The sequence below is a fragment of the Carassius gibelio genome, chromosome A18, assembly GCF_023724105.1.
Source record: "Carassius gibelio isolate Cgi1373 ecotype wild population from Czech Republic chromosome A18, carGib1.2-hapl.c, whole genome shotgun sequence".
Classification (NCBI taxonomy): Eukaryota; Metazoa; Chordata; class Actinopteri; order Cypriniformes; family Cyprinidae; genus Carassius; species Carassius gibelio.
In genome coordinates this window covers 11,780,773-11,924,951 of record NC_068388.1, presented here as the reverse complement: position 1 = coordinate 11,924,951, position 144,179 = coordinate 11,780,773, and the positions used below count along the sequence as shown (strand labels likewise).

General features: G+C 37.0%; 3 protein-coding genes and 2 long non-coding RNA genes across 16 annotated transcripts; 3 read left to right on the top strand and 2 right to left on the bottom strand.

Moving 5' to 3' along the window:
- Positions 1-24,711: 24,711 nt before the first annotated feature.
- On the bottom strand, positions 24,712-29,043 carry LOC127933982 (lysM and putative peptidoglycan-binding domain-containing protein 4). 4 transcript variants are annotated; one of them, XM_052531118.1, is made up of 3 exons: positions 28,889-29,043; positions 27,033-27,298; positions 24,712-25,813 (listed from the first exon to the last, which is right to left on the bottom strand). In XM_052531118.1, exons 2-3 carry the CDS (start codon positions 27,294-27,296, stop codon positions 25,295-25,297), a joined length of 783 nt encoding a protein of 260 aa, XP_052387078.1. In that variant the 5' UTR covers positions 27,297-27,298; positions 28,889-29,043; the 3' UTR covers positions 24,712-25,294. The 4 variants fall into 4 exon arrangements, with proteins under 4 accessions (XP_052387078.1, XP_052387076.1, XP_052387075.1 ...); XM_052531116.1 differs by having other exon boundaries at positions 27,033-27,316; positions 28,823-29,005; XM_052531115.1 differs by having other exon boundaries at positions 28,823-29,005.
- Positions 29,044-38,666: 9,623 nt separating this feature from the next.
- On the top strand, positions 38,667-42,147 carry LOC127934117 (uncharacterized). The gene is made up of 5 exons (XM_052531281.1): positions 38,667-38,799; positions 38,994-39,194; positions 40,277-41,283; positions 41,808-41,877; positions 42,134-42,147. The coding sequence occupies exons 2-5, from the start codon at positions 39,005-39,007 to the stop codon at positions 42,145-42,147; spliced, it is 1,281 nt and encodes a 426-aa protein (XP_052387241.1). The 5' UTR covers positions 38,667-38,799; positions 38,994-39,004.
- A 1,533-nt stretch (positions 42,148-43,680) lies between these two features.
- LOC127934762 (uncharacterized) lies at positions 43,681-51,380 on the top strand. The gene is made up of 3 exons (XR_008147882.1): positions 43,681-43,851; positions 47,850-48,015; positions 51,059-51,380. It is a non-coding gene; the product is annotated as an uncharacterized LOC127934762 (long non-coding RNA).
- A 32,781-nt stretch (positions 51,381-84,161) lies between these two features.
- Positions 84,162-88,681, bottom strand: LOC127933912 (arrestin domain-containing protein 4). Of its 3 annotated transcripts, none has more exons than XM_052531042.1 (9): positions 88,578-88,681; positions 88,047-88,295; positions 87,854-87,920; positions 87,528-87,675; positions 86,816-86,918; positions 86,066-86,322; positions 85,182-85,326; positions 84,888-85,039; positions 84,162-84,806 (listed from the first exon to the last, which is right to left on the bottom strand). In XM_052531042.1, exons 2-9 carry the CDS (start codon positions 88,285-88,287, stop codon positions 84,792-84,794), a joined length of 1,128 nt encoding a protein of 375 aa, XP_052387002.1. In that variant the 5' UTR covers positions 88,288-88,295; positions 88,578-88,681; the 3' UTR covers positions 84,162-84,791. The 3 variants fall into 3 exon arrangements, with proteins under 3 accessions (XP_052387002.1, XP_052387003.1, XP_052387004.1); XM_052531043.1 differs by having other exon boundaries at positions 85,182-85,314; XM_052531044.1 differs by lacking the exon at positions 84,162-84,806 and adding an exon at positions 85,547-85,628 and having other exon boundaries at positions 84,890-85,039.
- A 512-nt stretch (positions 88,682-89,193) lies between these two features.
- Positions 89,194-125,419, top strand: LOC127933911 (uncharacterized). 7 transcript variants are annotated; one of them, XR_008147604.1, is made up of 4 exons: positions 89,194-89,322; positions 89,436-89,496; positions 89,623-89,747; positions 124,688-125,419. It is a non-coding gene; the product is annotated as an uncharacterized LOC127933911 (long non-coding RNA). The 7 variants fall into 7 exon arrangements; XR_008147601.1 differs by lacking the exon at positions 124,688-125,419 and adding an exon at positions 111,595-112,091; XR_008147605.1 differs by lacking the exon at positions 124,688-125,419 and adding an exon at positions 104,259-104,406.
- Positions 125,420-144,179: the final 18,760 nt, after the last annotated feature.

The following is a 144,179-nucleotide window of genomic DNA, read 5'->3' as shown; positions in this document are numbered from 1 at the left end:
ACCTTACGCTGTAGTGACAGCAGGCAGATTGCTCTCCTTTGTGTGCTGCCAAAGCTGTGCAACTAAAACGCACATCACAATATTCCTATCTGTAGGAATTGGAAAGGCATGAAATCGAGGTCAGGCAACATCAAGCTATTTGTTTATCTACAAATTATTCAATCCAGCTCTTTACGGAGGGGTGAAAGTACATTTTGGAATTATTTTAGATTTAGTTTATATATATATATATATATATATATATATATATATATATATATATATATATATATATATGTACTGAGATTGACTGGCAAGATTGCAGTAGAGAAAGGTTATAAATAGCAGATAAAACTCATATAAAATGTGCCACTGACATGAATACCAGAGTAAGTGTCTGACTCAGATGAAAGACAGGTAAATATTGCAAGCCAGAGCTAAAAAGGGGGAAGGAGTATCTCCAAAATGCAATTTGCCAGTGAATGAAAGGGTCATACATTTGTAGGTTTTGAGCTGAGTTCATTTCCTGTCTTGTCTTTCATTGTAAAGTCTCTGATAAATTACAGCTATATGTTTGCACACCATTGTGGTTGTGTTTTTGTAGTATGGAGCCAGCACACAAACCGCCACTTACACACAACTGTCACTGAAGTCAAACTGCATCCAGTTATTGCAGTCTGTTCTGTGAGTGCTTCACCTTTGGCTATGTTTAGGTGTAATGGCACAGTATCAAAAGAAAAATTGAAGTGGTTTAAATGTTTGTTCACTTGGTAGCAATTAAAAGTAATGTGCTATAATTAATCAATTACCAATCAAATATAGACACAAAATAACTGACTATATATATCAAGGCCATTCAGTCCATATAAGCTGTTAATGCACTGCATACTGTTTAAATATTAACATTACAATTATTTCCATTGTGATTTAAGGTGTAACATAAATCTTAAATAACAAAAAGTTGGAATACGTACTGTATGTAACTGTCCGTACATTTTTTGGCAAACAATGGTAATTTTTTGCTAATCTGCCAACTATGGAGGGATTCATGTGAGTGGATCCTCAACTGCTTTGGGGCCTGTGTTATATTGTCATGAATCGACACTGTTGGTATGTGGTGATTTCATGCACAAGTAAAAAAATAAAAAATAAATAATAGTACTGTTGCTGCAAGATCTCGATTACAGAACATTACATTGTGATTTATGCAAAGTAATTATTGTAAATGAATGCCTTGGTGTTTCTTATTCAGCTGTAATGAATTAAAGCGCATACCCAGTTATTTGTACTTAACAAATTATTACCTAACCAGCATAGGAAACTACTGAGTAGCTTCAGGAAAAGGCCACATTTACAGTGTCATGATTATTTTTGTTGTGTTTACAGCATATGCAACACAACATATGCATCACACACAAATAATAAAGATCAAAAGTGTACTGAATCAGTAGACAGTCTGGAAAAGTAGTCAATTATGTCTAAAATCAGACACGTCTGCAACAGTCTACCTCATGAACATTTCTATTTCATCACTTTGTTAATACAAAGTTTATAATTTGATATATGTATTTGTATGAGTGTATACAAGAAACATGATAAGGCAAACTCAAAAACACAAGCAGTCCAGAGTCTCCACAGTGATTGTACACAAAACTAGTCCAAGTCTTTATGGTATCCAGCCTTTATGAGTATGAAATGCACAATTATCACACCAGACCCGAAAACCCATCTCTAACCATTCCACTGTATGGGGGATATTACTGCCAGAGGCGGGCCTGTGTTAGAGCCATAAACAGATAATAACTTAATGGCAGACCAATTTGGAAGCAGCTGGAAGCAGGTCTGTAGAAGCAGCTGTTTTAACTCAGCATGCACTGGCACACTCACACACTACCACAACAACCACAAGATATCTGATATCTGCTGCATGGCTTATTAAATTTGCATTTAACACATGATTAGTGAATATGCCAGCTCTTAGATAAATGTGTGCAGACAGAAACTAACACACATTGCTCATAATACTTTAACCTCTGTGCATGCTTACAACAATACACATACAGTGGCATGAAGAGACAAAATAAACATATGAATTTTACAATTTAAAATTAACTTGTTTCACATATTCAAAATATGCCCTCAAATGTTTTTTTTTTCCAACATAAAAAATTTAATCTGTTTATTTTTTTTGAGGAATAACAATAATAACACAGATTTAAACAAACAAGAAGTAAATTAGTAAATAAATACATATATAAATAAACAAGTATTTTCTTAATTCCCAATCTATGTAAATAAATAATTGTGAAGAAAATTGATCGATCAATCAATAAATCAGTTGAATCAGTCAATCCATCATTATCCAAACTGCTTATCCTTTGTAGTGTCATGGGTAAATATGGAAGTAAATAATACACAAATAAATGAATCTTAATGTATAAAAATAAGTGCTGTAAATAAGAGGCAGTTAGATCAAACTTCACAGCACTAGATAATATCACTCATTACGTATTCTGTGCTTTTCTTTTCCTGGTGCACTGCAAGGTTTAAAACGCACATTTTTAAATGTCTCTTTGATTACAGATTCAGAATCTACAGCTATAGCCATATCTGCCAGAACACTGGGGCGGAACTGAATTCATAACCCCACTGGACCCACCATCCCATTCCTCATTAGTTCAGCCTAACTTCATGGGAATAAAACATCTAAGCGAAGATCCATTTTATTTGGTTTAGAAAACTAACAGCTTATGCATATGGCCACACCATTACTTTGTCCAGAAACCATTAACATTCTTAAACTGCACATAAATAAATGCATTTGATATGTGGTAACTGTTCAAGCGGTGCATTCATATATATTTGTGTGTGTGTGTGTGTGTTAAGCATGCATTATGATTGCATGATGGTCAGATAGCTTCAGGACACATATTGCCCTCTGCTGGTCGCTGCAGCACTCGTCTGCGGTCTGGGACGACATGTCTAAAGTCCTCATTAGAAAACCATTGTGCACATTCCCGTGGCCACAAGCTAAGATACTGTAATTTTGTGGCTTGGATGGCTCTGCGCTCTCCTAGGAGTTCTCTGCTCTGCTTACTGATTCACTGTACTGATCTCATAAGCACAACTCAGACTGTTCACATTACTGCTGTCCACCCCAATCACAACACATCAATCAAACCCACACCTGTAATATTGCTCTTTTTTTAAAACACTCTCATTTCTCAAGGAATATGAGAGTTGCAGCTTGGAAACAGAATTCAAGTCTTATTCCTGCATTGGCGTTTAAGTCTACTTTAAGGCCGAGACAGCAGCAACCTGTACACAAATAAAATCCTGTGGGTAATGGCTTGTGTCAAAACACAAGGAACCAACCATTTGTTTGAGTTAAACTAAACAACACGTCTAAGCACAGCTTGTTACACATACACATTCAAAGAAACAGACATTCTTAATACCTATTTAATGACCACTGTGCCTAAAACAGCTAAGAAAGAGAGAAACCAACCTCGCAAAAACGGTGTAGATTTGCTAAGCACTTGCTAAATGACAATATCAAATATTATTATGGGGGAAACGACACTGTTCTTATAGAAGCCAGTGAAATAGGTCCATTTATGGACCACATTCTTGGTTAGTCACACAGATAACCTTTCACAATAAAGACAGGTAATTAAACAGCATAGAAAGCAAATTATGCGGTCTATCTAACTTGATTGTGTTGTCTGAGTGAACCAATTTATTGCAACACTAAACCTTTTGGAAAATGTACAAAGATTCCCAAGAAGAGAGATAGAGAGAGAGGTTGTATTGTGCTCATCCTCTATCAGGCATATCAGTCCAAAAAACTCACAATAGCAACTTTATAACAGAGTAAAAAACAGCCCCAGGCTGAATACCTCCACTAGCTCTTATTCTTATTCACTGCTGTGAGAATGAGGCACATGATCCCTCATTTGCTTTTCCTATATTGCACAGAAATATGTACTTGGAAACTTAACTTTCAGTATTTCTGAACATTACAAGGTTATTTGGACGTGCTGGTTTTGGTTGTCCATGCCAAAGTAGTGCATGTGTCAAATAAAATTAATAGTTTTTTAAACAAACAAACTGTATTTACCAAATGGGGCAAGACAAATAAGCTTAATTCTCTGAAAACCAGCAGGACAATATGAAAATAATAATAATAATAATAATTGCACTTCAAAGGGTTAAGATGGCTCCATGCAAATCTTTGCCTTTTGCTTTCATGCCAAAATCTTTCAACAATAATTATTTCATTTGAATTCCCATGGGAGAAAAACTCCAGCATTCTGACTGCGGCTTATGAACATTCACAGATGACACAAGGAGACGTTTCCCGTTTGTCACATTTACAGTTTGAAGCAGGGTATTTGAAGCCTTGACATACATGAGCCAAACAATTTTGGCCAGAGATAGCTGTGATATATACATTTATCAATAATGACATTATAGAAACAATAGATTAAATAAGAACTTTATGTAATTTATATGTTTCAGAAATCTTAATGTTTTCAAGCATCCATGTGCAACTACCTCAGGCCAGTCAAGCATTTATCACAGTATATATGCATACATACTCTATATATGCTTTAAAGTGATACATTATTGCCTCTCCATTTGCAGATATGACATATTTTCAAATTTGCATGAAGTCGATGACTGGGTTGTTTTGATTTAGCCTGAGTTTGAAAGAAAGAGACGGGTGTTGTAATGAAATAAGCCTGCAATTAATTACGATAATTTACACGACTCTAGTTATAAATCATTGAAGTTGTTTACCACAGAAACGCAACGCAAAACGTTCTCAGCAAAAGTGTTTCTTTCAGACCTCTTTCTAACAGCCAAGGAGGCAAGGACATGGATAAACAAACAACTCAGCGTTCTACACCAGAGCTCATGGCGTATGAAGATAACACACTAAATTATTAAAAGCTCAGTTGATTAGATTGTTGTGTCACAGTGCTATTTTCATCCTAGTCTCAGGTCAAACACACCAGCTCTGATTTCACACACACACACACACACACACACACACACACACACACACACACACACACACACACACACACACACACACACACACACACACACACACACACACACACACACACACACACACACACAGAGAGAGAGAAACCCTGCATGTACAGTCTGTCCACAGCACTTCCATGGAGCCCACTTGCACTTGCCCCAGAATACAAACTTTCTAAAATCTCCATCTTGACCTGACAAATTTAAACAAAGCAATTTCAGGCGCAGCTGCACCTGCTGTGTCCGCAAATGTCCTCTGTACTGTCTAGCAGGAAGACAATCATTTGTCTTGTTGCACAGCTGAAATGAGCTCAGGAACTATCTTGCTTGCAATGTGTGTTTGTTTGGACAGATAATTGGCGTAAAGAAAATATGTTGTGCAGATGGTGAAAAAGTGTGCAAAACAGTGCACACCATAATTTAACTATTAAATGCTGTTCATTTGCTCCAAAAACATTGTATTCGGTACAGCACAAAGACATACAGCAGTTTAGAAATACCAGAAAATATTTTGAAGCAAATCTGAAGCAAGTCTGCTGAGAGACCACTGCAAAGGAACTATTAAGGATAAGTGAGATTTGAGGAAGGATTTGAATAATGGCTGATGTGGAGACGGATAAAAAAAAAGTTGACTATAAAGAGAAGGTAAAATCTAGTTTAAAACACACCAAGGTCTTAGGTCTTCATGCAGTTTTTAAAAACCTTTATATAATTTTCAATAAAAGTTACATATTCTCCTTTGTTGGATATTTATCTTGATTACAATAATGTATACATTAAACATTAACATATTTACATATTTAAAATGTACAATAAATATATTTATATAAATAATTATATTACATAATTGTATATAATAATAATAATAATGTTTTATCATGTATAATATTTCTAAAGTAACTGCAAATGAAAAAAACTATTATGTTTTTATATATTATCTTTCATTAACATTAAAATGTTTGCATAATACATGATCAGAATGCTCATTATAAAAGAGTTTCAGATCTTGTTAAATTTATTCAGAAACATTGTATTCAGTACAAAATAAAAATATGTAGCAGTTTACACAAGTATAAAGTGCTGATTATAAAAGATGAACTGAAGACAGTGTCTGATTGAAAGCCATTTTTAATGCATTTCTGAATAAATAAATAAGATCCAGGCAAAACAAAATGAGCATCATGTCACTGACCCACATGCATTTGGTTAATTTGCGTATTTAAAATGTCATTTGGCTGATTTCCAAACTCAGTTTGTTAACATTCATGCATGCTAATTAAAGCAGGCTGACATGGGGTTTAGCATTATTAGGGTTAATCCATTTGTCTCCCTATTTGAAAAGATCCATTATTATAATTTTTAAATAGCGGATCGACTTTCCCTTCTCAGTTCCTTCTCTGGGCCTAAGGGGCCTGTTGCTAGGCAATAGTGGCTATCTCTGAGGTGACGTGATCTCCCGTGGGCCTGCTTCTCACTCATCACCTTGCACATAAAGTCATATGCGCGCACACACACACACACATACACACACATGCCCAGAGAAACACAGACAGGTGAAAGCATACACAGATATATGCATGAAAAAGAAATGAAAAAAACAAGTTAGCAGGCTAAAGATAACAAGGTGAAAACAGATAGAGTGAGTGCAAGTTAAACACATTGCCGTTATCATATTGCTTCCTCTCGACTTGTGTCCTTATCTTTTGCAGCCTGTTCTCACTCACTCATTGCAGTGCTGAGAGGGGCTTCCACACACAGGCAAGACCTCAGTCACTGTGAGGGACCCGGCTCAACACAGGCCCTGGAGGACATGTGGAAGGCTGTTAAAAGGAAGCCATGGGTGCCATGGCGGGCATCTGGCCATCTCCCTCCCTCTCCCATCATGTCTTCTCTTCTCCAGAGTTGTGAACGAAGCACTTCAGGCTTTCATCAGCCAGAAATTAGCCGAGACATGATGTGAGAAAAATTTGCCACGAAAGCTTGAAACCGCAGCCCCCTCAGTGGAATTTAGGCTTCAGTTTATTTGCCATATTTAAAACCCTTATTTATTTTCTTAGGATTTTGCAAAGATAGTGAGAGTGTTTGAATCAGGGTTGCAGGTTTGTTATACTGCTAGGGGAAGTTAAAACAAATAATACAATAGAATAATTATGAATCAACAACAACAAAAAAAACAACAACAATTGGGTAAACTGGCAGTGGGCAGTTCCCCCTCCTTTAAGTTAAACTGTCCAACTTTTAAAGAGTTGGATTGTCATTCTAAACATGGCAAAAGTAAAATAAAAATAAATCAATAAAAACTGTTGGAGTATTTCGATGCCAAATACAATCTTTCAATGTTATGAGTTTCTGACCTTTTTTTCAGAGTATAGCCCATGAAGGGCGGAATTCCTTATATGGGCACTTCTCCCGGAAGAGCGCGTGCACACAGCAACCAGAGCCTGAGCAGCCAGTTAACGGGCTTCATTCGGGTTATGGAAGTCATCAGAAGCGCTGCACAGGACTAGTTTGAAAAGAATATCTTCAAAGAAGTGTGTTTTGGTTGTGAGGGAAAGATAACCTTGTTCAGCTTCCCACAGATCCTAGTGTTAAAGGGGTTATTGGATGTTACATTTACTTTTACAAGTAGTTTGAACTGAAATGTGTGTTGGCAGTGTGTGTCCACAACCACCATATTATGATAAAAATCCACACAGTAGATTTTTTTTTTTTTTTATCTACTAAAGTCTTTACACCTTTCTCAGAACAAGCCGATCTCAGATGCCTGTCTTTGTGATGTCACACAGACAGGCCCCTCCCACGATAGTTTGATTGACAGTAGTGTTTCAGCACAAACTGAGCATTCCCAGCGATAAAAAGGTCCCGGTCATGTGTCGGAACCTCACCTGCATTAAATTGTTGTGTTGTGTTTGGTGCTTAAATGTGCATATAATGTAAACAACTAAATATAATCTGCATATAATGTAAAGCAACTCTTTAGCTCCGCCCACAGCACTCCTCCAGGAATTCTGCTATTTTTGTAGAGCAGTGGTTTTCAACCTGTGGTCCGCTCTAGGGCTGTGCGATTTAAAGAAATCGCCATAAAATCACGATTTGAACATGCGCGATTTCTAAATCTCTTTATAACACGATTTTCCGTGGCCCTAACCTCCCGTAGTATGCTTTACGATCCAATCAGAATCCATTGCACCTAGTGTGAGAACAGACTGGGCATATGCCTAACTCCAAGTTCACACACTGTCTGTGATGCGCCTTTTTTCCGAGCCCATGTTAACGGATCAGAGCGTTCACACTGCACGCGGTAAAAGGCTAGAAATAAAAACGTTTGAAAATAATTAATATCTAACACATGATCATAGAGAGAATTGTGAGTGCACAGGACGCAGTTTAAGAGAGAGGAGACACGTTTTAAGTGCGCACACTCTCTCCGCGCAGAGCAGCGTGTATCTGAGCAAGCACGTCTGGTTTTGTGACAGAGCAAAGGAAATCTGCGTGCGAACAGAGAGATTCGCACTCGTGCATTATTTTAATGTGCTTTCGCGTTATATTTATGCGCTCTCACTGCTGATCGCATAAACATACTGTATACACACTGCAAACACCTGAGGCACCGCTACAATTAATGAGCTCTATCAACAATGCATGGCAAAAAAGAAAAAAAAAGTCTATGTGAATTTTTTTTGGTTTTTTTTTTGCCTTAAGTCTATACATTTTGTTACATCTTTAATATAGTGATAATTTTGACTTATGTCTGTTCTAGAGACGTTACAATTTTTTGATAAAGCTCTAATTGGTTTTCTTTTGGAAATATGTTTCAAATTAATCCTGAATGAATTTATGACTGTAAAAGCATATCGGTGTGTGTCACAATCGCAAAATTGATCAAAGAAATTGCGATAGTTTTTTTTTTTTTTTTTTTCATATCGCACAGTCCTAGTTCATTCAATAAATACAGTTAACAGTCTAGCTTCTGAGTACTAAGTTATTAACCCAACAATATCAGTTATTTTTTTTGAAGTGGGCTGCACAAACCTGTGTTGTTGAGTAAAGCTGTATATTTATTTTATGAATTTGATAAAACTAAAGACTCCTTGGAGATAGGAAGGATGCGATATTACTCTGTAGGTACTCAAGATTAAAATGAGATTGACCTAAAGTGTGTGATTAAATAAAGTGAAGATGATTAGATAAAAAAAGACATACAATTTAATTAATCATTGTTTATGTACAGAATCATATGCATTCATTTACACTACACTGTTTAAAAGTTTGGGTTGGTTAGTATTTGTTTTTAAAAAGTCTCTTATGCTCACCACAGTATAAGGTTGTGCTGATTGACAATGCCATCATCCATCGCCGATGATCTCTCCAATCCTAACACAGTACCACAAAAACAATAAAACGGTGTTGCTGCTTAATATTTCACAAAAAACAATTCTGGATTCTTTGATGAATGGAAAATTCAAAAGAACAGCATTAATTTAAATATAAATCTTTTAACATTATTAACATTTTTAATTTCACTCTTGATCAATTTATTGTATCCTTGCTGAAAAGAAGTAGCCTATTTTTGCTTAAAAAAAATTTGATACTCTTACCCCAAACTTTTGAACAGTAGTGTACATTACATTTCTATTTATCGTTTAACAGAATATTTGCTTTTAATTGTTAGATATGGTTGATGATATAATTTTTTTTTATATATAATCAATTTTTACTTATAGGTTTTATTTTACAGGTAGTAACCTGCGACATTGGAATTTGCCACAGAAGACCCATATATAAGAATACTGCAATGTTCCTCTCACATAGAATTTCTGCTTTTGTAGAATGTTCCACATCAGTCATTTATGAGGTTTAATGACAGTGAGTAAGCTGTCTATGTAGGCTGGAGACAGCATACTGTGTTTTGGAACAGAGCTTTAGTGTGTGCCAATGTTGTAAGAGGAATGTTTAAGACAAATAACAGTAAATGGTAGTCTGGGGGCTCAAGCCAGTTCCACTACTGCCAGAGGGCCAGCAAAGACTGAGTGAATGTACAAACTGCATGAAACAGAGCCCCCATTCACCACTTAGCACGACATGACAGGCTATGTCTGCTGAGCATGGCTGTGCAAACACACACTCACACAAGAAAACCTCCAGTTGGTTTTCAGCAAAGCTGGTAAAGTCCCCATCAGCAGAGTGTTTATCTGATTTCAGTTAAGAGGCCCTAAACAGGCCTGACTGTGGACCATCTCTGCAGCAATGATGAGAGACATGTACCTGGATCCTGCGTCCATCCTCAGAGTGGCTAATCCATCTATCATGTCCAGCGCTGATAACCTCCTCCATGTTTGTTCTCTCATGTCTCATCTCTTTGTACACTTATCTGCACTGTAATATTGGATTGTGTGGGATCAGAGAGTATTAAAGGTGCAATAGGTGATTGTCTTCAGAAACATTTTTTGTTGTGCTGATTGGAAGTCTCTTCACATCCCAATGGCAATCATTAAGTTAAGTGGTATAAATGTATTTATTTATTCTGTGGAAGATGTAGGACCAATAATTTGTAGTTTAGTCTAACTAGTTTCCTATTCCTGCCTGTCAACGTATGTATTTGCATACCCCTGTCCGCGCAGAAAGAATACGTCATTGACACGTTCACATACGCTGTGCAGACAGAGTGAGAATGGCAGGCAAACAACAACAACCTGACCTTTCTTCCTTCTTTGGTATTGTAGTACTGTTACTAACTGTGGTTGTCTGGTTCATTTGTTCAGGAGGCGTGGCTTTGGATGGCGATTTGCAGGGAAGGTGCGATGTATGCTTTTAGTGCTATCAGGCTAAAGTCAGCATTTTCCAAGATATCCTAGAGTATAACCAGCATGATGTTCACATTTTGTACTATCAATTGTTTCTGTTCAAAAACATAAAAAAGCACACACACTGTACAATGACTAGAATACACCTCTCCAAGGATGAGCATGTTATAAATTTTTGTATAATAATAATATTTTTTGGGGCATAAAATGGATGGGGCCATAAAATCATGGTGCTAGCTGTTCTGTTATCCGGTGTTGTTTTCAAATAAATACATAATTAAAAATTAACATAAAAATAAATAAATAAATATATATATATATATATATATATATATATATATATATATATATATATATATATATATATATATATATATATATATATATATATATATATATATATATATAAAACGTTAATAAAAAAGAACAATAGATAATATAAAAGTGCATAAATAATAATAAAATAAGATCAATTTTATCATAATGAAGAAAAAAAAACTAATTAAATTAATGAAATTCTTGAAAAACACTGCATGTCAAGGTCAATATCTTAAAATATCAGATAACAATAAAAATATAAATATGTAATGACTTTGAAAATATATTTAAAACCCTTTTTGAAAAATGTGCAAAATGAATATAAAGAGTACATTTCTAAGAACTTGACACGTGTGTTTTAAAAGTTTAAAAGATCTGTTTGTGCAACTGTTTAAAACGGTTCTGTTTAAAAGATCCGATTCCCATGTGTGCATCTGCCTTGATGTCCACTGTGGGAAAAGTGTAGTGCTGAGTGGGAAAACCTGTGTATGAGATGCAGACCTGCATGTCTGTGTATTCAGTATGTGGCTGTCTTACACGTAAACAGAAAAGACATAATAAGACATAGAAAAGTGAGTGAAACAGAGAAATTACAGTGTGTATGAAAGCTTTTGTTAACCACACTGATTAAGATTGAGTTTGCTGATATTTGACAGATGCCTTTTGTGCCTTTTCCATCATGGCCAGCGAGCCAAAGATGTGTCTCTTCACAAACACAAAGCTTCTACATGCAACATGATACACAAATAAACACTATTTCCACAAAACAATTCTGGACAATACGCACATTTCTTTAAAACACACACAGATCTTTTTCTCAAACTGCCCCTAAGACAACAGGCTCTGGGTAACATTTGCTTCCCAGCTGTGTGGGCACATCTGCGATGGCAGGAAATTCAGTGCCTGTCAGTGTGACGTGCAATGAATGTTTTCCAAGCACTTCAGAGGATGAGCTAAACTACAAACCTCCTCCCCCCTCCAGAATTTATGGAGTCCAGCAGCAAGTGGTTCTCATTAACTATGTCATCATCTTCTTAACAAATTGCAGTGTTGCTCTCACAGCTGGGGCTGTGCTTATGGGGACTTATTATGTTATTTACCCCATATCGTGCTCAGTTTTGGCTGAATTTGAAAAGGTTAAACTCAGGGGCGATTCTAAGATTTTCATTTTAGGGGGGCTCAGCCCCCAATAAGGGTATGATTAAAAAAATATATTTGACTGTTAGGGTAGGGTTGTATACTACTAACCTTATTGCAATCCACTATTCTATTGTATTCCCTGTATTTCATATATGGGAGTAGGAGTACTGACTGAGCCATATACAACACTGTAAAAAAAAACTAATACAGTTTTTTAGATGTGACCAGTCACTGGAAAATTTTGAATTGGGAATGTAGATTTTTACAATAAAGACTTCCTGATTCAGTATTAGGACATTCATGTTTATCCTTTGATGATACCACAACTTTTTCTTATGAAATGTACGTGGAAATTGGCAGAAAATTAAAACAACATAAGGGTTCAATGACTGCAGTGAATCTTGGGAACACAGTGGTATTGTGTGTGTGTGTGTGTGTGTGAGGCTGTCTGTTCTATTCTCACCTGACTGTTGCTCATTTGCAGACCTACTCCCGCACGACAAAAAAATGTTGTATATCCATCTACAATGAAAAATAAATTATTATATTTTATTATTATTATTATTATTAATTTTTAGCTTTTTAGCCTTTATAATCAACAATACGGTTGGTTATACATCAAGTCAGCCCCTGGAAATTTATTTCATTTCAAATCATTTAACTAACCAGCTAATATTCATTAAGAATATAGACAAAACATGTATTAATGTAATTGTCTATTGGCAATATGTTTAATCTGTTCTATATTTATTTCTATTTATTAAAAATAACACCATTATCAATTTGCCACTTCTATAAATCAATTACTTAAAAAAAAAAAAAAAAAAAAATCACAGATCCCTTTACTCTTACTCTAATATATGTATCATGATACACTAATGATTCATTATTACTTAATACAAAATCATATTTAATAATACAAAACAAAATATCTCCACATGATGTTTCTCTCTCTGTGACATTTAGTGCTTTCCGACAATGATGTGTGTCTTCAATCATTTCTGTGAATGGCTGCATAATGTAATGCCGAAATACACAATAATATGTTTTGAATTTTGAAAAGTAAATTAAAATAAATCATGATCGTTTTCTAAAGTATGTTTTCATGGGTGTTAATCGCTTCATTTTTGTTGGAAGAAAAAACAACTGTCACACCGTGATAAAGGCTGAAGGTGAACGCAGCGAAGACGTATTGGTATTGGATGCGAGAACACACACACACGCACACACACACACACACACACCTCGTACTCTCTGATGTTCGCTCTGCTCGGCGCCCCTGTGGATTGAAAAACGCGCTGAATCCGTGCAGACTCAGATCAGGGGAGGAGCCGGAACTTGATGCAGCTTGCCACCGTTTCAAATGAGTTTTTAAAGGGGACTGAAGCGATCACTAATTAATTAATCAAATAATTTTTTAGGGGGGCTGGGCATAAGTTTAGGGGGGCTGAAGCCCCCCTAAAAAGGGCCTAGCGACGCCCCTGGTTAAACTGTTTCTGAAAGTTTATTTCACCTTCTACATGATTGTTTATTTGTCTGTACTATGGGAACACTTTTATGTGCATGCCAATCTAAACTGTTACAGAAATGTTCTTGGAAAGTTAAAATAAACATTTTGTCATTTTTTTTAATGCATTTATTTATTTTATATTCATTGCATATCATAAACTAACAATGCAATTAAAACCCTATCTAATATACATTATTTCAATAAAAAATAATTTTACTTCAAGTCCAAATATTACTTTATGGTTGTAGTGTTAGCCTAGTCTTTATTACTTATAATAAAACTGATTAAGATGAAAAAATATGGATTCAAAAAATTCAGTTTTCTCCTTGTGAATTCATTAACTTAAATCTTAGCTGTCTTTGAAATTTAATATTATTTTCTCTGCTTACCTTTCAGTGTAATTATTGTTCTTCAAAAGTGAAATCTGGAAAATATTACAGAGAATATGTATTTTCTGTGTCTGAAGCGTGAGATGTGACTTAAAGCATCTGTCCAGCTGTGAGGAAAATAAGCATGAAAGAGAACTAAAACTGAGGGGGAAAAAATCCAGAGAAAGAAATCCACACCTTTATGGAGAGGCGTTTTTGTTTCCAAAGCCACCCTGCATTAACAGCTTTCATCTGGTTTTCCTTGGCAGCCGAGAACTAAGATTTGTCCAGCAGGAATTATGATATAAATTGTTCCTTAGACAGAAGAAAAGAACTGACTACACCTGGCCAGACACAGCTGTTTTGCACATAGCACAAGGATCAATAGACATCAAATTGTTCATCACCTTGAAAAAAAGCTCTTGAGAGCAAATACATGTGAGTCTGTTAGAATCAAAAGGGGAAGAAGATAGATCTATATTGAATAGTTCATATGTTTTAGAAAGTAAAAGGTTGTTTAGTATAATTCTTATTCTTCCTTTTTCATGTTATGGTACATTATTGATTGATTGATTGATTGATGTGAAAACATTTACAGATTCAAAATATAATGTAAGAATAACTTTATATTGTTAGTGAAATTTCAGAATGAACACTGAAGCAAGATTTACTTAATTAGGCATCATTTTTATAGAAGAATGTTAAAACATCAAATATAATCAAAGAATCAAAAAATTATCAAATATGATACAACATGCTTTTGAGGATTGATTTGTACATCTGTCAGTCATCATTGATTTCAATTTCATTGCATGTTTTGCCGCCACAATAAATAGTACTGTGCTTTGAATATAAAACTAAGCGTTTGAATATCATCTTTTTGAGACATATTTCTGGAAGAAGTAGTGCTATACTGTTATAAAGATCTAATTGGTTAAGATTACAAGCCAGAGGAATTTCATCTTTCTTTTCGGCCATGTTAATATTTCCCCTTCAAGGATAAGCCCATATTCTCATATATCATATATGAGCCATAAAAGCCTGATGTATCTTATAATATACTCAAAAAAAAAAAAAAAAAAGATAAAATCCAATTTATATTGATTTTTTTATTATTAGATTAATTAGAAGGTTTTATACATTTTCTCAGAAAAAAAAAAAATATATATATATATATATATATATATATATATATTTTTTTTTTTAATTAATATTTCATACGTCAGGCTTTACATGGGAAAGTAAGGTTGTGTGGAGGTTTTTTTTCAGAAAGACGGCTACCGCCTCACATGCAGATGGAGCTCTTCCAGTGTCAGACATTCCATGAGCAGCTTGTAATATTTCCAAGCCTGGCTTAGTTACATCCTGACGGTCTTGCACACAGCTGCAGAGCTTTGAGGATGTGAGCACATTACAAAATGGGGCCCGTTATGGTAAAAGAAAATATACCAAAACTGAATAAATTACAAATTAAAAGTTTCAGCACAAAACCCATGAAGCATGAGTGAAATAGCTGAACTCCACTAATGCAATTTGTCATGTAAGTTCTATGTTAGAAAATAAATCTAATTATCCCATTCTGGCTTCATACAAACCAGCTAAACAGCTTTTACTAGTTCTCTGGTCATGATTATACTTTGTTTTCCATTTTGTATGTTCTTAAGGGATTGTACTATAATGACGTTACAGTATATACTACTTAAAATTACAGTATGTAAAATCCACCAGGAGTTTTATTCCTTGAATGGGCCTGTGTACACAACATATGAGCTCAACACAATTTGTTTGGATGAGACAACCATGCACATGTTACGGTCATCTTTTTAGCAATAATTAAACACCTACTTCTACAACAATGCAAAGTTGTGTAGTGCCATTGGGGAGGATTTGCAAGTAAGCTGAGTTCATTTAAATCTAAGTCTCAAAATTAGCCTGTTGTAGAAAAATACTCTCGCAGTTTAAATCCACTTCTTACAGCGGGACTGTCTGATGTCTGTCTCTACACCTGTGGATTGACTCTGTGAGCATCACCTCTGCTCAAATGTCTTAAATGGCACCTAATAAAGTAAACATGTTGGGTGGGTCAGCATAAAAGTCATTATCAATGCGTTATAAATGTACCTTCTTTTTTAAATGAGTATCTCAGTGTTTATTTTATATGATTTAACAGTGCACATCATTGTTTGTTTATAATTCATGTGCACCGGTAATCTTTAATCAAAAACATGAACTTCCCCTGCCCCGACAACAACATCTGCTGTCTGACAACATAAAAAAAAATCTCTTCCCTCTAAGTCTAACTTGTCCTTAAGACATTGTAGATTATATACATTCAAATGGGAGGGATCCATAAAGTAGAGGTGGAGACAATTTAAACAAGCATCCAAATGCAATCAGGAAAGTGCCAGACACTGGCATCTTCCCAACCTTGATCTCATCAGCATAACAGTGTCATTTAAATACAGAGGTGCCTGACAGTATCGCTGGTACCTTCACATTATCATAGAGACAAAAGGCACAGCTGTGCCTTGAGCTTAAAATCCCAAATGGCAAGGAAGAGCACAAAGACAAGGACATTATCTCAGACACTTGATTTTCCTGATTTACCTCAAAATGTATATCAAAACGTTTTCAGTTCATATTCTATTACATTAGAACCTAGATTTAACATTTTATACATTTGTAATCCCACATGTACATACATAAATCAATAAAATACAGGACTGGCAACTGCATTAGCTCCCAAAAAATACAGGTAGTGACAACCCCATTTACAGAAATTCTATGTAGTGTGCACAGAACCAAACTAAACAACTAGTTGTTAATGATGTCACAAGAAGCACGTCCATAGATATGTATACGTAGAGGCCTCATCAGCGACTCTTTCTATGCGCTGCTATGCATAATCCGTCTGCCATATTTGAAGGGTCAACTTGACGTCATTCACCATAACAGTAACATAAGTTACCAATGTTTTCAAACTTGTAATATTGAGTTAATACATTCAAAAACACAAACCAACCCATTCTCACCTCTGAAATGTAATTCTTTGGGAATTTAAATCCCGGTGATTTTTACAACCATTGGCTGGTCAGGATATTGTGTTTTGAAGAAATAGCCCCAAAAAATGTCAGTGAATGGTGTACTGTATATAGAAGTGCTAAACAAGGCTAAATTGAAGGCAGCGAAGACAGAGTATATAAAAAAAAAGATTGATCATAACAATCATTCTGGGAGGGAGAGGAAAACTTTCAGGTTTTTTGAGGATATGGATAGGATTCTGCGGGAAAACCCCAGCAGCCACCCAGCATTTGTGTTGAGCAACCCAGACATTGTGGTCAAGAGAGTGTAGGCTGTTCAATAACAACATTTTAAAGAACAAAACTAGATCATGTCGCCTCTCCTGACAGTAATTTCATATTTAAAGTTTTGCAGATTTTTGCATGTCTTCGCAGTCTAATATTTGTTTTGTCAACAGCAGCCTCCATTCTCTCCGATATGCCACAATGTTGCTATGGTTACCATGTTCCGTACATACATGGAATGATAATTTACGAGACTAACAGACTTTAAATGTAGTTGTCAGTCCTGAAACTTGCAGTGTGTATGTGGCCTTAGTGTACTCATTATAATAATTTTTTTTTTTTTGTGTGTTTCAATAATATTTGAATAACAATAGTAGTAGTAATAATACAAATATTTCATTTAGTTTTGATTCAATTTCATTAAATCAAATGCTATTTTCTAAAATTAGTCAGTTGTAAAATTTGTGTGAGTTTAATAAAATGATAATAATAATAATAGTGTTACAAATGGTGTGTATGCTGGCATGGAGATCAAGCGAATGAGGAATATGTAAATCAAAAGAGGAGTTTAATTAACATCAACAACATAATCAGAAGTAACACAGACAATAGGGCACAAGAAGGAACCAAACAGACAGGGTTTTAAACACAAGGGAGGTAATCTGGGGAATGGAGAACAGGTGGGGATTAATCAATTAACCAAACAAGAAACGGGACATGACCAAAATAGGGAAACAGAAACTCCATGAACGTAACAGCTGCCCCCTCCCGGAACAGTGCGTCCTCGCACCAAAAGAGAAATTCCAGCAGAAGAAGGTGTATATATATATATATATATATATATATATATATATATATATATATATATATATATATATATATATATATACAGAATATATATTGTTTAATTAACCAGAGCATTGTCTGCATTTGTCTCAAAGAATACACAGGAGACAAGATTGCAAAGAAATTTGCTGCACAGAATGACCACTTTATTCCATATGCCATGCCTGAGCAGCTTTTGCTGGAATCAGCCCCAGCTTTCCAGAACCCAAGGCCTCTTGATGGAATGTAACACAGGTGCCATGCCATTGGTTCCCCCCACAGTGGACTAAGAAAAACTCCCACCCACATGGGAGGCAGGACATGACTGACAACACTTCACATTCTTCTGCCATCTGTCTTCTGCAGATTTTCCATTAAAACAAAAATCCCAGGAGACACAGGGAAGAAGAGGCTCACCATCACAGCAAAAGAATAACACGTCTGACCACACACGCGACTGCAAGCTTTGCTGTGGTTTTCTTTACTTCACACCTTACTTATTGCACTTTAAAGCTTATCCAGGTCTTTTTCTTCAGACATATTGCAATGCACCATTCTATTACTGGCAGTAAGAAGAATGCAAGAATGCATATTCGCTAAAGAAATCAAACCACCCTATTACTCATTGATCCCTATGTATTTCTCACAGTTCTCCTTCCTCTACTATGACCTAAGCCATAGGAGACTTTTGGCAGGGGATTTAAAAAGTTGAACTGTTATTTAAATCAACACCAAAGCCTCAGAGATTACCATAATTCCACTTGGAATAAAACTGCCAACTGCACGCTTGTGTGTCTGATGATATGACCTTCGTACAAAGCCCCAAAACAAATTGTGTGTTGTGGATTTATTGTGTGTGAGCGTGTGCACATATTTCTACAGAAAAAGCTGATTTGGATTTAAATTAGTGGTTCTCAACCTTTTTGACTTGAAGTCCATGTGGTGCCCATGTTCAACACTATATTTAAAGGCCCCTGCATAGAAGCTATTTTTGGTATTTCTGTTGCATTTATGACTGCTTGGTGCTTAATCAATCTATCAACCACACAATAAATAAATGAATATGGGCACCATAAAAATAATCCATACAGCTTGTAATGATTTTAAAGTCATGGAATAAATTTGTGTCCAGAAAAGTCTTAAAAGAACTTTAAGACTATTAACAGAAAATCTTGCATTTACAGTTATGATCACCATTTCTTGTGTGGAAGATTGCAGCTTCGACATTTGGATATATACTGTAAATCCCTTTGTGCTTCACTGGGGGAAAAATCCTATAGGCAGAGCTGGGTAAATTACTTGTAGTGCTTTACTGATTCCAAATCACATGACAAAAATTTTAGTTAGTAATGTAATCCATTACATTACACATTTTAGGTTTTGTAGTCAGACTTCTTTATGATTACTTTTGACCAAACTCATTTATATATATCACATATAACCTGTTTATGCACCAAACTGGGGTTGATAAAAGGAACTGCAGGTGTTTAGGAGAATGAAAATCTAATAATTAATAAAATCATAAAAATGGCACATTAAAATAAACTATTTTAGAATATCATCAATCAAAATAAACCACATATATAAAAAATATAATATAGGCTAATATAGAAATATTACCCGTGTGTGCCTGCATGTCATGTGACCATTAACCAACACCAGAGAACCGTGAACATGCAAATGTGACACTTAATTATAAAAATATTTATTTTAAAATCTCAGGGGTACGTAAAGTAAATATATTAGGTGTAAGATGTTCAGTAAGATGTTTACACCTGCATTATGTGTAAATAAGAAGTAACATGCCCTTGTACATTTTTATGTGTTTGAAAGACAGATTACCTGCCAAAGACAAAGTAATACATGATCTGTGTGATAATTCAAATAAAAAATAATATTGTTTTTTTATGCAATGTTGAAATAGTTCAATGATTTTTCTAAATCCATGTGGTCAAATGCTTTTTAGCCCCCTGACTAGTGAAAGGTCCACAAAACTGGAGGACTTTCTGAGTGTACCATATAAGTGGTAGGCTATTTTAGAAAGGAACATTTAAAAGATGAAAAAGAAGAATTAGGGAGTAAATTACTAATAATTTATTGCTATTGTGTGAATAAAATGTAATCATGTAATAAATAAAAAAGTAACTGTAGTCTGAATATGATTATTTTAACATTTTATCAAATCTTGGAATCTGATTACATAATCCAGATCACATGTACATGCTTTAAATCAGTTTGGAGTGAGTAAAAGACGACATGTTTTATTTTTAGGTTAAGTATTACAATTACAAATCATCATAAATTTAATAAAAATGAATTCAAAATGTAAATAAACTAAATCTGCACTTTGATGTCTATGCTTTAAGCATTTTTAAAAGATGCTCAAAATACAAGAGGAATGTCTTGTATTTTCTAACAGTATGTCAGTATTTAATGCAGTCTCAAATCTCCCTTTTGAACATCACATAAACAAAGAATCTCAAACATAATATAATTTCAGAATTGATCATATAATTCATAATATAATTTCCATGTTCAGTCACACATCATTTCAAAACTATTTCAATCATTTTTATTAGTATTTGCACATCTTACCTCAAACTTACATCATACCTCAAAGCATCACCCTCTTGTTTTGTCTCTCTCACCCCGCCACCTTTCTTGCTATCAAACTGGCCCTGATCTTGAAGCCCATCGCCTCATGACCTAACCTGCTGCGATGCAACAATGCTCATATTCACAGCCTTTAGACAGCAAATTGCTTCTCTCATTCTTCACCACACCCTGTGCGCTCAGCCACCTGCAAAATGAACCCTGCTGGAAATTTCACTACAAATTACCCTGTGTCTGCTCAATCCCCCTGGGAGAAGAAAAACCCATATTCTCTCCAGAGCCCACAGTAACTGCTCATCAAACACACATTTTAAAGGCTTAGTTCACCCAATAATCAAAATTATGTAATTAATAACTCACCCTCATGTCGTTCCAAACCAGTGAGACCTCCGTTTATCTTCGGTTTTTGCTATTTTTGGACCAAAATGTATTTTCGATGCTACAAATTTTTTTTAACTGACCCTCTGATGTCACATGGACTACTTTGATTATGTTTTTCTTACCTTTCTGGACATGGACAGTATACCGTACACATAGTGTACCCCTTCAATGGAGAGACTGAGAGCTCTCGGACTAAATCTAAAATATCTTAAACTGTGTTCCAAAGATAAACGGAGGTCTTACGGGTTTGGAACGACATAAGGCTGAGTTATTAATGACATAATTTTGATTATTGGGTGAACTAACCCTTTAACAATACATCAGCACCTGGATTAAAGCAACAGTACATGAACTTTGAGTTTTGGGTGCTATACATATTTATTTTTGTATATGTTTATATAACATATATATATTCCCATAAACCAAGCCTGCAATTGCTATGTGCAAGAAAGTTTCAAGGGACAACTGAAAGCAACCTGTAAGGCGTACTGTAAATAACAATCTTCTACATGGAATACTTTCATTTTTCTTTTCTTTTTTTCTGCAACTTTAGGATAAGACTGCCCTCTAATGGATTTTGTTCATAAAACCATCAAACCGGGTTACGTATACAGATGAATGAGATGAATGGGGCAAAACTGCTAGGAAGATGAGTGTTGAAAGCTCCTTGGAAAAAGGATTAGAGCTGTTTTGTGGCCACATGGCATTCTGCCAACCACACAAGTGAGGAAAGTCACATTGCCCGAATATCCTTAGTTTTTTAACTAAGCACAGATGCTTCAGATTGACAGATTTGTCCCACAAGTACACAAGCTTAAGCCTAAGAAAACAAAGCACTTCTCTACAAACACACAAATGGCTACTTGCTCCCATTTCTGACCCTACAAAACATGATTCCTCTCATAGTGATGTGAATATATATTATAAACGTTTAAAATTGGTTTCAAAAGGTGTTATCAAAGCAATGCCATAGAAGAACTATTTTACATTTCACAAAGAACCATTCAGCGTACAGTTTTTTATTTATTTATTTTTTCTAGAACATTATAAGAATCTAAAGAACCTTTTTCCACTATAAATACCCTTTTGTGCAATGGAAGGTTTCCATGGATGGTAAAGGTTCTTCAAGGAGCCATCAATGCCAATGAAGAACCTCTTTTTTTTAAGAATTTGGAGAGATTCCGAGGATGTTAAAGGTTCTTCTTGGAACCATCGATTTTAAAGGTGTGTGCATGTTTTTAATAGATTTATAGTTTGCAAAACCCTCTGAATACACACTAAGGGAGGTGCTCAGCCTTTCCAATCTGCGCTAACAATTCTGTCTGTGTACTGCCTTAACAACTTTCCAAATCTGATGGTCCTAAATCTTGGATCATGCAGAGAGCAGAAAGCATTATCACACAGATCACATCAGAACTTGCTCTGGGAGCGTTAAGGTTTGCTCAATAACTGCAGTTTGGGTTTGCAGACAAAGAAAGGGGTGGTCCTCTCACTGAGACACAGACGGAGGGAAGGCACAGGGCCAAAGCTGTGGGGCCTGGAGCAGGATCACAGCAGCGCCTGTTTCTGTGAGCAGAGTCTGTGAGATGAAGCTTTCAGGTTGCTAGATCACATGGGACTGGGAGTCTAAGCAGCTGTTGAACAAACACTGACAATACCTCTCTCTCTCTCTCTCTCTCTCTCTCTCTCTCTCTCTCTCTACTTTAAGTTCTTTAAAGTAGGCTACTCTAAAGATTTTTAACTCAATAAATTCAAACCCATCTTGACATTTTCACTATGGACATAAGACATTTAAACAAATTAAAATATCAAAAAAAAAAATTTATTATTATTATTAATTATAATATTTTACCTGCCTGAAGTCTTCTTTTTATATGAATAAAATGCTTTTGTTTTATCCATAACCTATTACTCTGCCATACCATTCAACTAAGCAAATTTGAGCAAGACGTTGATCTAGACCAAAAACAAACAAATGGTTATTACTTAACTACAATTAAAATCATAAAAAAAAATATATAAGAAAATGTGTTACTTAATAATAAAGCTGTTGCTAACTGGAAATGTATTGTATTTCAGCTAGTTGCCAAAGCAACATTTCTCTTTTGTCATTTAGTTCACTTGAAGTACTAAAATACCTACAACACTGTTACTAAAACTGAAGATTGCAAATAAAAGTTTGCAAATGCATGGTATAGACTGCAAGTTAATGGGCAGAAACAATTTCATGGCATTTCAAAAAGTTTTTGAAAGCTACTTCCTCTAAAATAAGTAAAAATGTAATAATAATAATAATAATAATAGTATATAAATACTAAAAAACAAATATTGCACTAGTTGGTGTTTGTATTGTGCATTCCTATATTAACGTACAGTATTTGAATGGCTGATCATGCTGAGTTTTTCTACAGTCCATCACTATTTACGAATACCATAGAAATTAATGTGTAAAATGAATCCAACCTGTCACAAAACTACCTGTGATTCTTCTCATAAAACTTCTTGTTTCACTACAACATTATTATCCTCAGTATAAACTGTAAATATGTACCCCTCCAAATAAAGGTACTTGCACAAGCCGTTTGTACTGCTTTTCCTAAATTCACCATCATAAGTGCTTTTTGCCAGATGGTGTCAATTATAAGAAATAACTGATAAGTTTAAACAAAGGGTATATTGAGTTTGTAGAGTTGACTATTAAATAGACTTTAAACATTCATCAGATATTTTACATGAAATATTAAATGCTGCTTTTATTACACAGTTCCTAAATATGTTATCTTACTATAGATAATAACGATTAGAAATCAACATGGGTCCAGCTTTTCCTCTGTTTACAACCCTGATCCTGAGCAACTACATAGGACCTTAATCAGAAAACATTTTAAATTGTTTTCTTGGTCAGTTACTGAAGAGCTGCACTGTTGATTTACAAGATGCTATTTTGATTTTTTTTTTTACACTATTCAACACCGTAACATCAATACATTATCTGAAGCTCTCAGACCATTAGAACCCAATACCAGACACCTCTTCCTATTATTTTTGTGTGAAAAGGAGTTTTAATGTATTCACTCACTGGCCATCCCAGTGCAATACAAGTGTAAGAGAGGGAGAGATAGAGAGAGAAAAAAAACTTCTACAACTCAAAAGATATCTTTTAATATCCAAAGGTCAGAATGTGTCCATCTGCACATGATTCTTTATTGCACTTCAAACTGAACAAACAGTTATTTAATACAAGTTAATTATTTGGCACTGTTAGCACATTGAAACTGTTTGGCAGTAGTTTTCTGGTAAAATCAAAACAAAGAAATTAATACAATTGTGAGCTAGCACAAAATACCATTCCGACAAACAGGTATAAAGTTGCAAAACATCAAACCTTTTGATTTTTTTTTTCTTCAATAAAATTGCATGAATTTCATCAAGCATTGATATACAAAGACAGGACCACAACACATATGATCAATTTGATGAGAAAGGCTGTGTTTCATAATGACTTTTCTTCTTCACAAAGAAAAATTGTTATAACCATTTCATAATTCAGTTAAATAGCACCCATGAAACCATTAACAACAGTTCCAGCAGTCTGAGTGTAAAGTGTAAGCAGATGCAACACTCAGTTTTGTGCAATGCAAACTCATAATCTCATTTGTTAAATTGTTTCATTATGTACCTTCACTATACGCAAATAAAATTTACATTGACAGTTATGTCATCATTTACCCCTCATATTTATGTCTCTCAATATAATGTTTTTTTTTTTTTTTTTTTTATGGTACATATATTTTAAATAACGTGCTGTTATATTTGAAACCCAAATGTTACCTTTTTTATTTTGGGTGATCTGTTCACTTAAATGAATGAACCATAATAATGTGAACTTGTAATACAAAGTTTTTTCTGCCAATTAGCAAAGAAAAATGTAGGCATGAAACCAAATTTCAAATTTTCAAATGTTATACTTACTTTTTTATATTACTGTGCTGACGCTCACCCCTTACTCTTTGAGGTATTGAAGCTACCCGTGATGTTGCCTACTATATTGTACACTACTGATACACTATTATGTTGAGTTTTAAAATATACCACATAGAATATTGGCAGGACAATGCCAATGAGTAACATTGCAATTACAGCATTCCACCACTGGATCCCCCAGTCTGCACCATAGCTGCCCAAATACCGGCTTCTCCACCCCCGTTGCCTGGATATCCAGGAACCACTGGAAAGGACCTCTTCTGAGGGGACTGTGCTTTGGATCAGACGCTCAATGTCACTGTCCACCTCTTTAAGGTAATTGGTGTACTCCTGCACCTGAGGTGTTCCCGAGATGTTTGCTTCGGCACTGTTTGATGATGCTATGTCATTGCAGGTTCTTTGCTGGGGGTTCTTGAGCTCAGAGATGGCCTTGGTTAGCAAGCCATGCTTCTTTACAGGGATTCTGATTGACTTCAGTGCATACATGTCCTGCTCTTGAAAAAGGTTGTTTACCCTTTTTATGTCAGCCACCTGGAAGCCATAGAAAAGGATTATTTTTTATAGGAAAAGTTCACCCCAAAAATGAAATTGCAAATGAATTGCAGCAAGTGTACTCATCCTCAGGCCATCCAAGACTGTAGATGAGTTTAATTTTTTTCCAGTATTATGGATGGAGGACTCGTATGTTAGCCAGAAGAAGTGGTTTGAAGTTAAAAACACCTTAATGATGGCTTTTCACTTCAGAAGACATTAACTGATGGACTTGAGTCAGTGTCAATTACTTGTGGATTACTGATGTTTTTATCAACTGTTTGGACTCTTTCTAAGGGCATCCATTATCTGCAAAAGATACATTGGTAATCAGTGTTGGGGAGTAACTAGTTACATTTATCAGAGCTACGTAATTTAATTACAAAATAAAAATAACTGTAATCATTTACAGTTACTGAGAAAAAAATTTGTAATTAAATTACAGTTACTTGAAAATGTTAAAGACTACATAGGGTACTACAAAGGGGGTTACACCTGAATATTTTCATACACACACCCACTTACAGATTTCATTGATGTCTTCCCCAAATTACATTGACTGCTCTAAACTATGAGATATGAATATTATTATTATTTTTTTTAAGATTAACTGTTAGATGCCAGAGTTTCCTGTCATAGCTATGCAAAGATTTGATTTCAAAAACAGAATCATAGCCATTAAACTATGTCTTGTTATGATTTTAAATCTGTATTTAACCTCAAAGTAAAAAGAGGTGCTTTTGTGGTGGCTGTGCTTTAAAATTAAATTATTATAATCTTAATTCAAGTGATGAAGGATTCTGAAAGTCTGACAGTAATCAGTGTAGAGTCCAACTGTAATGTAAAACCTGCCTGCTTTAAATGTTTCAAAATGATTAACATTTAAAAACATTTGTTAGAAATTTTCAAAAGTAATCAAATGTGATCAGTTACTTTACTTTAATAAAGTAATTAAAATAGTTACACTACTTATTACATTTTAAATAAGGTAACTTGAAATCTGTAACCTATTACATTTCCAAAGTAACCTTCCCAACACTGTTGGTAAGCAAATTATGTTATACGAAATTTCTCCAAATCTGTTCTGATGAAGAAACAAACTCATCTATATCTTGAATGGCCCGAGGGTGAATACATTTGCATAAAATTTTCATTTTTGGGTCATCTATTTATTTAAGTGCCTAAATGAGAATGATCTATACGCAATCAAACAAGATACCTTGCATCCGTATTGCAGGGACAGTTTGTTGAGATTGTCCTCATGTGAGATGTCCCGTTCCAACAAGAGTATTTCCTCCGCTCTTTCTCTCTCCTGTGAGTACAACTCTCTGCTCCGCGGCCGTAGCTCCATGACATTGAGTTCCTCATCCTCAGATGACTCTTCTTCTCGTCTGTATCCGAACATGTACACTTGGCCATCCGCACTGGCATGTACATCCACAGGAGCCTGAAAGGCTCGAGGGAGAGGATCCCCTCGTCTCATCACTGCAACTTGACCAATATCTAGAAGAATAAGTAATAAGGCCAGTTCAGTTCAGCTGAAAGTATGTTCAAAAGTATGGGGGTCAGCATTTTCTTTTATTTTTGCATTTAAATAAATTAAAACATTTACTCAGAGAAGAAAAATTCAAATGTGACAGAAATCACAGAACAACCTCGTTTACAGCAACCAATCTGGCTTCAGAAGTGGACATTCAACTGAGACTGCCTTGCTGTCAGTTGTTGAAGCCCTAAGACTGGCAAGAGCGGAATCCAAATCTTCAAAACTTATCATGCTTGATCTGTCCGCTGCTTTTGACACGGTTAACCACCAGATTTGTATTGAATGTAGGCTACTTACTGTGCAGTTACTGCTGTTAATTTCAGATGGTTATGGTTATTGTTTTCAATAGCCAAAAGCCAGTTTGGCCTATTAAATACCAAATAAACATCTTGTCGGAAATCGGAATCGGAAATCGGTATCAGAATCGTCCAGTTTGCTTTAAAAAAAATCGGTATCGGAATCGGCCATGAAAAATCATGATCGTGCATCTCTAATATATATATATATATATATATATATATATATATATATATATATATATATATATATATATATATATACACACACACACACACACACACACACACTTTTAATATATAATAAACAAAAATGCATGCATAAAAGAAAGATTTTAAACTTTTTAATGATAGTGTTCATCAACTGAGCACTTTTAATAAAATAAATAAAACAGTGAATATCATTTGCAAAAAGAATACTTTCACTGCACAGCATTTGCAATCAAGCAGTAATTATGTCAAATTATGTAACAATATAACTTAATTGTGTATATTTATGATACATAAAATGCTAGCGGGAAAAAAAATGTCTTATAAAGATAAAGGAGCTGCATCTTATCAATGTTTAAAATGTGTTATTATTTCCAATAAAAATGCTGTAACACAATTTATGATTTATAGAAAATTACATTAATATACACTGTTAGAAATTGATATTGACCAAAATAACTGATTTAGGGTGTGAAACTTGTCTTTTAAAATAATTATTTTTTACAGGACCAAAAGTGCCCAAAGTTCAGAAACCAAACTCCAGCACATTGCTTGAATTAGGAAATCAGCATTATTGTCAGTCTTAAAGCAGGTAGATATCAACTTTATTGTAATAAAGAGTTTGTAACTACAGCAAGAAACATACTACAGAACGTAAACAACACGCAACTGTCCATGCATCATTGTTCATGTATACATCTAACGTTACTGGATTGTGACACAACTGTAGGACATAGTAGAAGAGCTGGAAAGTGATTATTGTCTGTAATGTTAACTGAAAAAAAACAACGGATCTGCCCAGAACACCGTTAGGTGAACAGAAATTACTCCCCCCAAACTGCAAAAGGCAAAACTCAACAAAATATAGTTACTTTAGATTTGTTAAGAATAAAAATGGAGTATGTGTACAGTAAACACTTAGAAAGGTTATAGAAAGTTAGCCGACATTCGTTAACTTACTATCAGCTCAGTTTAAATCCGATTTTTCATTACTTTCCAAGCTGTCTGAATCCGAATACTACTCACATTTCTAGAGAGAAACAGCTACATCGTAACAAAACTAATCCCAAGTGTCTTTTTAGAAACTTCTTTCTGCAACCGAGTTTGCTAGTGCTGGCGAGAAAGCCACTGTAGATTGACAGGTCCTCCAGCCAATCAGCTCGTTGAAGAAGGCGAGTCCTCTACTGTAGATCTGCTGTAGATTGTGCTGTCACAGATGTGCGCGATACTTATTGTAAATAATAATCTTTGGGGAAAAAAATAAATAAAATGGTGTCAGGCGTTCAATTAGAATGGTGCCATGGTGGTTTACCCGTGGTTTATGTTTTCCAAAGTGTTTCACTCTCTTAGCCTAAGTATGGTTGAGAACACGGGCTCGTCTTACGTGTCAAGACATGATGTAATAATTCTCAGAAGGTGAGACCTGTAGGTGTAGTCTATCCATTCCCTGCGTTCCATTTGGAAGGTCTCATATATTTGAAACACTCGTGCCTATTATAATTTATGTGTAGGTGTGCCTATTTTTTCATTTTATCAACAATTGTTACTATATAGTCACAGGAATTTTTGGATGTAGACTACAAAGATTTCAGTTTTTAATCTGGAATATATATATATATATATATATATATATATATATATATATATATATATATATATATATATATATATATATATATATATATATATATATATATATATTAGTGCTGTCAAAATTAGCGCGTTAACGCATTCGATTAATTTGAAATATTTAACGCGTTAAAAAAAATATTTAGATTAATTAGATAAATGAATATCTAAATTTGTGCCTTGCCGTCTACGGTATTTTTTTAGAACTTATAAAAAAGATGCTGCAGCCAATGAGCAGCCAGCGGGGGCTGCAGGACGACTCAACCTCCGCGGACATTTTTTAATGTTTATCAGACAATAAATACTCAAGATTTCCGGGACAATTAGGGCCAGATTCGGGAGTCGGGACAACAGTTTAGATTTCGGGACTGTCCCGAATTTGGTGAGGTGTCAGTCAGCGAATCATCTGATTCTGGTCTTGTTCTTGCAGTATTCAGAGTATGAAGCCAAGAAAACATATTAAGTGTTGTTGTTAACTGTATTTGATTTTTAACCGAACGTTGTGTACACTCATAACGAGTTTCACACACCTTCTCCGGCCACGTTGAGTTGTTGACACTTAACAGTGGGAAAAGCGACACATGCGCTATTCACTTGTATAACTTAAGGGTGAATGGGTAATGTAGTTTCTGCTCTGAGTGGGATGAATTAGGAAGCTTGCATTGTGAAGGGCGCTCTGAAAATCGGCAGTGCAGGTAAAAGATTAAAACCTCTATTAAAACAGATGTCCAAATGAGCGTACCGGTACGCTACAAGCACGTTCTGGGCGCACGGAGAGGTGGCAGTACGCTCAAGAGCTATATTTGGAAGTGGCGGTACTCTGTACCGGTGCATACCGGCCCACTTAAAGCACTGGCAATGACTATACTTTGGAATTTTTTTGCAGTCCACTTAGAATTCAACATGGAAATCATTTTTGTTTTTTATTGGCATTGATTGTTTTGACATTCAAATGATACTTACATGCCTGTGTTTTTATTTCTGTAATAAATATGGCTTTCAAGCCAAAAGTTAATTTGGAGGATATTGATGGTTTATTGCAGGTATGTTGTTTACATGAGAAAATCTGTGTTACAAGTTAAACAAAAATTCCAATAAACAATCATATTTTGAATTTAAATAGTTTATTTGTCTTGAGTTTACATTAATTATTTACATTTTACATTTACATATCCAAAAAGTTTCAGTCTTTTAATTGCGATTAATCGCGATTAATCGCGATTAATTTTAAAAAATTGTGCGATTAATTAGTTAATTTTTTTTAATCGATTGACAGCACTAATATATATATATATATATATATATATATATATATATATATATATATATATATATATATATATATTACACGGGTAAGGCATTGTGGCAGGAGATGAACGCGTAAAGGTTCAATCACGTGGTTTTAAAAAAATCTGAATTATTTCGAAATGGGTCATACAGGCTTGATGATATGAGGGTGACTAAATAATGGCAGAATATATTATTTGAATAGGCCTGTCATTTTAATAGGCTAAATAAGAACAATATATATGCATAATATAAATACAGATTACTATGGGATAAATCTGGCAGTGTATCTTTTCAGTCAGTCCGTTTACCAGGACTTGTCAGTTTGACCTCAAGATGTCGCCATATATCTGCAGTAGTTTCAACCAAATTTACTCAAGAAGGTTTGCAGTAAAGTGTTTTAAACCTCTGTTTGGTCCATCTCCTTCATTCACCTCCTTTGTCAGAATATTCTTTGTCAGCAATAGAGAAACATGTCCAGTCAGGAGTCAATTAACATGGCAGGGCTGCGTCAGAGCACACAGTGCAATAGAGGTACTTCAGGTCGCCTTATACATTCCTGCTTAAGCACAGGTCAGCACTCAGGCTCAACAGTTCATGATGGAGGACACGCGCCTGCCATAGTCGATCCACATTTGGACACCGATTTTGGGAGCCCTGGGACATGTGTCAGTCCTCTAAGCTTGACTAGCAGGCTTTGTTTAAGCATGACAGTGTATGCCCTCTGGTCAAATATAACAGCAAGACACACACAAGTTTTGCCTACATGTCACAGTAGTTGTGTGGAAAAAGTGTGATCTTTTCAAATCCAATTTGGGCCATGGTCATATATGGTTCAGGATCTAGTGCATGGCCATACAACTGTGAAATCTGAATTTATTTTTAAAATGTTGTGTTAATTAACATCACACATTAGGAGCAAATGCTTGTCATCGTTCAATGCACACTGTGCATACCAGACAAAATGATAATGAATCAATGAAGCAACAGAAAACTCAGTGGAATAACTAATGTAATTGATTTTGAAAAGAAGCTTCAGCTGAGAAAACAGGAATGCATTGTAGTCAAGTAAATCTGATAATCTTGTCATTTGCAATTCCATTTATTACACAACTGGCAAGTGCACATATGTGACTTTTCTTTCTTTCTTTTCCTGGTATTATTATTATTTTTGTTGTTGTTTGCATTCATGTGGGTAATAATGCACATTACATTTTTGTAAATATGCAGGTCATGAAAGGTCAAAGAGCAGCAGCAGTGTATTACAGTCATTACAAAACTATCAGATAATCAGAAGTAAGCATAAAAAGTGCCAGGAAATGTATTATTTAATGAGATATAATAAAATTAATAAAGTTTTAACTTTAATAAAATAAAATTAATAAATCATGCAATCTGATTAACAGTCTCAGAGGACAGCAATGCTTTGGTTTAAAGGAATAGTTTCACCTAAAACAAAAATTTTGCAGAAAATGTACTCATCCCTGTCAAAGATGAGTAGATGAGTTTGTTTATACAATGGAAAAGATTTGAAAAACTTTAGCATTTAGCATCTCACATCAAAAGCTATCAAAATATTTATTAGAACTGTTTTGAACTGTTTTCACTTGTGAACAAGGCTTGATCTGTACATATTTCTCTCCTGATTCAGACCAAGTTACTTTTTCACTGAGAAAGCAGTACTATGGATAGAGGACTCATAGCAACTTTTTGCTTCACAATATAGACTGGAGTCGTGTAGATTACTTGGGGATTATTGGGAATTGTGTTTTTTATTTTATTTATTTTTTATCATTGTTTATGTGTATTGTGTTTTTACCAGCTGTTCTGGACATTGTAACAGCAACCTTTCACTGTAGAGAATCCACTGGTGAGCAATAGACACAGTCTTATACTAAATTCTGCAAACTTGTCTTATTGAAGAAACAAATTTATTTACATCTTGGATTGCCTTGCTAATACATTTCTAGCAATTTAGCATTTTTGGTTTAATTATTCCTATTATTTATTTATTTTTGCATTACACATTTACATTACAGTAGATAATGGCTCAGTCACTGAAAGCATTAATTTTATGTGAGAGGCTCCGGGGAGCACACGTATACTTCACATCCTTTTGATTCTATCTGCAAAAATTAAACTATGCCAAAGAAACTATTTAAATATCTCCAGGTCTTTTAGTGAATATCTAATTGCTCACTGCTGAAAGTCAATGAAAGGCGAATATGCCATTCATGCATGACAGTACAGTGAACCTTCCCAGTACAATCCTTCCAAGAACTGGGCATATGTGCATTCTCAGTGGCAGATTACACAGATGACACGATCTGATGAGCATACAAGCGATTATCTGTGTCAGCGCTAGTCTACAATTTCCCGCCCTGAAACATCCATCATATCTGTACTATATTGTTCCTCTACATGGTGTATACTGACTTTCATTTCTTGGCAAAAGCAATCTGTCACCAATTTGTCTTTGCCTTTTTGTTAAGTTAGCATGTGTGTTTAGCAAGTGTTTTGAAGTGTGTAGCATGCTAATGGAGAGTGGGACCTGAGCAAATTGAAGTGTTGCATATTTAAGTGCTTTCCACTCTTATGAACTGTTGACATTTAACTGACCCCATGATTTATATGTAGCTCTTGTAAGCCACTTTAGCTTTTAAAAATAAGACAAATTATTTTTATAGACAGTATGCCAGATGTATTTAACATTTTACCATCCATGCACACTTAAGACCAAATGCCCTTCTGAAAAGGGCAATCAACTGACCCTTCAGCTGACCCAATGTAGTACCTCAAATAAACTGTAAGCACAGCACTTAACTATAGCTGGCCTATTTTTACATAAATGCGCAGTGAGAATTTCAAGACTTCCTTCTGACCTGAAAAAACAAACAAAAAACAAAAACAAAACATTTGCTTACATACTAGTGTGTTGCTTAGTAGATGCTTTGCATTTGTATTTCTATTTATTTTTGAATTGTCACTGATTCAAAGCAACAGATAGCAGCTGACAACACCATCCAATGCAAAAACCTCCCTGAAGGGGGAGCAGGAGCAAATGTGACAAAACAAAAATTAGCAGGAAGCAGCACATCATATCATTTACATCACATTCAGATGCAGGGTGCAACTCTGAACACGGTGCAACAGAGTGGCATAACATGCTGTGTTTCTGGGCCACTGAGCAGCATGTCAAACTGACAGAGAGAGAACAAAAAGATGGAGAGAGACGCAGAGAGAGAGAGAGGTCAGATGCAATGTAACAGTGTATCATTTGCGGAAAGTTCAACAGAAGAGCAGCATAATTACAATCATGTTATATACAAATTGTGTCTATTTATCTAACTACATAGGCACACACATATATTATTATTAATAATAATGTATTAATAATATTAAAATAATAAACATTCATTATGATCATAATTACAAAACCTAAATGACAATTACACTTAAATGACGAAATTAATTTAATTGTAATTTAAGTGTCATTGTCATTTAAGTATTATTATAAATAATAATAGGTTAGGTAGCTTGTTATATTATATAAACATTGATTTTTAAATTGGTTTAATTTGATACAATTATCCAGTTTAAGGCAATTAAGAAAATACATATAATATAATATAATATAATATAATATAATATAATATAATATAATATAATATAATATAATATAATATAATATAATATAATATAATATAATATAATAATTGTAATTGTAAATATACCATTATGAATTCCCATTATTTTTATCCCAGAGCAAGGTTAAAATACATGACAGACTACAACAATTTGAATGATATCCTCATCTTATTATTCAATGTAAGATGTATTTAAGTGTCTGTTTTTAAATGTTCATCTGATCTGAATCCACCTCTAGATGGCAGCATAGTCCTTTGTATTTTAAAGCTATTGTAGACTAGACGTTGTCAGACATCTTTCCAGCATACTACAGTATAAACAAAAAGTTTAAAGATAAAAAAAATAATAATAATCAATTTTTTCGTGTAATACATATTGCAAATATTAATGTCTGTACCCAGCCTTATTTCTACTGAGCGTAAAGCTTCATTAACCTAATTTTAAAACACCAAATAGAGACTTCAGCTGATTAAAGGAACACTTTTCTAAACCTGATGTATTTAAGAGGGGGAAACGGTTGTTGTTTGTTTATGCTCGCTGCATGTCCATGTCCATGTTTCTGGCACAGGTGATTTGCCGATCAGCGTGAGGCCAGTCATTATATCTGCGGGGGGTCAGTGAAGGCAGTGTCGGGGAAACAAAATTAATCCGCGTGGCTCTAGGTTATGGCAACAGGTCAGGAGCTTATTGATTAAATGTCAGATACCCAGGTGAATGTGATTCGTAACTCTGAGGAGGCCCCAGTGCACGGTCACATGATATCCAAAGGAAGACTAAAGACCGTATGACAGACTAAACACTTTCAGGAGGGATGAAGGTTCTGCCATTCGTCCGTTCATTCTTTTGTCCATCCGTCTGTTTCAGACTTCAATCTCGTCTTTAAACCTCCTGTTGTGTTCAAAAACTAGGTACAAGTCTTGTGTTGGTAAAACCACATTAGTTTCCATGCAATTTGCCAAAAATGTACACCATGATAAACCCTAAAGATTCACGGAAAACAAGAACTCTGTTGTAGCTTGTCAGAAACTAAAAAATAAATAAATAAAATATGTTAGAAATGTAATAATTCCCATCAAGTTTATTGTTATTTTCTGTTGTGTTAGGGGTCGATTTGAGATATATTTTTTGTGTTTTAAATTTTGCTTGTTTTTTTTTTTTGTGTGTGTCACGACTACTTGTAGTGACTATTTGCACACTGAAGTGCAAATAACTACAAGTATAAAAAGTATCTAATGTTATTTGTACATGAACTTGCACTTATTGGTATTTGTACTTCTCAAACCCTTGTGAGGTTTAAAAATGGGTTTCTCATTTTTTTTTTCAATGCAATAACAGTACAGTAATTGAGATCCCAAAAAAACAAAAACAATAATAATAATAATAATAAACATTGACATATTTTTTGGCTGTAAATCTCATCTACAGTGGATAAAGAAAAGTTACATTTCCTTGGATGATTTTAAAAGACTAGTTTCAGTTGTGAGTAAACTCTAAATCTTAAATTTCTTATGTTCTCCTGTAGTTCATATTTTTGTGTTTGACGAGCTACAGTAAAGGTTTTCTGTTTTTACCTGACTCTAGTGTTTTTCAAAGTGTTGGCTTCTGGCAAATTTCATAAAAAAAAAACAATGGATGTTTGTACAACCTTTCCAAAAGTCATCTTTTGAGTTGAACCTTTGCATGACCGCAAATCACAAATATTCACAAAATTGCATGAAGAAATAAACATGTTAACCAGTATTTCAAGCAGTTTGCTCAGAATCAAGTGTTTCAAGGCCAAACTGACCCCAACACAACATAAGGGTTAATGTCAGAAACCGTAATCCCACAGGCAGCCTCCCAAGGGGGATGCGCAACAACATAAGCAAATTTGATTGACAAGTATACTTCAAGGTCCAAGGTTAATGGTGTTGACATCTAAACTGTTCAACGGGTCAAGGGCTAGAATGAGAGCTCTGAAGATCATGCTCTCTTTGTCAAATTAAACTCTCTGCATTTGGTCGCTGTTGAACATGTGGAGCAGAGCTGTCAGCAGCATGGGTGTCCTCAGGGTTGTGGCAAGTTATCCACTGACTCCAGCAACCCAGAGGATGTGCCACAAGGGATCACAAAGTTGTATTTGGCCTCACAGCACCCATGGAGCCCCAGTTGGACGGTCTCTTTACCCTAGGGGTAGGTTCTCGGGCCACTCTGGACTCTGCAGTAGCTCAGAGCGCTGGGTGACACATAACCTTGCCCTGTCACCACCCTCACCAGTGTGTCAGCTGATATTAGACTGATTGACGTTGACCCGCCACTCATGCTCTGAGGGTTTAGCGGCGCCATATAACCTCGCCTTGACTGTTCACCAGGCTGAGGTCTTTGGAAGCAGGGCATCCTCAGCTGCGTCCTACTCCTAGACAAGGCTGCGCGCTTCTGTCATGTTATAAGAATTACATATGCCCAGTTTGATTTGTAGATTTTTTGGGCATGCACATTATCAGATCACATGAGCATAGCAATGCTATTTTTGTTGTCTGATTATTATTATTATTATTTTTTTAAGTTTGCTTTGTTTATGTGACTGTTATTTTAAGTTGTAATAATATTTCACTTTTTTTATGATAGTGTAAAAGTAGGTCGACACAAGACAAACAGTGATGTTTGACGTTACTGATGTCCAACCTGTCTCACAAAGGCCATGTTTGATTTGAGACCTGTTGATTTCTGTTTTAGCCTGTTCATCAGACAAACACTGTAAAAAATGGCTGTGAAATCTACAGTTATTTACTGTCGCTTTCACAGTAACATTACTGTATAAGATTTTTACAGTAAAATATTGTAAAGTTTACAGTAAGACTGTAAAAATCACAGTAGTCCAAGCATTACAGTTGAAATCACAGTAGTCAATGCATTACTGTAAAAAAATCACAATTTAGCCACTATAGTACTGTAAATAGTAAAGTAAACTACTGTAATTTTCCTTTTTTTTTATCATATCTTTCTTTGTACCCCTTTCACATGGACGGCTCCAGATTATTGTTGTTCATAATTCATCACCGGAATATGATGTAAATACTCGATGGTGAGCTTTAAGTAAAAGTGTAATATTAATCAATTAAAATGTGTCATGTAACTTGTACTCTGATGCACCTGCTGCAGGTTTCTATTCCATACAATATATATTTTTTAAAGAATTCACATAAGATTCCAAGAATATTTTTTGTTTGTTTGTTTGTTTGTTTTGTGACTGTAAATGGGTGTTTGGGTGTAAATGGGTGTTAACAGGGCAATAAAATATTTGATAAGCCTTATCTTAAACTTCTCCAAAGTCTCCGCTGACATGGTCTAACAATATAGGCTTCATAAACGCATAATTTTTTGAGATATCATCCTCAGATTTGAACTGAAGCATGACCATTGGTTATAAGTTGCAATAGTATATTCACATAATTATGTATATTAATATTTAAATATTGTATACATTTAATAAATATAATCTTAATATTTGTTGTTTTTATTTTTGAGCTTATATATCTCTCAATATTAATAACATCTGATTAATTTTGAGTTTTGAACTTGAGCCAAAACTCTCAAGCTTTGTAAATATATGTTGGTTATGTGTCTATTCAGAATGACTTATGAGCAGCAGCCTTTTTATTTTGGGTAGGCTATGTCATGTGCATTACTTGCCAAAATTGGGGCTGTCTGGTTAACTCATAAATATGTACCATGGGATTTTTATTTTACAAACATCAGTGTTATATATATTTTTTTCTTCGGAAGCAGGCGAGATAAAGGTGCAAGTTTCCAGAGCTGTTTGGCGAAATCAAAGCGCCAGAGTGGGCGGAGTTTACCCAGTCTAGAACGATCTAGAATCTGTGGGGGAAAAAAGCGCGAAAGAGGCAGCAGCACTTGAATTTCTGACTCGTCGTCAGTGACAGACAAGTTCCGTTAATTCTCAAATCTAAGTTTCTTTACACACGGCTTTGTCTTGTATTTATTTTGTTTTCGTCTTTGTGTTGATTTCTTTAACTTTTTGCCTGAGAGGAATTCAGCGACAACGTTTCCGTGAGAGCTCCGACGGAGACGTCTTCGCAGCCGTTAACGTTAAGCTCCGTTAATAACAGACTATTACTCAAATTTACGTTTCTTTATACACGGATTTGTCTTGTGGTTGTAAAGTTATTTATTTTGTTTTCGTCTTTGTGTTGATATCTTTCACTTTTTGCCTGAGAGGAATTCAGCGAAAACGTTTCCTTGAGAGCTCCGACGGAGACGTTTTCACAGGCTTTAACGTTAATGTATTTTTCCCACCTGTGGCCTCTGCCGGAGTTTCCATCTTGGAATCGCGGATCCTTCACAGACTGCTTATCGGGACTTCCAGAAAATCAGTAAGTAACTTTACCATCACTACTTCGAGCAAAAAAAAAAAAAAAAAGAAATAAAAAAAGAAAGTTCAGTGCCACACCCTTGTCAGGCTGTGGAAAGCCAACAGCCTGTAGAGAACCTTGCAGATTATTACCCTCTTTCTGTATATAATCAATTTGGTCTTAATCGTGTTGCTCTGCATCATTCTGTGTTTCAGAAGAATGAGTAATGGACTCCATTGAGAAGGCAATACAGGCCGTGCTACCACAGCTAGATGAAGCAAAGCTTGAAACTTTAGTCAATGAGTTGGTGAAAGTAGGTGTTGAAGGACCAGATGATCTGCAGTTTATTCAAGAAGATGACATCAAACATCTGCTCACACCCATTCAGTGCAGAAAAATTATTCATTCCTTGAAAGGTGAGATTAGTTATTTTAATTAACATATATTAGTTGATCCGCTACAATTAATAACTAAATAAATCCGCAATCATTCAATCATAATTTTGTAAAAAAAAAAAAAAAAAAAAGTGGTTATATGTGGATGTTAGTGTATACCTGGTCCAAGATTCTGTCCCCTTTGGTCAGGCAGGTGACATGTTGATAGAACTTGAGGAGTACAGATTGAGGTTAGAATTATTGAAATCCCCCACGGCAATAAATGCCCTTCTGGATGTGCAGTTTGCTGTTTGCTAATGGCAGCATATAAAGCCAAATTTGCTTTAAAAAAAAAATAAAATAAAAATAAAAGATGGTATATACGGGAAAAATAAAAACTATATTCTTGCCTCTGCAATGCTGTCTCTGCACTAGATACAGTTATTCCATGCAAAACTACAGACCCACAGCTTTCCAAAGAGCCTAATCACTTGATTATAGGCCCAAGTATGTAAGAACAGTGCAATACAGTACAGAAGGATAGTGGTCGCATTGCAATTGAAAACAGCATTTAAGATATTGCCCATATTCCCCCATCCATGCAGATCACATAGTCATGCATTGCATTTGCTCTTTTTTTAAACACATTGATTTTAATATACACCTGCAATGCGGCTGAAAAAAAGCACATCATCAAAAATATTTCAATGTTAACATGTAAAATAATTTTCTTGTATGCCATCAGTTGACCTCAAATCACCCATCTAGGCTGATTAGTAATTGAGATGAAGCCATGACTACCATTTTTGTAATTACCCTTTTCCCAAGATCAGATTTAAATACATTTTAGTCTGTTATTTAGTATTTTTTATAGTTTGTTTATTTGAACTGTACCAGAATCCAAAAAAACAAAACAAAAAAACATTTTATATAAATTTTGTTGGTTTAACCCTATATTGACCTACCTATAAGGACTTGACGGCCACCATTTTGATTTTATTTTATTTTTTAAGTTTTAGTTTAAGTACATCTGATACTATTGTAAACCACTAAGAAACCTTTTGTTAGATTTTTTTTTCTAGGGTCAAACCTTATTTTCACCTGACTATTCTGTGCTTTCACAGTGTGTAATGCAGGTCCTTCAAATCCTCAGCTGAGCCCTTCATCGTCTGAGCCACTGTCAGTTGCCTATTCCAGCACATGCCCCATATCATCTATAAGTCCCATCTCTGCATGGGTGAACAGTTTTGAGGTGCCATGGAACAAAGTGAGGCTGACTCTTAGAAGAGCAGTAGATGCTGGTGAGAGGCCAGCTCCGGATGACCGCAGACACTTGATAAAAGTCACTGTTGATGCGATGAGAGAGCGTTCCTTGAACCCTACTCGCAGAGAGTGTGTGGTAGTGGCTAAAGCTATAACTCAAAAATATCCAAATAGCTTTTTAGACAAAAATGAAGAGGGGGAGCTAATTGGATGTGGGTATTTCAGCATTATAAATCAGCTCAAAACCAGAGTAGAATATTTGAATCGAGGCAACTCTCTTTCCCGTCTGAGGAAGCACAAACGCACCCAGAGAGATGATGAGGATGGTGATGATGACCAGCCAGCAGTAGCTACATGTGCAAGAATCGACAGTTATGGGTGTGTTCGTTGGCAGCCAGCGGACTATCCAGATGGGGAAACATCAGCATCATTAGAGGAAAAGAAGCTTGAGATGATTGATATATTCAGCCGAGAGGGAATAAAGGGCGCTGAGAGAGGAAGGGTAGAAGACCTAATGGCAATCACTTATGCCAAACAGCGGGAATACATCAACGCAAAGCCTTCCCCAAGCATTCTGGATGTGGGTAAAGAGTGGCCATTTCTCTTTTCACAGAAGTTTTTATTGTCACACTTCACCACTCTCACCAATGTTGAACTATACACAAGACTGAATGAAGATATGGACAAAAAGGGTAAAAGACTCCTGGATTTCTTCAGTAGTCAGATTACAAAGTGGAGGAAAGAAGTAAGAGCTGTTCTGAAGGAAGCCATAAAGAAGGACCGAGAAGGATCTGATGGCCTAGCAGCGATGCTTGTGATGTTGGCACACTTCAAAGAGCAAGAGGAGTCAATTTTTCTCATTGCTGATGTAAGTTCCTTAATTATTTAAATCTTTTATTTGGAGTTTTCAACAATTAACTGTCACATTTACCTGTACACAATTGTATCTCATTTCCCTGATTAGAGTGAGAATTGTTAATGCAGGTTGACGAACCTCCAGTTTTTCAAGTAAATACAGGTTTGTGTCAGGTTTATGTTATTGGTGGTTGAGCACTTTTTCCTTGATAGACCTCACCTCACAATATAACCCACTTGGTGCAAGCTTCTATCTCAATTCCTGGGTAAATGCTGGGTAAAGTCACTGTTGTCCACTGTGAGCACGATATTTTAATTAATATTTTAATTAAGAGAAAATTGATGTAGTGTTGTAATTGATTAAGATATTGTGGTACTTAGTTAATTTTTTGTGTAAACCTTTCACAAACCTTCAGAGCAAAAAAAAGGACCATTGCTCATTGCTTCCTTATCAACAAATTTCAAAAAGCTTTTTCTATCCTAGAGATAATATACAGCCTACCTTGTTTCAAGTAACACTTATCTTTGCTGGCATAGGAGACTACCACTCCCGCAGACGCAGAGGCCCAGCTGTCTCTCCCAGTCACTCCAAGGATCATCATGCTCGGTAAGTTTCACATTCAATGTTAACTAATCCTTTGAATGTATAGGGCACAAGCAAAGCAAAGTTTCTGGAAAACACTAGTGAATGTGTGTTGTGTCATTCTCTGCTTCTGCACCAGTCAGTAACAGCACAGTCACTCCGAAACTTAAGTTATGTGGAGTAATCTCTCATCTTTAGTAGCCACCTATAATGTCGTGATTGCTATTTCAGATTGCTTGCTATGCCTGTATCACTCATTGTTTTTCTATCACCAAACCAGTTATTGCTGCTTAAAGGATTAGTTCACCTCAAAATGAAAATTTCCTAATAATTTACTCTCACCCCAATGCCATCCAAGATATCCATGTCTTTCTTTCCTCAGTGGAAGAGAAATTAAGTCTGAGGAAAACATTTCTGGATTTTTCTTTGAATAATGGACTTCAATTGTAACCAACGTTTTGAAGTCCAAATCAATGCAGTTCAATTGTTAGGATTGAGTTGGGAACTAAATCTTCACATCGAAAGGTCGCGCTCCATTTCGCCGGCCATCTTTGCATATTTCCACCGGCGATATCGAGCGCAACCTTTCGACTTGATGTAGTTCCCAGCTCAATCCTAACAATTGTAGTTAAAAAGTATATAAATTATTATTATATTTTTTTAGAAAATGACCAATCATTTCGCTAGATAAGACCCTAATCCTCAGCTGGGATCCTGCACAGCCCGTTGAAGCACTTCAAAGATCTTTGAAACTGCATTGATTTAGACTTCAAAACGTTGGTTACAATTGAAGTCCATTATTTGAAGAAAAATCCAGAAATGTTTTCCTCAGACTTAATTTCTCTTCCACTGAGGAAAGAAAGACATGGATATCTTGGATGGCATTGGGGTGAGTAAATTATTAGGAAATTTTCATTTTGAGGTGAAATAATCCTTTAAAGGGTTAGTTCAGCCAGAAATAAAAATTATGTCATTAATGACTTACCCTCATGTCGTTCCAAACCCGTAAGACCTCTTCGGAACACAGTTTAAGATATTTTAGGTTTAGTCCGAGAGCTTTCAGTCCCTCCATTGAAGCTGTGTGTACGGTCTTCTGTCCACGTCCAGAAAGGTAATAAAAACACATCAAAGTAGTCCATGTGACATCAGAGGGTCAGTTAGAATTTGTTGAAGCATCGAATATACATTTTGCTCCAAAAATAACAAAAATTACGACTTTATTCAGCATTTTCTTCTCTTCCGGTTCTGTTGTGAGCGCATTCACAACACTGCAGTGACGCCCCTGACATACAATGCTGCTGACGTGTTTTCTTTGTTATTGGTTGCACCAGAAAACACGTCAGCAGCATCGTACGTCAACCGTCGCGTTCACAACAGACACGGAAGAGAAGACAATCCTGAATAAAGTCGTAATTTTTTTTATTTTTGGAGCAGAATGTATTTTCGATGTTTCAATAAATTCTAACGGACCCTCTGATGTCACATGGACTACTTTGATGATGTTTTTATTACCTTTCTGTACATGGACAGTAGACCGTACACACAGCTTCAATGGAGGGACTGAGAGCTCTCGGACTAAATCTAAAATATCTTAAACTGTGTTCCGAAGATAAAAGGAGGTCTTATGGGTTTGGAACGACATGAGGGTGAGTCATTAATGACATAATTTTCATTTTTGGCTGAACTAACCCTTTAATGCACTGCTTCGAAGATATGTATGCTCCCTGCCCTGTTTTTACAATAATTTATGTGGAGAAAATCTTTTATAGAATGTATTGCTATGAAATATAATTTTTGTGATGACTCTTGTCTTTACTAAGGAGAGACAATACTGACTGCAAAAAAATGGATGCTGTCGATCGAGGGGAGGGTCGTAATCCCACCTGGTGCTCACATGGCAGACTTCACCACTGCCTTGGCCGCTCTCTTCGCCTGTTACTATGTATTCAACCTAGAGTATCAGGTGGAAGCCAGCACAACACTGGAGTTTGTTCAGAGGTATTTTTTTATCTTAAATAGTTTGATTGCAGTGTAAAAGCAAATTGACAATTGAAAAGCTGTTCAAAATCATCTTCTCCCTTTAAAATTAGGGCTGTGAACTGACACTGGTCTCACGGTTCGGTTCGATTACGATTATCATGTCATCGATTCAGTTCAATTCGATATCACAATGCATCGCGATGCACCGCATTCTCAATTTGACATTTTTCTTCAAAAGTGATGTGTGCGCACGTGTGTGTGCTGGCCTGTTCAAACAGTGACATTCCAGTTGGGAGTAAAGCTTGTTTATGCCATTAAGAAAAGAAAAATCTTTCATATAAATTGTTTTAAAGAAATATTCATTTAAAAGCAGTGTTTATTAATCGGTGTATTATGTTACCATTAAAGATGCACGCATCAACCGTCGCTGAGTCCGCTGTTGAAGGTTACGATCATCCATTTATAATCACGCATAACAACACAGAATAATAGTAATTTGAACATCGGGTCAGACTCTGCCAGGCGTTAACAGCTCGGGGTGAAAACGGCTAACGTGGTTTATCAAGTTAGTGGTATTACCTCCTGCATATTCTATTTGTGCGTGGCATGAGCGCACACAGTGCGTCTTCTGCAGGATGTGCTTACCAGGTTGTTCATAAAAGCTGAAATGTGCCCAGATGTAGGCTTTAAAAGTAGTTGGAGCATCTTTAATTACTCGCACTCGCGTCTCGCCTCCCTCTGCCATTGTATGCTACCGCGACAAATGACGTCAGAAAAGTGTCAGTACATTATAATCGATTATGGTCTATTACTGAGCCGATACCGTATCGTCCTCATCTGAATCGTAGAAACGATAAATTTTGACACTCCTATTTAAAATGTTATGGAATTGGGCTGGGCGACTGAAAACTGTATCACAATATAAGTGTTTCATATTGGTCGATATCGATAATTATTGATATTTTTATGACCTATTTAAAATAAGGAACAGGAGAAAAATATATTACATTTAAAAAAATGTATTTTAAAGTTAAAGGAATAGTTCACCTCAAAATGAAAATTTCTTTCTTTCTTCAGTGGAAAAGAAATTAAGTTTTTTGAGGAAACAATAGCAACCAACTGAGTTATTTGCCATTGAAGTCCATTATATGAAAAAAAAAATCCTGAAATGTTTTCCTCAAAAAACTTATTTTCTATTGAAGAAAGAAAGACGTGGATATCTTGGATGGCATTGGGGTGAGTAAATGATTAGGAAATTTTCATTTTTGGTTGAACTAATCCTTTAACCTTCCCCTGATTCATAGGTGTGATTGGCAAAGGACAAAAAAGGAGGAAAATATAATGCGCACCTATCATGCGCACCTATCATGACGCAGTGACAGCACGTGTGATTATTCCAGTAGTTAGGACATCGCACAAGATTTGTGTTAACACAGAACACATTTCATCACTGGATAGTGTTTGTCGTTTATTTAAAGTGTGGTTTATGTCAGCTGAATGTGCTGAACGCTTTTCAGAGAAGATGAGGCAACGTTATTTTAGTAATTCACACCCAGCGATAATTCAGGGAAAAAAATCTCCGAATGCTTCACGTGAAACTTCGGTCTTCCGACCTATCATTGTGTCAGTTCTCAATTGATTTTGATGGTAATATCAATTTTAATTGATATGCGCGAAGGGAGAAATAGCAAGACTGTTAATTAATGTTTTATGGCCCAGCCCTATTATGTAAAGTATCTGAGTATCTAAATAGTGTAGGTTGAAGCCTCCTAACAACTTGAATGCTTTAGGAGGACTGTTGGGCATGTACACACTAGGGGTGTGCCGGTTTCAGAATTGGTGATGACGGTTATGACGTGAGTCAAATGTGACGGTTCATAACATAACCGTCGGGGGGGGTCCAAGTCAATTGGTTGTTCTTGGAGATAGCGGGTTAACTCCGTGTCAGCGCGCGCTCTGATCGGTATGGGGCAGAGATTTCAGACTTCCATTTATTAAGGAGATCTGTCACAAAACTCATCATCCGCGCCAACGTTTTTTGATCAAATTTCAAAGCCGCACCCGCCCGCCATCCGCTGATTGTTTTGGGGTCTATGGCGATGCAATGCTTTGCTGATGCGAGCCGCAAAAAAAAAGACATTGCCATTTGCCCATTAGCTCCGCCCACTACCGGAGAAACTGGTATGTCTTCTGCTTGTTCGAAAATGAATATGAATAATTCTAAATTAAATCCATTATTTTGACAGGAGAAGACAACAAAGAATAGTTTACATGTAAGGTGTTGTTTAAGCGTGGTAAGACTCTCGCTCTCTCTCTCTTTGCATGTGTGAGAAACAGCGCTTTCAGTAAAGTGACGGTGAGTCATGTGCCTTCACAAAGAGTTTACAGAGCATCAAATACAGGTGCGCTGTGCGTCCATTGAGATGAACTGAAAAGTTCAGATCGCTTGAAGGAGAGCGAACTCTGAAGCTCAGATGCTGAAATTAATGCAAGCGTCATGCGCTTCAGTCTATGTAGTAAACAAACCTGCACGTCTCTGCCATTCATTAATTCACACAGAGACGCGCAGAACACGGATTTATATTTTAAACAACTTTTGCGGCTTAACATTTACAGATACTGGTCCATATGGATATTTGATTTGATTATTTTATGCTAACTTTGGCAAATTCCATGACTGTCCATATTAAAATGCAAGTTTCATTCTCATGACTGGATTTCGAGATTCCGTCCTCGTTTTTTGCTTCATGGAAATCATAGAGCAAATTTCAAAGCTGCACCCGCCCGCCATCCGCTGCTTGTTTTGCGGTCTATGGTCCATTGTCTGTTCTAGAAAGGATGCAGCAAAGATATTTAATGCTAGAGTATGAGGCATAGGCCTACGCTGAGTTTCATTTATGATGAGATGTGCTCTAGTTCACAGTGCAGTGCAAGTGAACGCGGCGCGCTGGTGCTTCCATGTCACGGTTATCATTGTCTGCTTAACTTGCTTTTTATTTATTAAAATACATGCAATTGGATGATGAAACATTTATTAAAATTAAGATAAAATTTGTACAAAACGAAATTCGTTTTTAAGAAAGGTTTTCTACAAAGCAAAATTTTATGAAGTGGTAAATATCATGTCTGACGATTTACAAAACTTCATTAAGTGGTAAAAACCATGTCTCCCGATATATTGTGCATCTGATTATCCTATCTAAAAAATGAAAATAATTTTTGATAAAAAATGTTTGTAAAAAATATTTTAATGACACGGTTTTGGCGGTTATAGAGTTCTAATGACGGTGTTCAACTATAACCGTCGGTCTCACGGTTATATACTAACCGTCACACCCCTAGTACACACTATATTTTTTACATAAAACCTTTTGGGAATAATTAAGCTCCTAATTCTTCATTTTTTTTCAGGCCATCTGATGTTGAGAATATATCTTCTGGTTGAAGAATTGTAGCTTGTTCAGGAGGTTCTTTGTTGTTTTCCACGTCTCAGATCTTTAAAGGAGTATGGTGTTAATGCTTGAGTCGAATAGCCGTAGTTTGGTCTTGAGTGTCAAATGCAGCTCTTGCCTTGCCCATTCTTGTGGTTAACCATCAAGCTGGCCAGTGTCTTTCTGTTTGCACTTTGGTCGTTGTGCTAATGTGGAGACCTGTCTCAGCTGACTTCTGTTCTACCCCTCTCAGTTTCTCTTACATTTGTTGGTGTTTTTGGGACAGTGATGTGATATAATCTGCAAAGTCTAGGTCATCCAGTTGTGTAAATGGGGTCTATTGGATCCCATTGCGCCTGTTGTCAGTGGCTTGCCGCATGACCTAGTCGGCCGCATGATGTAGTCAACCTTCGAAGAGGAATGGTAATCAAGAAAGTAGACAGCCTTGACTAACTCCTGTTGAGATGTGAAATGCCTCTGTCAGCTGGCCTTTATGTATGATTCTACATTGCTCACTGCACTTACAGTTATTCATTAATGTGCGCATATTGTCCCATCGCCTAATTCCTATACTCATGTTCATAGGTTTTTAGTCAGGATTAATCCTGACTCCAACAAGTGCACTGCCAAGGAGCAGATGAGCAAGACGACTGGGAGAGTGGTGAAGCGGAAGACTTCATACATGAACCCCCATGTCATCTCCTTCATCAGGGACTTCACGGAGTTCTATTTGCTAACTGACTAGATACAGGTGAGGTTCTGATAATAGCTTTAATAATAATTATAATACAATTAATAATATAGGTATCTGTGGGTTTAATATAATTAATCATAATTTGATAATAATAATAATAATTATTAGGAATGCACCAATACTGGTATCGATATCGGGCCGATACTAAGCTCAATGTTCTCGTACTCGTAAAAATGATTTTTTTTTACTCCGATACCAACAACCGATACCAGGCATGTAAATAGTGTTTGTGTTTAGAAAAAGAAACACTGACAACAGAGGGTATAATGGGGATAAAAAAGGCAGTATATGAAGTAAATCTATCTTACTAGTGAAATATTAAAAGAAATATAGTAACACACATTGCTTTGGTGCGCCAGCTGATAAGAGAAAAACGTGCTGTGGCTTGAGCGTGCAGCGGGACAGACGCGTGAGCTAGTCAAGCGCATCCATTTATCCAAACGTCATTGGAAAGTTTGTAGTTCAGTCAGATGTAAATGGCAAAGAAAGTCAAACAAGACAATGTAGCTTATCAACGTTAACTGACGAGAGAGAGAGACTTGTTGATTGCTCTTGATTGACTAAATCATATATGTAAGTAAAACATAAACTGTTACCTTATTTATTAGGGCTGGGTAAAAAAATATGGATTTTTATTTTATTTTAATTGATTCTCATTTTTGCAAAACTGATACTGATTCTTAAACATTTTCATCGAGACATCAGTAGCTATATTACTAATATCAGTGATACACGCCTTCATTCATAAAATATTCCATTAACATATAGGGCTGGGTAGGGGTGGGTACCGAAAGCTGGTATTAAACGGGCCCCGGGGCTGAATTTTGAAAGACCGCTGTATCGATAAGCTCGGACGTTATCGGTTCTGCTGTCGGTACTTGGAAAAATACACGTAATGTTATTATTGCTATAAAGACGTTTTATTTCGCCAACCTTTTCTATATACCATAATATTAAACCGTTTGTCTGTGATGCATTTTTGCTATTCGCAGTCCGAGAGAGAGAGATCTCCACAGTGCGCACATGACAGCCCTAATGAGTGACGTTGGAGGACAGAACTAAACATTCAAACATAGCCTGGTTACACTTCAGATTTTTGATTACTCTGATTTTATTTTAGATTTTGGCTTCCAAAGATTATAATAATAATATATTTGAGGTAAAACGATTAAAAACTATAGCTGCATTCTGTATAGCGCAACTTAATTCCCTTTGCAGCAGTAGGCTACGCTCTCATTTTTCCCTACAACTTAAACGTAACGACAGAATCAGATTCAGCATTCAGTGATTGTTGTAAAATGCAGTCTAGCTACTGTTGCTAAATTGCGGGACGCTTTTAATAATAAAAAGAGCTATTAATAGCACAAAAATAGGCTCATGAGATGCTGTTCCCAAGCGGGACGCTTTTAATAATAAAAAGAGCTATTAATAGCACAAAAATATGCTCATGAGATGCTGTTCCCAATGAGATGCTGTTTACATACATAAAATCTCACAGCATTAGCTGTAACATGGAGGCTGCAAGCCTATGAACAGTGTAGGAAAACTAATACCGGCTTTTGGGTGATAGATAAATATCAGGGCCTGAATTTCTGTGATATTTTTTTTTTAGAATCTGTGTGGATTAATATACTCAACCAACAGGCTAAAGTGAAGCAGTGTTTGCAGGAATTTACCGCATTATAAGTGGGAGACCAACGGGAATGATTAAAATGATGCGCATAATACCACGCCGAAATTAGAGCCCTGAATATGGAAAAAAATCGATTCGTGGTCCCTAATAATCGATTTTGAATCGACCACATTTTAAAAAACGATTAATCGATAATCAAATTTTTTTGCCCAGCCCTATTAACATAAAGCCATAAAACTTGAAAATCAGTGTTTCCCACATATAGACTAATTCGTGGTGTCGTGCCACAGAATCAACAACGGCTGCCTGCCACATTGCGTTTCATTATTCATTTAAAAAAAAAAAAAAAATAGTGTTGAAAGAAAATAATTAACTCACCCTCCATTTCTCTCAGCCGCCAAAACGAATTTTTGTCCCGCCAAAGCCATTTGAATGGTGTGATGTAGATGACTGCTGCACTTGTGACAGGGCGCATGTTACTGATAGAACGAGCAGAGAGCCCTGGCCGCGCACGCACTCTCACAGTCGTCAAACTGTCTTGCTCTCTCTCGCTCCCTCAGGCATGTTCCTGTGGCTCAGTGTTGTAGAGCATTGCATTAGCAGTGCAAAAGGTTATGGGTTCAATTCCCAGGGGAACACATGTTAGGAAATAAATGTTAGCCTGAATGCACTGCAAGTCGCTTTGGATAAAAGCGTCTGCTAAATGCATAAATGTAAATCTAAATATTAATCAAAATCAATTGAGAATTGACATGATCGTAAAAGATCGGAAGACCGAAGTTCATGTCGAGCATTCAGAGATTTTGTTTCCCCTGAATTACCGCTGGGTGTGAATTGTGCTAAATAAAACGTTGCCTTATGTACTCTGAAAATTGTTCCGCATCAGCTGAAATAAAAACACTTTCAATAAACAAACAAAAAACTATCCAGTGATGAAATGTTGACAAAAATCTTGTGCAATGTCCTAAACTCCCGGGATAAAACGCGTGCCATAGTCCGCTACTGACATGTCTGATTCTCGAACTAATGACTCTTTTGAACCGATTACATTTAATGAATGGTTAAAACAACTGTCCAACACTGAACTCGCGAGTCGTCTGAATCGGTGTATAACAAATTGGTAACACTTTACAATATGGTTCCATTTATTAAACTTGTTAACTACATTAGTTAACATTAACTAATAATAAACTGCACTTCTACAGCATTTATAAATCTTTCTAAATGTTCATTTCACTATTTACTAGTAGCCTACATTATTAAAATAAAAAGTTGTATTTGTTAAAAGAGCACTCCACTTTATTTGGAAATAGGCTCATTTTACAACTCCCCCAGAGTTAAACAGTTGAGTTTTACCATTTTCGAAACCATTCAGCTGATCTAATGTGTTTTCTTCTTTAATTTCAGGGCTCCAACTAGGATTCTAGGTCTCCAAGGTCAGGGCATGCAAGAGGCCATAGTGGCAGGGGAAGTTTATTTTCCTTTCTGTTTTAAATGTTGATGCAAATGTTAAATATTTAATTTTTTTTTAATGTTCAATATTTTATTTTATTTCAGTATTGCCATAGTGTTATTTATTACTCTTTAGAATGTGGTAATAATCAGTTATTTGCACAGCTTCAAAGTAGTTAAATTTTTTGACCATGTTGTATCAATTTGCGTTATTGTTCTGCCATAGCAACCAGTCATGTGGAACTAGTGAATGAACTAGTAACAGTTTGCTCTGTAACTTTACAAAACTTGTAATAAAATAGCCTCGTTTTGTAAAATTTTCTTAAGTCAGTAATTAAAGTTAGCAACAGTAGAATACGCAGATAATAGACTTCACGCCATTAAAAATTACAAACACAGAATGTTCGTTAACTTTGGATGGCATAATGGCATGTTGTCCAATGTCAATTATCCCTTTATGTTGTACCTGTTTTGTCATTCCTGTTTACCAAATGTTTTTAAATAAACAACTGTTAACAATTTTCTTATTGTCTGCAGTTGATTGCAGGGTTTTAGAATATGAGTGATTCTTTTAATGATGGCTAATATTAAATCACAGTGATACAGTATTTAAATTGTACAGTGGGAAACTGAATTTACAGTGATTAACTGTTATCTACTGCTTATAGTACTGTATTGCATACAATACATAAAAACAGTGCTTAACTGTTTTTTGTATGTAAATACAACTAAAATCAGTGTTTCATTGTTTTTTTTGTATTTTACAGTGAATACACAAACTACTGTAAATGGAAGTACAGTACCCTTACTGTAAAACGTATTCACAGTAACTTACTGGCAACAATTAGCCAGTAAGTTACTGTAAATACAACTAAAATCACAGTATTTAATTGTTTTTGATTTCACAGTGTATACATAAAATACTGTAAATGGAAGTACAGTACCCTTACTGTAAAACGTATTCACAGTAACTTACTGGCAACAATTAGCCAGTAAGTTACTGTAAATACAACTAAAATCACAGTATTTAATTGTTTTTGATTTCACGGTGTATACATAAAATACTGTAAATAGAATTACAGTACCCTTACTGTAAAACGTATTCACAGTAACTTACTGGCTAATTGTTGCCAGTAAGTTACTGTAAATTTTACGGTACATTTTTTACAGTGAAGCTTTCAGAAAGACTTCAGAAAACATGGAAAATAGTAATCTGGGACTACTTTATGGAGATTTTTTTTTTGGTTGTTGTTGTTGTCCTTTTTGTGTTTAACCTAACATAATCAACAAACAGTGCATGTAAAAGGTGTATTTTTGTGAAATTTTTTGTTCTATATAAAAAAAACATATGGGATTGAAACGACACGAAGTTGATTAATGGTGAATTACTTAAGAATATGATACATTTTTAACAAGATCACAAATCAAGTCCTCCCATGGTCCCATTCTAAACTTGAAAATAAAATCTAAACAAGTGGGTTGACTTGGTAACACAAGGCAGAGGTGAATTAAACATTGATGACAGTAGGGAGAGGTAAAATGTCATTTCCAATGATATCTAAGTCTGTCTGCCATTAAAATGTGCAGTGACCCGCACTGCATACAAAAATGATATCATGAACATTAACTTCCCTAGTTAATGTTGTGTGCTCTGCTGGGTGCACCAGGCTGACAGTGCACTAAGAGCATGCTTTTAATATGCTACAGTACATCCTCTTTCCGCTTTCCTGTGGGGATTCCTTCTGCTTTTACAGCACACTGCCAGTGTTTCTGTAGACTGTGAAGTTCATGCCCTGAAGTAAATACTCTAATTAAAATAGTGACTCTCAATAGGTTTAAAGCTCTGATGTGACACTGATCTTGCTTGTACAAAAGGTATACTGACAGGCAGTGTGCTAAGAAGTGTAAAGAAAGGATTAACACACCATTGTGTTTTATTGTGTCTAAGTGAATGTCATGACATACTGTAGCTAGAGGACATTTTAGTGTATGTATGTACGTATATATATAAAACAGAATTTACAGCATGTTGCTGAGCAACAAAAAAGACTGTCATTACTTAAATTTGCTGATATTGTTGTTAAATAAATTATATGTGGTTAGATGTCATGAGACTATAGTGTAAAACATAATTAAAAGGGAGGCTGGAGCTCATATAGCCCATGAGATTTCATTCCGCTGTTTATGTAAATTGCTTGCAAAAGCGTAAAGAATGCATTGCTTTACTGACATCACAAACAACTTATTGTATTGCACATTTGAATGAGAATCACTAATTTAAGTGTTTTTAAGAACACAAAAAAAATAAACTTTGGAAAACGTTATCTGGACCTCATTGTATGGACCGAAATGCTGAGACTTTCTTCAAAATTTCTTATTTTATGTTCTACAGGCAAAAAAAAAAAAAAGGAATTCGTCTTGGTGTCAGAAGAATCATGTGACACTGAAGACTGGATTAATGGCTTTTCCGTCACAGGATTGAATAGCATTTTAAAATAATTCAAATAGAAAACTTGTGAGAATATCTCAAAATATTTTTTTCTTTTTTAACTGTATTTTTGAGCAAATAAATGTAGCCTTGTTGAACATTACATAAGAGACTTCATTTAGAAACCCCAATACCAATCTTTTGAATGGTTTCACCTTTGATAGACTCTTTGTTGCACTTGATAACTTCATCACAGCCTTACGTGTCACATATATGCATTTAGGCATTAGATGCCATCAGTGGTAAGGTTTAAATCAGATTGCATTTATGAATAAGACATACAAACTCCTAAGAGTGGAGTAATGTGCTCAGTTTTAACCCTCTGTGTTAAGGCGATTAATAATGAAACAGAGATAATTATGCATGATGAGGTGAGTTCTCTCCTTCGTTCTGAATGCACTAATTCGCAGAGTTCAGGCCAACTCAAGAGTTGCAGTTTAAAGGTTTCTTGTAACATACAACATGACGTTTGAACCTGTGATGGTTTGTTCCCTCTGTGAGAGTTCAAACCAGAGCCACAGGCCTCACTGTCTTCCTTCATCTGACAGGATGAGAGTTTGCTCTGACCTGGGGAATTTAATAATGTATACCGATCCCACAGTGAAGGCTTCCGTCTCAGTTTAACCACTAGATAACCTCAGCACTTCTAACTGTACATTATAGTTCAGACCTAAGAAAAAACATACAGTATACCTTAAAATATTCATCTTGTCTGTACCGGGGTCCTTTTTCGGTCACTTCTTTACCACAACATCAGCCAACTTTTACACTAACAAACAACCTCTTTGGTCATGTTTCACATTCTGTGTCATTCAATCTGTGAATTGCTAACCATACAACACAGATGATTTATAATTATGTTCAGACACAGCTATAATCCATGTTGAGCTGTAACCTTACAATACAAGGACATTTCCAATCTTTTTATCTAAAAAATTCACTTCAAGGTAATTTTGTGTATTGTAACGGGTCATAAGATAATAGCTTCCCAAAGCATTTGCCTTTATTGAAGGCTCTTTTTTTTTTTTGTAATCTTGGTTTAATTCGTTCACACAAATATAATCAGCTTAAAAATAAACCCTGAACTTGTGGCATCATTCTTCATGTTTAGCCAGCATTTTTCTGGCAGAAGGCAGGCAAAATATTTTCACTAATTTTAGCCACCTCTGCTTTTCCATAAATAAACCTCTACCCAGAACATCTGTCATTACACTTTTAGCACAGCCTCAAATGAAAGTGCAGGTAATGGATAGAAGACCTTTCACACTGTCCAGGAAAGGATAAAATAATGGTCAGGGATGTGGGGGGAGGGACATAATAGAGTGAGAGAGAGAAAGGGAAAGTGCCCAGAGCCCTGGATTGTCAGAATCAGTTGAAATGAGGAAAATTCTTGCATGAAGACACTTGGCACGGGTGCCCTTTGAATGAACCAGTGGAAAACGGGAGGGAGCGATGAAACAGGAGGATGTTGCTTTGGAATAGATGATTGCAATACTTGTAATCCACCATGAAACATCTTTAATTCTCACATTAAGTCTGTTGATTAAACTGACAAAAAGCTCAACGGCAAGGTAAATCATCTCATGATTACGTGAATAAAATGGATTGAAAAAAACAATGTATAAGAAGTCAAATAATCTCAACTACTGCGGTGAATGTAGTAGAAAAATAATAATACATGTGGCGCTTTCGTAAAATAAAAAAAAGAAAAAAAAAACATTCACAGCAGATTCTTACACAGTCACACTGTATTTAGTTTTAGCAATAAACAGCACTGCAGAACTGAGGATCCATGAGCATAGATGGCAAAGTATGGAGTATATAAAATATGGAGAGGACATCCAAATTAGTGGAGAATGTATTTCTTTGTTTCATATTTCAAATGTGCCGAGGCAGATCCTTACACTGTTCATCACTGAACCGGGGAGCAATTTCAGCTGCAGTGTTGAACCGATTCCCCATTGAGAGTCTCCGCATTATCCTGTCTTCTTGTGCATTTGTCTTCCATGGATGACCAGCATTTTTGGGGCACCAGATGCAAAATTAACACCAATAACTTGGAGGTATCTGGAAGTGTTCTCTTATTGTGACCAGAGTTCTTTTTCCAATAAGTTTTTATACTGTGATTCAGAATACAATTAAGTCATGAAATATGCTTAATAATGCCCTTCCACTCCTGTTAGGGTAAGTTCAAATAAGACAAATCAGTGACCTTTAGGAAATTGTATATATATACCATATATATACAATAAATAAATTGCAACACTGCTGATGAAAACTGATCTTTGAGTATTTGCGATCTGATCTAGACTGGTATGACAATCCAACATGTCTTTCAGCCTAATTTTTTTTTCCATCTGTAAAACTGAATCTGCGAATGGCCTGCATATAGCTGTTTTAAATAATACATACAAAATTACTTTAACCTTAAAATAACAATCCAAAATACTCTCTGGAAGACAATTTGAAGGTTAATTGCAACCAGAAATATCTACCAGTTGTGCTAGTTGACCCATATGGACCTTCCAAAATTATAAGAGAAAGAGGCAAAATACAGCGGCCCACCTAAGAGCAGTTTAATGAACTCTGGAAGTAAGTGAGGTCGACATATGCAGTCTTCTGTTCCCTTATAGGCACACGGTGTGTGTGTGTGTTCTTGTGTCAAGCACATACACAGGTTTGCGTGTGCTGCAGATGCAGTCTATTAGAAGCAGAGCTGCTATTAGTGACATTACCTTCTTCAGAAACGACAGGTGTTGGCAGCACCATATTCCTGGCACCTTGCTGCATGTGACATCTCCATTGCCTCAAGTTTAAAAGCCATCGCACATTGCTGAATGACTGACGCCTCTTTACCACAGCACATATGGCTGAGGAAGATGAGGAAGAATTGTGGTAGTAAACAAATCAGGAACTTTTTGTTATTTTAGCATGTTACGCATGATTTCGTTATTATGCATGATTTTTTTTATTTATGCTCTATTTACCGTGATAAAATCACTGTCATGTGATAAGTGTCTTATTCATTTTATAAAACTATATAAACAACGACGTAAAATACCATTTGCGATAAACAGTCTACACAAAAAAAAAAAATAATAATAATAATAATTAACTACACAAAGCTGTTGTTCACGGATAAGCTGCACAAAACATGCTCTATGAAAGTATACAGTATATTATACTGGCTGTAGATATCGGGAATCTCTTTGCTTAACCATAGAAAGCATTATAGTGTCAACAGCAGTAACACTATAATTTATTGTTATTGCTATACTGTAATCAATGTTTTTCATGCTGGTGTTTTAGGTTGGCTGGGATTAAAAAAAAAAAAAAATTTGTTAGGCATGTAAGAAAAATGCTTTCTTCATACTTTTTTGTTATCCTGTGAATGGAGTAAGCCTTGAGAAGTAAATAAATAAATAAAGCAAATTTCTTAAGCAATGGAGGCTAGAGAAGAACGTTCACTTTTAAGGTTAATTGGAGCCAAAAGTGTCACATCAATCTAGTAGTTTACCAGAGGAAATTGGCCTGGCCTTTTGTTGAGAAATGGCGGAGATCACCACATGGGGTTTTTCCATAGACACTGGGTTGTTAAATTTGTAATGGACTTACTGTGCTGCTGACCTGGTCTGGTCTGATATATAACTGTCTGTGGTGTAGACTGGACCCAGCCACCTTCACAACTTGTATTAAATTCATATTTCAGGCCACCTGGGGTGCAATAACAACTCTCCTGTATGAAGTTGCTTGCACATCTTGCCCTTCAGTTTCTTCACATGAAGATTTGAACACAGTAGTTCACATGTTTCCAGATCAAAATAAAAGTCTTTGAGAAAAAGAGTTTTGGATAGTGGCCCATAAAAGAGGTTGGTGTTCCGTATTGCTTCCTATTTTGAATTTATTGCATCAACTTTTTCTTGCTAATGTGATTGGTTTCCCCAGTGTATATATTTCATTTTCTTTGACATTATTAAAAATAAATATAAAACTTGGCTGTAATTCAAGGTCTCTGTAGTATCTGCAAAGAAGGGAGAACAAATATTTAGCCCCTTAGATGATTGCCCACAATAATGATAATAAAAAGGATTACTCCTGGCCTAAGGAAGGCATCACGCTGAGCTAAGGTCTAATTGGTAAGTTCCTTTACAAAGCTGATCAAGTCCTGGGGCTGGAAGTTAGTGAACTGGTCAATTAATCTTTCTTCTTCCTTAATGAGGTGAGGGATTTCCTGTGGATGGAGCCCAGCACAAAGACAGACATAGAGCCCAAAGGATGTGGCGTCGCGGTACCAAGTGAGCCCCCCAATTAAAAACAGACAACCCCAAACCTACCCTCCTCCCCAGGTGGTAAGTTGTTCCGACACAGACTCAAAGAGAGTGATCTAGCTATGACTTCAAATCAAATTTACATGGGGATGGGGAAAAAGGGGAAATTTCCTATAAAATAGGATTGCCATGGTCTGCAGCTTACACCCACAAGATCCAATCAATTATTTTGCTAAATAAAAAGAAACTTGTCGAATCCCTCCCACTGAGTACCAAAGAGTATATTCGAAACATTATGTTGCACTCGGTTTTAGGATTTGGAGGTGGTGGATGAATGTTAGGATGGAGCAGTGCTTAGCAGAGGTCATTCCATCAGAAAGGGATCAAAAGTGAGTACATAGAAGATTATAAAAACAATACAGTATGCAAGAATGTCATCAAAAGAAACGTTTATCAGAAATACACATGCACGTCTAGACATTTTGATGACTGCATTGACTGCATGTGGCTATGTTAAATTGATATTTCAAACAAAAATAAACATTCTGCCATTATTTACACCCTGTGGAACGTAAAAGAAGATATTTTGTGAAATGTTTCTGGGGTTTTGACCATGCAATCGAAGTCTGTGGTAACCAAAATGGCTTTGTAACCAATATTCTTTTGTGTTCCTCAGATTAAATAAACTCAAACAGGCTGTTCGTGAATGATTCGTTCTTTTTTTAAAGGAATCATTTATATGACTCGAGAATAACAAGCTGCATTAGAGAGTGATTTGTTCATCTGGCCACACATTCACATTGCTCAACATCCTTCTGTTCTGTACTATAAACAGAAACTGTCTGTTTTACAAAATTATACTAAGCCTAAGTAGATGGCAGAACCCTCTCCAGTTTTCGTGATTTCTGTGTTTTTGGAAACAATGACAAGTTCATCTCCTGAGTCTGGAGCACAGACTGTAAAAAAAGATGGAAGACGCATCTCTATTTCCTCTATTTCCTCTATAAAAAGGAAGCCAAAATATCCCACAAATGGCCACTTGTCATCATGTATTGATATTATTTGGAGCCAGTGTCTTCACAGTAGTGATCATGAGCTGGACCTGCAATATCAAGGTCCCACACAAACTCCAATAGACTCAATTGCAAACACACAATCATGACACCACACCCCATTTTTTAGTATCAAATGACACACTGCAATCAAACTACAATGAGAAAAACACGCACTTGCACATACATCAGTGTGATAAGACCTCTTATCAGGACCTCTAACAACAAAACACACGTCTTTCAGTGATCCCTGCTTCCAGAAGCTTCCCATAAGCAGGCTACTGCAGAAGCACTTGTTACTTTGCGAGTCATTGGTCCACGTTTCAAAATCCTCAAGGCAAACCTGACTTTGTCTACAACAGTGGACAGAGGTAAACTCTCATACAAGCAGAGTCAGTGATCCATGTTTTCAGGCTTTGCAAGTGTAGCCTTGTGAAAAGCTGCTTGACCGAGCTCCCCTCCCTCATTAGATTGATAACATTGGTCTGTCCTCTAAAGAACTTAATGTCTGCTTTTGGACTGTATGTTATAGAAAATTACACTAAAAGCACTGCTGCAGATCAAAAAAGCTTTTGACTTTATAACAACCTTTTTACATATAAAATCCACTGCTCCGGGTGTGTGTGCACTTTGGATGGGTTTAACGCAGAGCACAAATTCCGAGTATGGGTTAACATACTTGGCTGTATGTCATGTCACTTCAATCTAAAGACACTGGACCTGTTGCCCAGTGGTCCAAAGTCCTCTTTTCAGATGAGAGTTATTTTTTTTTTGGAAACCAAGGTCCTAGAGTCTGGAGGAAGGATGGAGAAGATCATAGCCCAAGTTGCTTGAAGTCCAGTGTTAAGTTTCCACAGTCTGTGATTGATTTTGGGTGCAATGTCATCTGCTGGTGTTGGTCCATTGTGTTTTTTGAAAACCAAAATGCACCCATTTACCAGGACATTTTGGAGCACTTCATGCTTCCTTCTGCTGACCAGCTTTTTTGAAGATGTTGATTTCATTTTTCAGCAGGATTTGGCACCTCCCCACACTGCCAAAGGCACCAAAAGTTGGTTAAATGACCACGGTGTTGGTGTGCTTGACTTACCAGATCACCAGATCTGAACCCCATAGAAAATCTATTGGGTATTGTCAAGAGAAAAAAAAAAAAAATGCAGATGAGCTGAAGGCCACTGTCAAAGAAACATGGGCTTCCATACCACCTCAGCACTACTGCAAACTGATCACCTCCATGCCACGACAAATTGAGGCTGTAATTAAAGCAAAATGAGCCCCTACCAAGATGAACCTTTAATGAAATGGGCACAGTAACATTGGGGAATAGTTTTTTTCACCAATAGGTGGTAGCATTACATCAGCACATGAGGTTTGTCATGACTCAGAGACTTAAAGGTAAACAAACTCCCTGCATAAATAACACTAAAAGTCCCTAAAAAGTATATGAACAATATCATTAATTTTATGAATAATTTAAGTTGTATACACAAATAAAATGTGGTAATTGTATACTTGCACTATAAATTAAGTAAAAAAAAAAAAGATGTATTATTTTAAAATATATAAACTAAATATATCTAAACATGATATATATACAAAGATCTAAGGTTTTTTCTATGTACACAAAAAGCCTGGTTCTCTCAAATATTGTTCACAAATCTGTCTAAATCTGTGTTAGTGAGCACTTCTTCTTTGCCGAGATAATCCATCCACCTCACAGGTGTGGCATATCAAGATGCTGATTAAGCAGCATGATTATTGCACAGGTATGCCTTAGGCAGGCTACAATAAAAGGCCACTCTAAAATGTGTAGTTTTACTGTATTGGGGGGTCCAGAAACCAGTCAGTATCTGGTGTGAACACCATTTGCCTCACACCAGTGCAACACATCTCCTTCGCATAGAGTTGATCAGGTTGTTGATTGTGGCCTGTGGAATGTTGGCCCACTCCTCTTCAATTGCTGTGCAAAGTTGCTGGATATTGGCAGGAACAGGAACACACTTTCGTATACGCCGATCCAGAGCATCCCAAACATGCTCAACCATTGACATGTCCGGTGAGTATGCTGGTCATGCAAAAACTGGGATGATTTCAGCTTCCAGGAATTGTTTTCAGATCCTTGCAACATAGGGCCGTGCATTATCATGCTGCAACATGAGGTGATGGTCGTGGATGAATGACACAACAATGGGCCTCAGGATCTCATCACGGTATCTCTGTGCATTCAAAATGCCATCAATAAAATACAAGTGTTCATTGGTCCATAACATACGCCTGCCCATACCATAACCCCACCGCCACCATGGGCCACTCAATCCACAACATTGACATCAGCAAACTGCTCACCCACACAACCCCATACATGCTGTATGCCATCTTCCCTGTACAGTGAATACCGGGATTCATCTGTGAAGAGAACGCCTCTCCAAAGTTCCAGATGCCATTGAATGTGAGCATTTGCCCACTCAAGTCAGTTACAATGATGAACTTCACTCAGGTGGAGACCCTGATGAGGATGACGAGCATTCAGATGAGTTTCCCTGAGATAGTTTCTAACAGTTTGTGCAGAAATTATTTGGTTATGCAAACCGATTGTTGCAGCAGCTGTCCAGGTGGCTGGTCTCAGACGATCTTGAAGGTGAAGATGTTGGATGTGGAGGTCCTGGGCTGGTGTGGTTACACGTGATCTGTGGTTGTGAGGCTGGTTGGATGTACTGCTAAATTCTCTGAAACACCTTTGGAGATGGCTTATGGTAGAGAAATGAGCATTAAAATCATGGCCAACTGCTCTGGTGGACATTCCTGCCGTCAGCATGCAAATTGCACGCTCCCTAAAAACTTGCAACATCTGTGGCATTGTGCTGTGTGATAAAACTGCACATTTTAGAGTGGACATTTATTGTGGCCAGCCTAAGGCACACCTGTGCAATAATCATGCTGTCTAATCAGCATCTTGATATGCCACACCTGTGAGGTGGATAGATTATCTTGGCAAAGGAGAAGTTCTCACTAGCATAGATTTAGACAGATTTGTGAACGATATTTAAGATAAATAGGCCTTTTGTGTACATAGAAAAAGCCTTAGAACTTTTAGTTTAGCTAATGAAAAATGGGGGCAAAAAACACAAGTGTTCCATTTATAATTTTGTTATATATATAAAAATATTGTGGGGTTATATATGCACAACACTATAAAGACTAAAACCATCACAATAATTAATTAAAAATTAAAAGTAAAGTAAAGTAAATTGTATTGCAATTGCATTTCAATTGCAGAATATCGCTATGGACTTTTACAAGATTCTTCTTTAAATGTCCTAAGGTTATGTTCTACAAGAGTTATAAATACATACTGAATATGTTCTAATTTGTCTATAGTATATGCACAAACGGATGGGTCAAATGTTGAGTCAAGTTTTTTTGTCCATGCCTTGCAGAGAGTGAACTGGAAGTAGAGTAATTATTTGTGGTGAGTCGAGGGCCCTGGGGGTTGCAGGGTGGGTGGAGAAGGCATGGGGTGCAGTGAGATGGAAAGCACGCCAGTCCCGCTCACACTTGATGCTCAGTGAATCTGAAAGGTCATGTCATGTTTTCTGGCAATTGACTCAATGGGTTTGGATTCTGCAGCATAAGGCTGGTATGATGTTTTGTGTATGTGTGTGTGTGTGTTTGTGTGTATGTGCTTCTGCTCCACACATTTACTGGGAAATGTGCCCCTGGGTTGTTTTTCGCATTGACCTTATTACCCTGCACTGTGACGAGCTTGCCACAGAACTTGCTATCTCTCTCACACACACACACCCTCCCTCTCTCTCTTTTAGGTTGTTTTTCTCCATCTCTCCACCTCAAGATCACATCCAACAATAAAAATAATAATTAAAATGTCAAACAAAGAATTTACATTTAATGTAGATAAAATACTTATAATAACCAATGTGCTCAAATGGTAAGATAAAAAGCCATTAATGAACTGGGCTTAAATCATTATAACTGGTAATAATAATAATAATAATAATAATTCCTTACATTTATATAGCGCTTTTCTAGCACTCAAAGCGCTTTACATAGACAGGGGGTATCTCCTCAACCACCACCAGTGTGCAGCATCCACCTGGATGATGCGACGGCAGCCATAGTGTCATACAGTAGATCTATGCATTCTGGCAAAACAGCTTTCTTCAGGACTCCGCCCTTCAGTTTTGATGGAACGTGTAGATCTACTTTTAACCAGTTGTAATGATTTAATCCCAGTTCATTAAAGGCCTTTTATCTTAACACGTGAGTGCCTTGGAAGTTTTTGGTCTACATTAATTGAATTTTACCTTCATTACATCCAATGAGCAGCAGTGGTTATATAAAATCACCCGTGTAGTAGACTATACTCTCTGCTTCTGGTTCTTGTAAAATAAAACAAACAAACAAAAAAAGTAGATTTATTGAATTGTTTAAGAAGCCTCACCGAGCAGATAGAACAAGGAGTGGAAGGTAAGACTGCAAAGAAAAGCATTTTTCAAACCCTGTTGATCTAAATGAGGGGAGACAAACACAGAGTAAGGGCAATATTAGCACATTTAACTATCGCCAATCTCAATCATCAAACACATGCAGCTCAAACGCATCCAGCAGCCAGGCTAAACCTCCATAACATGCAGGACCTCCATCTGCATTTGGCTCCATACTCTGATATATCTCTTGCCTTGCAGCCATTTCTCAGAGTGTAATTTACCAGAACAATGTAATTTTAACCTTTCCCCCTGCCTCATCATCAGGGACTTAAAGTAATTTCACTGGAAATGAAGTAACACACCTGTGTCTTTTACGGCAGAGGAGACACCATGAAAGCCGAATGGTTCTGTTAAAAAGGATCCTCTTCATCAGAATGAATCCCAATTGTGCGTGCCGTGTTGTGTGAGCTAAATGTTAATCATCCTGAAAGCTATGTTTGAATGCATTTCCGTATGGATTGAGCATTTAAACTGTTGCTATTGGAATTTAGAATTCATTGGAATTATGAAATGTGAAGATAAGAGATCCTTTGAAGATCATTTTTTTAAGAGCACTTACATTATTTTTCTGTTAAAACATTCTATTCTAAACCTATGCAGACCATCCTCTTGTAAAATACTTTATAGTAATAAATATAAATATTTGACAGTTCAATTATAATTTACGAAATATGTTATTTGTAGCCATTTATATCAAACTAATTGCCACACCTGCTTATCATTTCTCATGTAAACACCATGTATTATAAAAAAAAGAGTCTGAAATCTCATATAAATCGTATACTATTGAAATCGTGTGCTCATTAGCTTCATGTTTCATGCATAGAAACATTTTTCTGGGCTTCTTATAGAACAGAAGAACACAGAATGGTAATGGATCAATACAGTGATCACGGAAGAGAAAACAGGTAGACAGCACTGGAAACAGCTGATGCAAATCAGATTGTGGAAATCAGCGAAAATGAATATTTCTCAAAATGTGCACGCTGATCAATAAAAAAAAAAAAAAAAAAAAGAACTTACATGGATGAATCGCTCAAAGAAAAGATCTATAACAAGCATTTACAAAAAAAAAAAAATATTGGTCGTTGATGAATAATTTTGTCAACAATATTTTTTTCACCGATAACAAAATAAAACTTTTTTTGAATGACAAAAATTATAATGTAAATCTATTGACATTTTCGTCAACGAATAAATATGTGACGAAAATGGGAGGGAAGATTTGTGAAGAGACTCATTCAGAACGAATCTGCTGCATAGAGGTTAGATTTGTAGCTTCTTATCAATTGGCGTGACATAAGCTAATATACACTTGCTGCACGTCGCATAAATGTAAAAAAAAAAATTAATATGTGGGAGTAAGAGAAGAGCAGAGATATGTATAAATCGTACAATGCAAAAGAGAACTCAGTTCGGTCCAGTTGTCTAAGCGCAGACAAGCATACACAGACAGAAAGCGCATCTTATTTAATTTTAACATAAAGGCATGTTGTGTGTTACCGCAGTTAAATCGTTGTCTATTGTGATAAAACTTTAATATCAAACCAGTATAATTAGTTCTTTTTTTGAGAAATGCTTAATAAATGCACTGTAACTAAACCCATCAGATTTTAGCCAACTAAATTTACTGTAGATTTAGTCGACTAAAATCTTATGATTTTTAGTGGACTAAAATATGACTAAAACTAAATGGTATTTTGGTCAAAAGTCTATGACTAATACTAAATCAAAATTTGCTGTTAAAATTAACACTGTTTTATTGCATGTCCAATTTGAATGTATACAGATTAGCTCAAAACATTTCTGTCTTTCTGTCTACTTTCATAGCGTGATACTTTCATTTTAATTGCCTCACTGTAAGACAGATTTTTTATTTATTTTTATTTTTTTGTGGAAATCAACATCACACCACACGTGCTGTGGTTCAAGCTTAACTTGTATTGAACGCTGAATATTTAAAGGTAATTGTTTGTTATTCATGCTAATCTCTGTCTCTCTCTCTCCATGAGTTCGGCCTCATGATGCATGTCTCTCGCTCAGCTTCTCAGTGGCAGAGCTCCAGAATCACTTAGATCATTTTACCTAGGGCACAGAAAGGGCAAAAAGAAGCCACTGACCCCCACTTGCCCATGCAGGAGTTTACGCCTCGCTGACTTTCCTGGTGTGACATTTTCCCTCATATCTGCCCCCCCCCCCTACCCACAATTCCCTCTCCGACCAACTAGCACAGCACAAAGGGGGAATAAAAAAGCTCCGAACGATCATTGTCTGCACAGATATCAATCAAGTGAACAGCAGCCTGGGTCAATCTGCTGTCACAGCATTCACAACTCACCACTATGGCACTCATGCAAAATGACAATAATGAAAAAATGCCACAAGTGATATGACATCTAACAACCTTTTTAAAGGTACATAAGAGAAGAAAGAGGAGAACTTGTGTCCATCTTGCATCACCTGACCGCGTGCCACATTTTCACAAGACCTGAAGGTCCTCTTTTCTCTGTGATGACAAATATAGCCTCTTCGGCAGGTCATGAGATGGTCATGACATTATTAAAAGATCAATTGTGCCTCTAAACATTGCCGATCTACTGTACAGCAACGAACGTGACAGATGGGACTTATGTAGATATGACTTTAATATCTATTTAAAGAGGTTTTACTGACAATGATCTAGTGAGACAAACACTTTTGAAACCTATGGCTTTGACAAAGCCCTGACCCGAGCCAAAGTGACAGCTGTGCTGATGTAGCTTATTCCGGAAAATGTGGATTGATTAGGAGCAGGAAAGTCACGCATGCCAAGAACTGAAATACTGGAAAAATAAATTAAATACATTGTGACAATTTTTTTATGTTAGAAAATAGCCTACATAACAAAAAAAAAAAAAAAGCATATATATATATATATATATATATATATATATATATATATATATATATATATATATATATATATATATATATATATATATATATATATATATATATATATATATATCTGTTCTTGTGTTCCTTTGGATCATTTTATAAATATTTCCATATAACAAACCAAAATAGTTTGTATGAATAAATATTACTAGGGTTTGATATTTTAAATGTACTGCCTAAAGTTTTTTCTTTTTTTTTCTTTTTTTCTTTTTTTTGATGCTTGTTTTTGAAAGTATTATTTTATTCTTACCAAGGTTGCATTTATTTGAATACAAAAATACAAAAAAAACAATAATATTGAAATTTTACAATTTAAACTAGCTGTTTAACTTTTTAATAAACTTAAAATGTAATTTTGGGCCCTGCATTTTGGGGAAATTTATCTCATTTGTGGTGGCATTTTTACTCTTAGTCCTGCTTAACATTTGTCTTCACTGTGAATAATAAATTATCAGAAAAATGTCACAGAAAGGATTATGAAATAAAACATTATCGGGTTTGCTGCAGGTCTGCATACTTTTGCAAGTATATAGAGAAAAAAAAAACTATATTACCTCAAGTGTTCAAGTGTGCCTTGTATACCATATACATTCTGTCTCATAGGGATGAGTAGCATCTTTAGCTTTCAGCAAGCTCTGAGCATCACAGACATTAATGGAGCAAGTGTTTTAAAAGGTAACATATAAGACTGATGATGTAGACTAAGAGCTGGCATGGCAGATCCTTTGTGGCCTCCAGGGAGGGCAATTTTGAGTGCTTGTAGACCAGATATTTAAGGGGCACTGCCACGGTTGAAGAGTTTAGATTTTCCACATATTCTATAAAGCCGGAGCTAAGGGAATTGACTGAGGAGACGGGAAGTGTGTGGACTAAAAAAGCAGGGCACACTGTACCGGGATCAACACGTGTCTGCAAAAGACTAAAGGTTCTGCAACAATCTGTTCCACTTGGTCCGCTGTAGTGCTGTGACTTCGATTTCTGGACTGCTGTTGAGAGGCTCCTAACACTCAAGCACATGACCGCCCTTCTCAATGCCACCCCACCTTCACAAATGTGAGGTTTGTGTATAAGGACAGGGAGCTGCACGTAAATCTGTGCAGTTGGTGCTGAAAAGTGCTGTTCTCTCTGCCCCCCTGTCTAGGGTGGGATGAACATCTCTGCAGTTTGGCAGTGCTGAAAAAAGACACTTTCAATTGGGGTCAATAGGACCCCTGCCTCTGGATCTGAGATGGCAGCCCTGACGAGGGGTAATCTCAGGATGAGGAAATAATTGGTTTTCTGGAGGAAGAGTCGGCTGTGTGCTGTGGAACACTAGGGGTCAGTGGAAGTCCACAAAACCCTTCCAAGTTTGTGTAAACCTGAGCGTATGTTCCTTCATATATAGGTGTACTGATGCAGCGTGGATCACAGTGGACAGATCTGTGGGGAAAAGATGAATCATGTTAAAACAAGCTCCTACTGCCTCACATCAAGCCATAAACCAACATACTTAATATTATTATCGTCATCATTTTTACCATAGTCACCAAGGACGCAAGTATCTGTAAACTATTAGTCAGTGTATTTTATTGTCCATACAATTTTTTTTCTGCTTATTTTTACATATACAGTAGATTACCTTTTGATATCATCTGGCACTCTTAAAATCAATCTTAAGTTACATTAGCTGATGTGCGAATGTACAAAGTTATTTTTTTATCAGGGTGAATTTGTGGATATACTTTTGTGGAATATAATTAGTGCATCGGTAATGTTTTTCATACTAATTATAGATATTATCCAAATGTCTTGATATTACATAAAAAAATATATGCAAATTTAATATCAGCCATGAATCATTTGCCATTTGCCAAACATTAAAGGCATCACAAACTACACTACAGTTTATTGTTTTAAATGTCATTTTGAAGCAATAAGCAGCATTATTTCAATCTGTCTGGCAAGCCAATAGGAATTCCCCGTGTTACTCTTGTCTCACCTCCCTTTCTTCTTGCCTCTCCCTCCATTTTGCTCTAGAGTAATTATGCTGGGGTTTATAGAGCATTTTTACCATCCTGCTCCTGTACCTCCAAAGTGGTTTGCTAAAAGAGTGGTGGCATGGGGCTGTGGTAATTATCTAATTGTTTGAGATTTATCTGTCTTTGATTTATGGTGTTGCATCAGAGCCTGACCTGGTTTATAATTAGGTCCTGCATTCTGTAGGTTTGCATTCTCAAACAGCTGCATGCCCAGCTTTTGCCTAACCACAAAAATATGATCCATCATTTTAGAACAGACACACCTCTCTTCTCTCTTTCTAAGTGGAGAGCTGCAGATTCTATCTTTGCTTACTGCAAACTGCACCATATTTCTTCATCACCACTGTGTTAAAGATGCTTGGAGCATTTCGCCATCATCTCTGGCATATTGGTGCTTAGGTTCCCCCTCCTCATCGGTTCTACCTGCCAGACTGAGACCGCCTATCTTACTAATCTGTCTTTGGGGAGAACGACAACAGGAGCTGCCAAAGGATGCAGCAACCCCAGGCCCCATAAATCCCACTGGCTCCCGATTACCCAGTTCAGGCCACAGAGTCAAAGAACTGGGCATTAAGTGGAGCAAGTTGCTTGGAACCAAGGACAAAGCTGACAGGAAACATAAGGCCCCCACAAGCGGCCCAGACATGAAGAATAGATCCACTCGTAAGGACGTACGCTACACGGATGAGACAGCCCCTCTCAAATTAGCACTGAGACTGCTGCAATGCCGGCTGATGAAGAGACACGCGGCTGCCACTATTTGTGCCGCTAAGGCATTCATCAAATTAATTACTGCTGTGCCCAACCACCTCTGATACTTCTTTATTTTGAGTCCTGTAAATGGGGCCTCAGTCGAGTCCTGACAGGGAGTCCTAATACACACACTGCCTCTTCTCCAGCAACATAATTAATAGAAAACTTTGCTGCCTTGACAAATTGGAATGATGAATCTATCTTCTATGAATAGCTTAAGGAGAGAGAGAGAGAGAGCTGTGAAGAAAAATGCATAATCAGTCAAAAATGTAGACGCAACATCTCTCTCGCTGGCTTTGCCATGTATTGAGAGCAATTAGGGCCGAGAGGAGCAGTGGCACTGCGAAAAGACTGACTCTCCTTCCATCCACATCTCGATTGATAACTTTGGCTCTTCGATTTAATCGAGCGGTCAAGGTGGAAATCATTTTAAATGAAAAAGTACATAAAGACATCATAGTCAACACATAATACATTTATGTATGCAAATGTACCTTTTACTGGCTAATGAGGATGACAAGCCATTTCAAGAAGCACTGTAACACATCTCTTGATTAATTACATTGATATCTTAACTTACAGTATAAAGGCACTGGTGTACCCCAGAGTTGCAGTACATCCTCCAATCACCTTCACTAAAGAGCAATAGAAATTGATAGGTGAGGTGATGACATAATAAGAGAGCCATTCAAAAAGTCAGAGTACATCAAAGTCAATCAAGTCAAAATACATTAATCATCATCAATCATCATCATATTTTTTACATTTATTATTACTATTAATATTATAATTTGTATTATTATTGTTTTTATACTATGCAATTTGGTATCTCCATTAGGAATTTATGACCTCGTTGGCTCAAATAACTTTATACTCTCTGATTTCAATTCCTGCAAAATCACATTTATAATTTCATAATTATAATTTTATAATTTTACAATTCATATTTAAATGTAATAAAAAGTGTAAAATGCCCACCTATTTATTAATAATTTGTTATTATAATTTATGAACTGTTTATCAAGTGGAAGAAATTACATGGTCTGATATGTTTTATTTACTATATAGTATTATAAATACATATTTTAAATTAATGTTGTTACCCAATTTCTTACAGCACCGAACCTTCATTTCTTTACTCACATACATTGCTTACACATGCAAAGAAAATTCACAAAAGCATATAAATCTAACTGCTACAAATCAAAATTATTGTTATAGGTTTACCAGAGCAAATGGACTTTTGTTAATTTATACAGTACTTAAAAACAACATCATCAACAACAACAACAAAACAAATACCTCAGTAATTTCTTAATATTAGCTGTTAGTTTTTTAACATACAGTAACACATTTATAGATTTAATGAATGTCACAGAATGTCTTGTGAGAATATTCAGATTCATTTAAGAGTATGCGTGACCAGAGTGGACACCCTTATAAAGCATGAGCAGGTGGATGGAGGTGAATTATTAAAGTAGCAAGGAGGCACTTAAACTCATGTGTGTAGAAAAGTCACAATCCCCAAACAACTCCATAGTGCTGGGTTTATACGAAAGGGATGTAAAGCCCCTTACACGCTTGTTTAGTCAAATATTTTGTCTAATCTGATAATGTTTTCAGCTACCAGAAATAATGTACTTTTTTATTCCAGAGTCATGGAAATGTTTTTTTTTAGCCACCAGAAAAAAAAAAAAAAAAAAAATTATATATATATATATATATATATATATATATATATATATATATATATATATATATATATATATATATATATATATATTATCCCAAAGTCATATAAAAATGCTTAGTTCTAAACTATGTGAAAAATAAAACAACAATAGTTCAGCTGAAGTGACATTAGATCTATCATGTGCAGGCTATGCATTTATGTACATGTGCACTATGTGTTTGGTATTTGCTTTTGTGGTTTTCCTCACAGGCATTCAGTATATATGTGTTTGTGACCAATTATATATGTCTATGCAGGAAAACATGAGAAGGTTGCAGATGTGAAGGACACACCTTTTCCAAAGTAAGTAGTCATCCTTAATAGGCAGGGGCCTGTTCGTGAAATATGTGAGGCAAACTGGTATGTGACATTACTGTCATCCCCAGGGAGGCCGGCAGACTGATTTCAGTTCAGAGAGAACCTAGACAGGACTACAGAACTAAATAAAGTCTCAGATGGATGGAACTGAACTCCCACTAGAAAAACTGCAAGACAATGAGATTCCCTGTGCCCTCTGAGAAATGTTTACATACTCTTCGAACACATATACACACACACTTATGAAATATATACAACATTACCCTTTTATGACTGTGCAGTATTAGGGATATAAATAAAGGGATTGTAATGATTATGTTCTGAAGTCTTGTTATTAATTTGCAATATTGTTAGAAGAGGCTTAATTGTATTCAATCTAATGTAAAATGTGGCAAAAATAAAAACAAAAAAAAATTCCTAAAAAGTTGTTTATAGTATCGTCCCCTTGGATTTATAAGGTTATATCTGCATTCCGAATAGTTTTGAGATATTGAGCTTCAAAGTTTTTGCATTCCATATGACTGTAGAAAAACTGTCAGATAGAACCTTATAATTCCAAGAGGATGATATGACTTTATCTTTATTCTCATGGCATTTTAGCAATAAACAATTGCATTACTTGTATTGTATATTCAATTCTAATATAACTATAATAGATTTTATACATGAGGATGATTAGAGAAGATTTCTGTGGCACTGTATCGTTTAGTTCTTTCAAGGCTTCATTTTCATGGGCTAAACCGTCTCTGGGATCAAGTAAAATCCTTTTTTATGAATTATTATTATTTTTATTATTATTTTATTCAAAAATAGTACATGTTTTTTTATCCTTACCATACATTTATGTAAAAAGACATATACAAAAAGTGTAAAAGATAAAATCAAATAATACATTATTATTATTAGAAATTAAGAATTAAAACAGAAAACCAAATGATTTATTTATTTTCACTCTCCATTTACTGTGTTTCACTGGCAGTTCCCCTCAGGTCTCTAGTTAAGCTGCTTTCTCTCAGTCTCATTGTCTCATTAGGAATCTTCTGAATTTTAGATGAAGCAATGATCCAAAAGCTCTGAAAACAGAGCAGTTTAAACATAGGTTCACCCACCTGCCTTTTCATTAAAATGTGGGTGACTGTCATCTCCGAGTGCATTGCTTAGACTTAATCTGCCTGCTTGAGCAAGAGCACTATACTTTTTCACACACCTAACTATATAATATTCCATGTAAATTTAACCATCTGAGGCCCTGTAGCTTAGAGCGGTGCAGAACAGGGGGTTGCTGGGTTCATAAATGAATAAGAATCTCCAAATGAGTTTGCTGACCTCTTAAACTCCATGAAATTAATATAAGCAGACATCCTGGATGCTGCAGGGCTGCTGCGGTGCTGGGGGAAGATCACTTAAGCTCTCAGAGTTCCCTGAAACTTTTATAAGCTGACTTTTCAAGACACATTGTTGCGTTTTATTGATGGTGACAGGGAGCAATATGAAGGCAGATAAACCTTCAGTGACTTCACTTAACCCCTCATATAAGAATGGAAAATTCAGGCATCACAGCATGTGGCGTCAACTCCTTTCCGACTGCTGGAAACACAACTCTTTGACCCTGTGTCCTTGATTTGAGCATCCCACTTGCTTCCTCTAAGCCAATGAAAACAAACACAGCTTCTGTGGAAGTGGTGGAACAAACACAAGGTGTTTTTGAGACCTGGTGTTTGACGGTTGACAGCCAGCTCATTTTCCTATCTGTCACAGACCCAGGGCTTCCAGCAGTTATCGGAATAGTAATGCTGACACATAATGTTTACTCTGTCTTTAGTTAATGCATTTGGGATGCTTTTTGTTTAGCCAGTGTATGGTGCCAGCTGAGTTTTTATAATCACACTTGAGAGTGGACAATTTATACACATGTAAATAAAAGGAGATTGAAGCCTGAGTGTAATCAAACACTTCAACAACATGCTTTTCATTTGCATGTGTAGTGCAGCTTTTAAAAACTGCCGGCATGCTCTTTAATACATGAGATGAATAATTGTTTTCCTATATAAACAATTTCAGTGAAAGAATGAATTCTCACAAAAATGAAAATTCTGTCATTAAATAATCACCCTCATGTTGTTCCTCTTTCAACAGCTTTCATATGTGCGCAGCACTGAAGGTTATTCATTAGAGCGTGTTGAGTCACAGGTTAAGATACTACATAAAGTTTCCTTTACAGGTGAAATAAAACGTCTCAGGTTACAAATGCCTCAGGTGTGACAGGTGTCTGAAATCAAATATCAACTCACAGCAATCATGCTGACCGGCGACAGCCGTGAATCATCAGCTTGAATGATGAGCGTGCGACCTGGACGTAAAAAGGGCACCTTGAAACCATGACAATATCCTTTCGTCTGAAGGGACTGTTTGGCAGGCAGACCCTGAGGCATGACTGGGAGACGTATTGTCTCGTTCCCTGTTCTCAGGGAACCAAGGTTACATTTGTAACCTGAGACGTTCCCTTTCGAAGGGTACTTCGACAATACGTCATCGACGCTATGGGGAACGAAATACCCACGCCACAACTGTCAGAACCAGCAATTCAATGAACGCTAGAACCACTCACCCTCAGGTCACACAGGGCTGTCAGTGACAGCACTCCCTACGGTCATAGCCCAAGCTATATGATACCACAGAAACCCTCCATAAACATAGTTTAGTGAAAGGTCTACCTGGGCCTGCTCAAGGGCCTAGGACCACAACTTCAACTTCTTAGAAGGGGTCCCTTCTAGGGAATGTGGCTAGGGAACCCGAGGGAACCCCTGCCAGTCACTATTCAGGGGAATGTACCACCTGAAATGCCACCAGGCAGGCCTGACCTGGTGTCACTACATAAGACACTACAGACTGGCCACTTCCTGTCTGTCCGAAGACAGAGCCTCTGGACACTTGCCTTTAGGAAGGCATCCAGCCCGAGGAACTGCGGAGCAGGCAGTGAACCATTTGGCCCGGATCTCAGAGACGGGATATCCTGGAGAGTATGACTCAGCATAGTGCTTTACAACCCTTGCCAGCGAGGGGAGTTTCTCTACTCGATCCACGGATCTACCCAGTGTTTGTGTTTCAAAAACACTGAGGAGGCCTGTGAGGGCCTAAGGACTGATCTAACTGGGAGGCCTCATGAGAGGCCTACGACCGACTGACCAGACTCAGGAGACCACATACTCACATTGACCCTCAGTGAGGGGAGCATAAGATCTACCTGGTAGGCAACCAGGCTGTAGCAAGATAAAGAGGTTCCAGGAGGGAACCCGTAGCAGAGAATAAAAATTTGAGCCGAGCCAGGGCGCAAGCTCACCTTCGGTAGCTGCCTGATAAGGACTGCTAAACTGAAAGTAAGCGGCCACTAGCTTACAAAACCCAGAATCACCGTGAAACTACTCCCAGGGAGACCTGGAGAGGCCTACTACCTGACAACCACAGTATGTGGGAGCTCACCTTCAGAGAGGCCTGGTGAAGCCTACTACCTGATAACCACAATATGTGGGAGTTCACCTACAGAGAGGCCTGGAGAGGCCTACTACCTGTTACCAGATAACCACCTTAAGTGGAAACTGAAAGTAATTTGGAACTCAACTCCAGGGAGGCCTGGGGAGGCCTACTACCTGACAACCACAGTATGTGGGAGCTCAACTTCAGGGAGGCCTAGTGAGGCCTACTACCTGATAAACACAGTGCAGGAAAGCGTACTTTCAGGGAGGCCTGGAGAGGCCTACTACCTGAAAAACCATAGCTGATAGTGAGCCAGACTGGCAGTCCAGTTGACTGTCTTTGGGGCTTTGCCTTCAGGGAGGCCTTTTGAGGTCTACTACCTGACAGTTCAAAGAAGCGGAAATTCAACTTCAGGGAGGCCTGTGGGGCCTGCCACCTAGTAACCACAGTATGTGGGATTAAACCTTCAGGGAGGCCTAGTAAAGCCTACTACCTGACCACCACAAAATGTGGGAGCCCACCTTCAGGGAGGCCTGAAGAGGCCTACTACCTGAAACAGTCTAATCAGCTGGATGTAACTGCTGCTGGGGACTCGCCTAACAGGGAGGCCTGGTCGAGCCTACTAGCTGATAGCGAGTCTATTCTGCTACTTTAACAAACACTGCTGGAACCATACTATTAAAAAACTTTTCCTATAGTTTTGTCCTAGTGTATGTTCCACAATGTTGTGACCCACCTCTGAGGAGGCCTGTTAAGGCCTACTAATCGGCAGTGAGCCTTCTGCCCGAACTACTGTACCAGGGCCAACCACCGAAGGTGAGCTGGCCTAGGAGCCCTATTGGGGGCTATTCGGTCAAGGAGGCCTGCTGGGGCCTACTACTCAACCGTACAGCCTTCGCAGCAGAAAGCTGTTACTACAGCATCCTGGTACCTAATCACATTGCCACAGGCAGTGTACTCAGCAAATAGCAACACCCTTATAGCAGGGGAGTACAACATACGCCATTCTGCCTAGTGGAGGCCCCATTAGGGGCCTACCTACTAAATGCATAGGCGTCAGCCCATGGCAATGCTCTGGCTTCAAAGGGAGCGGAGTTCAAAAACCGGAATGAAATGTAGTTTAGAACTCCCTGCTCAACCGGAGCCATCGTGGTGTGAGGTAGATAAATACAAAGGTGAGAATGGACTACTCACAACTACCCTGAGTTAGCGGGGGAGTAACAACCATATGCCCCTGCAATGTTAGACAGGGAACGGGCCTGCAAGTGGCTCCAAGGGTTACAGGGATTTGTCTTGCGCCCAGTCTAGGGGAGCGGGGGTGCTAAATTACAAGCCAACCCACTTCAACCCATTGGTCGAGCGATTAGCTCAACGGGCTGAGTAGAGCCAGCTCTAGAGGCCCAAACATCTCTGTTCGGCAGGGTCTGACAAACTGTCATTTCGCAGAGCGAAAGATGGCCTAACCCTGCCAGACTGATCCTACCTCAGCTACCACCCTGCATTACTCTATCACCCCTGAATGCAGAGAAAGGGGCGGGCCTTGGCCAACAACTCCCATTTAAGGGAGGAGGCTGAAATCTAGGGGAGGAAGTCTAACACATAATGAATGTGGCAGCTATACTTAGCAACACACCTCCAACATCCCTAGCATAGCCTAGGCCAGCTACAGAGGCGGCCCGGATGAGAGCCGACCTACAAGCATAGATCTACCTGAGGGCTCGGAGGAGCCACAGCCTGCTTGATTGAGAGGCTGTGAAACACTCAACCTACTGAAACCCTACAGAGCTCTGGGGAGCGAGTACTCAGGATACCAATGTCACAAACCGATAGGCAGGACATCTATCTGAAGATCTATCTGAAGCGCCAGCGTCAGTCTAAACCTAAAGCAAAAAAGTTTTTTTTATTTTTTATTTTTTTATTAAGACCAACTACTCTACCCCTGGGTTGCTAATAGCCCTGAGGCTAAACAGAAATGAGCGGTGGCCCACCACGCATATAAAATGTTATGACAGGAAGGCCATCACATACTCAGTACAGAAGCCAAATCTTCTTTGAGCTTCTTCCTAATTCGTTCTAGCCACCAACTGGAGGAGGCTTCAGGGCCCTAAAGTCCATACTTTAATTGCTCCTCTAAGAATGACCCCCTAGGTCTATACAGGGAACAAGGTCTGTAGAGAAATACAATCAGTGTTAGTTATACACACAGAATTTTACAAACCAAAAAGTTCACCTGCGGCGTGCGGAGTGAAGACTCGCCAGAGAGTTCTCAATGAATCTGGGGTCCACCACTTTACACATGCCTAAAAGAGGCGCTCACATCAACCAGTTGCTACGGCGGGCCATCAGAACATAGTTCTCATCATAAGGCCCATCCCCAGGGCTGGTGTAAAGTAAACGCCTGGGGAGTCAAGAAGAGGGAGAGGGCTGGTAGAAAAGGCCCTCCAGGGAGATCAAACCCTACTTCCGCTGAGCGTTGCAGCACTTGTGCTGAATGACCTCCCTTAAGTCCCTCTTTTTGCGGGAGGCTCGCCTCCTCTGTGTCCTACTCCTCCATGGAGGGGGGGCACGAGAGGCGACACTAGACCTCTGGTCCTGCCTACGGTCCTCAGACCAAGACGGACCAGGTCCTCCCGCCTGCCTGGGCTGGGGCCCGGATCTCAGCGGTATACAGGTCTTAAATGCAGCTGAGGGCGCCTTCGCCTCCCTAAACTTTCCAAACACCGCCTCAACGGAGGTGTCAAAAAGTTTAGCAGGCGAAACTGGTGAATCAAGGAGAAGGGGTTTTTCTTTCTCCCCGATATCACCCAACTTGAGCCACAGATGCCTCTCTGTGGCCACTATCGCCGCAATCGATCGGCCGATCGCGGCAGCAGTCTGTTTAGTGGCCCGGAGGGACAAATCTGTGGTCCGGCGCAACTCAGCGACCGCCTCAGGGGACAGCCCTGCCCCCTGGTCGAGATCCTGCAGCAGGTCAGCTTGGTAGGCTTGGAGCACTGCCATGGTATGAAGGGCAGCACCAGCCTGACCTGCTGCCGTGTACCCTCTACCATTCAAGCAAGCCGTGGTTTTAAGGGGCTTGGATGGCAAAGTCGGAGCTTTTAGTGTCGACACCCGCCCAGAAACGAGATAGTTCACAAACGTCTCGTCAACGGGCGGCATCGACACATAACCCTACTCACCGATCCCCTCAACATCAGCGAAGTTAACCCCGCTGATGTCGATGAATACGGGCAGAGTACGGTTTCTTCCATGCCCTCTCGATCTCTGAATGGAGATCAGGAAGGAATGGAAGGCTCTTCTGAGCTGGTGGTCTATGTTCAGGGAGAAACCGATCATCCAAACGACCGCGAACGATCTCTCCCTGAGCGCGCCGCCATGTCAACTGAAGTTTGTCAGTGGCGCGCTCCATAACTTCCACCAACTCTGCGTACATGGGGCAGGATGGCTGACGAGGTTGAGGATCTAAATCATCCCCCTCAGCCATTTTTTCCCCGGCCTGAAGAGCACTCGCTGCAGTATTAGTAGGAGAAAAGTCTCCGTCATCCACCTGCAGCTCACTCTCGTCAGCCGATGACGCGTCCGAGAGGTTAACGCCCCTCTCGAGACTGTCAACGAGCTCCACCTGGGAGCCCCATGAAGCGCGTCGCCACTCTGCCTCAGCATGAGCGGGACCCGATCCGCGAGGACCAGACGCTGAACTCTCTTCCCTCGAGAAGAGAGCCCGACGAGAGCGGAGCATTCTCATAGGAAAACGCTCACAATTTTCTCTCCACCCAAACAGTACACACACAACTCGTGAGTGTCACCCGGCGACAAATATCTTGGGCACGGGTCAGCACATTTCACAAAACTTTTAGGACTTGCCTTAGATGTGCATTTCATTTTCGCTGTAAGCAGACGTTTAAATCAGACAAAACAGTCCCTGAAGACGAAAAGGATATTGTCATGGTTTCAAGGTGCCCTTTTTATATCCAGGTCGCACGCTTATAATTCAAGCTGATGATTCACGGCTGTTGCTGGTCAGCATGATTGCTGTGAGTTGATATTTGATTTCAGACACCTGTCACACCTGAGGCGTTCCCCATAGCGTTGATGACGTATTGTCGAAGTTCCCTTCGAAAGGGAACTGTATCCTACATTAAGGCCATTTATCAATATTACCTCTCTTCTGAGGACCCAACCTGTATGAATGATTCTTCTTGCCAAACCTGTACTTGTTATAACATAATTTAGACACAAAACATGTTTAGATTAATTTAAATTGTTTTACGGGAATGGTAGAATTTTAGATGATAAAACTCCCTGTGATGGTTACCGAGATGTTTCCAGTGTTGCCATTTCCAAGAATTAATAATTATCAAGCATAATAACATGCATATGCATATATTTGTATTTAGATGAGTACATGCACTGTCATATCCTGAAATATAAATTTTGAAATCAGTGTGGAATGATTATGAACTCAAATGAACCCAATTATCAAATGAAGTGCAACAGTAGATGGCAGACTTATTGAAGGGTACATTATTAGGGTTCATATTTCCCAAAATATAGATCTTTGCCGCAATACATTATATTGACTCAGCCACCCTCCAAGATTAAAGTCTTGTTTCAGATCTTGTTGCAAACATTACAGCTAAAATAAACTCCTCTGGATGAAGACATACATATCGAACAGCCCAGAATCAAAACTGTCTATATCTAACCCTACCTCTGTTCATAGGAGTGAAAATGTTGCACTGTTTTGACTTTCAGATCAATTGCTCTGTAATGGATAATTAAATGTATGCATATAACAGATGCTTTTATCCAAAGCGACATACAGTGCATTCAGGCTATCAATTTTTACATATCATAATATGAATGCTCTAATAACTTTATTTTTACTTTGTTTTAACAAAAATACAAATTAAAAAAGAAAAAAAGAAAAAAAAAGAAAATAAAAAAAGCACATTGTTTAAAAACAAATTGATTCACACAAAATCTTTATGGAAAACTTTTTTCCTCCCAAAAAGTGGCTTGGAATTTGTTTGGAATCCTTACGTTGCTGCTATTTTCCACTGTGAAATCTCATTTGTGTTTGGCAAAAGTACATTTATCACAGAAATGTCAACTGAACTGAATGTAAAGTGCATTTTGTTGACTGCACAGGATACCAGGATGACGAGAAGCATTGAACAAATAATGAGCAGCACAGTTGATGATCTATTTATGTTAGGTTTTGAACAAAGATTTGTTGTAACTGATATGATTTATCTCCATTGGCCCTCTCGGAATATATGACGTGATAGAAGATCCAGGAGCAAAAATGAAGTCTCGCATTCTCTACCCATGAAAACCCATGAAAAGCAGCTGGGGGTCTAAAGGACTTTGGCGTAATGATGGAAGTTCCAAGATAAGAGCCGGATTAGGACTCAGCGATGTGAGCTTTAGGATGGCAGTCCCCCCGCAGTAGAAGCAAACATGCTCCCGCTGGGTAAATAACAGCCAGCATTGAATCTCTTCGACTTTCCTTGGACAATTATGGAAATGATAAGACACACAACGAATTAGGTATGTGGAGATTACATTGTGGAAAGCACTAATTTGTATAACTGAGTGTAATGTCCGCAGTGTGTGAACATATCTTTACACAAGCTGAAAATTCAGAAGGATGTGTCTATGACTATGATGAACTGGACTCTGAGTTAAATTTATTTCCAAACATAAATGATACATGTAAATATTATACAGATGCAGAATTTACAAGTAATATAGAAAAGGCTGGTTCATTTTCTCTTATTCATTTGAATTGTGACTTCCCCACAAACATCGGAATAGAACTCCAGGGTCTAGTATTACAGTATTTAATAGTATATAATAAAAAATCGGAATATAAGAATATTGAATGATAAAGCAAGAACTAATAATAAACTTTGGTTAACGATGGTCATATTGAAATCTTGTAAAAAGAAGAATAAGCTTTACCGGGACTTTGTAAAATATCGGACAGTAAATGCAGAAAAAAATATAAAGCGTATAAAAATAAGCTGAGTACTATAATGAAACATGCAAAAAAAGATTATTATACAAATTTGTTGATGGAAAACAAAAGTAATATCAAAAGAATGTGGAAAGTCTTAAGGGAGGTTATGGACAGTCTTGAAAAACATTCTTTGATACATGATAATCAGTTTGGGTTTCGAAGTACCTGCTCAACACCTATGGCTTTGATGAAAATCACAGAAGACAGAATTGGAGAATAAAATCACACAGTTGGAGTTTTTATTGACCTTAAAAAGGCCTTCAACACTTTTGATCATGGTTTATTGATATCTAAATTAAAGACATATGGAATTAGAGGTGTAGTATTAAGTTCGATTATTAGTTACTTAGAAAATAGACAACAATATTTAGAGTATATATGCCATGAATCTAAGTTGGAAACAATACAGTGTGGAGTGCCTCAAGGCTCTGTGCTGGGGCCTAAATTATTTAATTTATATATAAATTACCTCTGTGATGAATCAAAGATTTTACGTTTTGTTCTTTTTGTGGACAATACTGTTTTTTTTTTTTTTTTTTTTTTTGTAACGGGGAAGAATTTAAAAATATTGAACAAGAATTGGGCCTACTTCAGAAATGGTTTAATAAAAATTAAACTTAAGTAAAACTAAATTTATGTTGTTTACAAATCAAAAATGTCCTGATAATGTTCGTTTGAGTTTAAATGGGAATAATAGAGAGAGTGTCAGAATTTAGGTTTTTAGGAGTACTCATTGATGAAAAATTTAAATGGAAGTCACACATAGCTTATGTAAGAAATACAATTTTTAAAAACATTGCCGTTTTGACCAAAGTAAAGTTTATGTTAAATTATAAGGCAATGAGAATCCTATATTGTTCCTTTATTTTGCCATATTTGATGTATTGTTTGGAGGTATGGGGAAATTCTTATTTCACTAATTTGATGCCCTTATTTATATAGCAAAAAAGGGTTATAAGAATAATTAATGGAGTTGCTCTAAGAGAACATACTACAGGACTTTTTCTGAGGTCAGGACTACTCAAATTGAAGGACATGGTTTCTTTACAAACTTTATTAGTTGTTCATAAAGCAAAACATTGGCTGTTACTGCATGGACTGCATTTTTATTGTAAATAGTGAGACAAGCAGAAAAAAATAATGATTTCAAACAACCTTTTGCTGGAAATACTCTAATAAACTGAAATAAAGTTTTCAGTTTCTGGTTTGAAAAGATGGAATTTTCTAGAAAATTATCTAAAATGTTGTTCAAATATTCTTCAATTTAAATATAAGTATAAACAGAAGATATTTAACTTGTATAAAGATGAATTTGAAAATTGTTAAAACTGTAACAACAATGATGGTCTTGTCGTTGTTAGAGTTGTCATTATTGCACACTTGTTGTTTTTGTTTGTTTAGTGTTGTTTAAGCAGAATTAATAATTATGTCGGTGAGGCCATCTAATGTTTAACTTTCTTGACATATGAATTGGGTAGGAGTTTATAAATTTTTTTTTCTTCATCCTACTCCTGTTCTTCTTGTCATTGAATGTATTTGCATTACCATGAAAAGAGAATAAATAAATGAAATGAAGATAAAACTGTGCAAGATCATATTAAAGAAATGATTCACCCAACAATATTTTTTTTTTTTTTGAAAATGTACTCATGTACCCTCAGGCCATCCAAGATGTAGTTTGTTTGTTTCTTCATCAAAACAGATTTTAAGGAAATTACATCAAACATTACATCACCTGCTTACCAATGGATCCTCTGTGGTGAATGGGTGCAGAGAATAACAGTAAAAACAGATGATAAAACATCACAATTATCCAGAAGTAATCCACACATTTCTGGTCAATCAATTATCTTGTGAAATAAAAATATGGCTCCTGGGTGGCCTGAGGGAACAGTAAGTTTCAGCAAAATAAATTTTTTGGGGTGAACTTTTCCTTTAAATCTCCATTCAACCAAACAAAAAGTCAAAGTCCATGTTCTAAAATCATTAAAGAAAGAGTAACAGACAGAGTAACAGACATGTTTTATGTTGCTGTAACGTTGTAGAGGTTTACATTATATTAACATACAGGTTAACATCATTAATTTTAGCGTACTCTTATTTTTTTTTTATGATGTATTTCAGAGGGTAACAGCTGGCTGTGTGATGGCCACATGTTAAATAATTCACACTTATAAATATTGCACATTCACACTTGGATAAAATCTCACCCGAGATATCTCTTTGGGCTCGGTGCACTCAGAGTTCAGGCGGCTCTGCCAGTCCAATAATACACTTAATGGGACTACTGAGACACAGCAAGTTAAATACACATATTGTGAGAGGACTACTGTGAGGTAAGTCTTCTTTCTGTTTATGCTCATTTGGCTGCAGTACTGTATAGGTGGAAGTAAGTTTAATGTTTACTGAAAATGTATATTTCAGTTATAGACATCTTTTTAGACTGGTTGATGCTTATGTTTTAATTTGCTTCCAAGTGGAAAGAGTAGCATGGCATTTTGTAAACTGGCGTGATGTGCAGAACAGATCGTGAGCAACAATGGTTAACTTTGCATATTTACCTTATGACAATAAAATTTCTTTAGCAAAATTTGTTAACTTTATGGGTGAAACTTTTTTTTTGGGGGGGGGGGGGGATTGATAGGCGATTCTTTGTTTGAAAAAGGCAGCAGTACAATAACATCAACATTTTGTCTTTGAATATCAGAAAAGTCATAGAATGTGCCAGAAAAAAAAAATATATATATTTGTTGACAGAAATATACATGCATAATTGTGTATATATAAAACATACATTTCTAAAAATAAAATACACATATAAAAACAGTAATTGTGAAATTTAGTTAGTACAAGTGTAATTATAATCAGTTAAAAAAAAAAAAAAAAATTATAAAAAAAAAAAAAGTAATTTACAGTTGTGTACTTTTTCTGAAACTCGTGGATTATTGATGCTATCATATAAAGTGTGTATACCTCTGACATTGAATAAGGAACAATCTAGTTATGCCACTTTAACTTTCCACAAAGGAAAGGCCTCTTTGACAGGTGAGGAGATGAACATTTGTGCTTATGATGCAGCTCTGCTACCACAGATTTTTATTTATTTTTATGGCTGGGAGTTTCTGCTTATAACATTATACTCACTCTAAAAGTATTAAGACATTTTCATAAAAGTCAAAATCTTTAGTTATACACATAATGATTTAATTAAGATCTAATGTTGTGGAAAAACAGTACAAAATCCAGTTACCACCATATGTCTTTGTGTTTTCCAGTTGCTGTTTTAGTAATAATTTACCAGCTAGACATAATAAATCATATTACATGAATATTTTTGCACCTACACTCTCAGAAAAAAAAAGTTACACAAGATGAGGTGAAAGTACTAAGATGTATTATTTAGGTACTAATATGTACTCTTTACATACAAATATGTTCCTTTAAGGTACTAAAATGCACCCTTTAGGGGTAAATAAGACACACAGATGTACCTTTGAAGGGTAACGTCCCAGTGACGGTTTTATTTTTTTATGAGAATATATAGTTGTGATATCTCAACCTGGACCCAAAGCAACCCCTTACAATATAAAGAGTTTAGTGCATCAGTGATAAATAAACAACCACAGTAATTAGACATTACGAACAAATTCCAAGAATTAACAATTTTCTTTAAGCCATCACAGTAGGATCACTTAAGACTGGAATACACTACAAGACTTTTAAAAACTGAACAGAAATCAGCGGAAAATCGGGACAAAGACAGACTTTACAAGTCTCGTCCACAGTGCCAGAAATCATCCAGTTAAGCTGTTGGGTGTGAATTAGAGTTTTGTTTTTATGTGCAGTTTATGGATTGCTTTAAATAGTTGATATCACAAGAACAGACAGGAAATTACAGAAAAAAAAACAAAACAAAAAAAAAACAAACCCAAATTGCAAAGTGGACAAAACATGCATAGTCTGGATGTGTTTGACTACCGCTTTCATAACTTTGACAAGCTCATGACCAAAACAAACATTTCAGCTGCAATCCAAAATAAAAATAAATCATGTTATTAAGGCACAAGGTGGTTATTTCGTCTCCTCCACAAAAATAACCTTGGTTATAAGCCTACTGTTCACTGTCCACAAATCTGCAATGTAAAAGGCAACACAATATGACAAACTATTAAAAGGTGAAACAGCAGGGAAGGAAGGATGAAGAAACGACCCACCTCTGAATAAGGAGGAGGAGGCTGGAGGAGGAACTGCTGAATGCAAGCGAATGCTGAGCCATCTAGCAGCCAGTCTGGTTGTGACTGGGAGGTTGAAGTTCTGTGCTCCTCAAACTGTTCCTCTGACACAACCTCTGCATAGCTGGGAGGGGCTGTCAGGAAATATTTCCATTCAAATCGAAAATTAAAATAAGTATATACACGTATAACATATACACTGCATGCAGGAATCAACCCCTTATTAATGATTTGACATAGAAGCAGAATTCACTGCATCATACATTTGCACCTTACCTTCAGGTATGTCTGGAAGGGTAAATGTGGGGTATAGCAAGCTCATGTTCACAAAAGAATGACTGCTCATGCCATGACCACTGGTACCAATCACCACTGGAAGTTGCACTTCTAGATTTTTGGCACCTGGTATCTGAACAATAACCTTGAGCAAAGATACAAACAACAGACATGCAACCATACATATTAGGGAGGTTTTTTTATATGTAGTTGGTTAGCTAGTATATGTTACACCAAAGATTAGCATTTGATGTTGATTTTATAGACAAGCTTAAAAGGATAGTTCACCCAAAAAACGATATTTACAATCTCTATTAGGAGTGTCAATGATCCATTTGAGTGATAGTTGGCGGTAATGTACTTACTGTATAAGTCTGCTATCTCCCTTAAAGCAAGATGTGTCACCCGCCGGCTGTTGAGAAGGCGCTCAGGACAGTTCGGACGTCCCAGTGAATCAGAGGTAAAAAAACTATATAAATACCGTTCAGTTTCTTGCACAGACCAATTGTTTTGTGTCTTTACACATCAATGTATCACCACGAGCCACAAGGTTCATTTAAGTTTTATGTATGTTTTTTTGACTCTCAAAGCCGTGATTCCCATTCACTTCCATTAAATGACTGTCAGACTACAACTGTTTGAGTTAAAAATCTTTGTTTGTGTTCTACTGAAGAAACAAAGTCACCTACATCTTGGATGCTCTGGGGGTCAGCAGATAAACATCAAATTTCCATTTTTTAGGGAAACTATCCCTTTAATGATACTGTAAATTAAGGCAGTAAAATCAACATTATTATACTATATTTATCAGAAAATAAGGCCTTGTGGCTTTATGGAGGGGGAAAAAATGGAATCGAATAATCAGCATAACATTTTTTACTCACTGCAAGTAAGTATTCCAGTCTCAGGATGTCTGAATTAAGAATGGAGGGAGAAACTGGGGGAATCTTTAATGGGTTTCCATTCCACCTGCTGGTAGTGTCAGATGCCACTGGATTTCCTCTAGCACTGGCAACCAACTGTTTGATGCTTTTTGTTTTACCCTTGGCTGTATAAGTCTGTATCTGGTAGATCACCGCTTTTGGCACAACTAGACAACATGAGCGGTTCTCAATCAGAGCATAGATTGGGATTGATTCTCCTGGAGAAGAGATTAAAAATAATGTGTCACAAGACAATGGGCAAATTATTTCAAATAATATACTGCAGCAGATTAAAAGAAAATTGCGAAGCAGCCATGTTTACCTTGATGCAAACTCAGATTTAAAACACTGTTTAAAATGTATTTTATATAATTTATTCCGGTGACGATAAAGATGAATTTTCAGAAGCCATCAGTGTCACATCATTCTTCGGAAATCAATGCTGCTTCAATTTTTGAGAAAACTGTGCTACATTTTTTTCCAGTTCAAAAGAACGACATTTCTTGAACTAGGCATATTTTATAACAAAGTAGAAGTCTTTACTGTCATGACATGCATCCTTGTTAAATAAAGTATTAATTTCTTTCTGTAATAAAATTAATACAAGTTTTAACATTTGGAGGGATTTTAGGTTAACACAAATCTAAGAATATTCAAATACTATCATCCTGACACACCCAGAAAGCTCATAAAAATATAATTTCCCCTTACCATTGCAATAACCTTGTCGTTCTATGCTGGCAGTCAGTGAGATGGGACCAGAAGTAAAGATCCAACAGCCAATCATCTTCTTACAGGTTTGTGACACTGGAGACTGTAAAAGCAAATCTCAAAGTCAAAGGTCAGCAGGATGTTCTCTAATACAGTGCTTCTTTGATTCGGATTTTACAGTGGACATCAAGAAGTCAAAGTAATGAGCCAAATAATTTTGCCCTTCTTACTATGCACAATTATATGATTAGTTACATTTTAACATTATTTTTCCCTACAATTGTACATTCAGTCAGTTGAGAGCAACATTAATGTTCCTGCTGAGAGTTCATGATCAAATCCGACTATTACAGGTCACACACAGTCTGGTTTCTATGAGGACATAACTTTAAAACGAGCCAAAAAAAATATTTATAGTAGTCTATATGTGTATAGAATGAATGAAGACTGAACAATCATGGTTTGGTCAAGTGACTTACAGCATCAGCTGCCTGTGTCGCTTTACTGCCGTTCACGGGATAGTAAATTGTGGATTCACACTTTTTTTTATGAATGCCAGGAATTCAGACATACTATACTAATTTATTATAATATGCTTATGTATAGGGAAGTAAGCATATTACGATGCAGAGTTCAAGAATGCAGCCTCCAGAAACAAAATGTGGAAATGAGTACATGTAGGAAAAAAAGAAGGCATTAGTGAAATACTCACAATTAATGTTGGCACACTGACATCGATATGACAGACGATGCGGAGTTCTCTGTTAACACACTGACTCTCATGAAAAGGCCTTTTTAAAACTGCCTGCATCATGTAGTAAACGCAGCCATTTTTCCCAGAGAAAGAGGAAACCAAAGAACTAGGAGACAATAATAAAAAATAAAAAAGTCAGTGCTCTGAATAGGAGGCACACATAACACGATGTATATGGTTGTGTATGTGTGTATTGTTAACACTGTAAGCTGTAAACTGGGCCCCGTTCTACACTTGAGATGGCCCTGCTTAACATGCTAAAAATCATTTGCATTTGCACTTACCTTTGAGGTAGTTGCAGATCAAAAGGGATCTCATATGTGCCACTATCAAAGATGAGGTCACGGGTATCTGATCAAATGTTAATAAATCAAATTGTACTACATGAATTGATCTGAAGGCAATTTAACCTGTCACACTTCAATCATCACAAATATTCATCTAGTAAAAGATGTTCAGTGTATATTGCAGGCCTACCTGTTGTTGCAACAAGTGTCTTGGATAAAAGGAGACATTTCCTCTCTTCGGAAAAGCGGGATCGTTTATGCACCCAACTCACCTGAGTATTTCCCTTCAGTAATATTTTTATGGTTTTGACTGTGGTGGTCTCCGAGAGTTTGAGAGAAATATGTCCAGAAACTACTTCACCAGAGCAGTAACCATCTCTCTGCTCGTTTTCAAGAATCACATCCAGTGATTTTACTTCAACATGTGTCATCTCGGTTTCTGGAGAATAAATACGAGAACATTTTATGTCGTCTGTGTCGTTGCAATCGTGAATGACTGACACACGCACACACACGCATAGACAGAAAAAGAAAGCACACACGGTTTATCTAAACGCGAGTCGAACATTTCTGATTCGTCTGCTGTTCAGGTGATACTTTGGTTTAAACAAATGACAACCATGTAACTTTATGAAGACGCATGTAAAATATATAGCAATGTTTAAAATACACTACATAAACAAACCAAAAAAAAAAAAAAAAAAAAAACACTTTACATCACCTGTAGAGATTTCTCTCTATGCAGCTGGACACGCCCTCCATGCAATATGTGACTAAGGTTGTTTGCAAGCCACGCCCAGTGTTTATTTATATGCAGCAATTGGCTCATTTACATGTATTTCAGGCACTATCCCCTCCCATTTATATATCGCAGACCAGAAACAGATAATAATATAAAAACATGGAAATTAAGGTTGGAGTTAAATAAAAGTTATCAAAAAAAAAAAAAAAAAAAAAAAAAAAAAAAAAAAAATATATATATATATATATATATGTATATATTTAGGTATATATATATATATATATATATATATATATATATATATATATATATATATATATATATATATATATATGTATATATTTAGGTATATATATATATATATATATATATATATATATATATATATATATATATATATATATATATATATATATATATATATATATATAAAACATTTAGATAATAAACATTTAGATACAAAATATAGAATATTTTTATGTACCGAATCATCTCAAAAACATCTAATGAGATGAGATTAGGGCAGCAGCACCACGTATACATTGTTCTGATTGGTCAGTTTTTTTTTTTTTTTTTTTTTTTTGACTAACAGCCAATCAGCGTTATACAGCTGAACTCTTTGTTTAGCTCTTCCTAGAGGAATCTGGAAATCTGTTTGTGCTCTTCAGAGGCGTTTCTGACCACTAGAAACTTCCATAGAACTTTCCACAGAGCTTTGTCAAAGGTTTGTTATCATGTTCCCACTTGTTTACAGCACAAACGTATATTCATTTGGCTGGATTGTTTCGGTCTTTACGTAACAAATACACTATGTTTGTAACTGTACTTTTTGTAAAGGTATCCAGCACAAATGAACAGAAGTTTCTGATGTATGCATATCTTACAATGGAGTACCATGGTATGTATCACTGATAAACTTCCAGACAAGTGCACTAATATTGACATTGTTTTTAAGGTGACATGGGTTAATTTGTTGGGATTAAATGGTTTACAAGGCAAAAACCACTCACTTTTGTACTGACAGGATGGAGTTGGTTCTGTAATCTTTTAAAACCACCTCAACTCTCATACTTACCTTGGATCAGCCATCCCACCTTGAGGATTTTAGAGGATATTTTCAAAGTGTCTTCTCTTTATCACCACCCAATGGTGAGTATGCAAAGCTACAAGACGCTGTCTGCTGTCCTATTAAAACATAGGGCCATATATTCTCTAAAAAATAAGACCGTTACCAAGGTCGATGAGAACATACTACTTTAAGTCTTAGAAATACATTTCAAAATAAATGAATTGAATCGAGAGGAGACACTTTTTTTCAAATTTTTCCAGCTTCAAGATCCAAGCATTTCTTCCCAAGAAAAACGACAAGAAGATTTTGCTTGCCGATAGCCATATGAGATCTTATTAATTAACTAAGTGAACAAATGCAATGATAGCAGGGCTATTAAACCCAATCAAAGTGATGGCACAAGAGAACTGCACAGAATGCGGTAGAAATCAGTAACTGTTAGATGTACTGCATAGTTTTTATTCAGCATGAGTCAGTTTTAGGTCATTGCATGCAATAAACTCAGTTACAGGCGCCATCAGCACAGAAAATGTGAGGGTTTGCAGTTTATCTATAGTGTATGCAAGTTGTTTGTTTGTGTGTGTGTGATGCGTGGACTGCTGCATTCTCCCTGTGGGCTAATAGATTCGAGATGACATGTTCTCTGCTTCCATGCTGAATGTTCAGTGAACTTTCTGGCACAGAGGCTGCCTCTAAAGTGGGTTCAACCAGAGGTTAATATAAACAAACAGCAGAAAATGGAGAGCCAGGAATTGTTAAATGTTAGAATGACTGACAAATCCCTCATTGCCATTAGCCCCTGGCCTTCACCTATGCCCTGCTTTCCAAAAAATACTGTACCGTGGCTTGACAATTTTTTTTTTTTTTTTTTTTTTTACATTGGCGTGGTTAGTGCAAGCCATTGGGGGCTGAGAATTTGTAATGTGTGTTCAGGCTGGGAGTCACTTGACCAGAGAAAGCTTTTGCCAAAATGTCCCGTCGTTACGGATGAAAGATTGTGTGCACCCATTTGAATGAGTTTATAAATAAAGTGTTGGGAGGTGTTTATGACAGCTGAGGTGTCCATCATCTAGCACATCATTTCTTAATGCAACTGTTCTAATTATGAATTATATTTAGTCGGCATCCCTGCATGTGACAGTTTTCTGACAGTATTTTTATATCATATATGTGGGGTTCAGGGTACTAAAAAAAGAGAATAAACTATTTAAAATGGGGTTGAAATTATTGCAGTTCTTGATCTAAACTATTTTGAAATTATGATGACGATTTTTTTTCTTTTTTATTAATCTCAAATTTATATATGTATAAGATTTGACAATATATAAACAGTTTAAAACTAAGCCCTTGTTTAGTATACTTTCACAAGTTTTTCCAAGTAAATAAAGATCATAAAGAGAAATGAAAGGAGAAAGTAATTCCATTCAGAGCAATACTAACAGTGCAGGCATATATGAATGAATTTGTACATGCTTTTTGAAAAGTACTTTTTTCCCATGTTATAGTAAATCACATGCACTGCCCTCTTGTGGATAAGTGATCAAATTGCAAGCATCATAAATAAATTGTCCATATTCTGGCCTGCATTAATGAAGCAGTGAGAGTTTAGTCTGTAATCTACAGCTGGGTAGACTTTAATTGCTGCTCCAGCTTTGACAGGTTTTGTATTCTTTAACAATATCTGCCATGCTCCTTTGAAATTCCTGCTCATATGGAAAGAGTTAATTCAAGGATGTGAATTGTCGCTGTCCGGGCAGCTGAGATTCATCACTGCCAGCGCCAATGTGCAAATTTTGTGATGTCGGCAGTGCACTGTTAACAGTGATTGTCATCTAATTAAATTGTGGCTCGTCACGAGATGCTTTTTATGCTGAGATAAGCATTGGTCTACTCAAGCATTCCCAAGACCAATAAAGATGTTCCCTCCTGGATTACGAATAGTCTGAAGGTTACATGGGGCAGAGGAATTAATTAGGAAAGAATCCTTATATCCCCGATAGACATAGGATAGTTGAGGTGGGAAGAAGAGTGTTTAAATGCTTTGATATCAGCTTTCACTCCGCTTTAATGCAAATAATTAAGAAAAAGCATCAGGAAAATATCTTAGGCCCGGTTTCCCGATAACGCTCACTCTTAGCGCGCTAAGAAGACCTCGAAAGATATATCTTAGCAAAGTTGTTTATGTTCCTAAGTGTGTTCCCCGAAGTGTCCCTTAGGAAGCTTCTTAGCACGCTGCCTCTTACGTCCGACGTAACAAGAGCGCTGTCCAAAGTGAAGGTGCTGAATTAGTTGGCATCGATTGCTCATGAATCGATTTTCCACTTCACGCGAAGGTGCAATACAGCGTTAAGAAAGACAACAAGTTCTATGCAAATGAAACATTTCTCAAATTATTACAGTAACATTTATTTTAACGTAGTTTAAGTTATCAGTAGAATATAGACTATAAGTTAAATTATCAAATGGTCAGTAATATGTTCACACGATATGTTGTGACGGTTAGACGAACCGGGTATCCCTCGCTAATCATCCACCCTCCTTATCCCATTGTGCCACTTGTGCCGCTTCTTGACATGGGTTTAACGACTTGTAACAATTATATAATACACTTTTATATTAATGGTAAGGTACTTTACAATCAGAATTGACTGGCAAAGCAGCTGCAGTTACTTCCGTTTAGCGCGGTATTGATTTCAATTGGTTTGTTTTAAATAAAAAGCAACCTATCTACAATGAAGAGAGAGAGAGAGAGAGTTAGATACAGAATATGATGGGGAAGCAACGTCAAAAAGGGCACCAAGCCTCTCGTCAGAGGAAGTTGAAGTTTTGCTGGACATTGCCACCAGGTCGGAGATCACACCCCTGTGGTCCACTATAACCTGCACGTTTATGGCCGCGTCTCCCTTTCGCGATAAGTAGCCTACGCCTGATCAATCACTGATGGATTGGCGATAGGGATGAGTGCCATCAGCACCAGGATGTAATCCCCGGCATGGCGCAGAAGGGCGTTGGTGACCGTGTGGACGCACCTCCACACCGAGGTCTTGATTAGGCCGTAGCCCTCTCCCACGACCTCGATGAATCTCTCTGTAACAAAAAAAAAAAAAAAAAAAAAAAGAAGCGTAGCACTGGGCTTCAGGGTTTAAAGCAAAAATAGGCTGGCAAGCGCAGGTCTGAGAAGGTCCAGCAGGTCCATAATGACTTAATGAGTTGTCTTGGGAGGCAAATTATTATTTTTTTTTTAATATAGCCACGTCAGGCAAAATGTCAGAAGGGCTTAAGTTTTGCCGAATAAAAAAAATTGACATGGACTAAATGGCTCCGCGTCCGGCTCCGTCTTTGATTCAATACAAGGACACGTTGGATCGCTGCTATGGTCACTTACTAGACACAACCACGATTACCCATTTATAGATCTTAGCCATTTAGAGCCAAATTGTTTGCCAGACTTTAATTATCAAAAAATTGATTCAGCCAATTCGCTTTAATTACATTACGAAAAAGCCTAGTGCTAATTACTAATTTGAAGTTATGTCTCTTGCATGTGTTTTATATCTATTCAAAGGTACTGAAAAAAATAAAATAAAACATAAAACAAATTACTAAACAAGCAGCAATTAACATTTTTCGCAGCAAATGTCTTGCAGGTCAAGGGGGTTGAATAATTTTGATTGCAACTGTACATACAAATACAATAAATTATATATTTATAATTTTATTATTTTTACTTCTCAAAATAAAAAGGGCATGCAGTCAGATTTGTTTTTGTAGATTCATTCAGATGTATTGATTGATTTAGTGCATCCAGGCAGCAGACGCCTGGTGAGCCCTAACCTGTCTAAGTATACTCCCATCAGTTTTAATCTATCTATCTATCTATCTATCTATCTATCTATCTATCTATCTATCTATCTATCTATCTATCTATCTATCTATCTATCTATCTATCTATCTATCTATCTATCTATCTATCTATCTATATCTTGTATACACGGTGCATATTGTGTATTATATATAATATAGATATTCACTAGATATGGCAGACTAAATGCAGGGAATTTTATTGTCAGTTGCGTGACTGATCTCTTTTGTTGTTGCTGTTATCATGGAACAATCCCAGATATCACTGTCTTTGTTTGAGCTCTTTTGTAGATGGCAGCACATATGCACATAGTGTATTTTTACAGTGCACTCCGGTGCACGGCAGTGTCATCCCCCATTGCTTAGGCATGCATCTGTGGAGTGAGAGGTGAGCTTGCTAAAAGACACATAGAAAATAAACTGATTGCAGAATAAAGGTAAGCATGCCTGTTTAATGCACTCACACCCTAACCCTGCCATTCTTTCATCAGCCCCCACACAACCCTTGCCAAATACACACATTTTTTCCATTGGTCTTGTGCAAACTGAACAAAGGGAACCAGTAAAAAGTAGAAGAGAAAGAAAAATAACAACAGAAAAGCTGATGTTCTTATCTGTATAATCCAAGCGTGCTCAGAAGTACCTTGGGGTTAAACCTTTCTTCACGCCTCTTTCCTATTTCACACTTTAATGACATTTTAATGCGACTGTCACTCTGAGGTAGGGTTCACGGCATCAATAGAGCTAGAGAACGCAAAAGCCTATAGTGCAATGAATAAGAAAATACCTATAGTCATAAACAGTGCATATTGTGTGTGTGTGTGTGTGTGTATATATATTTATTTATTTATTTATTTATTTATTTCCTAATATATTTATGTTAAGAAATGTATTTTTCCATAATAAATTACATTCCCAATTTTACATTTTAGAGGTAATTGGAATTTATATAATTTTGCTTTTTATTATTTCAAAGAACTTCTAAAATGTAAAACTGGCAAACTCCATTTTCTAAAATAAATTTATTAGGATATTAATGTATATTTTATACTTTGTTTGTTGTTTTATACCCTTTTTTTGTTGTTGTTAAAAATACTTTTTCCTGTATCTAACTGAAAAGTTTTAAAATAATATTATTATTATTATTATTATTATTATTATTATTATGACTGAATGAATGTTATTCAATTTGGTAAACCTGTTTGCTTGTTCCTGTGTCCTTAATATCACTTTTATCCTGTTAGTCTTTTGTAATATCCCTTTATAATGAAAATATTAAAATTGTCAAGTTGACACCCTTGCATAAGCTACTTCTCTTCTTTATTTTCATGTAAGCAATCAAGTTAGATTTGTTAACATTTATTAAGAATAATTTTTAAGCAGTTCCAGTGTTCAAACGTCAGTGCATGACATAAATGTCTATTTTTTTTTCCAAAGATGGGGAGTCAGAGAGAGTTTTGTATGGGTAGGTGGTAGATATGAGGGTGGGATTACTGTCCTGAGGGAGATGAGAGATTATTTACCTAATCTCTTTCAGTTTGGATACACATTTGATGGGCTCAGATAGGATATACCTCAAGCTGTTCTCTTTTTTGAGCAATTGGATGTGCTCTGTTTATACATAACATCAAAAACATAGACTGAGACAACCACAAAGCATAGCCTACCTACATGTCTTTGTTATAGGAAGCATATTTTAACACAGAGAAATTATAATAGACATTGATTTGGCACCTGATAGAGTATATTGTCCTCATAGAGGAAAAGGCAGATTCATTCAGGAGTTTCACATTAGCATAGATGCCAGTGTTATTACAGCTGTTATGAAATCTTGACAAAGGGGTGAATTCCACTCTCTCTTCCTCAATAATTGCTGTCCTCCGTAGCCATGGAAACAAAAATTCCACACAGGATACACGGGTATTCCTGTTATTGCTTCGATTGAAGCCATCAAAATGGATAAAATTTAGAGGATCGCTGAAGTTTCACTAGAGGCTGAATCTGAATGGTCAGAGACTGTTCAATAAACCATTAGGGGATACTTTTGATTTTATGGACCCGAATGTTGCAGTGATAGACTAGTGAACCTCTTTGTGCACAGGATGAATAAAACAACATCTATTATATGCTTTAGAAGTTTCCATGTACTACCTATTCTGTGAATTAAATGAGTGTGTGTGAGAGGATTAGAATGTAGCTGCTGTCTGTGAGGAGAAGAAAAACAGAAGAAGGGAGGAAATGAGTTTTATTCCTGGGGGTTCATTTGAAAATCTGCTCAGGTGTTTTTAATGAATTTCTATAAATTCCAAATGACTGATAGTTGTTATCAACAGCGGCTCTGGCAGTGATCTCCATTGCATTGTTAATTGAACAGTGAGCGCAGTAATTAAAGTTATTCTCAGTGCCGTGGGGCATTTGGTCTGAGCCATAATGGATCAGAACAGAGTGCTCTGCCATCAACAGGAAAGTTCTCGTTTCAGGAGAGCACAGTTGTCAGATGTCTCATGACCTCACAGTTAATTTTTACTAAACCAGAAATATATATATTTACCATTTCACTAAAAACAAATAATGAGCCACAGACGGTAAAGTAATGCCTTGTTCTATGCTAACATACTTCTTTCAGAGACAAAGCAGACAAATTTAGATTTTTCACTGTGATCTGTCAAGTGTAGACCGCTGTTGAGGCTCGGCTCAGTCTGCAGGAAGTCCCGATCAACAGCGATTGCAAAATACCAGATTTCAAAATTGATGTAGATATTACAATGATATTGTTATCGCAAATTCTTTTCATGAAAATCTGATGTTTACAGTCCTGTAAGTTTGAATTTGCCTTCATGCTGTGTATGACACAGTATAGAGAAATTAGGAGGAATTCTCACCGTTGTATGTATGTGTCCTTCCAAGATTTGCTATACTGGCCCTTTGGGGCCCTTTAGGGCCTTCTAAAAATCCTTTCAGTGGATTGGCGGAATGGGGTTGGTGCTAGCTTGCCATGCCTGACTGGCCCCTGACCCTGGGGGTGACTCGCATGTCTGGGTCATGTAAGCTCCTGTAACCCACTTCTGCGCTGACGAGGGCCCGACAGCTGCCCTGCTCCTGCCCCTCTCTCTCTCTCTCTCTCTCTCTCTCTCTCTCTCTCTCACACACACACACACACACACAGCACTTTCAATTAAATATTTTATGTTCTTACCATTTAATACCCTATGCACCAACAATAATAAAAAAGGAAAACAATGCACGTTGCCTCGGACATAGAAGTCTCTGGGTTACAACACCATCCTCACAGTAACAAAATAAACAAAGTAACAGAATAAACAAAATATTGTACTTTTTTTTTTTTTTTTTTTGGTTTACTAATCTTTGAGAAGGCAGAATGTTTCTCAGCACAGCTTGCCCCATATTGCTTAATGTGTCTGTGACTGGATATTTCTGACCTCAGTCATACTATTTTTGCTCCCTCTGCTCTGAGTTTTACGTCAGAAGACACTGCTCTGTTTTATTGCTATAATGGATGCGGTCAGAATGAATAGGACATTAAACAAAATAACCTAATTTCACCCTGAATGTAATGGTAGCATCACTCAAATTTTTTGTAACTTACTTTCAGATATTTTATGATTATTTTGCTTTTCTGATTATTGTGGTTATTGTGTAATATGATAATGTTATTATTAAGTATATTTTAGAAAATTGATTATTCGGATATTTACTTGATTATTGTGGGTTAAAAAGTGTTTGTTTAAATTTAGCTTTGCAGAAATCATGCATTCACTTTAAAATCAAGTCACACTGCCTGCAGATGATTGATTCCCCTCCCACAACAAATGTGTGGATAACATCATAGATCGTAATAAATGGTTGAAGTTTATTGTGAAGGCTAACTTTTGCTAGTTTGCTAGACTCATTCTGTTGTCGGTTATGTGTAAATATTTACTTTTGGATTTACTTTTTCAGTTTCCTAATTTAAACCATTATTGGGCCCCGATGGTCCCTACAGGACACACAACTTGAAATGCCAGTGTATTGTACCTTATAATACAGCTGCTCCAGGTGTATATAATTACGCCTGTAATTATATCTTAATAAAACGCCTCAGGTTACGAATGTAACCAGGGGCGCTGCACAAGATCCCGGGCCCTATGCATTAGCAGTCCTAATGGGCCCCCCTCCCCTTGAAAATATATATTCCATACTTTTCAAGGGCCCTCTCTTCCTTTGGGGCCCTGGTAATCAGTACTGGTTTTACCCCCAGTCCAGTGCCCCTGAATGTAACCATGGTTCCCTGAGTAGGAAACGAGACACTGCATCCTCTAGGGGGCGCTTTGGGAAACACCTCGTTGTGACCCATGTCTGAAGCATACATTGAAAAAACACCAACGAGTTGGCCAGCTTCAGCCTCTGACGTCACTACCGGCGTGACTATAAATAAGCACCAAGAGAACACGTCATTCACTTCTTCGTCTAAAGCTTGCATCCGAAACATGACAGGGAGCTAAAGGAAGCAGTGTCTCGTTCCGTACTCCGGGAACCATGATTACATTCATAACCTGAGACGTTCCCTTTCAAGGGAATTGCGAACTGTGTCCTCTAGGGGGCACTATAGGGAACAGTATACCCACACGGCCATGCTGAGGGGAGAGCCGGCCAGATTTCATGGCAAACACTAAGTACCAACTCTACCATTTTCATGGGAGTTGCCCCTGGGACGTTTAGATGGCAGTCCATGGCATTATCGCTTATGGCCAAAGGCCTAAGCTACATACCCAGTTATTTGTTAGGTCCTCGGCCCGGGGTAGAGCTAAAGGCTTGGAATCAGGAAGGATTCCTTTAAAGGGATACGGCTAAGAACCCAGTATTTATACAACGTCTTGCCCGTCACACAGGGACTACCGCTTGCTCTCGTATAAGCTTGAAGAAGGAGCTGTCTCAATAGATCCCTAGTAGCAACAACCTGTTTAGATGGTTAGATCAGGGGATACATAAATGGAGTGGCGCCCAAGATGAACGGGGCTATCACCAACTCAAGAATTCAAGACTTCACATGCACACTTACCATAATATGGATGATCAAATACTGTTCTAAGGTGGGGCTCTCGTGGCTCTCTAATTAAGCAGCTCATAGATGGAATGGTGCATCTCAAATATGTTTGAGAGTCATCAACTCAATCTTTGGAAATAAGGCTGGAGCACTCTGAGAAAAAAAAATAGAGTCTCATATGAGAGGAGAACTCCAAATTCAAAGTAGCCCACTCATAGGCAACCCTTCCTGGTAAATCTCCACAAACCTGGAAAACTGCAGTCATAACGCCAATTTTGAAGGCTGGTGCACCAGATAAAGTAAGCAATTATAGACCAATCTCTATTTTACCAGTTCTCTCCAAGATTCTGGAAAAAATTGTTGCAGAACAACTGGTTGACCACCTTGAAAATAATTTACTTATTTATCTTAAACAATTTGCATTTAGACCAGGATATTCAACTGAAACGGCCAACTGCTACCTTTCTGAAAACATCAAGTCTTCATTAGATAAGGGTAATGTAGTTGGAGCAGTATTCATAGATCTTAAACAGGAATTTGATACTGTGAACCATGAAGTGCTTTTGAACAAACTAAGTACTTTTAATTTTCCTGATCAAGCAACTGGCTGGTTTACATCCTATATTGAGTCAAGAGAGCAGTGTGTAAAAATCAATGCAGAATATTCAACTACCCGACAATCTACAACGGGAATTCCGGAAGGTTCGATTTTGGGGCCTCTGCTCTTTAGCTTATACATAAACGACTTACCATTATGTTGCAAAAAAGCAGAATGTCAGATGTATGCTGATTACACAATTATTTATATGTCAGCTAAAACCCCTTGTGTAGCAGCAGATATATTAACAAGCGAAATGGAGGGAGTGTCCTTATGGCTAAAAAACAATCACTTAACTCTGAATTTGAAAAAGACTGTGTCAATGTGTTTTTCAATGAGAAGGAAAGCAAAGGAAAAGCTTATAACTAGAATAAATCAAGAGGAAATAGAGGAAGTCAATGATTTTAAATTCCTAGGTGTAATTTTGGACCCCGGACTTATATTTTATAAAAAAAAAACTATGCAAAAACTGTAAAGACTAATTTGAACTGTTTTAGAATGATTAGACATTACATACCCCTCAAGGCAGCACAACTGTTTATGCATGCCATGATATTTTACCAGCTTTCTTATTGTGTTACTGCATGTATGGAGCCAGGCTTCACAGTCAACTGTCAAACCCATTATTTGGGGGACATATGAAACTGGGGGACATATGAAGCTTGCCATTACTTGTGCTTTTCTGTTTGTTGCTATTAGTTACATGCAAATTATACCTATTATGTTAAATGGTCGTCATGATTTTGCCAAGACATGCTCCTGGATCAACATGTTATATTTATCCCATAACGGTCTAAAAATATAGACCCAACCCTACCCATAATTTATCCCTTTATTCATGGGGAAATGATAGCTGAATAACAAAGCACATAACAATGGTTGTAAACTTAAAACTGACATTTCTTGTATACTTCTCACAAAATGTTCCCAAAAAATCCCTCATACCTGATGTTGTTTCAGGATCCACAATTATGTTGATCCAAGAACATGCTGTACTTGCTGAAATCATTTTCACCTATGTGAAATAAGCAAAGATGATGTTCATTTTGTAAAGTTACACTGGACTGAGTTGTGTTACCTAGTGAGAAGCATGTTGAACATGGAGACTCTCACTCATCAGAGATGACAGTTGGGTTCTCGGGGCTGTGCTGTGCGCTGCTGGCTATGGACACTGAGAGGGCAACACCTGCTCCTCTGCAGCTAACCTCCTTCCAGGATACAGAAAGACATCACAGACAACCCCCTCCTTTTCTTTCCTCTTACCAGACAGTCTTGCTCACTGACCCAATCCACATCTTCTGCTCTGTGGTCTCCAGATCCTCACTGACCTGACCAAGAACACTGACTTACACAACTGCCAACACCTCAAGAACCATCTGTATTTCTGTTTCTCTCCCCATCTCCGTCTCTCTTCAGATCGCTGTGTGTGCAATGCCCAATTTCTTTTTAAACAGAGTGTGAGTTAAGCTGTGCCTCTATATTTTGGCAAAGATAAATGGGAAAGAGGTTAGATGAACATGTCTAATTCTAGGATGTCTGATATCAACTGAATTTAGGAGGAAAAAAATAATGATTTAGGATCACAAGAAAAACAACTTTTTATTAATTGTGACAAACTCCATTGTGTGGATATGTGAGCTTTGAGATCGGTAAACTGCTCATTTAAACAATTGTGTATAATATTTAGCAATATAATTTACTTGGTTTTATGCTATATCAATTTACTGACATGAAATCTGGATTATTTTGCTTTTACATAAAATGTTAATTTAATTTTCTCTAAACAACACATTTTAATAGCAATTTCACTGATGTTTAGACAAGAATAAAAACATCATGAAATATATAACATGTACATATAAAAATAAGAAAATGGCAATGAAAAACCAAGCCTGTCTCCTCACTTGTAGTAGTTCTATTAGTTCATTGCTGCACTCACACTGCTCTGTCATTTGAGTCTGTTACACCAGTAAACTGCCTTGTTACCCCTGTGTCTTGTTGTGCAGCCTGACCAATTACTTTTGATCTTAAGAGGACATGACATTTGTAGGCTTTGCACTCTGAAGTGACTGCACATGTTAAAAGATGCATAGTGCCTCTTTCCTGGCAAATTATTCATGGTGCCAAGTTTCTAAGGGCATTGCTCTTTGAACCTAAAAGTACAAGGTTTAAATATAGGTCCTTGGAGTAACTTGTGATAAAGGCATCTTTTTAGGACCATCTTAAACTGAATGGCAGGTCTTTAAAAGCCATATTTGCCGTCTTCCACGCCACAGTGTTTGGACCTTGAATTTGCATAAATTTGTCATCTTCGAGCATACATTTTGCGCTTTTGTGGTTTTATGAATCTTTAACCGTGCGTGTACAGTTGCCTGACCACAGAGCTCTTTCCGACAGTCACCGATGCGACTGGCTTGAACTTTTGAACCTGGTCATGTTCTATGCAAAAGGATGTTCTATTATATGTGTATTCCCACAGCTTTTAGAGGAGGTATGGAATTAATTTATCTAATTAAGCAATTCAATTTTAATTTGAAAGCAATTTAATTTGAAAGTATCGAAACAGCCGTTAAAGAGGATCACGTGTACTTTGGCGAGGACTACATTAAGAGACCGTCTGAAATTATATATATATATAATTTTTTTTTTTTTTTTTTTTTTTTTTTTTTTTTTTTGGAGAGGGGGCATAATAAAAAATAAAAAAGTTAAATAAAAAGGTAATTTTTTTGTTTTGTTTTTATATCTCTCAATTCTGACTTTGTGAGTTTATAATCCTCATTCCGACTCTTCTTTTCTGAGTCAACATTTCTGCAGTTCTCGCAATTCTGACTTTTTTCTTTTAATATCTTAGAATTTTTATATCTTGCAATTCTGAGTTTATATCTCACAATTCTTTGAATCATGCTGCTGCCATTTTTTAATATTTGTGTTATTAATTATATTTTATGCAGAAGAAAAAATCAGATTGTCCTGAAATTGAGTAAATGGTGACCAAATTTTCAGTTTTGGATGAACACTCACTTTACTTTAAACCTACAGTACTTTAGTACTGTAGGTTTATATTTGTATGTAATTTTAGCTGTATACCATATAGTATTGATAATCTGCTCGCCAATAACATGATGCAGCTACATCAACCAATAAGCCACAGGTGGAAAACTGAGCTTGTGTAGTGATTTATTTTTATGATTTTTTTTCATGTGCACAGCATTATGAAGTATTTGTTACTCTGATGGTAAAATTGAATGGAAAAGACCACGAGGCGATGCAAATGGGTCTTTTGATCTGTCAACAGCCTGCAGATTTTTGTTTCCTCTTTTACCCCATAACTGCTAATGGGTAATATGATGTATTGCATGTCAGCTTGGCATTATTAGATATGCACTCAAAGAGTCTTGTTCATAAGGATATTTTTTTTCCTTATTTTGCTTATTCAGCCATTTGAATTCTAGCCTTTCATATATAAAATTACTGTGATGGATTGATAGGAAAACGTACTAACGGAGAAAGAGAGAGAGGCTGTTGTGGATGTTCATGCTGGCAGCGCGGATCGTGGCATCTGTTGATGAAGAAACAGCATACTGCTCTTCAGCATGCCTAAGTCAGGTTTCTTCTTTTCTCCTTCCCAAAACAAATTTTGATTTCTTTGAGTGTTGTGATCTGTTATTCTTTCCTTTAAATTAGTTGTGATATATACCTTTAAGCCTAAATTACAAATATTAAGGTGACTTCTAAACATGGAAACATATATATATAAAAAAAAATGTTGTAGTGTATTTTGATTCATTTTGAGTAATATACAGTATGTGCACATTGTTTATTTTTTATATCTATTGTATTATATTGCCAGTCTATAATTGTTTTGAATGTTGTAGTTATTTTAATGTTTCATATGGACAGTCTAATGTAAAGTGTTAATTATGGATGTTAATTGCACAAATGAAGAGTCACATTGCTTTTATTTAGGGCTAGATGAGTGTCTTTTATATCTTTAAACTCCAGTTTTGTGAAACAAGAGCCCCCTGGTGGTAATAAAATGAACTGGAAAATGGAGATTTGACTCTGTTTACCTAATTTAAATCCACTGCTTTTTATATATTCATCATTAATTGCACATACTGTTATGAGACAGTTAGATGCAGTACATTATGAGTTAGATGCATTACATTATGACATGCAGTACATTTATCACATTTACTTTTATCAGACGCTAAAGCGACTTACAGTGCATTCAGGATAAACATTTTTGTTTTTACCAGTAGCTATGTGTGTTCCCTGGGAATTGAACCCCAACCTTTTAAGCTGCCAACACAATGCTCTACCACTGAGCCACAGGAACAGTACATGTGAGTAGTGCATCTGTGGTGATTCAATTGGATTTTCATCTGTCAAAGGAAAATAATGCTGATTGTTTTGAAAGGATACAATTCTGATTAATTTTACATAATATCTGTTGAATTAAACGTAGGTTGAACTGTAGGCGAATGGTGTTAAAGTCAAAATCACGAGGAAAAGCCATGAGAGATCAGTGGAAGCAAATACTAAGCACATGCTCAAACAAACAAATAGGGGATATGAGCGCTTGCACAGCCAGATGGTTCATGCATGCATGTCTGCACGCAGAGGTCATGGCAATGGAGAAAATAAGAGCGAGAGAAAGAGAGAGAGAAAGCATGACTCTCTAATCCCATCGGAGAGCTGCATTCCTATAATGGGAAATTAATAACAAGAGCATGATTTCAGATTAAACAGAGCAGTTAGGACCATTAGATCGCTTTCATCGCTGGCATTAGGGCAGTGGATCAGGGATTTCCCCCCCAACACAAATCCTGTAAAGTAGGTCAGTGTCTATTGAGTATTAGCACCATGGCTGTGATCCTGTTGTTTTAACTCCAGGACAAGGAATTAAACCTTTGGGCAGCTGAACAGGATAGGGCAGGGGTTATTTGAAGGGTAAATTGAGGGGGTAGGATCGAGGGCATGATTGGATCAACTCCCGGACACGAGGACGGACGTAGTCAAATGTAATGAGCCCTAAACCTTACACTTTACTTCTAATTCCCCCCTCTTTTCATTTTCTCTTAATAGAGCCAACTAACACCGCTGGAACCAACTAAATTACCTCCAGTACCTGTCAGCAGGCTCCCCATTAGATCTTCTTTATTACAAAGCTACACTTCCTGGACCGAAAACATTCAACTGTTCCTGTTTTGGACCATATTGGCTTTAATATAACACACACACACACACAGAGACACACACACACACACGCAAACACACACACACACACATACATATATACATACATACATATATATATATATATATATATATATATATATATATATATATATATATATATATATATATATATATATATATATATATATATAAATATTTAAAAAAGTTTATTCTTTATGGCAAAATTTTATTTTCAGCAGCCATTACTCCAGGTTTCACTATCACATGGTCCTTCACTATCACATGGTCCTTCAAAAATCATTGTAATTTTTTAGAATATATTTATTTATTTATTTTGGTGAATGCTCCCTAATATTGTTTTTTAAGAGGTCTTCATTGTCTGGCTATGGGATCTCACACCTCTCCAGTGCTTCTTTCTGCTGTGATCTGAAGGTCTAATCCGGGACAGGATATTAGACTGAAAACAGTGGGAACTCTCACAGGAAATGCAGCTCTGAGGGTGGGCTGTTCTCGTTGAATTACGTGCATAGATTAAGACACATGCGCCACACCACAAGTTATTTCCACCTGACTTGCTGGAACCCAGATAAGACGGATTGATGGAGATGAGTGGAAGGCAGCATGTAGGTGTTGCATGTACGCTGTACCAAGGGCTCAAATGACTTGACACGGCTCCAGGGACTCAGCTGCCTAGCAAAAGAATAATCAGGCGAATACCAGAAGAACCAATTACAATCAGTTTCTGTAATAACCACATCCTGGAGTGGCCAGTGACAAAGATCATGAACAGAGGTCAAGGCCCTCTCAGATGAGTGCGGCTTGTTTTGCTTGGGTAGCTGTGGGCTCTGCAGGGGAACAGGGACACTGGCAGCGCCTGTCAGATACCAGCGGAAATTAGCTAGATTTATTTCCACACGGAATATTGTCCTTGTATCTGACTAAAGAAGAGGCTGCAGTGTTTTCTGGTTATGCCATGCATTATGATCTCAGAAAAAAAAAATAATAATCCACACAAAATGTTCATTCTTGCATTACCATGTCTAAAGAAAGTGAATACACCAATGCTTCAAGGATAGATCCCAGAAAATGGACATTGCGTGAATACAGGCACGTATCAGTGTTTTTAGGCAGATTTGAATCGGAGGAGTAGATGTATGCAAAATTGTGCCTAATGGAGCGGGTATAATAGATGGGGAAATTCCTATTAATGACTCTTGGCTGATCACTCAGTAATGTCGTTAGCACTGGTATACAGGATTCTGGGAAGAGAGAGTGCCGGAGTCTTCCATTGGGAGAATAGTGTCTGGCTCATGGGAAAAGAACCAAAGCAAAAGGCAAAGGATAGTGAAGGCCATTGCATCGAAAAACTTTTGATGAAGGAGTTTTTGAAGAGTGGGGGCTATAAGGGAGCCACAAGCCAGGACTTAATAGTTGAGCCTCTTGCATTTCTCCCAGCCTCTGAAACCCAGTAAAAGAGAGAATTGGACTAAGCTCTGGGGTAATCTACGATATCATTAAAAGTGACAACATCTGTTTCATCTGATCTGATGCTACTTTGTACTGTATGTCTCCCTCTACCACCTCTTGAAGTGCCAGACTGATCCAGATGTGCTGAGAAAACATACAATCGTCTGTCTGCCTGTCTGTCTGTCTATCTAATCCATATATTGTTCTGTCGTTCCACTATATATGGTACTTCTAAGTATATTTATCTAACATCATAGTCTTGTATTACATAGCAGTTACTACTATTTTCAGCATGTGATTCTCTGTCAGTATAAATGAATTGAATCAACGTGATAAGCACGTTTTTCCAAAGTCAAACAATGGGTAAACTTAACAAGTGATAGCTCATATAATGACAGGACAGGAGTAAAAGCAGACTTTAGATATTAGTTACTATGGCAACTTGAGCAGAGAAGTGTGTGTGTGTGAGTGTGGAAGAGAGACATGTTTCCCTGCAGCAGGACAATGACGCCAGCTGTGTGCATGATTGGCATCCCAATCTGTTTTGAGTGATGTGCTAGAGGAGAGGTGGGAATCCGGTGCAAATGACCTCTCTGACCTTTCCTCAAGCCCACATTTGACAAAGTTTTTTTTCCACCATGTTAGAGTCTTTCCGAACAAACAATCTTCTTCATGTTCATTATGTGCTGGTCAGCAGGCTCTGTGCTTGGCTGTGGGAATTTTTTTTTGTTTAGTTTTTTTTTGTAACATTTCATATTTTTAACCTATGTTTAAAATTGTGTAACCTAAATATAATGGAATCACCTGTCAGAAGGCTCAGGTCAGTGGGTTTATAGCTGACAATATGATGCTGGTCCAGTGGAAAAGGAGAGGGCAGCGAGAGGTGAACAGCAAGCAGAACCCATCATTGTCTCATTAGTTCTTCTAAAACAGAAGATGACCACACAAATTAGCACAATATACACAGAGCAGTCCTTTTTAGGTTTAGTTTCTCAGATGTTTACACTTATATTACAGAGGCTTGACCTTAAATAAACCTTTTTTTTTTACACTTTGAATCTTCATCCATTTTTTGGCATCAAGAGAAATAAAGTCATTACTTTATTTTCCAACATCAAGGGTAATAGCTCTTTTTAGAGCAGCCATGCACTCACCTTTTCTGGCTGCAGAGGGCACTGAAGACACATGGCACTGCTAATGTAAGAGGACCACTGTTTAGAGAAAGAAACCCATGATCTGTGGAGAAGTTGTGTGTAGAGATTTGAAGAATGGTGCATTAAAGGACTTTAGATGATGCAGGTTTTGAAATGCTTTTATAAAACCCTGAAAAATGTATATTGTAGAAATAAAAAAAAGTATATTTAATAGCAACAATTCCATCATCATCATCATCATCATCATATCATGAACATATAAAAAACCATGCCAAAATTCAAACAAAACTATTGGAAATTAAACATAAATTAAACAAAGCTATTAAAATCAAAACAACCATTGTTGTGATAGAATTACAGTTAAGTCTCTGCCAAAGCTGACACTGCCCCCAAGTCATTCTTTTTTGATGTGCCAGTTTTTTTTTTTTTTTTTTTTTTTTTTAACCAAAGCTACTTCTTGTACTTGAGGTTAAACTACATATAAGCTTCAGATAGAGGAGAGAAAAGGAAAAAGTGATATACAAAGAGAAACTGCCAGCAATTTAAGAACGGATCTCAAGAAGCTTAAACCCTCTAAGCCTGAGCCCAAGCAATCTTTCAATCACGAACATGCATTGCTGGACACACAGTGCTCCAGCACACACATATACACTATGTGTAGGATTAGAGCATTAATGTTCATTTTAAACTTTATACATACACACGTCTATATATATATATATATATATATATTTGTGTCAGTTCGATTTGTGAATTTTCCTGCAATGTCTCTGTACCTCACCTTAAGAAAGGCTGCTTGACAAAAGGCATGATTACAAGTTGTATCTGTGTCAGAAAGTGAGAATCTGATGTATAGCGTTTGTTAAGCTGTTACTTTCCATAATGACAGCCAATTTGAATGCACAAGTAAATCCCTGGGAGAAGTTTCCTCCATTCTTCTTCGCACAATGAGGGCTGCCTCACCAATTCCTAATATATATTAATCTGGCATTCAGCACTTTGAAAAAGGGCTGTTGTGTTGTGTAATGAGCTGTTCATACAGAGAAAGATATTAGACGAGCTTTGGTCACCATGGCAATTATCCAATCCCTGTTTAAAACCACATTTTGGTAATGTGAATAAGGTAATAAGGTATTAAGAAGCTACAACTGTAATTTATTTTACATGCCTCCATCACCTAAATGTTTTTATGCGTAACTAGTCGTTTGTCTTTTAGTATCTCCAAAATGTGCGTATAAAGTGCTATTCTAAAATGCACCACTATATCATTTTAAGTTATGAATAATGCGCTGGTGGAATTAATTAATTTTATGTCTCTAACCCCTCCCCCCACCAACACACACACACACACACACACACTAATTCATGGCAGTATTTTACATTTCACCATGTCAGCAATTATTGATGCACTTCCTTAACAATGACATATCACAGTCATTTCTTGAAAGTGGACCAGTGTAGAAATCACTTAGTACTCAGAGAAGGAACCATTTTACGTGTGGAAAGCTGTAATGCATGCGTTACTTATGGATTTAGATTTTCTTACATAACAGGCTATATTAGTTATGGCAGTGCTCTTTAGTTTCATGTGTTCCGCTGACACCTGTACCAAAAATTGGTAAGGAATTTAGTATAATATTTAAATCTTTAATAAATAACAAATGCAGTGTCAATGTCTGTTTTGTCTCACCTATTGATATTACATAAACTAATATTGAATGTATGTCTGTATGACTGATTGTAAATGATCAGAATGTGTTGTAGAGAGCTACTGTAACACCATTGTAAGACTCTAATTGACATGTGTATTGAACACACTGGAGGCGTCTTGTTAATCCTATGAAGAAAGTGACTGGTCACAACATAAGACATCTCAGATCAATCAAGAACACTTGGACACCATTGACAAAAGTAATGATTTTCTCAACTGTTGTCACTAGTATGTTTTGAGCCGCTACCACCTGGGTGCAGAAGCACAGCCCAAAAACATACTGAATCTATTTGAGAGAATTCATTCGAATTTTCTGTTCTGAAAATTTGCAGACCAGTATAAAATAAAAACAACACATTTATTATAACTGTATATCACAGAGTATATGAGAAGTATAATATTGTGTAATTGCATGCAAACTGTTAAACTGTAATATCTGCCATCAACTGGGTGCTGAGGCACAGACCAAAAACATACAAAATACATACATATATACAGTAATATAATAATAATAATTATATATATATATGTCAATACCATCTATTTTTTTTTCTTTATGTATATGGAAAGTGTGAAATATTGTGCAATTGTACTTAATTTGGGTAAACTGCAATTTTTACAATTAATAACAAAAAATAAAAATAAATAAATAAATAAAATAATAATAATAATAATAATAATAATAAAATTCTGGAATTTTCCAGATTTCATGCAAGTTAAGGTTTATTGACCGCATTTGTGGCAAACTAAATTCGGCAAGTTGATCACATGAAAATATTGACTAGTTTAGAGAAAATAAAGTTACAGTATAGGGTCAGTATGCAGGGCCAGGTTTATTCACCTGTAAAAGTATCCCCAATAACAAAATAGTGCCATAATTAGAATACAAGCTTCACCTTTTCCATTTGAAACCCTCCAATGTGTTGGCCTGGTTTACTTCCATTTGAACTGCATTACTGAAACCACAATTTTTCTTTTCTTTTTTTAACCAACTAAAGGAAAATGAATTAATAATAATCAACATTATGCCACAATGCTGTCATAACTAGAGCTTAACTTGTATTGAACCCGGGTCTTTCCTGCTCTCCGAGACACCAGTGATAACATCTTTCAGGTACTACCAGATGGAAAAACCTGCCGTGACTAATTATTGTATATTTTCCTTTAATTATTATCATTTATAACCACCATAAGAAAAACATCAGCAAAGCTTTGCAGAGCGGGAACAATGCCAGAACTCTAAATGAAGCGTTAGGATGGCCTGACTCGACCCCTAAACCAGCCCTGATGCCAGTGTGAGACTAGAGGAATCAATGCATTGCAAAGCAGGCTGTTCACGAACTGCCATACCTTTACGTAATAGTGTTATATTTTATGTGTCAGTAGGGATTATTTAGTGCTCCATTATTCAAGAATAATGCCTAGAGGTGTTGTAAGTATATCAGCAACAATAGCACCTTTCATTGAAACATTCTCTAGTGCTCATTACTGTGGCTAAACAAGCCAGCGGGCAAGATCCAAGACTACAACTACAAATGGCCATTTAATAGACCAGAGCGGAAAATATAACACTTGGAAATGACCTTAAAAAAAATCACCGCAACTCAAAATGGATCTCTTCACAACAATTAAAGCTGTATATTGTTTTAGGCTTGCAGATATATATATATATATATATATAAAAAAAAAAATCATTACACAATTGCATAATGATTTAGATTTCCCTTCATTAGTATTAAGACTCACAGTCTAACATAGACAGCAATGAGGTTTTGCCATCACTTGAACAGGGTTATAAACACATGCTTATTCTTCTGATTTATTAAAATGGGTAAACTTGTCTTGGTGAGCTGTTTGCCTACTATTGTTACTTATTTTCCTATTTTATATTTTAAGGTAATATTATATAATATGATAGTATATTATATATCTATAGTCTAGTTTTAATTGTTTGGGAGGATTAAACTACAGTAGTTTTCTTTTAGTGCTGTTGCATTACCTTTTTTACATTTCTTTTATAAATAAGCGATGTTGCCTTTGAGGGCTGCTCAACAAAGAAGGAGCTGTCTTCAGCTGTAACCTCTGCACACCGGAGTCTGGAACATGACACATGTCAGGCAATGATAAATGGTGCAGAGTCCCAGTGATTTCACCAGGAATGCCCTTGAGATGCCCAAGACCCTGATCGGAAATGCTATTGTTGAATTAAACCATAGAAAAAAAATCCCCCAACACCAACATGAACAGAAACACACATAACAAAAAAGAAAAGGAAAATAAAGTAATAAACTTTGCTCCTCTCCTATGTATATATGTGCATGAGTTATGCTAGTGCGGTCATCCATCTTTTCTGTGTTCTTTAAATAGTTCTATTATTTTGGTTGAACTGAAATTCAGTACTTACATGATAAATGACATTTACTGTATGTGTGTATGGTTAAATTGGCACTCTCGTGTTAGGGTCACCCACAGAATCTGTTTTCCTCAGATACTATGCAGTATGTCTGCTGTACAGATTTTCTCTCAGAAGTTCAATTGGGGAACATGAACTCTTTCACCCCGAGTGCAAGATATTTTGCAGTGAATGTTTTCCAGCTATTTCCTCACACTTTAATTAGAATTAAACACTTACAAACCTCAGTGATTGCACTGCTGTGAAATTACATTATGAGCTCAAGCTCACTGAATAATAATAATAAAAAAAGCTCAGCCAAGCCAAACCACAAAAAAAAAAAAAAAAAAAAAAAAAAAAGGCAGAAATAATCACCAGCAGTCCATTTTTACAGTACTAACCTTTCTCTCCCATTTGCAACATTTTGGCTGGCAATTACTCCAAAAACTAATGCTAAGCACCCCTCTCTCGTTGTCCCTTCCTTTCTTTGACAAATAGGGCGTCCGGGCCTTTTAATTGGAATGAAAGGCATTGCAGATCTATTAGGGCAAGGCTGGAGTAACGGATGAGGCCGTCAGTGATCACAGCAGGGAGCGGCGGAGCGAAGTCCCCCATCGCCCAGCTCTATCCATAACGGTCCGCGCATGCCACATGCTTCCGCTGTCAGATGTGCAGTGCCATGCCGACCCCCAGGGGCGGCACACGAGTTCCCTGGCCAGTACAGAGCTTCAACCTCACATTGGCACTGCTTGGCTTTTCCCAATTTAGAACACCTTCAGTACTACAAGGACTCAACTGTGCCGCTATGGGGAGACTTTCACCCCTGAAAATGGAGCGTCTGGTTGTCACAGTGGCGATTAATCAGACTAAATGTTTGAGCAGCATACTGTTTATATAAGCAGTAAGCTGGAAGTGGGAAATTAATTATATATATGGGATTGTATGTTTGTATTTTTGACATTAAATGTAAGTGAATTCTTCAAGTTAGAAATTGAGAAATTACAGTAGCTTTTTTGAAACAATTAATAAATAATCTAAGTGAAAAAATTAAAATGCATTCAATGCAATGAATATCATTTTGAAAAATAATGATAATAATACAAGGCTAAAGATTTTTCTTTGTGTCCTTCAATTAAAGGATTTTTGGAATCTTTATTAACTCAGCTCTCTGTTGTAAGAGCACTGTAGTTTAATTGGTGGACACTCACTTCATTAAACTGCCATTTATTTTTCAAGTGAGTGCTTTCCCATCCACTTGTACAGTGGTGTGTGCAAACATTTGAATGATCATCTTTTCTGTGATATTGAGAGTTGAACAGCAACACTGTGGCCAGTGGTAAATCTATTGATAATTGACTGTCATACACGTGGATTAAGAGTGGATAGATGTGTATGTGTTTGGAATAGCAATTTTTATGTAATTCAAAGCAATCAAAAAGTATTATTTTCAAATTTCATGTAGTTAAATGTACATATTTTCAGTTAACTATCTATTGTGTACCCATTTGTTTATTTTATGATTTTTATTGACTTTATGATTGCACTTAATATTTATCCCTCAACAAAGACCTCTGACCTGATCAAGATTGCAAATGATCAATGATTAGTTTGTCATGATGTAGTTTTTGGGCAAGATGTGAAGCCAGCCCAAGACGCCTTTGGTAAAAAAAAAGAAAAAAAGAAAAGAAAATAGTTTTCAGCTGGCTGCCTTCAATTTTATACCTGCAAAGTTTCAATCTAGCTTTCACCCACCTCCTTTAACATTTAGCTTCCCCCAGCCTTCTCTGTCTTCCTTTTCTGTTTTTTTCAGGATTACTCTTAGTGACCGCTCTTGTGCTGTTATTTTCAACCCTGGGTGGACTGGGGCTTTTGGTATGTGTTCTGGAAATACTTCAAAGAAAAGCAAAAAAGGCAGCAATTTTCTGCTTGAATATCCCTCTGACTAAATCCATTGATCATCCTTGGGGTTCCTGAGAGAGAGAGGGAGTGAGATGGAGAGGCGTGTTTTATCCTCTAATAACTCCTACCTTCACCCCTTCCTACCTTGCCGTTGTTGTGTTGTTGTTGGTCGCACCTCTGCTCTATTCCTTAGAGAGCCAGTGAGATTGAAGTTATTTTATGCTTCAGCTCCCCGGGCCCCAATTTGAAAACTCTGCGTGTCAGTTTTTCGCACGCTGCTGTCATATGGCAAAGGAGTGGGCTTTCTTTTTCTATTCTAACCTTTTTCTTCTGAAGGCATCTGGAGGAGGATTCTTCAGAATGTGACATCTGGGTCAAGTTAAAGAGAGCCAACTTAGAGTTCAGAGGTGCTATTGCAAATGGTCATGGAAAACACAGAGAACAATATTTATGCACTCCATCTCGCGCAATGTATTCCCTCTCCCTTGACCTCATTCGACGAGCGGACCGGTTTGTTTACTTATCTAATCCTTAATCAGGTTCCAGCCGCCATTGTCCACATTACTGTTAAATTGCGCATTATAATCTTGTAAAAGCGTGTTATTAGTAGCGTATTAAAAGTTTCAAAGGTCACTTAAACCCAGAGATCATTATCTTAGAAATGAATGGATGTCGAAATTCCTGTATTACCTTGAAGGCAGACAGGAGGCGAGCCTCCCTTGGCTGAGCTCTGAACGCGGTTGTGTAGTGACATGAAATGACACATAAATAATCTGCATCCACAGTGTTGACAAATGAACACAGGGAATGCACCGAACCCCTTCAAGCACTGTTCCTTCCCAGAAATAACCGCCGTCACAAAAGATTGAGATTACATGATTAGCCCTCTTGTTCTTTTCCATTGAGCTATGAAAGCAGTACAGTGACGTTTTGCAGGGTTTCAAGGTTACCCCGGCTATCTCTTTTTCTTACGAGCTACAGCTTGACAAGCTTGGGTGGACGGGGGGTGGGGGGATTTATAAGTGTAGTGGGGGTGAACGGGGTCATACAGTTGCCAGGGTCATAAGTCAATCCTAGTCAGCTTGGGAGGCTGGCACTGGCACCTCTCCTCACCTGCCAACACGCACTGTCTCCAACATACTCAGTAAACGGGAGCTAATTGGGAGGTGATGAAAGACAAGCTGGGCACAATTTGCAGTGCTTTAGAGACCCAATCTCTCTCACACTGAAGCTCGACAGAACCCTGCCCGTACATGAGACACTGAGATCACCTTGTACAGCAGGTCTTGCTCTTAGTCTCATCACAGTCAGACTCTTAAGTGAGGATATTTGATGAATTCTCACTATTAACTAAATGCTTTGATGCATATTACTAGCATATTGGCTGTTTTGTATTTGTAAAGCACATATTAATGCCTTATTCTGGATGACAATATTTTAGATCCCTTAATCCTTCACCATACCTAAACTAAATTACTAAATATTAATGAGCAGCAAATTAGGAGTTTGAGGCAAAATTCATTATTAATAGTGTGAATTGGTCCCCAAACTAAAGTGTGACCATATAATAATAATAATAATAATAATAATAATAATAATAATAATCTTAACAAATTCATTTATTTAAAGGCTGATATTATTAATACTATAATCTTTTTATTTTATATATTCTATGTCATAAATGCATACATTTCAGTTTAATTACATAATTAACTATAAATCCTTTAATAATAACAATACTAATAAACTATTATTTACAGTGTTTTAAGGCAAGAAAGCAAGATCAATACCAATATATTTTTTTATCTTAAACTATTTTTGGAATACTTGTACTTTTACTTGGTTTTACTTAACTTGCACATTGTTCTGCTTAACAGTTCAATATCATTAACGTTTGAGAGATTGTTGAAAAAGGAGGTCCTTACAATGGTAGAGGATTCTCTCGAACCTCTTCAGTTTTCTTATAGGGCCAGGAGTGTCAAAGAGGATGCTGTGGGCACCTTGTTGAATTTGGTACTTAAGCATTTAGAGTGAACTAAGACTCATGCTAGAATTTTATTCGTAGATTTTTAATCTGCTTTTAATAAGACTCAACTTTGCATTTTAGTAGAGAAACTTTTGAGCTTTGGTTTTGATTTTTGTATTATTGGTTGGATCCTGGATTTTCTAACTGATCAAATTCAGAGAGTAAAGGTAAATGGGTGTTACTGTCTTCATCCACAGGGTCCCCTCAGGGATGTGTGCTTTCTCCACTTCTGTATATTTTATTCACTGACGATTGAAGGAGTAGGCATGAGAATAGATTTATTGTAAAATATGCAGATGATTCAGCTATTGTCAGCCTCCTCCATGCGGATGAAAATGACCATGGCCTTATGGTCATGATTTTGTTCACTGGTGTGATAATGCATTCCTGTAAGACATGCATATTGATTTTAAGGGATATAAAGAGGGGGGTTATGGAATCATTTAAGTAGATGTGTGATTGATAACAGGCTGAATTTTACATTTACATTTATGCATTTAGCAGACGCAACAACCGTAATGGTAACGGGGCATGATGTTTCAGGACAATGTGCTGGCGATTAGCGAATCACAAACACACTGAGCCCACTAACCAATCAGAGCCCATTGTGTAATTCTGAGGGAGGGGCTTCATAGAACCAGGAACGCAACAGACCATTTTGACGAGAATGGAAACAGCAGTGTAGAATAAAGTTAAAATATGTGAAAATATTTTTTTTCTCCAAACGAAGCATAAACATGTCATTGCACCCCATAAACACAATCAAGCTTTCAAAAAAAAAAAAAAAAGAAAAAAAGAAAAGCGGACCAACAGCCCCTTTAAGACCTCACACGGATTAAGGTTATTTCAGATTCAGTTTGCTTTGAGCTTTTCCAGTGTGATAAATGACGAAAAACATCCCAATGTATTTGTCATGTTTTTGAATTGAAGGAGCTGCCCTTGCTCTCAGAGCTTGCTGTGTTTATGAGCTGAATACTCCAACAGAGAGGATCAATACCTTACAGCAGTGTCTTATAAAACAGTAATTAATCGTGAGCACCAGAGCACGTCCATTGAAATGTTAACGACAGCTGAACTGTATAGTGTTCCAGACCATAGGAGTGTCTTAAAACTCAGCTTTATGTTACTTTGGTTTCTCCTATGAGAAAACGAATACACACTTTGGCTAAATAAAGTTATGTTTATTTAACAAAAATCAGTTTGATTACATTTAAGTATTTTGCTTTTGTTAAGGGAGCCTTGCGACTTTAAACTGATACTGTGAGACATGCAGAGTTTCATGTTATGGTTGGCATATAATAACGGGGAAACTAAGTGAGACAGTTGTGTTAAACCACAATTACCCAACCGCCCTGCCTGTGGGCTGTTTCGGGTTGCTTAACATGAATATTCACAGCCCTACGTATCATCCTCCTTGCTTCATGGATGAACCCATCCTCCAACTTTCCCCTTTTCAAACATGAGCACATTTCACCATATAAATCTCACAGAGCATTTGTGCTTCACTAATAACTTTTTTTTCCTCCACCGCTTGATTGCTGAAGCTTGAGCCTTGACACTTGTGATGCACTCTGCCAAGAACATTACGTATCCAAAAGTGATAAAGCTTCAATTTGCTAGACCATTAGACTAATTACTGCAATAATTAAGTAACTACTTGATTAGAACTAATGGGTACCTAATTATCCAGGAAGGAAGGATCAGGTGGTAATTAATAGAGTCAAGCTGATGTCTTGTGACTTACTGTCCCTGGTTACCAGACATTATGGAATGAGAATGGTAAAAACAAACATCACCACTCTAGTGTTTGTTTAGACCCCTGTAGGAAACAAGCTGCTTATGTGTTTATGTGCAGAGTGTGGGTGAAATGACAGGTAAATGGCATTTACTGATGATCATACTGGTGTCCATTTGTAAATTCACTCCACCTAATATTCAGAGCTTGTGTCTGAAAAAAAAGGAAAAGATTTTGTTATTTTTTGAGGGCAGAATGGATGTCTATGATGTTTCACAATCCTACACATGCAAACTAATAAAAATCACATCATTACTGAGTATTTTGTCAGATTATATATTTGATATTTTTATAAGTTGCTTCTCAAGTAAATATATCTTACGTTTTACTGGGAATTAAAAAAGAAAAAGACTAATTAAAAACTCATTAAGAAGTAATTTTTATTTTGCAGTGTAGTGTGACAGTTGGTGGGGGAAAATGGTCATAAGTCGAGAAAAAAAAAAACACATTCATGCATTTATTTACTCATTAAAATGTCTCTTTCACTTGCCATGAAAAATAAACACTATATAGTAACTAAATATCTGCATAGTTATCACTAAAGCTCACTTAAATTAATATTAGATAATGGGTCACAAGTATTGAAATTTTAATGATTAGATGGTGAACTTTCAGTAAGCCAGCATCTACCAACTCACACCTTGACTTTATCATTACAAATAAACTTTTTACCTCACAGTGACTCCAAGAATTCTCCAAGTTTTAAATCACAAATACCTTCTGAACTGAATGAATAATTCAACTTATGTTGGAATCTCATCTCACGATACAGATATTTAGGACATATCAGACACAGAAAGAGATGGGTGGGGAAAAATCAAACATTTATGGAATTAGAGAATTAGCATAAAGAGTATTATCTAAACATATAAGGCATTAATCGGGTGTTGAAAAGGTCATTAATATTTAAGTGGATTGAATACAAAACCTTAGACATAATCCATCCATCCATCAATCAATCTGTCTGTTATTGGACGTATAATTGCTGTAAGATGGGCTGCTGCCGAGGCCTCTCACCATATGTAATACAGCATGACTCTAAATGGAAGCAAAAGTGAAATCTGAAGCTTTTTGATGTATAGGACCTTTATTAATGTTTAAATAATAATGTGCCTGGAGGGAGGGCTATAAATTAGAACTGAGATGTACATTTTCATGAGGAACCCCTCCTACATTTCCATTCTGTATTTAAAAAAGAAAGCATTGCCTTGATTCTAATTGAGCTTGCAACTGTGTGAAGTCCTAAAATTGTGAAAACATGTCCCTTTGGAATTATAAGGTTGTATCTGACATTTTTGTCAAAATTGAGTTATTCCCATAATGTTATTCTGTGACAACTTATTTACATTATGTGATAGACTTTTTATGTTGTATACATGTATTTATTGAATGGAATGCAAACACTTTGAAGCTCAATATCTCAAAACTACTCTGAATGCAGATAGAACCTTATAATTCCAAGAGGACGAACAGAGCTGGTGACTGTGGGGGAAAGTCAATTCATAAAGTGCTGACTTTTGCACATTACACTGATAAGTCTCTCATTATTTACACCTGTTATAAATGACATGGAATAAAACTATAAACAAAGGGCTGTTATTAATGTTCCATCAACATCCATTTACTATATAAGATGAAAGTAGTGTGCTTGCTTCTTTTTTTTAATTCTTTTGACAGCTCACTCATTAGGTCACATCATTGGTCAGGAAAGGGAAAGTTCAGAGGCTCTCTGTGGTACAACAGGTGACTTCTCTTTTGACTTTCTTCAGCATACTGTTGGATTCACATTAATAGTGTGGCCTTTGAGCAGTGATTAGCTGGGCTTTAAGTCTTTGGGTCACATCAGCAATTCATCAATGCACTGTATTGACCCTGTATTGAATCATATTATCCGTTCGACCATATCTGAGCACTGCCCTAATCGAGGGGAAGCAGTCAATGCCCCATAATCAGTCTGGCTGCGGTTTCTCTCCCTGGACTGGGTCTAATAAGTGGAAGTGGGAGCAGGAAGGGCACTCATTTCATCTCTCCGATGATAAAAGTGAGAATGTGTTCTTGTTCAATAGGCACTGTATTTCGTACACTTACATTTATTCTGCTCTAAAACCTTGTTAGCTTCTTCAGAGAAGGCAATCCAAGAATGCACTGTGATGAGCTCAGTCAAAAAAGAAATATTCCAAAATGGCAGACAGGATGAGAGAAGCGTTGGTCAGAAACATTTAGTTATGTTATTAATGTTTTTACGGTTTTAATTAACTGTTATACTGTATATAAGATAGTGAATGGTTAAATGGTTAAAACCATAATGAAAACCATATTTATTTATTTATTTTTTATTGTTGCTTATTACAGTTTTAGAATAGCAACATTCACAGTTTTAGAATAGCGACATGCTAGTGTTAAAACATATTGAAATAAATTGAGAGCTGCTCAGTTTGTGTTCTGTTTGGAGTTGCTATCTCTACAGAGGATTCCAAATCACTCACTCATGAGCTTCAATGATGGTTAAGATGCTGGCTATACTGGCAGTAGGCAGAGTAGGCTTGAAACAGAGCTGTAGTTTCAGACAGGGTCCCACTTTAATGGCTCCAAGTGCTTCTGTCCTCAGGTCTCAGTTACGTTAGTTCTGTTTCTGAAAGACGGTAGCGAGGTGAGGGAGAAGGAGGACTGGAAGAGGAAAATGGGGGCTTTAGAGATGCCTGCTCCACTAAGGGCTTCACTAAGGGGCTTAAACAAGATAAACATTAAGGGCACAGTTGTGTTGTCTCCCCGGGTCCCTGAGAGAAGCAGCCTTTGATGTTGAGACAGGATAAAAATAATGCTGTGCTTTTCCCTCTAGTAATGAAAGATTGCACCATAATGTAGGGCCGTACACATGACTGGCAACAGCAGTGTCAATTAGTCGACTGTTTACGGGCCTTTCTCTGTGAAATGCCGCTCTCTGAAGAGAAAAGTGTATTTTTTTTTTCAGATGAGGGTTATTTGTAGCACTGTGCCCATTTTTGCTCCCATCTGTTGATGCTGGATTGCACCTCAAAGACCAAATATGGGCAAGCAAGATAAATACCCAAGGTATCTTAGGCAAACACACCGGTGACAATCTGGATGGCTATTCTCTCAAAGGGGTTTCTACTAAATTTAGTAAACGTAAAACTTTCAAAAGTTAACATTGCTGTGTAATAAGGCTAAGCTTGTTTGCATAATTTTTGCATTGTCACATTGCTCATTTTCAGATTTTCAGGAATTGTCTCCTAGCACCTTTAAGTCCATAGCTGACAATAAATATGTAACTGTGTAAAATACCAACATTTATAAGGAAGAAATATGAAATTTGGAGGACATATCAATATACACACTGTAATGTTTTGGGAGGCACAACCATATGCAGAACTGGAGTAGCTTCCATATTGTGGTTATTTTTTGAGATGTATGACTGGAGACAATTTACCATTCAACAATTGTTAGTGAGCCACCATTGACTGAACCACCATGTTTAGCTTCAGCTCTTTAAGCTGTTGCTTTTAAACAATGTGCTCTCTCTGGTCTTATGGGCTGCGCCAGAAAGCAGTTTTTTTTTTTTTTTTTGAGAATATTTTGGAGAGAAAAATGGGGAAATGCAGGATACAACAATTTTATGAAAACTATTGTAAAGTACATAAATAATATTTATCATTTTAATTTAGGTATGCAACTGTAGTAGAATTTAAGTAAATAAAATATACAAATAAATTAAAAAGTAATAAAGTAAAATGTAATTGTAAAACTTGTAATATAAAAATAACTATTGGAATACTTAGTATACATATTAAATAAGTAAACAAACTACAGCAGCAGCAACAACAACAATAATAAACAGTTTTGTTGAAAAAAAAAATAACGTTATTGCATCAACAACTAGTTGTGCAGTTTAGTTTCATGCAAACTATTTGCTGATTTAAGTTACATAGACTGTCCAAAAAAAAGCAAATTTATAGTATTCTTTAGAAAGAGTGTGATATCCCTGATATGCTAGTAAAGAGTTATATTTTTATTTTCATGAGGAAAGAGGAAGTTAAACAGGTGTTTTGTGTGCAGAGCCACCCTTTCATTGAGATGAAGTGCCACTGAAGTGTGTCAGTGACTACAAGTACAGTTCTGCTCTGCATAATCGAATAACATTACAATAGATGAAAATGATCCAGTAAAGGCATAGTTAATTTGTGCAAAAAACCAGTTGCAAAAAACCAGTTGCTCTGCTTCGCCTTAGCTCTCTCCCTCTCTAACTAATTTACAAAGCTGTGGTGAATTGATGTACGGCACAATCATCTGCTAGGAGCTGATGTGATTTAAATGAAACTAATTAGGGAAATGTCAAACATAATTAATAAAACAGGTTTAAGTTGCAAAAACACTGTCAACGGGAATGAATGAAGATGCTGCTGCTCTTCTCCCGCTGCTGACTCGATCTCGGTTTCAGTGCCGTTCAATTAGGTCATGGACCCACTCTTCTCTCTCTTTCGCTCCTTCTCTTTTTCCACCTCTCTGTCCAGCGAAAAAGAAGGGAAAGGGAGTGAGGTGGGGGGGAGAGCCAGGGGTCTCAGGACGGGAAATAAATTTGCCTGTCCATCCGCCGCCTGGAAGAAATTAATTGCAGACTCCTCATCCTTTCTGGGCACAACAGGGGCATTAACATAAGCAAATTGCATCCAACGACTTCTGCTGGCTGCTTAATAGAGCATCAGACCTGGCCGATAAGGCTCGGGGTCCCTAATGCATTAGCATTTTCATAATATCAAAATATTATAGTAACGTGAATCGCCCAAGCCCCATTCATTATTGATAAGAACAAAAGGTTTTATAAATAACAAATCGAGAGCATGACTTAATTATGGCAAGCAAATTAGGGTTGTGTGGGAAAGTCAGTTACATTTGGAAGCAAAATAATGATGCGGGAGCCCTTTTCTTTTTCTTTTCTAGCTGGATTAGAGGAATAATAGATTCCCTCACATCCCTCACAGAGCATGTTTGTGTTGTCCTGAAGGACAGTGACTGGAGATGGTGGGTCAAGTGTTTTTGGCTTTCACACTAATGGTATATATATATATAAGATATGTTTTAATAAGAAAGTGGAAGACTTTATGTGTAACCTCAAATATTTTTGTGATTGTAGAATTTAAGAATTTTATGTTCTTTTATAAAACAATTATAGGAAAAAATATAGGATAGGAAAAAAAATGCAAGTTTTTATTTTTATATTTATACTGTATCTGTTTATACTATCCTCATACTGTAGCTCAAAAAAAAAAAAAAAAAAAAAAAAAAACCTTGCCTGAGAAGAATATAAATTCTTCTCAATTGTTAAAAAAGTCAGATTTTTTAAGATAAAAAGTTTCAATATTTTTAATTATTATTATTATTATTATTATTTATTTCATGGTAGAAATAAGCCTCCATAGATTAAGGTTTACATCTTGATTCTATCTAACCATCCATCCATCCATCCATCCAACTGAAATACTGAAATACTGAAATACCCTTTAAAAACAATCGTCAGGTGCAGGGTCTCGCGCAAACTGTTGCATGATGGGAACAACCTTTTTTGCTCTGACCTAATCTGTTTGAAGGTCTTTGTCTTGGTTGAGAAAAAAAGATGAGGAAGAAAGATATCATCCCTTCAGCCCCTCAGTGATTCATCATGAAGGAAAGCTTTAAGCTTGAATTAAATATGAATTTGTGACAGCATGAAGTTTAAGGGAGGCAGGCATCCACTGAGAGAAATGGGGTTTTCTTATTGTCGGCTGACCTGGGCTCGTGACTGATGAGGGCTCGGTTATCCCACTGAATTCTGTGTTCTATTCCCAGAAAGTAGAAGATCACACTCCACTTTGCTGGTGAATGAAGTATAGGTTGTGTGTACAGCTGAAATACACTGTGTGAAACACAGTGTATGGTCATTAAACTCTTTTGACGCTGAAAAGGCCCATATTTGTAAAGTAAAAGCAGTTTAATTGTTTCCATACGTATCAGAAACCACAATAGGTTCTAAAATTATCATGTCAGCAACCTTATGTGTTTATGAACTAATGAATAATAATAAACACATTTTTAAAAAAAAATTAAAAAATAAACAGAAATAAAAAGTTCATTTCCAACAATATGGAAATATGACGAGTAACCTGCTAATTGGTATAAATCTCCTCAATGCTGAAAGGAATGAGCTGTACAGTCCCTCTAGTTTTCTTATTGATTACACAGGATGCAAATGTAATTTCTTCCTATAATGACTCAAAGCAAAATTTCTCTGTTTAGGACAAAACCAAGTGCACAAAACAAGTCCTAAGGGATGAATGCAAATACGAGCATAACATTACTGTAATAAAGCATAGAGTTCTTGCTAATAGCACATATTAATGATTGAAATCTACCTCATCGGATAAGTAAGTTCACATTACCTATCCGGAGCCCTTAACAAAGAGCTTGTTAATGTAGTGCTGTATGGAAGGTGCATGTTATTTTTGTTTTTCCCTAGTTGCTTTAGGAATTAATCTAAATATATGGAATTACATTACCTTCTAATAAACAAAGTTTTGAGGTGTTTGGACTAATCGTTTTGCAAAACTTCTAATGAAGTAATATTTTTTTAATCCCTTTAGTTTGTCTTCTTAAAGGAATAGTTCACCCAAAATGGAAATTTGCTGAAAATGTACTCACCCTCAGGCCATCCAAAACATAGATGAGTTTGTTTTCTCATCAGAACAGATTTGGAAAAAAATTAGCATTGCATCACTTGCTCACAGTGGATCCTCTGCAGTGAATGGGTGCCGTCAGAATGAGAGTTCAAACAGCTGGTAAAAACATCACAAGTTATCAATTAAAGTTTTTCTGGATTTAAAAGCTGCATGCTAATAAGTTTCAATTGCTTCTGACTAAAACACAAGTTTTTTGATTGAATTAAAAATACAGACATATATGCACGAATCAAGCAATGTTTACAAGAGGAAACAGCCCAAAACAGATGGACTTTTTCACTGGAGGAAGGGTTATTATGGATTATGGAATGGTATTTTGTCTATAAGGGACAGTTTAAAGTTAAAACACCAAATGATGGATTTGTTTCTTACAAAAATGCAGCTTTTCACTTCACAAGACATTATTATTTGTTTCAGTTATTTGAGGATTATTGTGATGTTTTTTAATCAGCTGTTTGGACTCTCCTTCTGATGGCACCCATTTGATGCAGAGGATGCATTAGTAAGAATAAGTAACTGTTTCATTCTAGTTCCCACCAGATATTATGGTGTTAGCAGGTAAATATAACAGCAGCAGTCTAGTGATCATGTCAGAGTCCAGTGTTAAGAGTTGCCAATGTATCTTTGATCGCTGTAAGACAGTTTTGGCTGCTCAAAGTTCTGCTGCACTGCTTGCAAAACTATAGATTATGGTTTTAGTCAAATTCAATTATTTCATCATCTTGAAAACTCTATGTTTGCTCTGCAGTTGTATAATATATGTTTGCTAAAACTGTTATGGTTTTTATTATATAAGGCTTACAATTTAATAACACTGTTAAATTAAGTCTTAAAATAATCTCAACACAGACACACACACACACACACACACACACACACACACACACATATATATACAGTACAGACCAAAAGTTTGGACAAACCTTCTCATTCAAAGAAATATCAGTGCAGAGTTAAAAAGCAGTACTCTTTATTCTAGATAGGAAAGCTGTGTGTAAAGCATAGACCGTCTGTGTTGGTTGTGTTTTTAATTGCTGGACTCAGAGTGTCAAAGTCTTGATCCCATAGTGCAACAGCCTCTTTATCATTCTTTAACCTCTGTCTGTATTGTTTTCTCCTCTTTCTCATCATGTCCCCATACAGTTGAGGCCGTGAAAGACGTCCCCTAACCAACCAAAGTTCTGACGCACTAATGCATTGCAAGTTTTCTGTCCCAACTAAAGGTGACAACATATTTTTTCCCCTCTCTTTCTCTCTTGCCAACCCTCCATCTAATTGCCCTGTGCCAATAAGAATTAATTAGTCTGCTTATTTTTCTTGGGTTTTGGAGAGCTTCCCCATCTGGTGGGAAGACGGTCCTCTGTGAGGCTGATTAATGGCGTTCAAAGACAGTTGCTGGAGTGTCTCTGCTCGAGCTGACGGCTTGTGTTCTGGTCTGGGTCAGAACCCACAGCAAGCTGCACGGCGCCAACCCATTATACCGCCACAAATTTCTCAGACTCAACCTAGAATGAGTGTAAAGACCTCATCCAAAAACAGTAACTTGACAACAAAGGAAGTGATGACCGGGACAATTACACACCTGCTAATTATTTCAAGGACTATCAATCACCTAATTGGATGGTCAAGGGTTTCACCTCAACCTGACATTGCTATAAACAAAGTCAAAAGCAAACAAAACTGAATGATAAGTTGACAGTGTGCAATAGGATATCTGTCAATTTAAAAATGTACAGTAAACGTCAACCAGGCGTCAAGATCACGTAACATTACACAGCCAACCTCAGTCACAAAGTGAAGATCTGTGTGGTGACAACTGCCACAAAAACAGGTTTCTCTCTTCAGGTAGAAAATGACAAATCAAATAAATATAAAGTGGGGTCCAAAAGTCTGAGACATGCTTTCTAATTGAGTGAAAAATTTAATTTAAAAGTTTACATATATTTATTATTATTTGGTACATTGCTCTTATACTTGAATGAGAGCAGCACTAAAACTGGCATGGATTTAGAAGTAGTTTATTTTGTTTGCGCTTCTTCTGAAAATCTTGGGATCTTAGCAAAACTGACAGTAGTTGCATTTGTAATGTTACAAAAAAAAAAAAAAAAAAAAAAAAAAAAATATATATATATATATATATATATATATATATATCAAATAACAATAATAAAATAAAAATAATGACAATTTAAAAATACATATAAATAAATACAAAATCTAGCAGCTCAACTAATTTCAACACTGATGATAATAATAAATGTTTCTTGAGCACCAAATCAGCATATTATATTGAATTCTGAAGGATCTTGTGTTATATACTGGATTAATGATGATATCAGCTTTGTCAGCACAGAAGTAAATTACATTTTAAAATATATTAAAATGGAAAACTTGATAAACATATTAGTAATATTGTTAAATACTATTCAAATAGAAAAAGTAATACTAATTAAATTGTAATAACATTTTACAATATTCCTGTTTTTACTATTATTTTTTTTTAAATAGCCTTTGTGAGACATAAAAAAGTTACTAACCCTAAACTTTTGAATGCTAGTGTATATTTGTGTGTATATGCATTTTTGCCCCTCAAATTTAATTGCTTATGTTAACATTTCTCACTTTACACTCAAGAAAATGTGCCTAAGGCAGATGAGCGACCTCTCTCACCTGTCTGCATGTTCAGACGCATTCACCATGAGGTAATGCAACCCTCCGGTCAGCAGCTGATCTTGGGCCTGTGGAGCTCTTTCTGCAGCTCTGATAACTTTAAGCTTCCAGCCAAGGAGAAGAAGAAGGCTGATAGATCTCCCAGGCCACTGGAGCTTGGACTCATTTGTCAGCCACATGACAAAGGGAAGATGACATTTAGAGCCTTGTGAAGTGACTGCCTCCAGCTCGCCGGGCAGCCCTGAAGTAATAAATGTTTACCTTAAAGGAACAGCGCTGCCAAACCCACCTCTCTCCGACGACAGAAGGAGGGCCTTTCTGCTCTTGGGGTCCTTATTTCCACCACCTCTCGCTCACGCTGTCAAAAAGAAACAGATTAATGACACTATTCGCCCGACAAATCATATTAGTGCAAGCAGACACAACGGTGGAAACTTTTGCGGTACCTTTTCAGAGAGTGATATCAGTTCAAATAAAATGTATTCCTGTCTGACATTTATAAAGGTGGGTGGAGAGAGGGAGAGAAATATAATGATCCTCAGAGACGGGGAGATGACCGGCTTTGAACAATGATGAAAAAACGTGCTGGAGTCTTTTCATTGTGGCCTCCATCAACAGCATCTTTGGCTGTTTACGGTGAGCTGATATACAAAGAACACACTCAGAAATTCTCATTGGACACATGCAGGATACTCTAGACTATATCCAGTAAATAGATGTTTTATAACAGGAAGCAAAGCCGTGTTTTATGGACATCATATTATTAGAAATGTAGAATGAATAGACTTGAATGGATAAAATGATATTTTTTTTCCTCCTCAGCCGACGGAAGAAAAACAGAGGCACTTAAACAGGAGACAAATGTCTGTGGGAGCAATTTATATGATTGTATCTTGTTCGTATTCATCCTAACAAAGAGCCTGCATGATTCACTGTGTGGAGGTAAGTCCTTGAAGAATCCCTTCTGACAAATCTTTGAACGCTCAAATAACCTTAATATTTAAAGGGATAAAAAGGAGCGTCCGTTGAGATGCTTTATAAAAGACTTTGAGTATGAGAATGGGGGTCCTCGGAGGCCACTTTTCATGGACAGTAGGGCAATCCGATTAGATTGGAATAGAGCCATACAGGACAGGCTGTGGAGGTGATTCAGTAGCTCCAGGGGGAACATGTGTAGTCTCTTCTAATCATTGGTCCAGCATTCCAAAAAAGACATGGAGATGTCAAACAAAAAGACTCAGCGTGGAAGGTGTGTAGAGCTGTCACGGACATAACACCCAATAATCGAGCCCTCGCAGTGAGAGAGGAACATTTGAGTTGAAAGCAGAGCTGGAAAAATGGAGAATCATCCCTTCCTTTTCTGAGATCTCAGCATATATTCACATGCCAGTATAAAATATAATATCCATATCTGAAGTATAACTGACGTTCTTCAATGCAATTTTGATAGCTCTTTTTTTCATCTTACCTCTGTGTGATATCTAATAAAGTGTTTATAATATTATTATTAATAGTAGTGTTTATATTATTATTACTTACTTCTTATTATTACTTTGGTTTCAATTGCATTGCATTAACCTCTTGTGCTTTCCTCCATTTGGTTATAATGTGTGACAATGTGCTTCCCCTCACAAAGCCCAGCAAGCAAAGCTCATTGAAGGCTTATGGAACATGCCATCCAAAAATCAATGCTTCAACAGTATATGCGTGCAAAATGACAGAGACGCTAAACTGTGAGGTTACAATAACCCCTGCATAGAGCACTGGAAGGGGGCATTGCTTTGACATGGTCCTACAGTAGAAAGACAATTGAGATAGCAAGAGCGCGAGAAGAAAGCAGCAGCCAGAAAGGTGGAGAGAGATACAGAACCAATAGATCAGAGGGGGACACAGAGACAGAGCGAGAGAGAGAGTGGGGCCGCCCAGTGGCGGCATGTCAAAGGTGGGAGCGGTATGGTTATCTGCTGATCCCAGAACTTCCCGGAGGAGTCCACCCGTCTCACGAAGTGGAGTGTGCATAGGGACAACTCTGCCGGCTGACAGGAAAGCTCGATTAGCGTGCCACAAAGAGGCCGCCGCACAGGAACACTTCCCTCGGTCAGAGGGGCTGTATCCGCAGCACACACACTCCAGGCCTCCTTCCTGCGGGGGTGACAAATACGCACACACATGGCAGTTCACCAAAGAGACGAACCCAGGGACACATAAATAGAGGTGCGAGAGGTCACACATGCAAACATGTACACTTGTGATGAAATGCAACAGGTTCAAGTGGCTTTTGTGTACAAGGAAATTGTACGCAGCACACTCTTAAAAATGAAGGTTCCAAAAGGGAGTTTTCACAACAATGCTTTAAAAGAAAAATTCTTAAAGAACATTTTAATAATCTAAAGAACCCTTTTCACCTATAGAACCTTTTGGGCAATGGAAATGTACCAGTAATGTAAAAAACTCTTTTTTCCACTAAAAATAACCTTTTGTAGTATGGGAAGTTCTTCAAGGAACCATACATGCCAATAAAGAACCTTTTAGGGTTAAGTGTACATCCATTTATTTCATTTTGAAAGGAACAACACTACTTAAGTTAATTACAAAACCATAATGCGCTCACATTATATACCTGTGAGCGTAATACAACTTTGTGCCCCTGGAGTCAGCACAATTAATTTATGTATTTTTAAACTGAATCAACTAATTCGGATTAACAAAACGTCTTTATAATTAATCCATAATGTCACATACAGTACTTCACCTTTAGATGAGTCCATTGGCAACCCTCCAGAGAGTGAACTGAATATGTTTGGGCTAGCCTCGACTCTGCGCGTGCTGCTTGGGATCACAAAATGGTTCCTGGCCGGGGAAGTGGGCCTGGGCCAGATGGGGAGAGAAAGATAACCGAAATGGGATGGGAGTTGGAGACCTGGTAAGCGGGGATCTGGCAGCCTGTTAGGGGACTCTGTCCTGGAAGCCCATTGTTCGGGAAAGGAAAAACACAACAACAACAACAATATAAAAAGCAGTGACACTTCCCAAATCTTTTTCTATGATCACGCAAAGAACAATTGGCCAGGCAGAGCGTGTTGTTACGGGGATATTGGAGGAAGCCTCCCCTCTGAGGCTCTAAATGATCTTTTCACACCTCTTTCGAAAAATCCTGCAGGAAGAGTGGTGAAAACAATGCAATTTGCTGACTAAGACCAAATGTGTTCTGCTCATTTGTGTGATTACAATGGCCTTTTGCCCAGTTCAGACATGAGCAATATTAAAGTGGAAAATGGGGGAATCCCAGATTAATGCAATGTAGTCTTACCGAAATGAACCTTGTTGGATTTTACTAGGTTATGGGAAATCATTTAAAGATAAAACCTTAAAAGGCATAGTCTTCGGTTTGTTTGGATGTCAGGCCTCACATCAGAAGACACTTGATCGTCCACCTCCTCTGTTACAAATTTGTGGCGAGGAGATATTTAAGTCCTCAAGACCGCACAAGTTGCCTTAACATGCATATAGTTTCTCAAATAGGTCTTGAAATAAGATCATCCTCTTTAGATGACAGAGATTAGGATGTACGTGCTTGTGTGTGATAGAGAGAGAGGGTCTTTGTCTCTCTCTGTCTCTCCCTCACTTGTTCTCTTCTAACTGAGAATGCTTCTTCTGCTCGGTTGTAGATTTCAGTAACCCTGAGGTCGAGCGCTTCGTATACCTCCAAATCATGCTGTTAGCTGGAGTGTAAACTCCTCTCAGGGGAGGGATGTATGAGGAGATAATTGTCCTGTGGTGTGATGTAGTAATATATGGCCTCGGAGCTCTAGATGAGACGTGGCCATTTCCACCATGCACCTCTTACGACGCTCGGTTCCTCTCTCTGGTTCAGATGTGACACTATGGGTTTATTAAAGTGTGACTCTATCTGAACTACTCGCCTGGGGAAAACACAGTATTTATGAGGGATCTCTTCACTACAATATGTGATTGGTTGTGCTAATGCTTTGCCAGATGGAACAGGTTTAAACAGGCTCAAAGTGTGGCACTGTGGTGAAAAGGAAAGCATCAGTGAGAAACAAGGGTTAGTGAGGGGAAATTCAGCCAAATTATACAGTGAAATCAGAATCTGAATAATAGAACAAAAATTATCCATCTGTCTATCTATCGGTCTCTGGTTTCAGTTAATACCTTACTAAATAAACATAATGATTTATTGTCCTGAAAAAAAACTTTGGCATTTTATTAATTTAAACTTACAATTGATTAAAGAAAAAAAAAGGTATAACAATTTTGACAAAGTATTAAGCTGCAGAACTGTTTGTTACCTGTGAACCACATCAGAATATTAAAATTATTTCTAATGGCTGAGTAATGGTTGCTAGCCTTGCCTTAAAAATAAATAATCACTATATAATTTATTTATTTATTTATTTATTATCTCAATAATATTTCACGTCATTATTGTTTTTATTTTTATATACTGGATTAAATATGTGCAGTCTTGGTAAAACATTAAAACAATTTTCTGTCATATGTTTGGAAATTGTAGTTGAGAATAACACTTGAATAATACATAAGAAGCAGAGCAACTGGTTGTAGAACTTCCATTTCAGCTGAATTATTTACCAAGAAAAAGATGCTCTATTGCTGTCTGAGCATAACCTGAGTGTCCCTTACATAATAACTCATTCAACTGACTGAAATCTGTCAGCCTAGAGCTGCCAAGTACTCCTAGCCTGTTTGCATGTTCTCTTAAATCTTCTGTCGAGGGGTGCAAACCCTTGTCCTCCCGTTTCACTTGTTGATGAAATTAACTATTGAAGTCCATAGCCATTGCCTCTTTGTGAAAGGTATGATAAACAAATACGCATCTGAGACTTGTAATATCTGAAATACTTAAGTGCATTTAGGCCCCGTCCACACGGAGACACGTTTCTGTTTATATGCACAGATTTTTTATCAGATAGGCGTTTCGTCCACACGGATCCGGCGTTTTCATCAGGTGAAACCGCTATTTTTTGAAACCGGGTCCCAGAGTGGATAAATTTGAAAACGCAGTTTTTGCGTTTTCGTCTGGACGGCTAATCCGCATATTTTCTGAAACGATGACGTCATCAGCCCACGTCTCCCCCCTAGTCAGACACCTCTACGTCACGTAACAGCAACAAAAACATGAACAAACACTGAATGATTGTCTTTTTATTAACTAACATTAACACTGATTAATAAATGTATTGTTCCATGTTCGTTTGTGTACCATGCACGCGCAATGTTTATGAGCATAGTCCAAGTATTCTTCTCTGTTTTTAGTGTATCTCTGTGGCAGAATTACAGCGCCACATACTGGTCTGGCATGTATACTACATCATTATGCGGTTTCGTGTGGACGCGGATATTTCTTGAGACGAGGAAAAAAAAGATCGGATTGGGGTAAGCTCCGTCTCCGTGTGGACGGGGCCTTAGTTTTCCTCTGGAGTGCACTGAAAAATGCTTTGACAGATTCTAGCAGGTCACTGTGATCTCTCTTTTTACTAGGCGAAACATGACGTAATGGCTTGGCAGCAAACTCTAATCCCTCTATTGGAGATCAGTTGGATTTCTTCCAGTCGTAAAGCACTATGTATGTAAAGCTAGCAAGAGCCAAGCACAAAGCATGCGGCCCAGCAGGTGAGGTGAGAAAGGTAGCGAACACAGTGGCAGGTGTCGTATGACAGTTCCTAATACACTCCAATACAGCATTCTTCCGGAGCTCGCCGTCTCTCGTTCTCTCGCTCTCATCTCTCTTAGATCCATGGGGTGATCTGTGTTTTTACATGGGGAAAGAAAGAGAGGGCTTTTTTGTTATGTGGGTGAACTTTGGGATTTGGCTCAGGCAGAGTTCAGCTGGGTGTTAGGTCAAGCCGCTTTCACTGCGCCTCGGTTTTGAAAGGCAGGTTCATATAACGCCAACTCATGACTGGGTTGCAGAAATGCTAGATTAATGAAGTCGATTGTGGAGGACCCTTTGGCCTTGCAAAGCTGGTGGCCCTCTGAAATCTCAATGAGCCTACTGACACCCAAAACAAGACCCCTTTTTTGTGTGGGCATCAGGGGGGAGCAGAGTCATGCGGAGATTGATTCAGAACATTTTTATGTTACGCGAGCCGTTGAATAGAGATACTTTTTCATGCGATGAAGTCACTGAACTGAATCTAGCCCTCGAAACCCCGGCTTGTCTGAAGGACATTATCTGCTTCCTTTGATTCAAGACGTTTTCAGTCCTGCCTGTTAGCAGCACTTTGTAACAAACAGCATTATTTACTCAGCTCCTGCCAGTGCTATTTGAAATGGGATGAATGACCTGCGTGTACTCTCCCATCCAGTATGCATCCCTCCCAGGAACTCGGAGAAAATACTGTGGAAGGGATTGCAGTGCTGTTTTCTCAATGCCTGCCACTACAGTACACTGACACTAAAAAGCAAAAACAAAGGCTTGACAAAAAAGGGATCGGGGAGAGACAGCATGGCTTCACTGAATGTGCTTGGCTATTTTGGGAAGTAAATAGCGAAGCTATTAGATTTTCTGCATTTCTCAGTAGTAAGCTGTTAGCTTCACTTGTTTTTAAATTGTAGATTTTCAGTTGTAAAGCTGTTAGTTTTACTACTTTTCACTTTTGTGAGGTGTAGTTTTTTTTTTCTTCTAAAATCAGCTTCTTCTAAAATCAGCTGAAATTTCATGTTCATTTTCTATTGTCTGATTAGAATCAGAAGTAGTGATGTCCTGTTTGCAGATTAGTTGTTCTTTTGAGTCAGTTCTTTTCATGGTACGTTAATTTTAATCATTCAGTAGATTGATAAACTGTATAAAATAATGACAGTTCTGCCTTTATTTGGAACAAATTAAAAACAAATTAAAAAAATACTTTTTATGTTTTATTATTTTTATTTTAGGTTATATATATATATATATATATATATATATATATATATATATATATGTTATACTTGGCTACGCATAGTACTGTAAATGCAGCTTTGTCAGGCTAAGAGGAAGGTTATTATTTGTTTTAACTTCATTTCTTTATTTGTGACTTGAAAATGCACACCAGTGCATCCATTAAAGACCCACACAGGTACACACATGCTCGTGTGGAGCGCGCGCGCACACACACACACACACACACACACACACACACGCATACACACACACACACACACACAGATAGAAGGCAGGGCATGATAACAGCAGTCTTTTATTTTGTGCCGGACAGGATCTAACACCACAGGAGTGAATCTGGGTCAGGATACTTGGGAGGTATGAATATCAAATGTTCTGAAACTGGTGAATTAATATGTCTTCCACTGGTGACATTTTCTACTGGCATATGGCAGCAAGCTCATGGGAGAGCAGGCCCTTTTTGATGAATATTTTTGAGTCCAAAACTAAAGGACAGTTCTGGGCATATGTCGCCGTTTGTTTTTGCTTTGTGAAATGGTAATACAGCAGTAACATTTCATCTGGATGGAGAGGAGATGGACCAACCAGTCATTAACTCTTGAGAGGTATAGAGCAGAGCTACAGTATAGAGACTTTTGACAGTCTCTCTATGTGTCTCTCTCTCTCTGTCGCTGTCTCTCTTGATAAATATATATCTTTAAATATAAAGTTCTCACCTTTACATTTCTAGTCTTGCATTGCCAGACCTTTACTAAACTTAATGAGATCTGTTCCACAAGAACCGCCCACTTAGAGATTGCCTGACATATAAAGGGACCGACCTGGTTGGTTTTGTTTTTGTGAATCTTGAAAGGGGCGGTTTCTGTTAAATTCATTTCCGTTTTCGAATTTGGGGTCAGTAAGAGGTTATTAATATCAGAGAATCCTGAAATAACATGCATCACGGTTTCCACAAAAATATTATGCAGCACACCAGTTTTCAACTGTAATATTAATAAGAAATGTTATTTGATCACTAAATCTGCATATTAAAGTTATTTCTGAAGGATCATGTGGCAGTGAAGACTGGAGTAATGGCTGCTATGCCATCACAGGTATAAATTAAATGGAAAATATTAAAATAGAAAATTTTTGTTTAAATCGAGATAATATTTCATATGATTACTGTTTTTTACCATTTTGCTCATGGGCAAGTCGTGGCTTAGAGGTTAGAGAGTTTGACTGCTAACCTTAAGGTTGTGGGTTCGAGTAGGTTGAGCAAGTCACCAAACCCCCAACTTCTCCCCGGGCGCCGCAGCATAAATGGCTGCCCACTGCTCCGGCTGTGTGTTCACGGTGTGTGAGTATTCACTGCTGTGTGTGTGCACTTTGGATGGGTTAAATGCAGAGCACGAATTCTGAGTATGGGTCACCATACTTGGCTGTATGTCACGTCACTTTCACTTTCACTATATGTTTGATCAAATAAAAGCAGGCTAGTTGGAATTTGAACCGATTTGTTCAGGACACATAGAAAGTTTAATTGGAATTGTAAATTTTTCTCACTTTAAAGCCTATAAAACCTACATTTATTTTTTGTATTTATTTGATTTGATTTTGTTTACATTTTGCCTTGGCTAAGGATCCTTTAGTTAGAATTAATTCTAGCTATATTTTTTTTTCTATTTCTACTGATTTAAATTCAAATTTGAATTGCAATTCCACATGCTTTCTCAATTTAAATAAAACTGAATCAGAATATCAGAGTTTAATTCTGAATAATGCACAAACCTTTTTAAGACTAATGTAATTTTTTAGTTTAAAATGTCCACAAAATGTTTTCGATTTTGAGTGTTTCTATACAGTTGTTTGTGAATCCAGTAAGTTGTAAGTCCTGTAAAGTGTTTTGCTCTGACTGACTGTTATAAAATGCTGCATACCCTCACTGACGGAAGCTGCATGAGGCGATCCAGTAACATTGATGCTTGTCAGATCAAGAAAGCATTTTCCAATTTTGCAAGCAATAAACAACTGCAGACCGACTGTAGTGGAACTCTTTGCAGCTGAAACTAATAGTCAAGTTGATGACCACAAATCCCATGGTGTTTTGCGGTCAGGTGCACTACACAGCTGATACCTGACATTTCAAGCATCATCTCAAAGCAATGCAATTTGTTTATTAGACTTGGATCGAAGAGGTCGGTGCAAACTCTCAAGCGTCCTTAGCTGAGGTGGGCTGATACTGATAGACAGTAGAACAGTGCGGTATTCAGCAATCTCTGCGCGAAATGAAAAAAATAATTTTCCATCTGAAGCCAATGTAGTGGAAAATTTAATTTATAGAACAATTAGGGAAATAACTTGCTTACATGAAGTAGATAACACACATACACACAACGATTAAGTCAATGTATTAGCACTCATCTAGCTAAGGTTTTTCAGATATTGAATGTAGTAGCACTTCTGCTACTTGTACCATTTACAGTTAAATCAGAATGCATAAATCCATGTTTTTACTCGTAACAGGTGGAGGTCTCTGACATGTGAAGTTGTTAGTAGTTTTTAGTTGTTTCAGTGACTCAACCTTGACCACACACACACACACACACACACACACCTATTCTCTTTCTGGTTCCCCCCCCTCCCACCCCTGCTCTCAGAAAGGCTTTATACCGAATCAAGTCACCCTTCTCCCTGTTCACGCTCCATTGGGAACACTTCTCTCTTAGTACTCTCATTGGCATTCTAAAGAACCCTGATATTTTTGTCTGACATATTAAAGAAGGAATTAAGCAGAGCTATTGAGGGGCTTATATTCTAAGCATTTTACTTTTTCATGGCTCTTATTTGAAAGCCAGCCAAGTAGATGAGTAGAAAAGATGGGGAAAGAAAGCGAACAGAGAGGGAGCTTATTGACAGCACTGTGGCCAGTCTCTCTTAGGAACAGACCCAAACAATACTCTGACTGTTAGCCGAGGCCCTGTGATACTGTAGTGCGCCAAGAAATAAGTGTCCTCTCTGTGCTTGTTTGTTCTCTCTCTCTCCCAAGAAAGCTGTTACAATGAAACCAAGTCTAAAGCAGCAATTTGTAAGTCAAGAGCCTGGCAAAGTGGATTGTAATGGGGGGAGGAGAGAGGCTGAAGGAGATTGGCTCCTGGAACTGCCACCACTTGTTCTTGAGGCTTTGTTCAACAGTAAGGGATACTCTGCCTGGTGTTGTGCCCTGCTGTCCTTCACAAGACCGCTCTCCTTTTTTGCCTTGCTGGATAGTTCTCACTTTATAAAAAAACAATTATTTCCTGAAGAGGTAACGCTTTATAACAAGGACCCATGAGTTAACATTGGTTCAAGGAATAGTTAATTGTCATATTTGCTCAAAATCTACTCACCCTTGGGCCATCCAAGATGTAAATGAGTTTGTTACTTCACCTGAAGAGATTTGATCGCCAGTGGATCCTTTGCAGTGAATGGGTGCTGTCAGAATGAGAGTTCAAACAGCTGATAAAACATCACAATAATCCACAAATAATTGACATGACTCCAGTCCCTCGATTAATGTCTTGTTAAGTGAAAAGCTGCATGTTTGTAAGAAACAAATACATCATTAAGGCATTTCAACTTTAAACTGTCACTTCTGGCCAAAATACTATTCCATAATTCATAATAATGCTTCATTCAGTGATCAAGTCCATCCCATGTTGTCCTCTGACATCACCAACATATTTGCTTGGAACCGTTTTAAAGCTGTTTTTGCTCGTAAACAGTGCATTATCTGTGCATATTTCTCTCCTGATTCAGAAGAGGTGTCTTTTCCATTACAAAAAGTGATATCATGGATTGAAGACTGAGCAGCTTTTCACTTCACAAGACATTATTGTGTTCCATAGAAGAAAGAAAGTCTTAGCAAACAAGCCTTCTTATTAGGTAAATTATAGATAAGGATTATTATTCAGTTTTGTCTGGCGCAGTTACTGTTGCACTGTTACAGCTGTGTACATGTTCAACGGTAATTCATCAAATGATGGAGAAGAGCGTTACAAGTTGCACTTTTATCTTTTCTTACAGAGAAGATTCAGGTGGATCATTAAATAATTTTATAAATTGAAAAAAATAACAATGAATAATTGAGTACAATAAATTGTATTATTATATTGTATTCCCTCTCAGTTGTCAGTTTTAGGTGGGTAGGCCTCAGTGGCCCTCACACTTCTTCCTTTTATAGGTCAGATGGAAGGAAACTGGGATACATTTTAAAGTTAAGAACAATAAAAATGAAATAAATGAATAAATATTGTGCGAAAGCATTTTTCTGTACTGGTGGCCATTTAAAATATATATTATTTGGATTAATTTTTGCAAGCAATTATTTTGCATTATATTATAGTCTAATTTTGATTATGTGATGTTTTTTTTTTTGTTTTTTTTTGTTTTTTTACTTTGAATGAATTAACAATGTCCAATTTCCATAGCATGAGGATTTGCTTCTATTTCAAACATTCATGTTCTCAGGCAGGCCGTATTGGTGCTTAAGTAGTGCCGACTCGCAGTAGCTGAGTGATAAATCCAGTGGACGGTTCAACAGCCGGGGAACATTACAGCATTCAAGAGATGGCTTGCCCTGCTCTTTAGCCGGCCATTTATGATGGCGTCCCCAACCACAATTATGGGAGCCTTGGGCTGCTACCGGAAACAAACCCACTGACACGTTGACAAAAATCCCTGCCCCTTGTTTATATGCCAATTTGCAAAGAAATCGGAAAAGGTAATCATGTATGGAGGCTGAGGTTAAGAAGCAATGTAACAGTCTATTAACTTTAATATAGATATGTGGAATAAGCATATGCAGAGGGCCATTAGCATAAATCTTGGTTGCACACGAGCTGGCTGCCACAGCGCGGCATGGCCACACTTTCTCTCAGTGGAGAGGTCTAATGATAAACACTCGGATGAAGTGAGCCAGCTCGCTGACTCCTCACTTGAGCTCTCAATTAGAGGCCCCACTGTTTAGCTCCCTTTAGAGCTCCCTTTAGAGCCATAAGGAACAAATAGCAGAGTAAAAACATTGTGATAATGTTTTTATTTGTAAATGATGCTAAGGTCGAATTGTCAAATTGTTAGAGATGTATAGTACAGTACAAGCAAACCTTATAAAATATGATAAATAGGGAAAGAGTTCAGAGTGTTACAGAGATTAAACTGTAACACTGTACAATGAGGTTAAATTCCTTAACATTATAATCATTATTGGACATTATTATTATTGAATATTGTTGAATATTATTGAGTATATATATATATATATATATATATATATATATATATATATATATATATATATATATATATATATATATATATATATATATACTGTACATGCATACATTAAATATTTTGTAAACACTTTTGTTGCCAAGTACTCTTAAGTATCATACAATAGAACTCTTTTTCCTCTTTGGCTTGGGAAAATACACGTTTTTTCATCATAATCTGTTGTTTTGCTTTGATTTGTTATCAATCACAGAAATTTTCAGGAAGGTCTGACAGCACACATGGAATTTTATGAGGAAAAACAGACAATAGCTAACAAGTAATTGAGACAAAAAGGGTAGTCAGAGGAAAGAAGGCTTGGGTGTATGAAAAAGGGACACTTTCCATTTTGTTTGATTCATCATCAAAGAGGACTGAAAGGATGCTGAAACAAGAGAGATATTCCTGACTCGACTTTCTGTAGAGCCTCACTACAAAACTTGGTTCTTAGTGTTTGATGTTTTACTGAAAGAGTCTTTCAAAAGAACAGATGTGCTTAGAACTTCCAGGGAAAAAAAGGAAGTAGATAGAGAGAGGCAGGACACAGGAAAGAAGATTAATTGTGTTGTGTGCATGCCTTTTCAAAAACAATAGTTTGTTTTGTTCTTCATCTTATTGTTGACATAGTTTACTATTGTTATCATTTCTACAACTTTTATTGTTCAGTTGGGGTTATGGTCAGGTTGTAGTGTTGTCAGTCATTATATGTATGCTTGTTTTTAAGAATTATGAAAACTAATAAATAATAACAATAAATTCAGTTTTAAAATACATGTTATGGTTGGTAACCAAAAAATAGTCAGCATAAGAATTATTTAATAAATAAAGAAAAAATACTAAAAACTAAAATTTATAGTTTTAAATAGTGAATTTACATATAACAACATATTATGAAATATGAATATTCATTTTAAGATTTTCTAAAGATTATATTTAACAGTGTTACTAAAATGTTATTGTTCAAGATTAATGTTTAATGAAAGGTAGATGACAACAAATATAGATGGGGAAGATACGGGCAAATTAGCAGGAACAATTGAATATCCCTTGGTAAAAAAAAAAAAAAAAAACACCTTGGATTGATCCAATTTATTATTAATCCATAGAAATGACAGAAACAAACAAACTGACTAACTAACTTGTCAATATATTTGCATTTCTGTAAATGATGAAAATGTTTTGGATCAGCGAGTGTCTGGAAACTGTTTGAAAACAGTCATTATTTTGCAGTTCAGTTTGGTGATATTAGTGGTGAAGAAATGCCACAGTTCACCTTTAATTATCACTATTTTTCTTTCATCGCTTGAAAAGTTAAAAACAAACAAACAAACCTTTCTAGTTACGTTGTCAAATGATGGTTGACTTTCTTTGCCCTTGACATAGGCTCACTTAATAACACTACTGCTTCCTCTCATTGTTGTCTGCTGTCACTCTCACATCCTGTCAGATGTAAAAACCCCAGTCTGCATATCTCTCATTCCACTCTCTTTTCTCCCTTAAAGACTAACCAGCAGACATTTGCATTCTGCCACACTGCAACATTGTATCTGTCTGTCGCCACAGCAGTCTGCGTGTCTGTGAAACTGCTACGTTGGCGTATCAGTCACATAAGCTGATCACAGCGCCATTGTAATGACTGCATTGTAAAAGTCATAAATCACATGTTGGAAAAGCCAAAACTCAATTGATTCAGAAACCACTGTGGCGTCTTCTGGGGCTAATTGGATTGGTGTTTAGCAAGACCCCGGAAGGAGGCTGGCCTAGCATTCATGCATAAAATTGTCTTTGTTTCTCTTCATCGGCCCCACTTTTACTTCTCCCTCATTGCATCTCAGTCTCCTCCACTGATACCATGCTGCACTGGGAGGCATATTAACACACCTTTGTGCCAACACGGGAGGAGAGGGCGGGGGGCCGGGGAAGAAAAAACAGAAATGATCTGGTATTAAATTTCAATAACACATTTCCCCCAGCCCTCCAGAGTACAAGCAATCAATGGTTAAATTGGATCTGTAACGTATGCTTGGTGACCCACACATCACTTCCCCATCAAACAGACTCATTACGAGCCAGCAAACAGATGAGTGTTTGTGAGCCCCTGCCTCTGAGCGGCAGGGATTGTGTGTATTACTACTAACACGGCCAAGGTATTTAAATTTAGATTTTTTTCGTAATGGGTTTTGACATGTTTCATTTCCTCCGGGGGGAAGTGCCAGAGACCGCCGAAAGTAAATGCTGCTAAAAAGTCATCAAGGCAGAATATTAAAATGCCATCAAATCAGAATTTTGCTAATGTGATGGGGCCGGGGCCACTGCAGGTATGTCATGCCGGGGTCAGAGGGGTCCTGGTTCTGGAAGAAACACTATTTGTTCCCCTTGGCTGCCTTTTCTTTTCTGGTCTCTTAAATAAATTATCTTATATCTTGACTTATATCTCTTGCCCTCGGCCTGCCTCTTGAGCCTCTCAAAGTTCAGCCATACCATTTGAAATGAGAATGAGGCAAAAAAGCCTGAATGATCTGATGAACATAATGCTGTAGAACTGCAGCACATTTCCTTTCATGAACAAAGGGAGTATTGCATTTGAAAATGGACTCAAAACGTCTAGATGCTGTTGTTTCTGTATGTCGCCTGCTTGTTTTGTTCTCCCGAGGGGTAATTTACTTTGACATAAACACGAGGAAGTAGATCTCTCTTTAAACCCGCCACATTCACTCCCACACAACTCAGGTTGGAATGAATAGCGTAGGACAAGGCATCTTATACATGATCATTTCGAGCTGATAATTACACATTTTGGGCGTCTGGCAGGATTGGACACTCACGTCTGGGTGTTGTGACATCATGATTGTTGGAAACACTTTCTGCCTCAGCGACTATATTAAAACATTCGTCTGCCATGGATCCTCTTGTGCAGAAGACAAAAATAAAAGACAGAACAATATGCGTCCTTCACGTTTTGAACAAAATCCATTTTGCTTTCTCGCCATGTCCCCTCTATTGTTTTCTGTATTCCTTGGGTATTCCTTTTGAGCCCATTACCAGCCTGACAACCGACCAGCTGTCACTAATTGCCCACTAATGGGCTGCGGTGGTGTGATGGTTTCTCTGCAAGGGGCGTTCCAATTGTATACCGGAGGTCCTTCTGGCTTGCCAAATCGAAAGGGGACATACTTAAAAGGCATGTCATGCTCTTCTCTTAAAATCCAAATAAATCATCAGATGGAAGGATGCATCCCTATACCATATTTATGTGTTTCAGCGTATTTCTTTTGAAACCACATCAGGCGTTGCTGCTTAGCCACACTACCTTTTCTTCCCAACGCTTATGCTGATCTGTGGAATCATGCGTGGTATTTGTAATCTTTGCGGCTGAGATTTTAGCAGTAGACAAGCGGGGCACATGGCGGCCCTCTGCGTCAGCCAGCCTGCTAATAGATGTGAAAAGGTCATTTGGCATTAGCGGCAGAAGTACGTTAGCATTTGCGCTCAGCGTCTCTCGCCCAGACTCTGTGCATGTTTGAAGGTGCTTGGACAAGCAGGCCCTTTCACAGTGATGAATGGCTTTTTTCAAGCGTTCTGCTCCCTAGTTATGAGAAAGGGTGACCTGGTCATTGGACGACTTTATGAAGCTATAAAAAATGTATGTCAGTCTCCAGTCTCTAATGCCATCCCCAAACAGAGGAGGAGGGAGTGGAAAGGGGGAGCCGGAATGGTAAAAAAGGCCATTTACCGGCCCTCTAAATAGCTCTCTGACTGCCCTTCTCCACTTATCTGACAATAACCTTGTCGTCAAGACCATTTCTTATTCTGCTTTTTCTTCTCTGTTTTTACTCTTTTATAGGACAAATTTGAATCAATGGCAGACAAGCCCTCTAAACCCACTACAACAGTCTTTCTCTCGCCCACTTGGGATCTGCAGCATAATAGACCACAGACTAAATCTGGTGATACTCCTGCTGTATTTAAAGCATGGGTGGCTGCATAAAGAGCAGGTGAGAGCATCTTTATTTGCAGGAGATGCAACACAGTGAATGTAACTGAACCTTTTTTTTTTACCTGCATAGCGGTTTATGGTGCCGTTTTTCCATTGTTCTGAAGAGAAGTTGAATTAGCGAGGCATTAGTGTTGACTAAACACTTGTATTATGAACGTAGATGCTTAAGAACCTTGCAGGGCCACTTCTTAAAGCCAAGATCAGGGTTTTACTCATCAAAAGTTTTCCCCTCATTTCCATGTAGCATAGCGAAATCCCATTAATCACAAATGTCTACTTTTTAATAAATATGCTAATTTATATTAGCCGATTGGTTTTACTAGTGTGTCATTAATAAAACATGAGCTTCTCAGCTCTCAGCCTGCCAATGTTTTGGAGAACAAACATTCAGGGATGGGGAGAAGATGCTGGACTGCTGATAATCTGACGTGATGCAGGGAAATCTATATATACAGGTCCTTTTCCTTGGGTGTTTTTATTTATTTATTTATTTTTTTTTGGAGGCGTTAAACACTATAACTATCACACACATCCCAGAGATGTTCGCTTTAAATCAGTCTCAGTTCCCAGCACAGCATGCAACTTTCAATTGAAAAGTATGATCTTTTATTTATGGAAGTAATTAGGTCATGATGTCTGACAAGTGCCATCCTTGCCTTTTTGAGACCTCTTAGGCCAAGAAGTGGATTACAGTCATGTTTTATTCACCGGGCCTGAGTCACATTATTGTACTGGCTTATTATAGTTTCTTAACCTGCTTTGTGACCTGTACAGTCCCTGTTCTAGACCACAGGCCTTGGTGGACTTGTTAGCACAAGTAAAGGTGGATTATTGCCTTTTTTAACAGCGAGTAAGGATGTCTGTCTTTGAAGATCTCTAACCCAGAGGACTTTTAGGCAATTCAAAGGAATTGCTTAGTCATAAATGACTATTATGGATTGCACTTTATACAAATGTCACTACCTCTGATGACTCAAAGGTAAGCTTTGTAACAATAGAGTCGGCATTGCACGATGACAATATAGCAAAGTATATTGTTAAATATAATGAAATGGAATTCAAAGGTTTTTATTTTGTTTTTAATAAATGTCTCAGATCGTCCTTCAAAATGACAATATTAGGGCCGGGACTCGATTAAAAAAATTAATCTAATTAATTAGAGGCTTTGTAATTAATTAATCGAAATTAATCACATTTTAATCGCATATAAATATTTGACCTGAGAACAGTGAGAAGTAATTTTTTTTCACTTGGATTTATAGTATACCATTGAATAATGACTGAATACATAAGCTTAAGCAACAAAATATTGTTTATTTTTGTTCAACCAAGTCTAGCAGACCAGTGCAATTTTTGCCATGAAGTGTAGCAATAGCATATTTAGAAACAATTTAGAAATAGTACATTTCAGAAATTCAGGTAGCTTATAGGTGCTGGAGCCTTCTGTAAAGTGTTTTTTTTTTATGATTTTTTTTAAGTAAAACACAATACTGTCAATTACATTCAGAACATTGGAAACCCTGACTATTAGAAAACATCTCTCTGTTGCTTCAGAGGCCATAACATACTAAGTCCAACTCTCAATAACCTTGGCCAAAACGATAAAGAGTTCAACATAAACTGTTGCACCAACAAAATACATAGTTCAACATAAAGTGTAAAGTCCACGCTAGCTGCTATATGTTTTGCGTTGAGGTGATACTTGAGGTTCGATCATGTGCTGCGTTGATAAGCGAACGCTAGTTGGTGCTTCAGTATAA

Excerpts from the sequence above, each read along its gene's own strand:
- LOC127933982 (XM_052531115.1), bottom strand. Across the intron at positions 25,814-27,032 it reads CCCTGCAATACGGATGCAAG|GTGGCTGACATAAAAAGGGT; the intron begins GTATCTTGTTTG and ends TATGGCTTCCAG.
- LOC127934117 (XM_052531281.1), top strand. The coding sequence starts at position 39,005 with ATGGACTCCATTGAGAAGGCAATACAGGCCGTGCTACCACAGCTAGAT. Across the intron at positions 39,195-40,276 it reads AATTATTCATTCCTTGAAAG|TGTGTAATGCAGGTCCTTCA; the intron begins GTGAGATTAGTT and ends GTGCTTTCACAG. Across the intron at positions 41,284-41,807 it reads CAATTTTTCTCATTGCTGAT|GAGACTACCACTCCCGCAGA; the intron begins GTAAGTTCCTTA and ends TTGCTGGCATAG.
- LOC127933912 (XM_052531042.1), bottom strand. The coding sequence starts at position 88,287 with ATGACACATGTTGAAGTAAAATCACTGGATGTGATTCTTGAAAACGAG. Across the intron at positions 87,676-87,853 it reads GATCTGCAACTACCTCAAAG|TTCTTTGGTTTCCTCTTTCT; the intron begins GTAAGTGCAAAT and ends ATTGTCTCCTAG. Across the intron at positions 85,040-85,181 it reads CCTTCCAGACATACCTGAAG|CCCCTCCCAGCTATGCAGAG; the intron begins GTAAGGTGCAAA and ends ATTTCCTGACAG.